The sequence below is a fragment of the Podarcis erhardii genome, assembly GCF_964252035.2.
Source record: "Podarcis erhardii genome assembly, chromosome: 8".
Taxonomy (NCBI): Eukaryota; Metazoa; Chordata; class Lepidosauria; order Squamata; family Lacertidae; genus Podarcis; species Podarcis erhardii.
In genome coordinates this window covers 31,101,316-31,245,494 of record NC_138499.1, presented here as the reverse complement: position 1 = coordinate 31,245,494, position 144,179 = coordinate 31,101,316, and the positions used below count along the sequence as shown (strand labels likewise).

Genomic DNA, 144,179 nt, shown 5'->3' with positions numbered 1-144,179 from the left:
CAAAAAGTATCAAAGCAGATATGAAATTTAGGTGCAAGGCTCTTGCTATGTTTACCTTGATTTTGAAGTGTCCAATGGTGTTTGTGAGTGTCCTTTCATCCTACAAATCATCTCACTTGGCAGCCTTCTCAGGTGCTGGCATTTCAATTAAAGCCTACAGCAGGGGCATAATGAGATAACTCCTCCCACTGGGCTTTTTCAGATCAGGAACTATGGGCAAACAGGAAGCCTGCAGAATGCAGGATAAATGGAAAGAAAAACTCAAACACTGCACCTGACTACCTTGCAATGATAAGATTAATCCCCACACCCACTGGAATTCTAAAGACAGCAATAAATCACATGGAGCAAGTGAAGCGAACTCTTAATTAGAAGAAACAGGATCTGCTCAGGAGTGCCAGGCCTAATGAGCACAGCAACTCTTCTTTGGTATGTCTTGCCCCTTTGAGGCATTGAGGAGAATACTGGTCCCCACCTTGCCACAGCTGTCTAAGTCTCATTTCTTGAATTTTTCCTAAGCAATCTGAGACTATGCCAGTATGCCTGCCGTTTACCCACCCTTTTCATGCCTCTTCTGGTTCTGGGAGACCTAGGGGAAGGGGAGCTTGTTGCAGCAAGAGGGGGAGACCCCTGTGCTTCTTCACCAGCCTGACCCATCTCTGACTTGGCCTTCCTCTTCCCACTCTTCTGCTTCTGGACTTCCATCTCCCTTCTCACCAAGCCCTCTTACTTCTTCAGCTTCTGACACCTCCTCCACCCAGTCTTCTCCCTCTGACCACTCATCGTCATCCCACCACCAATCCCATGGAGTGTGCATCAGATCTCTGTATGCCAAATGATGAGATGATTCCCGCTCTCCTGAGTTAGAGTCATGCCAATAACCCTCTTCCTAAGTCAAATCAGGGCCCCATAAAGCCTCATGTCACTTGGTTGTGACCTAAAAGATTTATCTTTTCCTATACAGTGGTACCTCGGGTTACAGATGCTTCAGGTACAGACGCTTCAGGTTACAAACTCCACTAACCCAGAAATAGTACCTTGGGTTAAGAACTTTGCTTCAGGATGAGAACAGAAATCGCATGGAGGCAGCGAGAGGCCCCATTAGCTAAAGTGGTGCTTCAGGTTAAGAACAGTTTCAGGTTAAGAATGGACCTCCAGAACAAATTAAGTTCTTAACCTGAGGTACCACTGTATCTTAATGTGTCTCCAAGTCCATGGAGTTAGCAATAAGTGAGGATGTCCAAAATGCTGCCTGAAGTATTCTGGCTTGATTGATTTGTAATTAAATCACAGTAGCAACAAATTTTGCTTAAGTTAAAAGCTTCATCTTTAGCTTTTAAAAACAAAAAAACCCCATACATCGTACTACTTTAACAATTTAAAAAATATCTCACACCTCAAAAGAGTCTTTCATTTTAAGACCTCTCGGAGGACACGAGCACCAGAAAGGAAAAGTCGGAGTGAAGCTGCAGTTTTAAAAAAATGTAAGAGCAGAAATTCACACCACTCAGCCTCCTCTTAATCGTTTTAAGGTAAGGAAAACCAAGAGACAAAACCTTCATAATGGATTATGGAGCCATTTTTAGATTTCCCATTATAGTGAGTCACAAACACAGAGCTTGGTTTTATACAGAGCAACTCAGTGGAGAGAACACAGAACAACGCAAAACAGATTTGAATCTTTTTAAAAATATATATATATTGCGCAGTTACAAGAGAAATCTTGGGGGCTTATGCAGACCCAGAGCTATTGTGGGGGTGGGCATAATCGAAACTGCTAGAAAGCATTTTGTAAAAATGTAAAAGTATCATATTAAAAGGCATCATAATGGCATAGCAGTGCCAACAGTTATTGATGCAGTGGGGGGATTTAGCATCCATCACCAGAGCATGGGAATGGTGTGTCCCATTTGTGCCAGTAGTGATACTCTTAATATGTATTCCAGGCATTGCTGCCTCCGAATGTATCAGCATATCATTGGTATAATCTAGGAATTTAAAAATATCTGAACTTCCCCATGTACTTCTTGGAGCCATTCTTTTGTCTGACTTGGTTACCCAAGTTGCTGAAGACCCCCACACACGCACCTGCACGGCTCCAGCGGTCTGCCTTTAAAGCTCTGCAAAGCATACATAACTTGCATCTAATGGTTAGTGTTTACCATTTTTAAAATATTTTGAGCCTGCTCAGTAAAGAAGGATTTTAGCCCATTGATATGACAGTCGAGAATTCTTTTTTTTTTTTTTTTTTAGTTCCCTTCAGTGTAAGCAAAGAGGTTATGATCACTCCATTTTCTGATTGGTACAGGCACACTACATTTCAAGTACAGAGGTGTTACAAGGGAATAGGCAGTAGAAATCTTTTTGAACAATGACTTTGTATGCATAGTATACACAGCAGTCTCTACACAGCCCCATACCCCCTTGAATGTTAATGAGAAACGGTGGCCACATCCTACGAACAATGTGGAGCAAAAATGAGACTGAAATAAGCTTGTCTAAGGATGTCTGTGAGGAAAAAGTCACACAGGTTAAATTTCCTCAGCTGCCTAACAAGTAATATGTATGTGTCTGCATTAGAAATCGAAAGTTCCCTAGGCTAATTTCCCACCCATCCATTTGTTTATTGTCTCCGCTAAAGCAAAAATTGAAATAGTGAACATTATCGTCGTTATTAGTACTAATATTAATACGACTAATTTCAGCCAAGAGGAATTCTGGATAAAGATAGGAAGATAGATCATCTCTTTTGATAATGGCGACATAATTAGTCATGTCTATCTTTTGTCCGCTTCGCACAAATACTCCCCCCTCCTTTTATTCATACACTTAAGGAGAAAGATTTGGCACTGAACATATTTGCTGCTATCCAAACTAATAGCAATTACATGCTTAGCAGTGATGTCCCCCCCAATACATTGTTAGTGATGGATTTTCTTTTAAAGGTCAGGACGAATAGTGTTTTAGCCAAAGATGAGCAAACCACAGGGGGAAGAAATCTCATTTGTTACTTGGAGTAAGCAAGAGGCTAGGTTTATATAGGCTCACAAATTCTCCTATTTGGTTAATGTTAATGTTGTGTATGTGGGATGTGCCTGCACGTTCAGTAGTCTAAAGCTGGCCTTTTGGCTGGGACATTGGATGCTTCTCAGCTGGAACCCAGCTGCATGGGAGGGGCTCCCCCCCCATTCTCTTGCTTCTCCTTATGACACCATTAATGCCATTGTTTTGTTGTTGTTGTTGTTTAGTCGTTTAGTCATGTCCGACTCTTCGTGACCCCATGGACCAGAGCACGCCAGGCCCTCCTGTCTTCCACTGCCTCCCGCAGTTTGGTCAGACTCATGTTTGTAGCTTCAAGAACACCGTCCAACCATCTTGTCCTCTGTCGTCCCCTTCTCCTTGTGCCCTCCATCTTTCCCAACATCAGGGTCTTTTCCAGGGAGTCTTCTCTTCTCATGAGGTGGCCAAAGTATTGGAGCCTCAGCTTCACGAGCACTCAGTGAGCACTCAGGGCTAATTTCCTTAAGAATGGATGCGTTTGATCTTCTTGCAGCCCATGTTTTAGCGCACACCATTTTTGCAGTGGTCTAAATGTCTGTTTAGATCAGTGGTTCCCAACATAATAATAATAATAATAATAATAATAATAATAATAATAATAATAATAATAATTTATTATTTATACCCCGCCCATCTGGCTGAGTTTCCCCAGCCACTCTGGGCGGCTCCCAATCAGTATTAAAAACAATACAGCATTACATATTAAAAACATCCCTGAACAGGGCTGCCTTAAGATGTCTTCTGAACGTCAGGTAATTCTTTATCTCTTTGACATCTGATGGGAGGGCGTTCCACAGGGCGGGCGCCACTACCGAGAAGGCCCTCTGTCTGGTTCCCTGTAGCCTCGCTTCTCGCAATGAGGGAACCGCCAGAAGGCCCTCGGCGCTGGATCTCAGTGTCCGGGCTGAATGATGGGGGTGGAGACGCTCCTTCAGGTATACAGGACCGAGGCCGTTTAGGGCTTTAAAGGTCAGCACCAACACTTTGAATCGTGCTCGGAAACGTACTGGGAGCCAATGCAGATCTCTCAGAACCGGTGTTATGTGGTCCCGGCGGCCACTCCCAGTCACCAGTCTAGCTGCCGCATTCTGGATTAATTGCAGTTTCCGGGTCACCTTCAAAGGTAGCCCCACGTAGAGCGCATTGCAGTAGTCCAAGCGTGAGATAACTAGAGCATGCACCACTCTGGCGAGACAGTCCGCGGGGAGGTAGGGTCTTAGCCTGCGTACCAGGTGGAGCTGGTAGACAGCTGCCCTGGACACAGAGTTAATCTGAGCCTCCATGGACAGCTGTGAGTCCAAAATGACTCCCAGGCTGCGCACCTGGTCCTTCAGGGGCACAGTTACCCCATTCAGGACCAGGGAATCCTCCACACCTGCCCGCCTCCTGTCCCCCAAAAACAGTACTTCTGTCTTGTCAGGATTCAACCTCAATCTGTTAGCCGCCATCCAACCTCCAACCGCCTCCAGGCACTCACACAGGACCTTCATCGCCTTCACTGGTTCTGATTTAAAGGAGAGGTAGAGCTGGGTGTCATCTGCATACTGATGAACACCCAGTCCAAACCCCCTGATGATCTCTCCCAGCGGCTTCATATAGATATTAAAAAGCATGGGGGAGAGGACAGAACCCTGAGGCACCCCACAAGTGAGAGCCCAGGGGTCTGAACACTCACCCCCCACCACCACCTTCTGGACACGGCCCAGGAGGAAGGAGCGGAACCACTGTATAACAGTGCCCCCAGCTCCCAGCCCCTCTAGACGGTCCAGAAGGATGTTATGGTCGATGGTGTCAAAGGCCGCTGAGAGATCCAGCAGAACTAGGAAACAGCTCTCACCTTTGTCCCTAGCCCGCCGGAGATCATCAACCAGCGCGACCAAGGCAGTTTCAGTCCCATGGTGAGGCCTGAATCCCGATTGGAAGGGATCCAAATGGTCCGTTTCCTCCAGGCGTGCTTGGAGTTGTTCAGCAACCACCCGCTCAATCACCTTGCCCAAGAATGGCAGATTTGAGACTGGGCGATAGTTGGCCAAATTGGCCGGGTCTAAAGATTTTTTTTAAGAAGCGGTTTAATGACCGCCTCTTTCAGCGGGTCTGGGAAGGCTCCCTCACAGAGGGAAGCATTCACCACCCCGCAGATCCCATCGCCCAGCCCTTCCCGGCTCGCTTTTATCAGCCAGGATGGGCAAGGATCAAAGAGACAGGTGGTCGGTTTCACTCGTCCAAGCAGCCTGTCCACATCCTCGGAGGTAACAGATTGGAATTGATCCCATGTAACAGGACCAGACAGAACTCTAGCACTCTCCCGCCCTGGCCCTGCTCCCACGGTGGAGTCTACCTCCTTCTGAATCTGAGCGATTTTATCTGCAAAAAACTTTGCAAAAGCATTGCAGGAGATCTTGGGGTCCCTACCAGGCCCCGGTGGTACAGGTGGTTCTGATAGATTGCGAACCACCTGAAAAAGTCTCCTGCTGCTGTTTTCTGCAGATGCAATGGAGGCGGTGAAGAAGGCCCTCTTCGCCGTCGCCATTGCCACTTGGTAGGCTCGACGTTGAGCTCTAACCCGTGTCCGGTCTGATTCAGAATGAGTTTTCCGCCACCGGCGCTCTAGCCGTCTCAACGATTGTTTCATCACCCTCAGCTCCGGGGAAAACCACGGGGCTGTCCGGGCTCCATGCAATCGGAGAGGGCGCTTCGGAGCCAGACAGTCAATAGCCCTGGTTAACTCCGCATTCCAGCGGGCCACCAGGGAATCAGCTGAAAGGCCATCAACTTGGGATAAAGCATCCCCTACCACTCTCTGGAAGCCAATTGGATCCATTAAGTGGCGGGGGCGGACCATCCGAATCGGTCCCACCTCCCTGCGGAGGGGAAGGGTTGCGGAGAAGTCCAGTTGCACCAGGAAGTGATCTGACCATGGCACTTCTTTTGTTTCGCTTTTAGTTAATGTCAGATCACCAGCATCCGTAGAGGTAAACACCAAGTCTAAGGCATGTCCGTGGCTATGAGTTGGGCCAGACTTATTCAGGGACAGCCCCATGGAGGCCATGCTTTCCACGAAGTCCCGAGCGGCCCCTTGTAAGGTCGTGTCGGCATGGATGTTAAAATCCCCCAGGACAACCAAGCTAGGTGTCTCCAGGAGCATATCCGCCACGACCTGAAGCAGCTCGGGCAGGGAATCCTTGGTGCAGCGGGGAGGTCGGTACACCAATAGGAATCCTGTACTGCCCCTATTGCCCAACTTCCAGAACATGCACTCAGAAAACTGGGTCTTCCCAATAGGACGCCTGGTGCAGACTAATGACTTCCTAAAAATCACTGCAACCCCCCCTCCCCGCCCACATGACCTGGGTTGCTGTGCGTAGGAGAAACCTGGTGGGAAGCAGCGGCAAGGACAGGCCCATCTGCTTCATCCAACCAAGTCTCTGTTACACATGCCAGATCAAATCCTCCATCCATGATCAAGTCATGGATGGCAGTGGTCTTATGAATCATTGACCTGGCATTGCACAGCAACACTTTCAGGTCATGTGGGTATCCCTTGCTGATTCTAGTATCCATCCGGTCAGGACCAGACCCGGAGGCAGGAATAGTCCTCAGACAACGACTAAACCTGCCTCCTCTGTAATGACATGGTCTGGTCTTAGCGTAACTCCTCCTCCTACCCGTGATCACTGAGATCGGTTGTCCCAGTGCATTCCCCCCTGTGGAACATGCCCCAGCCATTTTGTGGGCTGGGGCCCACTCCCCGGCAGCCCTGACCCCTCCCCCTAAGAACAAAATAACAACTTATACAAACAAACAAAACCAATAAAACAATACAAACAAAAGAATGCAAAAATTACAAGAACATCAAAATAAAAAAATAATTCCCCAAACCCAACCAAACTTCCATCCCACCCCCACCCCCCACATACAAAAAATCCAAAAGAAATTTTTTAAAAACATTTTAAAAACACTCTGTGCCCCTCCTGCAGTAACACTGTCCTAGTGAGGCCTGTCAGGCCCCGCCCTGGGCCAGATGGTAAGTGGCAGGAAGGAGCAGGGCCCTCAGGCACTCACTCAGGGGAGTCCTCCTGGGCAGCAGGCAGCAAGCAGCAAGCAGTCCTAGTGAGGCCTGTCAGGCCCCGCCCCAGGCCAGATGGTAAGTGGCAAGAGCAGGGCCCTCAAGCACTCACTCAGGGGAGTCCTCCTGGGCAGCAGGCAGCAAGCACCAAGCAGTCCTTGTGAGGCCTCATCCCGCCACTACCACAATGGACCACTTGAAAATTGCTGATAGGCTTGGTGGACCGTGTGGTGATTTTTCTGCCAGTTGTAGCAACTGAAATGTGTCATACTGGAAACCGCTTTTATGTCTTATGTTGTATTTTGTTGAATTGCCATTTGCATTCCATAAATTATAAACTGAAATACAGTCATACCTTGAGTTGTGTTTGCTTCACGTTGCGTTTTTCTGGTTACAAACGCAGCAGGGAAAAGGGGGTTGTTGTTCTCTTCTGTTCTTGTTTTTTTATGTATTTTGTGTTTTTTTATCTTGTACTGTTGTGTTGTGAACTGCCCTGGGATCTGCAGATGAGGGATGGTATATAAACAAATAAACATTCCCTCTTGTGTCCAGTAATGCTGTATTATAACACAGCACGACTCTTCCTCTCAACTTCTGGTTAATGTGCCAATATTCTTCAGACATTCAGATCATAGTCATTCAGAACCGATTAAGTTATTATAAAAAAATACACAATGACTCCTTAGTTGGTTAGCTGCATCCACTACTGAGTGATGCTCTTGGGGCTGTGGGGCAGAGCTGAGGGTGTTGGGGGATAGTATTGGGGGCATGGAGGTTGCAACATATCATAGTGATTTCCCAGACATATCTGGAATACTTCAGTTGGCACCAGCGTCCAGGTGAAAATTGGGAAAATGTCTGGGAAAATCTGGATGTTTCTGTTCGGATTTTCACTGTTTTAAATATGGCAACCGTATAATATCCGGTGTGGGTCATACTGTCGGTCACACATTCTTGGTGCAGCTAACCACTCAGCAACCCTGCATTGAGTTAATAATCCCCATGCTTCTTCCGTCACCACAATCTAAGAGTGTCATGTGCTCTTTCCCAGTTGCAGATGGCATTGTGGGGCACCGCCATTCACCTGACCTCCATTCGGTCACATTGCTACTGCTTACCATGAGGAGAAGGGGAAGGGTAATAGGGTGAGGAGGTCAGCATGGTGCAAATGCAGCCACAGAGCCAATCCTGGTCTCCTGCTGATGCATTTGCACTATGCCAACCTCTCCACAGCCTCCCAATAAGCAGCAGTGAAGCAAGCGAATTGAGATCAGGTGAGAGGGAGTGCTCTACCACCCACCACTGCTCTTTCCTCATATGGCAATGCTCAATAGAAACAGATGCTTGCAGTTTTCGGTAAAAGTAACTTATGAATCCCCACTGTAAGTACACATACTGTATTTTGCGGACATTTTATTAATAAGACACATGCGTAAGAGAGGAAGGGTTGAGAATGGCACCCGGGAAAAGTGCTGGGTTCCACAATCTGTACTAATTTTCAAACTCTGCATTCACAATTCTAATTGCCAGATAGAATTTGTACAACCGGTGTTCCGTGTTGGGACTTTGTTTCTCGTGTCATTCAGATATAGATATCCCTAACTGAGATTTCAGTGTACCTTATTTAGAGAGGGAATCTGTGACTTGCTCACAGCTTTAGTAGAGAAAGCACTTGAATTTTGTCAGTGATTTATAGTTCCCTTAAACTGAATCAAAAGATTTAAGCAGCTGAGTGTTAAAACAAAAACTGGACTACACATTTTTATATCTCTTATTGTTTCTTAGATTACATCATTGTTGGTAATATCAAGCTTTCTGTTATGGGTTGATTATATGCAATTTGTGTTCTCATAATCAGTACAGTTGGGTTTGGGGTTTTTTTCTTCCATCTGTGTACCCTTTGATGGAAAGGGTCCTTGTATTCTACAACAGCAGCCAGAAATTAATTAACAGGCAAAGAATTTGTTACTGAAAGATTCAAAACCTGAGGCTGATAGTTCCCAAATGTAAGTCTTATACCAGGCCAACTAAGCTAACCAATTGCAGACTCAAGTCTTTTGAGATGACCTTATTCTCCCCGACAGCTTTGGTATGGAGAGAGCCCCTGGCTCTGCTCCTCATTATAACTGTCTCAGCTTACCAAAGAGTAGAAAGGATGAGGAAGGTGTTAATCCATAGAGCAAAATATAGAAAGATTTACACCAAAGACGAGCAGGGGAGGGGGAATGGATTGTTCTTCTTAAAACACACAAATGCACAAAATACCTGTAAGTCATTTGCTTAATAAAACACAGTTCATATGAGGAGGAGAAGTATGTTAGAAAACCAACTGGCTATATACAGAATGAAGCCTCTTTCAGGAGAGCTTGCATGATGTCAAATAGGTTACATCAGCATATTGCCCAAATTGAAACCACATTATTTTGAAAGGTTTTTTTGTTTTTGTTTTTTGCTGGACGGTGGGAATGGAAAAGAAAAACATGTAAAGAGAAAAGCAATTAAGTTTTTCAAACACATAAGCAACAAAAAGTCTTTATGTATGTTCCATATGTATTGCACATGTAGGGGGACTATTGTGCTTAATGATGATTCACATCCTGGATAGCTCAGTTGGTTAGAGTGTGGTGCTGATAATGCCAAGGTTGCAGGTTTGATCCCCGTGAGGGACAGCTGCATAGACTAGATGATCCTCAGGGTCCCTTCAGATACTATGATTCTTTGATCTCAAGTATGAAAACAGCATTTTATACTAAGAATGCCCATTTGGTTCCGTGGTTTGGGTTTGCAGGTGGGAGGCCTCACTCTGAAGGGTGCCAAGCGATCGCTGTGGCAGCGGGCAAGTCATTGTTTCTCACCTTGGGCCGTCTCACTGTGTTGCTGTGATAAATGAAGTAAGAATTGTAAAACACTTTGCGCATCACCATGGTCAACAATAACGTCTATTGTGCAGGCCGCAGAAAGTACGGCGCCAAATCGGGAAAGGGAGGCAAATTCTGCCTTTAACTTCAGAAAGCCCATAAGAGCTTTGGAAAGGCCTCAGAACAAACATATCAAGCTGAGGCTTTGTGAAGGGGAAGTGCATGGTCTTAGTGGCACATAAACACACACTCTATATGACAAGGTAGGTATCTTCAGGGTACCCTCCGCAGAGCACCAAAATGGCTAACCTGGCTTTGAGGAGGAAGCAAATGACAGTCTCACTCTCTCTCCTTCTCTCACTCTGGCTTGTATACTTCTGTTGTTAGTGAAAACTGCAAAACAGTATTTACAAGATTCTGCACAGCTTGAAACTATTCTTATGCAGGAGGCAAAAAAACCCCAAAGGCCTGTTCTCTATACAACAGCACAACCTAGTGGCCACAGAACTGAACCACTTTCCGGAAAACTCAGGAACAGCTGCCTTTTGCTACTTTTCCAGACATTACATTTGAAAACAAGCACCTGTACATTTGCTCCCCTCCCCCTCTTTGTCTTTTTTTTTTTTTAAGTCAATTATCTCATTGGAATTTGTAGAGTGTCGTGTGTGTGTTTTTGCATGAACTCTGAAGGGCTCAGCAAAGCTTACGGAATGATAAACATGGCTTGAGGGATTGTTAGCGTCGGTGGGTGCTTGTTTGAATTATTCCCCTACAGCCTCTTCTCAGGGGGCCAGTTCTTATTTACTTGAGTGGGCTTGGTGAAATCAATAGGACTAATATGAGCAAGAATTACTCTCTTGGACAGGGGTTATAGCACCAGGCCCCCAAAGTCCTCAACAAGCATTTCTCTATCCTTTGATTTTATTTGCAGCTACCGGCGAGGCTCGCAAATGTCGCAGCAATCATGCAGAAATTTGGTTTTTCCGGACTGGAAAAAGACTGCAGACAACAAAAGGGATGTGTCAATTTGGTAGTTGTGTAGCTCGTAACGTCTTGTCCGTAACAGGCTGTCAATACAACCTTCCTCTTCAAAATCTTGGTTTACTTCCAGTGGGGGCTGTAACATCTCTCTCTCTCTCTCTCCCCCACCCACGCCACACCTCTGACCATTAACTATCCCCCTCTTAGATAAGTACGTGGGTGAGGTGTCTTCTACAAACTGATTGTCCATTAGGATGGAGATGAGAACAAAAAGCTCACTTAGTGCTGACACAATGTTTTCCAACTCAAACTAATAGAAAGGAGCAAGCAAGCTGTTTAGCCAGATCATTTGAGTCATTTGGAAAGCATTTAGAATTCTCTTTAAGGGCAATTAGGCCCCGGCTAAAAGCATCAGTGGTTCCTGTGGATGCCATCATCCTTTATTATCATTATTGCTATTAATTATTATTAATATGAAAATGGTATCTTGGAGAAGCAGGCTGTGTATGCATATTTGTGGGAGGGTGTGCGGGAAGCATCCATTTCTGCTAAAAGCTGACTGGTGTATTTGAGTGATCTGAAGGATACAGAGCTGGTGAGTGACGCGAGAGATCTATGGGCTCCTTGCAGTGGTTCCTTCCTCTTTCCCTGCACAGGGATGCTCAGGGGAAGAAATCCTTCACTATACTTGTTTATACGTGACGCCGTAGTAAGAATTAAATGTAATTTACTGGGACAATAAAATCCTCTCAAGTACTGATATTCAGCACGGCGCTGCTGTGTTTGGGGTGGATTTGGAGATGATTAAATGAGTAAATCACACAGATCTGCTACATTTCCTCCCCACACCCACCCACCTCCTCCTCCCGAGATGGCATCTTGATCGTGCATGCACTGTGAGCACCAGCAGCCTATAGGTCAGCGCTGAAATTATAGCTAAACCTTAGCTCCTGAGGTACATGGGCTGTTTATATCGATGAAAATTTATGATCTCTATACCCTAAATCCCTGGCCTCTCTTTTACATTGACTTCTTTACTATTTGCAGCTTTATTTTATGATGATCCCTTGCCCTCTATAAATATATCACAGTTATTTAACCCTGGATGCAAGCCCTGGTTTTGCCTTATTTCAGAGAGGATCACTCATTGCATATTCAGCTACTTGGGATTTCATAAGGCTCTGCTTCACATGCTATTATTGTGCTGGAGTGAAAAACTTTTCCACTGTTTTCATCTCATCGTTTGCTATTTGGTTATGCGGCCAAGGACAAAAAATAAAATAAAATCCCACTGTTGTTGTTGTTTTTTAATGAAGGTTACAGTGGAGTGGAATTCTTCTTTAATCTCCTGCAGTGATAGAGTTGTTTTCTATTAAATATTTATCTCTGGAAAAAATGAATATATTTCACTTTAATAAATAATAGTTTGGCAGACTTAATTGACAGTTGTTGTTGATGATCTTAAAAGGTCCAGCCTTATATATATAAAAAAATCCTGACTTAATCCAAAACACACACCATTTAGTAATTAAAGTTTTTGGTGGAGATAGACTGCAATAATGATCTTGTTTTGACTGAACTTATTATTTCAGTCTGAAAAATAAAATTGGGAAGAGGAGAAAGGGATATAGATTTGCAGAACCTATTGTCTGAAGTTAAAATTATTAAGGGAAATATGAGTCAGGATTATGCAAATTCTGACCTAATCTAAGCAACATACTGGTAGGTAATTGTATTTTTCTTTAAAAGGGGACAGGCCCTACAATAATTATGCCTTGTTAGTGTCCACATTGCTATATCCTTGATTTATGTATTTTAGTGGGAGCTGACAGATAAGCAAGAAAAATTGACATATTATAAACTAATAAAAATAAATAATATTGGAATCTGCCTAGCAGCAGTGCACATTGGGAAACTAAATCAATGCATTAATCACACAATTTTTTGAGTAAAGTATAGTTTTTGCTAAATGAAAAAAATGACCTAGACTAAACAAGAGCTAAATATTAAGAAAAAAATTACAAAGTGTGCTTCTATATAGGTATTTTTATAGCACCTCAGGCAAAATAATATATAAATTTGACCTATAATATTTTCCTGAATTTGCTGTTCAACATTGCAAGGTTGTCTTCCACAAATCTAATTGTAATAATGCCTTGTCTTTAATCCTGATCCTATTTTTCAGTAGGAAACCAAGATTTAAAATCTTTTCCAATGAAAAATGTTCTCAGGGTTTCATTTTTCATTTTCATTTTTTTATTCTTAGCACAGCATTTATTTCGGAGCTCTTGTTTTCTAAAATGTTCTTCCTTTCGTGTGTAATGGCATTGCCAGTTAAGCGAAGAATAAAAATATATATATGCAATTTTCAGTATATAGTAACATCTAGCGCAGGGAGTTCTGCTCTAGTGCCCCAGTGTTGTGGACAAATTGACAATATAAATATTACAGAAATGAGCTTAGGGTTTGGTGGAATCTAGCAATTGATACTGTCTAACACAAATGGCAGAAACTGATGAACTGTGAATGCCGTACCTTACTTCAAGCTGCTGCACATATAATCTCATTTTGGTGACATGCATGTAGCAGTGCTGGGCCGAATGCGGAGGCCGTAGCACTGATGTCACTGCTTAGAAGTGCAGTTGTTTATGCAGTGCGTGAACATGCCCAGCCTGGTTTCTTCTGCAGACCCAAACTCCTGGAAAAAAATTCTTTGGGGGTTTTATGCCTTCCACTCCTGCAGGAACTGGGTAGTGCACATTGGAATGGTGAGGCGGGAGGTACAGCCAGAGTCAATGACTGGCAGAGACAATTCATTGCGTGTCGAGGTCCCCGAGCCACCCCTAAATAAAACAATTCACACAGAAATTTTGTTTAAGGTTTTTGGCATAATTTTGGCCACAACTTTATTAAAATACATAAGCATGAGTGGTTGCTTAGGCACTGGTTACGACTATCTGTCCCCGCCCAGGGACAGAACTGACTTTCGGATTCCAGCAAAAGCCAGTAAGGGAAAACAATATTGGGGAGAAAATGGAGCTGGGCACCAGACCCTCGCCTCTCCCTGCATGCTCCCAGGGGCTTGTGCGGCCCAAGCCCCACACCAGGGATTCGGACGAAAGCATGGCGAGCCCCTGGATACCTTTAATGGAATTCCCTTGCAGCAGCAGTATTGGAGGGGCAGGTACAGCCAATCCTTACCCCTCCACCAACCAATTTTTAACCAATGCCTAACCGCAACTTACAAGTTGTGATGATTTGCTGCGCAGTAGGCAAAAAGCAAATGGCACCAGCCAATCAGCCAAATGGACAAAATTCCTACCAGGCCCCTGCCCAAAAAGCAGATGACCCCATGACAGGCATAGCAAGGTCAAATGCAAGAGCCCTAAATTAGGGAGGGTGGGTGGGTGATCCGGTGCACGCAGCAAAAGAGCTATCATTTTTAGGGTTCTTGCATTAATTTACAAGGGCCTTAACAACTTGGGTTCAATTTAGTAGCATGATGGAACTCCCTTCCATTGGAGACCAGACAGGTCCCTTCCTTATAAAATTACTTTTATTAAATATTTTCTTGGTTTACATGCCTTGTCTCTTTTTCAGGTTGTACAGTCTTTCTTACAAATCAGTTACATTTGTTGTGAGACATTAGTGTTGAGTGCCGTATAAGATTGGGGAAGAAGGGGTTGGAGAGGGTGGTGAGTCTTATATTCTTTTGTATAGTGTATGTGTGGGGTTTTGTGTCAGCATCAATTGGGTAGGTTCTCTTTCTATTTGTTTATTACATTTCCTTGGTGGTGAGAGGTATTGGGGGGCCAGGGTGTGGTTGGTTGTCTGTGGTTGGCTGCAATGGGGTTTGTTTGCCAGATTGATTCATTGGTAGATTCTTGTTGTTGTCTTTTTGGGCTGTGTATGTGATAAAGAGGAGCCATACTGTGCTCACTGGAAGGACAGGTCGTGAAGCTGAGGCTCCAATACTTTGGCCACCTCATGAGAAGAGAAGACTCCCTGGAAAAGGCCCTGATGTTGGGAAAGATGGAGGGGACAAGGAGAAGGGGATGACAGAGGACAAGATGATTGAACAGTGTTCTCAAAGCTACTAGCATGAGTTTGACCAAACTGCGGGAGGCAGTGGAAGACAGGAGTGCCTGGCGTACTCTGGTCCATGGGGTCACGGAGAGTCGGACATGACTAAACGACTAAACAACAACAACACTGGGGGAAGGAGTCCTCTTCTATTTGTTCCCCTGTCAGTTTCAGTTTATTGGTTAGATTTTCTAGTAAGGCTGTTTCCCATACAATGAGATACCATTGGTCCATGTTTACTCCTGACGGCTCTCTCCAGTGTCTGGCCACGAGGCTTCTGGCTGCTGAGAATAAGTGGGTTATAAGCTCTGTATAATGTGAGTGGTCAGGTCCCTTCCTTGTTGAACATCTGGCACCCAGTTGAAGGCTTCTTTATTTCAGCACATACTTTATCTCTGTTGTTTTTGTTGAGCTGGTTGTGCACAGCTTATAGACAAATGTAATTAAGTGGTACAAACGCTGTTGGAATAACATAAAGAATAAAACCAGGAATTTGTTTTAGCCAGAACTCACCGGAACCAAGTTCCAGCACCTCTTTGGTGCCTTCTGGCACCTCATTGTTTTTATGCTAAAAGAAGCTCAACAACTTTGGCTCCCCCTTTAAAAAGCTCATCAACTTGGGGTTGTCCATCCCCCAAAAGTGGGAGTTCCAGCACCCCTTTTTCTAAGGGAAAAAACCTGATTGAAACCGCCAGATTTGCAGAAGTACAAAAACATTTAGAGGATAACCCTATGAGGAGGTGGAGAACCAAAGCAATCTAGTGAGAATGCTGAGTGTGTGCTTGGGGGGAAATAAAGAAAATCGGGAGGGGGCATGAGGGAGTGAATGAAACGGTGCATCATGGAAAAGGGCATGGCTGGCTTGATCCCTGTACAGGAGCACCCTACACTGCAACACTTTGTTACAGGCCCCCCTTGTTCCACAAAGTAATGATCCTTCCTATGTGGAGCAATGTACTCCCAGGACTAAGACTCAGCCATCCAGGAGTCAGTGTTACTGGCACAATATGCCAGTACTTATTGTTGCAGGCACGTGGTTGCAGTTCAGAAATGTCCTGACAACAGCTATGAGAAGCTTGGCCTAAGCTTTTTAATAAATCATCTTCCAGTTTTATGAGCAACACAACGAACTAATTATACTTTTTCACATTATTGTCCTGGACGAAGCTTGAGCCAGCAACTCGGGGGAGGGAGAGAATGGGAATGGAAGAAAGCCCCTGTATCATTTTTCCAACCCCTTAATCCTCCCCGTCCCCTGATGTATCATTTTAATTACAATTTTCTGTGAGGTTGTGAGGTGGGAGCAAGTAAATTGCTTGGAATGATCTTTTCACTTTTAATAATCTAGCAACGGATGAAACAAATGACTTTGGAATATTATCAACATAGTGCAGCCACATTTTATTTCCAAGCATGATAGGGTCATATAAAACACCTGCAAAACATTGCTGAGAGTGCAAATTAGGAGGCAAAGGAGTATCGAAATCACTCACATATCCCATTTAGAAATCTGCTCTCTGATTTTAATGTCCATTTCACGAATCAAGGGTCAAAATCAGTACAAATAGGGAGGATGCCCTTCAAGACAGGAATATGGAAACAAATGAAAGCTTTGAACTGCACAGAAGGGGTTAAAACTCTAAAAGAAAGAGGGCTTGGGCAGTGTAATAATCATGAGCTGCAAGCATGTCAAGTGGGGAGGTAGCCATACCTGTTGTCCTTCAGTAGCAGCCAGTGAGGTGGGGCAGAGCCATGGCGCCTTCCTACCAACAAGAAGACCATGACAGCTTACCTGGCTGACAGTGGGGTGGGACAAAACAGTGGTGGGCTCAGGGCTGCAGGGTCAGCTCCAACCTTACTGCTGTCCATGGCCTGGTGCTGTCCAGATATGCTGCAGTGACACCAGTGTTGGGAGGTCAGCTCTGCAACCCAGTCCCACCACAGCAGCTGCTACTGTCATTTATTTGTTCTATTGTACATAGAATTTCTGTCAAAGGTCTGCAAGGCAGCGTTTGTTTTGTGTTGGGAAGGGAAGGGAATGTCTGCAGGGGGGAGCCTCTTCTACTGGTCTTGTATTTTTATTGGTTTATTTATACATTTCCTTACTGAACTTACTAGACACTCCCCCTGCCTTCCTCCTCCCCTTTTTTTCTTTCTTTACAAAAAGCAACTTACAAAAAATAGCACATACATCAAAACCAATATTAAAACAAAGAGCAAGAGCTGAAAACACATTCAAAATTATAAACAGGCAGGAGTAATACATCTCCCCCACTGAAGAAGGCCACATTCCATTGCCTTGGCACAGAAGACTTTTGAGCATGGAGCCAGAGTATGCAGCTTTGAGAAGATCAGGAACACTGGTGACATGTTTTCGGTTCCTAAAGCATTACTTAGCATTAACGCAAGTGGACTTTGTGGTAGGAGGAGGTGCTGGTTCATTTTCATTTTCTGCCTGTGCAAACGAAATGTAATCTCACATTGACTAGAATGTCTATTTGATTTTTTTGATTTTTAAAAATCTTCATTTTCTATTTTGTAGTAGCAATGTTCACAAGCAGGGAATTTTGGTTTTTTTCCAGATTCTAATTTGTTTTAAGTTCACTTTGCCATATTAGTATATCAGTTTGTGATTCTTTTTTGTCATAAATGTTTGTTGGTATTTTCATGCACATTATTTTAAGAGACATATTTTTGCAAGCAATTTTGCATTTTTATATGCTATTTTCACTCATATATGCACTTTTTCAGATTTCCCATGGTTGTATACATTTTATTTTTGACAGAGAACTGCATTGCAAAATTCAGAGAAATGTGAATTTTGAAGGTTCCTGTGTTTCGGTTCATGCATGTGAATCAAACTGAATTTCTCTCCCATCCCCATGAATCATTCCAGACTGGAGGGTATTCTCTCTCTCTCTCTCTCTCTCTCTCTCACACACACACACACACACACACACACACACACACACATGCTCTCTTTTGGTGAGAACTTTCTTATATTGCAAAACTAAATATCCTTACCTGGATTTCAATTCCATTGAAATCAATGAGATTTCCATGTAAATATGTTTAACATTGGGCCTCTGGGCTGCCAATCTGAATTTTCTGGATTTCTTTCTGAATTTTACCAAGATCCTTCCTGCTCTCATTGCTGTTGTTTTCAAGTCTCCCTCAATAATAAGCTCTTAAATTACCTGAAAAGCATCTGATATATGTACTTCATTCATGTTCTTGTCCTTTCCCCAGGGGAACCATATGCTCAGAGCAGTGTTTTGTTCAGCAGGGATTTATAAATCTAGGGTTTAATCTAATTGTGATAACCCTTGAATGAATTAGAATGGTTAGATGTTCTCATTCTTAATTTCATTCTTCGGCTGTTTTTAATTTGAGATATTAAACACATCTATTCTTCTGTATACGTATCTATTATTTGTGCATGTAAATTCCATAAGAATTGATACCAATGCAGACTCTGTCCCTTGCATACTAGCGGCTACCTAGCCAACTAGGTAAGGAGAGAGAGATTTCTTTACTGGTTGTACATGAAAATTGGCATACTATTATTTCATTCTACAAAATTAGATCTATAAATCCATATTTATTCTCTAAATCTCAGGTGCAATTATTGCCTTCTAAGTACTATTTATATAATGTGAATAGGGATTTTTAAGGAGCTGGCAGAGGAATTTGATCTCCTGATCAGCGCTCTGTCTCTTCTTTAGAGACCACTGTCTGAAGAGCAGGCAGAGTTCCTTATCGCTCAATCAGCTTGCTTTATTTGTTTGTTTGCTTGTTTGCTTAGTTATTCAATTATATTCCACCCTTCCTTCCAAAGAAGCAGACTAGGAGATGATGCTGCAGAAGCATCCTTCCCATGGCAGCCTGCAGACCATGGTTTAGGTCCTTGAAGTGATTCTGTAGGGCTTTGATGGAACCATGAATGAGAGCTGGTCATCTGTTCAGACTCACATACTGTGCTTAATGGCCCCGGTCCTGCTGCCTCCCTCAGGTCACCCATGAATGGGGGAAAGCTTTCAAGCAGGAAGTTAAAGCTGATTGCCCAGAGTTCAAGGAGCCTACACATTTGGAGGAGGCTGCCCACTTCAGACTTCATGGCCCATGAATACATGGATGAAATGGTTCAGCAGGGGATGTAGGTAGGGCCAGTGATGGTACTCATGTGAGTATGAATAGGGCTGAAGTCAGTGGGCAACATAGTGGGTGTTAGTCTAAAGTCAAAAGAGAAGTCTAGCCAATGGGTGCTCTTTTGGGGACAGGCTCCATTTTCTGTCAACAATTGTTTCTCAATGTGTGTTATTGTTGTTGTTTAAAAAGTAAGCCACTTTAAATATTTTATAGCAAAACCAGGATATAACTAACCAAGTAATAAGAGACTCTATTTCCTTTTTTGCATTCACATTCTAAATTACTTCATCAAAAAACCCAAAAAATTGATAGGAATTAGAGAGATACTCAGGAGTCAACTGGATTTCATGATATCCTTCTAGAGCCGTTTAGGTTCTTTTATTTTCCACAAGCTTTTGTAAAAGCCTTCATACACAAATTATGTCCTTCTATGAGGTCTACAGAATCATCCCCTGACAAAATAGCTGGTGGGCTGAATTTGGCAATCTCTGAAACAAAAATGCATGGAGCAGCACTTAGGCATCCTCACCAACATATTATTGTCACCTGTGTAACCTTCCATTTCCTTGGGTTTTCTTTCTTTCATACTTTATTTTTCAGAATTATAGGCAAAAATGGAGCCCACTTCATCTATTCAGGAAAATGGGTTGTTCAAAAGCCATTACACGCACACACAAAAAACCCAGCTATATCGTGAATGCTCCCAGTGGTTTACTGTAGATTATATTATACAGAGCTGTGCATTCAATATGATGTGTTTGTGGACTAATAGTGGATTTTTCAAAAACAACCCTTCCCAGACGCTTGGGTTCTCTAAAATGGAAACAATAATTTAGATCAGATAATTGCTATCAAACTGCTGTTAGCTCAAGGTCAGTACTAAAAATATATGTTCTCACATACAATGTATGTTCGTGTATATTTGGCTTTATGACATCAGCGTAAAACATGACCCCCATATAAATATGATGATAACACAGAATAATGGCTGAATTTCAAAGAGTAATACGCATTATCGAAGATCAGATACCAGGCATCGGGTTGGACAGAAAGTATGTTTTGTGCGCCAGCTATTCATAAAAGAACTAAGAGGGGTTATCCAGTAAATTAATATTATGGAATTATCTTTGATCAGAGACTCTCTTTTTTTCCTGCCTTCAAGACTGGCATCATTTTTCTCAGAACACATTTTAATTCTAAACATGATGCATTTTCACAGTAACAGAGCCTTGTTTTCTCAATCCATGGAACAGGGAAAAGAAAAAGGGTGTGTATGAAGGAATTGCCAGCTGGGACAGAACAATTATCCACTTACAGAGTATTTGTTTCCAGATGTCCAACAAGCGTCTGTTCTAACTTCTACCCACTTCTTCTCTGAACAGTGGGACATTCAGGGCAACATCATTGGAGTGATGGAGGCTTTGTTTACAGATGAATAAAAGAAGGTCAGGAAACAATAGTTAGTAAGGGCTGTGATAATGTCACAGCAGCTGACAAGTGAATGTTCAGGGAATATGGCATCACTATTGGGAGAAAATAGGCAAAGTTTTTGAGCCAACAGACCCTGCAGATCTTGTGGGAGAGAGTCTAGAAAACTGTTCTCTTTACCTGCAGGCTCGGAGCAGCCAAGGGGGATTCTCTCACTGTTCCCCAAGCTGACTCTGACAGAGACATTGATGTAAAAGGTAGAACATGATGCTCCTCTCAACAAATGAAGCCAAGGATGCACAACTCCCAGATAGCATGCGGCAGTGATGAGAGAGAGGGGAGTGGGTGAGCAACAAGAGATGGGACGTTAACCTTCTCAACATGTCCCTGCTAAAATAGTATGAGGCCACACAAATCAAGACTGGATCCAGTCAAATTCCAGAATTTAGCATGCTCAGCACACTAGCTGCTTTTGCTAATGCTCAGTGTTCAATACCAAACCCGCCTTAGATCAGAACCACCTGGTTTCTATCAAATGCCTCAACAATGCATTTGACTGGGCTCTGTCTGCCTCGCTGAGTTGCTCCCCACTGTTCAGTGAACCCTGACCTGGCAAAGTAGAACTATTCACACCGTTCACAAGGATAGTTAACATCATTTATTTGTTAAGCATATTTTTGTCAGTCGATCCGATGATGGGTTACCCCGTCAACTTACAAAACACCTTGAAACAATGTCCGAAACAACAATCCAAACAAACTAAAACCAGGCTGCTGCATAACTTGAATAAAGAATAAAACTTGAATAAAGAAACATGCCAATTGCATCAGCAAGCTTTAAGAACCCATAAATGCCCCTGCAAACAGTTTAAATATGGCAATGATATTGTGTGGCCACTTAAAATCTTTGGTAAAATCTTGGGAGGGAGAAGCTCAATGCAAAATATCATCATTGGCTGCTTTGATCAACTGTGACCTTCCATATATTAAAAAAATAATAGTGGGAGAGGCCCTTGCTAAAGTTTCTCACCTTACGCAAAGGAAGACCTGTAGCTTGATGCAGCAGGAACGTCTTGGTCAAGGCCACAGGTGGTAGTTCCTAAAGCTTATCTTAAGTCTGTCATCATTATTTTTTTTAGTAGTAATGGGATAACTAACCTTGACTCTGTTTGAAATTCATTAGTATCTATGAACTTGCTCAGCAACCATTCAGAAAAAGCTTAAATGTTTACTATGAGTTGTATCCCAGCTAATAATGTTGGTGGCACCGCATGCATGCACATATCATATTTCAGGGAGGCTATGACCATTTAGATGTTGTTGGACTAGCTTGGCCATGCTGGCTGAAGCTGATGGGAGTTGTACTCCGACAACATGTTAGATACCCCTGGCCTACACTAACAAGATGGCTGAGACTCTTGTAAAAGACGCTTTGCTATGTTTACAGCCAGTGCTTTTTTTCTGGGGGGATGCAGGGGTACGCATATCTCTAAACATTTTGTGAATCAAAGTTTGGCCTTATTGAGGGGCAATATTTTAATATGAGTAGGAAAATGAGAGTACCCCTAAACATTTTTTTAGAAAAGAAGCACTGTTTACAGCTATCCATGGATGCAATTATCCCCCCAGCTATAGGCTTGAGGTTACAAAAATAGTAGATTGGAGACTACATTTTATATGGTCTCTATGGTTTGACATCATCATTAGAGTTGTACCTTGGTTGTCGAATGCCATGGTACTCAGACGTTTAGGCTCCCGAACACTGCAAACCTGGATGTGAGTGTTCCAGTTTGTGAACGTTTTTTGGAAGCCAAACATTCAACTCGGCTTCCGCTGCTTCTGATTGAGTGCAGGAAGCTACTGCAGCCAATCGGAAGCCACACCTTTGTTTTTGAATGTTTTTGGAAGTCAAGCGGACTTCCGGAATGGATTCTATTTGAGAACCAAGATACAACTGTAGTAGCCATACAAAGTGCACTGTAAAGGTTAAGGCTCATCATAAATACCATAGCATTTTACGCTCTCAGGAAAACACTCAGTTTTGAGTATTTGTGTGTTATGTGTATGAAATGCATCAAAATGTAAAACTTGACACAGTATTATACCCACCAGCAGCAGGTTCACTGTGGATGTTCAACTGTGCTGGGAGAAAATCTTCCGTAGACCTAGTATGCCGTTTCCTGAATTTAAAGAGAGATCATCAAGATGCACACACACAGAGAGAGACTTATCATAGGAGCCGACTCTTAGGGGCCGTGGGGGCTTCAACTCTTGCAATAAAATATCTGAGGGGGCCAGGCCCCCACAAAATTGATGAGCATTGCCATTCAAATGGTGTACATGCACCGTGTCATGTGATCTATTATGCGGGGCGGGTCTTAACATCTGTGATACGACTCTCTCAAGCTCAATAGAGTAACAGCAAAGGAAACATTCGAATGTAGGAAGGATTTGGCTTTCCTTCCCTAAATAAACTTTGAAACCCAACCATAAAGTTGCTCATGAGACCCTTAAACCTACATATCACATTGCTAACATAGCAATGTGACAAAAACATAACACATGTTCGCAAGCATGTGGTGACATCTTCTTTCTTGGAGGTCCTTCCATCAGTTCATAGGTGAGGGAGTTTTTTCAGCCCAAGGGCCATGTTCCCTCATGGACAACCGTCTGAGGGCAATATGTTTTGCAGTTGGAGTTTGACTTCTTCAAAATCACTTAAGCCTTTTGAGAGACTTCTCCTCAGAAAAGAAGCTTGGAAATATTTCAAATAAATAACATACTGTAGGAAGCAGAACCAAGAACCTGGGCCACCCTCCATTGCCTCACTGACTGTCATTCCCTCTGCTGAGGGCGTTGAAAATAGAATATATTTACCTTCTTTAAAAAGATGAAAAATCCACACTTCTGAGTAGCTCTTTAGTGCCTAACTATTTGCTTGTGCCTATGTCAACACAGCTTCAAAGAATAATGGGGTTAGGAAATCGGTTTTGTAACACTATATCCTCAGATACTTCTGCTTCTGGTAAATTCTATATCCTTCCTAGATAAATCTCATAGGAAGTAACCACAATATCCAGGACCAGTACTCATCCTGAAATGGGGGTGGCGGATATGATCAACTGCCTGGCTCAGCTGCTTAGCCTCATTATAATTGCTGCATAGATATATCCTGCCTTACATTATCTGTTGGGTTAGATTGATCATAAGTAGCTGCAAAACCACAGAAATTAGACATGGTAATGACATTCTGTCAGCTGTTATCTGTGTCATAGTGTTTTCTTAAAGAATAACCAGAATCTAGAAACATCCATTCTATATTGAATGAACTGAGAGGCATATTGTTAGCAAATTACAGGATTGTGGTTAATCACATTGTTGTAAGTTTAGCCATCTTGATCACAGTGAAATAGTTGTGGATATCAACTTGGATTTAAAAGAAACAAAACTGTTCATGGACTTTGATGAGTGGGGAATGATTTCCCCTTCTGATATCCTATATAGAATCCATCTCCCTTTCTTCCAGCTCATAAAGTAGCTGACCAAAGCTTCCATGGGTAGAAGATGGGATCCTGGAGGTGGGATCTAAAATTGCCAGTTGATCATTTCCAACAGGCTGAGTAGACAACAATCTCTTTGAAAAATTTAAGTCCAAAGAAAATAGCTACCATGGCAGACATTTCTCATTTGCCTTCTCTTCCTGGATTGGATCCATCCACATTTTCTCACCCTACTCCATCCCAAGAAATTTGGTGAGGTATCAATGGTTGAAAGCTAGATATCCTTTGCTACAGTACAGCCATTAACTCTTCTTACCTTCAACCCATCTTTTCCTGTCTTTGGTCATCAAAAGCTATTCAAATAAAAACACCTTACCCTGCTTCCAGGAGACACTCAGAATTCACACAGATGACCAATGGCCCAGCATGAACTCTCTCAGTTAAAGACAGCTTGGTCACCAGCCAACTTTAAAGGCGATTTTAGCACACATCAGGTGCATTTGTATTTTACAAACACCGGTGTGCACCCTCAGACACAGACTTTGGGAAATCTCCAGGGAAAGGGTGTTCGCCACTCCGGGGCAGCCACTGGCAATGCCTAAGGCTACAATCATAATTCTATCCATGAAATCAAATGTACTTACTCCTGAGTAAATACAGTTAGTATAAGAGCAATACATTATAGAAAAGCAGCCACAAGTAGGGTTTTAGAGGTTTATTTCTGCTTGCCGCCTGTTCGGAACAACTTGGTTTTCCCTCTCATTTATTAATCTCATTTATTGGGGTGCTGTTTCCCTCCCCCCACTTCCTTCCTTTTGTAATGAGGAATCAGAGCTAAGCACTTTTCAGTAATTCTAGCAGCAGCAGCAGCAGCTTTTCTTCATCTTGGCTAGCTTACAACACCTTTTATAATAAGGATCTTGTGGGCAGCAAAACACCGGATATTCAAACTCTCCCAAAGGATCTATTCTGCTATTGCTGTGCGTGCATAATGGAGGATGAAGGATATGTTCCCTTGATCTTTAGCACAGTAAAAAGAAGAAATCAATTATTATGTCTGACTTTCTACCAATGTGCTGCTATTAATTACACTTAACAGTTACAGGACTCACACGCACACGTCCCATGGAAGATATTTTCCCCCTACACACCTCTTTTCTTCGTATTATTTTTTTTTAAGCAGAGACTCTGGGAGCCAACATAAGCCTAAATGTTACAGCTGAACGGCAACAAGAAATCCTTTCCTAAAATAGACGTTTGCGCTAATGAGGGTATGAAAAATATGCTTAATTGACAACAAAGCTTTATTACAGCCCAGCCCTCCCTCTTGAGACTCGGAAAGGAAGTGGGTTTCTTCTGTTAGGATTTTACAGTTTGTTTTCTCATTTCGCTAAGTAGTCGTAGACTAATATTAGACAGGGTCTTCTAAATAGCTTACAATGATGAAGTGTTTACTTCCCCCATTGTTTGCTGGGAAGTCATTACGGTATCATATTGTAAGCCATTGGCATTGGCATTAGTACCTAATAATTAAGCACATTTCCAGAATTATTTTAAGAAACATCTCAGCTTAAATTGTAATAAATGTATATACCCAGTTCCTCAGTTGTATGAATGACTAATTATGCCTAAGTCAGGGAGTTCTTGAATCCTGTCAGAGTGAGCCTGTCCAAACAAATGGAGCCTTCCAGGGTGTTACGGAGATGAAAAACCAGACAAGGCTCCTATTTGTCCCAAGGTGGAAAGAAGCAGATCCAAAGGGAGTGGGGGGGGGCAAAACTGCATCATCGGACGAAAGCAAGACAGTAAGGTACAGAAAAGGGCAATCAAAGTGAGCAAGCGGTTGAAGCATTCTCCCTGCAAGGAAAAGCTAAAAACATTTGGGACTATTTATCTTACAGAGGGAGAGACAGCTAAGGGGAACCTGTAAGTGTTTGAAAAATTTCCATTCTTCTACTTGCCCTCATTGTACTAGAAGTTGTGGTTGGCCATTGAAATGGAGTGGAAGTAGACTGGAAATCTGAAAGTGAATGGGAACATCTCAGCCATTTTTATCAGGGGGCAGAAGGATTTTTCAAACATTTTTTCAAACATTTTTGGGAAGTGGGGAGGGGGCTTACCAGGAAAGCATCAGTGGCATTACATGTTTTGCTACAAAAAATCTCTCAGCCACACCACCTTCACAGGCACGTTTTCTGAGGACATGAGAGAGGGCCTTCTCAGTGGCTGCTCCCCCTCCACGGGAGGCTAGACTGCCCCCTTCTCTACTTTCCTTCGCCAGCAGACAAAGACTTTTGTTTTGACTGGTGTTTGGCCACTAACTGGGTGTTGTGACAGGGTCTTCTGACAGTGAATGTTATAGTTCTATGTTTGTTTGTTTGTGTTTGTGTGTGTGTGTGTGTGTGTGTGTGTGCGCGCGCGCGCGCGCACGCACGTTTTTATAGGGTTACTTATTTAATTGTTTTTTAAATATTTCTATTGATTGTGTGTTTTTATTTGTAACTCTTGCAATGTATGTCGGGAGGAAAGTGAAAAAAAAAATCTTCTTTAGTAATTGCCTCAAGCAGTGACGATGCTACAACAGTTATTAGCCAGCAGGGTTGGTCAATGGAAGCCACCATTTTACTTACTTACACACACACACACACACACCCACACACACACCATGCCTTGAATGATGTTTTTCCCTGACACAGGTGTCTTCAATAAGGCAGGCTGCAGGCTGCTGATTGTTGTAGTTTTGTGGCAGTGGAGCAACTAAGTCTGAGGATGAAAACATTTGTTGAGGGAGGAAAGCCAGTCTACTGCTTTTACCTCATAAGACATTTCTCCCTGAGAATTTTGAGAATTTCTTCCCACCTGCCTTCCCAGGCCCCTGCTTCTTCTCATAGATAGTTAGCATGTCCAGACAACCTGTTTATTGAGCTTTCTCTCTGATTTGCTTGCAGGGAGATTATACTATGTTGGCTATTGAATGACCATTAAATCCTGATTTGTTTGTGGGTGGGTTAGATGACGTTGCATCAAACCAGTGTTATCCCACACTTTCCACTGCATTTTCCCATCACTTTCCTTATCGTGAAAAGTCCAATCTTTTGGAGAAGCGAGTTTGTTGAACAAGAGTCTCCATCGACTATAAATGAGAAACCTGAATTTGCTGTTACGTGATTGAATCCCATCCGAAAATAGTGACAGTCTGTAAGTGCTCATATCGATCGATCAATAAGCATTCACTCTTGAGTCAACATTATAATGATTTGATTCAATTTCCCTAGTTTTTATTAATTTCTTTTTTAAATAAAACAAGGGCAACGTGAACACCAACATATATTGTTTTGCAATGCTCTTATTTTTACTTTGCTTTGCATTGCTGTTGCAAAACAGAGCCTAAATTACCCCCTATAACAGTGCTCAGCTCACAGATGCAAAGTTGGTATTTCACCATTCCACATCGCAAATGTCATTTTTTTTTATTTTGAACAAAAGGATGTTCATTTAGATAACCCCATGGAAAAATCAAAACTCTGCATGTAAATTTTCTGTCCTTAACTAAATATCTGGGGATGTTCAGGGAAGAATTAATTGGTAGCAACCAAAAAGAAAAAAGAAGTACTTTCAGTGCCCCTGTGAATAATTTATAGCTGCTTCCTTTTCAACAAAAGAAAATGTTGAATGTTTTTGACAATAGCAGGTACATAATTGTTTTATGCTGGAGGCATTTACAGTAACTCATTCATTATGTCATCTTGCTAGTTTTCATGGCATTTATTCATTCTCTTAGTGGGTGTATTTGAATGACAAGTAAGAGAAATAAGCTCTCGTAAATGGAAGCTGAGAGACAGCCTGCAAAAGTGGACACTCAAGGAATATATATATATATATATATATATATATATATATATATGAATGATTTCTCATAATCTTCTTTTTCTGAGTGTCCACACTTACATACTGTCTCTTGGTTTCCTTTTATAGGAGCTTTTCATTGCTTGTCATTTAAAGACACTCACGATGGACGTCTCTACACCTTGGGTTAGGTTATAATCCTCCACTGTGCAGAAACAATGACCTTTCATGAGGGGGGGGGAGCTGTTCATAGGGCTCCACAAAGCCCTGTTTCTCCTCTCATGCACAGGGACATGCATGCAAGCAACATGCCCAGGCAGCAATGAGTGGTCTGTACATGCCCTCAAGACCTCAACTCATGACACTTGGCTGACCAGAAGAAGCTTGGGCTGGAAGAGTTGTGTCCGGCCCTCTCTCCACACATCTGATATCTGTAATGGTCCACTGCAGCTCAGGTGTTGCATGAAAAGGTCCCATTTTCAACCCCAACCATCTCTAGGTAGGACTGGGAGAGATTCCTGCCTACCAATCAGTGTAGGCAATACTGAGTGAGAAGGACCAATGGCATGACTCTGTGTAAGGCACCTTCATAGGTTTCTATACGCACATGCATGCACATGCAGTAGAGGCAGAAGAAACTTTTGGGGATCTGTGAGGATCCTTTTGCACATGACCACTATACTCACATGGGAAGGGATTGTACCAGATACTTGTTTGAGGGTCAGGGTGTATGCCTATGACGTGTACGTGTGTACCTAAAAATATACAGTAAGGTGTGAATGTGAGAAACAAATATTTGAAAGTACATTTTTGGAACAGATGTACATTTGACAAAGAGCTGTAATAACCTGGCGCCCACTATCAGTGGTAAACTTCAGTTTGTTGCTATGCCATGTAAGGGAATTCTTCTTCCTAAAGAAATGTTACATAGAAATTGCTAAGGCATATATCTTTGTGAGGAAGTCAGACATGGGTTGAGGCTTCCAAAGTTGCTGTGTATTTTTAATGTGTCTGCTTTGCAGGCAATACATCTTCATCAGTGAGATCTGGGGTAGCTCCATTTTCTATTAATATGTGCTCCCAGTGCTTTTAGAAAGCTCAGAGTGGCTTATATTGGGCTCCTGGTGGTCTCCTATTCAGGCACTACTACGGCATCAGGGGTTCCCCCTGTTCCTCATTAGAAAATAAAATCATGCCCTATAACTTCATGTTAACTTGGGTTATTACAGGTCTCTTAGGGTTCTTGGGTAATGGCTTTTTGTTCCACATTTGCTTGACCAAAGACTTACACTCTGTAAAGAGTAGACAGCCAGTCTCCATAACACACTGCCTCAGCCTTCATCGTTTTATTTCACGGACTTCCTTCCCTTTAGTAGTTTTATTTCTTGCCCTTTTATAAACGGAGAAACATCTTATCTTAACAGCTTAACTCATTAGTTTTGAAGAGTTTGCTGAATGCTGATATTTGACATTAAATTTCCTGTTTCGTTAATAGCTATCAGGCTTTCCACATTTGGACATACATCAGGACAGATTCCAATTATCTCCTATTTCTTTGAATCATAATGTCCTTGTGCCTTGGCCCTTATGCAGGTTGTATTAATCTGATGCTTCTTCAAAGGTACAATCAGTCAAACAGAGTATCTGTTGTGTGCTGTTTTCTCTGATAATGAGTAATTCTGAATAGCATAGTATAAATAAAACAGAAGAATTATCCTAATGTCAACCTAGATATACAACATTCCATTTATCCCACATGCCACTTCCCTTTCTTCTCCCACTCCTAAATTGCATATTTAGGGTGCATCTGCCCTACATAGTTTTAGAATATTGATCCAGCTCATTCCTCCCTGTGTACTTGGGATGAGACCACTCTTCAGACTGAGCAGGTAGACAGGCTGTTGATCCAAGATACTAGGCACCACTTTGTACCTTTCTAGTTTCACTGTCTCAGTCTTGCACTTCCTGATATATTTTCCAATACTCCAAACTGGACTCAAGGCAAGGGTGTGTGTGTGTGTTGATGCACTTGAAGGATTCAATAGAGTTCCACATGGTGCCAGGTGACCAATCTATTAGTGGCGATTATAAGATCTCTGGGTAGGGACTGCATAACTTTTGCATGCTATCTTCTTCTTCTTTCTTCTTTGGCAATCACTCGTAGCTGAGTAAAGGTTGCCTTCCATGAACATGGTCTTAACAGTGAATCCATAGGTGCCTGTGGAGGCCAATTCTGGATCCACATGCCCTTCCACAGTGGGGACATAGGTTTCCAGGTGGGAGTTGATCATGGTGAGGATTTGCCAAATGTGCCTTCCTTTTAGCACATTTCTCCCTTTCGTCCTGAGTTCGAGCATCTTCAGAGTCCATGACACCTTTGGTAAACATGTCGTTTGGTAACTTTTGCATGCTATACAGCACCTAACACATTATTGGTGCTTTGCAAATGCGTGCAAATTTCTGGGCTCAAGGCCAAAAAATTACAAATAAAAACCTGCAATCAATACTAATACTAACAGGAGTAGCCAACCTGGTCCCTACTGCCCACTAGTGGGCATTTCAGGATTCCAGATGGGCGGTAGGGGGTTCTATGGCACATGTTACTGCAGCACTGGTGGACGGTAAGGAAATTTTACCATCAAGAAAGATGCATTAGTGGGTGGTAGGTATAAAAAGGTTGACGACCCCTGAACACTAAGAAGTGGCTGGTGGGGTTACATTGCTTTCCTGTCTTTTCCACATGTTGCTGCTGCTTACCTAGAGGGATGGGGCAAGGCAGCAGAGCCAATCTGATGCTCCACACCATGCACACATCACATGGAGCTCCTGCTGCCTGTCATTTCTCCCTCTTGCTATATGGTAGTGTCATGTGACATTGGGAAGACAGGAGACCAATGCAGCCTCACCTGCACAGCCGTGCCAGCTGCTATTGCTAATATTGCTCCTACTCTTAATAATAATAATAAATAAGTCCTAGGTTCTCCTCCCTCCCCAGACATTCTTGTGTTACCAGAGCAGCACAGGGTGTGGCTGCAGACGAGACACAAGAATTCGGCTACAGGTGATTGTTTTTTGAGGGATGGTAAAAGTGCCGTTTTACTTAATGCAATATTTATATATCACTTCCTAGCCCTGTGACTCACAACACCGTGAACTTAAGGCTGCTATCTTTTGTTTCGACTTAGGACTCTGCTTAGGTGTTTTTGGTTTTCCATGCTGCTCATTATTTTCCTATTCTCATTCTCTATTTCATAATTATGAACATCCAGTCCTCCGAGTCAACAAAACAACAGACACTCGGGCACATATTAAATGTAATTCAGAAAACTAATGTAGTCTGCCCACCTCTGATTATGACAATGTTGTAAGTGCATTCTCTGAAATCCAGGTTTTAACCAGAAATGTTAGTCAGTGGTACATGGATTCAAAACTAAACATACAATGGGCTAGACAGGGATTGTCAGCCTGTCATTATACTGCTGGCTGTTAACATCCACAATTAAGGAAGAGTACATATCAATTATTATTTGTCTGGAACATGAACTTCCCGGAGCATGAAAGGAAAGGATACAGCCTGTGTTTCTGTCTCCTATCTTCAGCTAATTAGTGCTGTTTTTAATGGCTTCATCTACCCAGGATCAATTGTCTAATGGGGAATGGTTCTCTGCCAGTTAATAAGGTGGGGAACTGTATAATGTGATTATGTCTGGCTCCAAAATAGTGCTTCAAATAACACTAAAACAATCATGTGATGAAATAAATAGACGGTTGCAGCAATGTTGGCTAATTCTGGATGGAAAGGGGGCAGAGAAATGCTAGCACTTCAGTTCTGCTTCTACAGAAGTTTTTTTTTTTTAAAAAAAAAAACTTCTTTATCAGAATTGTGAAACAAGGGAGCAAATGGGGGTTTATATCAGGGATGAGGAACCCTTTTCGGAACCATGGGTTCATTCATTCTGGAGGTTAAATGCCAGTACTAGATGGGGCCAGAGGCCAAAATGAGTGAAACCATAGGTGTGTCTATTAGCTTTGTGCAGTAGATTACATTCCAACTACACATAAATCAGAGATTTCTACAAATACAAACCTCCATCCAGGCAAAGGATAAGCAAGATCACAGTTCAAGGGCACATTCCAGCTAGGATGAAACATTTGAGAAGAGCATGGAGTGGGACAACTAAAGGTGCAACCCAGGAAGGGGGCATGGTCTCACAGTTCATTTCAAAAACCAATGGGCTGTTTCAGCTCCCATTTGCTCCCTAAGCAAAGGAACGGTATGTATAAGAATGTGCCTCATCTCTGCCAGCCATGCCTGAACTTCCTTCTTCCTGCTTCAGTTCATTTTTCTCTAAAGTGCTTTCTTCCCTAGCTTTAAACAAAACTTCATTTCAAAAAGCAGGAGTGGTTACCCACCCAGGCCCCAAATTTTGTGGGGAGTTGTACACTGAAATGGTACTTAGAATAATGATTCATCCATATCCTCTAACATTTCTCCAATGAAAACAGGGATGTCCCACTCCATAATGATAATTTTACTATTTATACCCCACATATCTTACTAGGCAGCTTTCAACATATATAAAAACATAATAAAACATTAAACATTTTTTAAAAAAACCTTCCCAATACAGGATTGCCTTCAGATAGCTCGGGGGTCAGATAACTCCATACCTTCCAGTATTTCTCCAATGTTCTTCATCCTACCATATCTTCCAACATTTCTCCAATGAAAATAAGGACATCCTAAGGAAAAGTGGGACATTCCAGGATCAAATCAGAAACAGGGACGGCTTCTCTAAATCAAGGACGTCCCTGGAAAATAGGGACACTTGGAGGGTCTGTTAATCCAGCCATGGGTGTTTAACAAACCTTAGCAGGAGGAATGTGAATGGGAAGGGCTGTTCCCCACGCCCTAAAAAATTCTTTCTAAAAAATAAACCAGTTTGTGGTTTCACTGCTCAAGAGACTGAACATTTTAATTTTCTATTACTAAATTGCATTTGGTACCAATGTAGAGCTGTGTCTGTACAAAACAATGGCATGTATAGTGTGTTTATCTTTTTTACTGCAAACAGGTATTTTTGCCTATTGTATTCCAAAGGCAAAAAAAAGAGATAAGCAACCTTTACTTTTTAGCTCAGGAAATGATGAGTGTAAATGGGATACAGAACTCTCGTGTGGGATTTCTGGGATACAGAAATATCTATGGTTTTGTTATTGACATTATGAATGGTCCATCAGTTGGCCCACCTGAAGAGGTTGCTGGATAATATTCTGTTACAAGGAAATAATGTGGTAATTAAAACCAGGAAGCACAGTATGGGCAACTCCCTTTCAGTGTTTTCAGCCAATGAGTGAAGTAACAGCTATGATTGATTAGCGTTACAGAGAAAGATTAGAGCTACACACACAGTAGGGAAGACCTAAATGAACCAGGATGTCTAGACCATGGGATTGCTGATACCTATGTAGATACACATATCCTGAGCAAGTGTTAGAACAGTGTAGTTAGACTGATGTGAAGTGGGAGAGGACTCTATTGAGCTCAGGAGGAGTCTTTGCATGTGGACACTGTGCTCATGCTTCACTGGATCAAACCTTATTGTGTATCTGCATTGCATCTTATCAGTTATATGTGAGAAGTATCAGGCTCAGATATTGTTGGATTCCAACTCTTATCATCCTCAGCCCACATAGCCAATGGTGCAGAATGATGGAAATTGTAGTCAAACAACATCCGGAGAGCACCCTATTGATTACCCCTGCAATAAGTTTAAAAAGCAACAACACAGCTATTATATGTCAACTGACAGATATTATTCAATATCATGCCAACCATCAAATACTGTGGTATATGGTATACCACTTGATGTAAAGCTATCTTCTGAAAATCCATTTGAATGCTTATGAAGGTCTCCTGAATAGAAAGAAAATAGCTGATAGGCAACTTGCCCACCACCTTTCTAGAAGTTCCCTCATTTTCCTCTGCCTCAGAGGTGAACCACTAAAAAAATACCAAATAAATATGAAAGATTGTGGTATATGCTAATTTCTAACATCATCCCATGGTTGATTTGGTTGCTTGTATTAGTCTGTCATCTTCTATGCTTCCACCATTCTGGTTGATTAATTGCACTTGCTACTTAATCACAATATCTCTCTGTGGAACTTCAGCAAAGCAATGTGTAAACATATGTTAATCACAGCCTTGCATAAATCTCTCCTTCAGCTTAATGCCAGTCAGTGTTGCCCTTTCTAGCCCCAAACTACACTGGATTGTAACCTACAGGAGTCTCTGCTGACAAGAGGAGAAAGACTGCAAGCCACTTACTTTGGATCACTTATTTACAGCAGTTTCATATCCTAACTCAGTAAAATAATGTTTGATTTAGCTGGAAACCAATAGTAATGATGCTGAGATAGAGGTGGCTGCTGAAGCGAATCCCCCCAAATTCATCTGGCAGACAGGGCTATATGTACTTTGCTACTTCCAGTGATAATACTGGTTGTAGCCCTGGAAGGGCTGTAGCTCGGTGGTTGAGCATCATCTTTGCATACAGAAGATCCCAGGTTGAACAACCCAGCATCTCCAGGTGGGCCTGTGAGAGGCCCCTGCCTCAAAACCCTGTAGTGCCACTGCCAGTCAGTGAGGGCCGCTCCGTATTAGATAGACCAACAGTCTGACTTGGTGTTAGCTATTATTACTGCTTATTAAATTTGTATACTGTCCCTCATCCAACATCACAGGGTGGTTCACAACATAAAAATACAAGATGAGAACAAAAATAGTGTATAACACCGCTTGTTCATTTGTCTGAGAGGAGTAGGAGGACAAACAAGTCTCTACTCTGCACACTATTCCCATTTCCACCCCACCCCCCAAAAAAGAAACAGTCGCTGGCATGATTATTCCTTGTTTGACAGGGTTGCACAATTCATATGGTTGGATTGGGTCCAGTGCATTTTTCTAGCATGAACTATTTGCAGTTGTCAACTACTACAAGCAGCAATCAGAGCGATTTTTATTACAACCAAGGCCCACTAATTGTTCATATGGCATATCTGATATGTCTTGAAATGAAACTTTGAATTGAAGGGCAATTTGAGACTGGAGCTATCAAGAAAGTCTAAAAAAAACAATAACAAGTATACCCTTTGTTCATTCTTCAGTATTCCCAGGGCTCCCTAGAAGATCCACTTGTTTTATGTAATAATCTGTTGTCCCCGAATCAAGTTTATAATCAGGGTTGTTTTTTTCAGCCAGAACTCACTAGATCTCAGTTCTGGAACCTCTCAGGTGGGCGCCATTGCCATTGTAAGAGAACAAGGGAGGCATCAATGGCAAGTTCTGGCATCTCTTTTTCTAGAAAAATAGCACTGCTTATAATGGAAGATATTACTAGGCAAATTGACATACCAGCAATTTATGACTTCAATATGTCACTTTGGTATCCTTTCTTGAAGGCAGAATATCAACTTGAAACAATAACATGCATTTCTAAATTGTGTCAGCTTGGGAAGATGTGTCGTGCTTCTACATTTCCAGACCTTTCAAGAAAGACAATATGAGGGCTCTGAAAAGCCACTGCTACTGTGTCTCTAGGGGACGCAGGTGGCGCTGTGGGTAAAACCTCAGCACCTAGGACTTGCCGGTCGCATGGTTGGCGGTTCGAATCCCCGCGGCGGGGTGCGCTCCCGTCGTTCGGTCCCAGCGCCTGCCAACCTACAGTTCGAAAGCACCCTCGGGTGCAAGTAGATAAATAGGGATCGCTTACCAGCGGGAAGGTAAACGGCGTTCCGTGTGCTGCGATGGCTTGCCAGATGCTGCTTGTCACGCTGGCCACGTGACCCGGAAGTGTCTGCGGACAGCGCTGGCTCCCAGCCTATAGAGTGAGATGAGCGCACAACCCTAGAGTCTGGCAAGACTGGCCCGTACGGGCAGGGTACCTTTACCTTTACCTTTTTACTGTGTCTCTACACATCTAGGTTATAATCTGCATTCTTGCATATATTCAGCATGTCACTGATCAGAAATTGGTCCAAATGCCTCCATATACATCAGTTTGAGTGCCATTCTAAGACTACTGTTTAGTGCTCACAAGCAGACCTGCCTGACTTTGTGAGCGAACTCTGCCTCTACCAGTCGCTACCTCACCATAAGCTTGACCAAATGTTGCATGTCAATAAATGCATCCCAACATACCATGAAAGTGTAGGGGCCCTGAGGGGTAAAATCTTCAGAAATGTTGAAGCATTTGGGAAATTGCTTTCATTTTTTTCCTAGTGGAAAATAAATCATAAGAAAAAAATTACATATATGCAGTATTGATCATCTTGTCAAATCTAAACTTACCATACTACTTTAAAAATATGTATCATGCATAACAAACCACATAAATTATAAATGGGTATATTTATTAAACGTAAGGATAAAACTATTTCATTCAAAGAAAACCTTAAAATATATCCATTTATTTATAGATATAGATTTTATAGTACTTTAGTATCTTGTCATCGTCGTCTCCCCACCCCCACCCCAGTTTACACCTATGTTTTTCTATTTGGAGCAAATAGTGGCTTCCGAAGTTAATTTTCAATGGGAAAACAATAAGAGGAGAAAATAGTTAACCCCTCTCATCCGTAACATAGTCTTGCTGGTCTGCAACACACTGAGAGAGTAGTTTCTATCTAAAAAGTTCAATCATGACAGAGATGCATTCATTCATTTATGTTGTTGCATCTAGTTTAGTAATTGTGTTTTGTAATCTGAACAAATGAGGCAGCAATGCTATCATGACTATTGTTACAATATTTTAATTGAATTACATCCAAGGAGAGACCAGTTCTGTTATGCTCAGTTGCAGCACTCTTTTTTTGGGTGGGGGACTGTAGCTCAGTTCTAGAGCATCTGCTTTGCACGCCGAAAGTCTCAAATTTAATGTCTGGCATCTCCAGTTGCATTCAAACCTTGGAGAGCTGTCGTCAGACAGTATAGATGACAATGAGATAGACGGGCCAATGGTCTGGGACAGTGAGATAGATGGTCCAATAATATTTATTAGAAATTTCCAATTACAAAAAAAATAAAAAGAACAAAACATCCCAATTTAAAATCTTATTTTCAGTAGCATCTTTCCAGGACTTCCCCTCCCCTCCCCCTCTTGTATTCCAATTCTTACAAATGAATTCAGCAAATTCTTATCCCAGATTTTGAACTTATTATCATTAGCCCAGTTTTAAAAATATTTTCCCATCCCCTAAAATCGACCTGTTCCCTTCCGCGCGTTCCCTCCTTTAATATACAATACAGATTAAAATAATCAAATGTAATTAATTAAAATAAAATTGTAAAAATATAATTAAGATAATCAAATATAATTTTACACCCTTTGGATTCCAAATTTCCCTCCCCCCTTTCTCGGTTGCGTTCCCAATGTTCATCAATGTCTGATGTCTTCCTGGAGCTCCCACATCTATCTAGGCCATAGTCCTTTACCAGTCATCTTTAATTTCGAATGTCCAATCTTGGAAGGAGTCTATCTCAAAAAGGCCCATTTCTTCCATCCAGATTTTTATATTTAGGAGTAAAAACTCCAATTTTATTTCTTAGACTTTTCAAATCTGGATGTCCCAAATGTTCCCACTTCCTTTTTTTTTTTTTCTTTTTAAATAATTTTTATTAATTTTACAACATAAACAAAAAACAAACAAACATAACACGACTTCCCCATACCTCCCCTTCACTGCATCCTTGTTTTAAAATTTTTTAGCAATCCTTCATCCATTTTTATATTTAATTCTCTTTAAAATTTTCTTAAGCTTAAATTTTTACAGCTGTAATTCTTTATATCAAATCCCTTGACATCTTAACATTCCGAAATTTTACAACAATTTTTAAGATAGATTTTAAATTTTTTCCAGTCTTCTTCTAGGCGATCGCTGCTCCGGCAGTCTGGCCAGACTCTTTCTTTCTTTTAGCAGGTTAGATTAATTCTGTTCCCCCCCCCCTTCCCCTGCTCTACAGGGGGGAGATCCTTTCGATGTCTGGTCTGATAAAGTTTAAAGTAGCTTTCCTTTTAAATACAGCTCAGTCTTTTCATTGCTCCGTTACTCATGCAGTTCCGGGAGGCTGACTTCCTTAATTTTGCCTTTCCCGTTTTCAGCCAAATCTTCTAAATTTTTAAAGTCCCATTTCCTTAATTTTCCGTTCTTACTCACGGGTATTGTTGTTGCCAATCAGTAGTTTCAGAAAGGAATCGGCGCTCTCCGTCAATGGCGACGCGGCTTCACTCCGCAAGCTGGGTAGCGATCCTCAGCACCGCGCTCACCCCGATGCCGCTCCGGAGCCTTTAAAAAGGCTCTTTCACGATACCGGGGGGCGCAAAGGTGCCCACCGAATCTCCTTGTTCACAGGCTTCAGCGCCTGTGATTTTAGGGGTCCCCCGCTTGCCGTAGCGGGTAAGACCCGAACTCGCGGAGCAGTCCTGCCTCGGAGCTCGAGGCAAGGACCGCCATTAAACGCTGGCGCCGACCGGAAGTCCTCAAATGTTCCCACTTCCAACTTTATCCAATTCTTGTTGTTCTTGTTGTTCTTGTTAATCCCTCTCCTCCTTTTTTTTTTCCTGCTCTCCTGCACAAATGTTCAAATTCTAAAAGCTGCTAATTCCTCTGCAGAGGCTCTGTTATTCAGGAACAAAACATTATGCCAAGTCCCTTCCATTCTTCAATAGATAAATCTATTGTCTCCTTTAGTGTGTAGACCTCTGTAGACAAAATAGTGTTCCATTCCTGCAGTTTCCCAGGAGATAAAAAGTTCTATTCAAGTTCCAAGCCAACAATACTTGTAATATCCCTCAGCTCCTCTAGGTGGATTGCAATAACTCAGTTCCCTTCCAGATCACGCCCACCAGTCAAAATAACTTGTTATTCCTTGTTTTAAGCAATTTGTATCCAATTTATAACAAATGTAACCGGCAAAGTCCTCGTAACAAAGTTCTCATTTTTGTTCTTCCGCTTTGACAGCTCTTTGACAGCTGTCAAAACCTCTCTTTCTCTTCTCCCGGCGCTCTCACAAATCGCTCCCAGGATTCCGGGGGGGGGGGTTGCTTTTTAATTCAATTCCACTTTTCTCCTCCAGCTCAGTCTTATAATTTTCCATCGCGAAGTTAGTAACCTTGTCAAAATAGGGTTGCGCTCGATCTTAGTTGTCAAATCCTTTACTTTAACTCCTCTACGACGGGGGGGGGGCTGACTTCCTTTTTGCGCCTCCCCCGCTCGCTCCGATTTTTTTTAAAAAATTATCCCTTTTTAGTCCAGGTTCCAATTACTCACGGGTTATTCTTTTAAGTCCAAATTTTCAATAGAAGAAGTCAGCGCTCTCCGTCGAATGGCATGCGGCTTCGCTCGGCAGGGGAAGCGGAGGACTCAAAGCACCCCCCCTGTCACCCGTTCCGCAGCCTTTAAAAAGGCTCCTTCGCGGGTCGGGGGGGCGCAAAAGGTGCCAGCCGAGTCACCATGTCCATGGGTTTCAGCGCCCATGGTTTTTGAGGGTCCCCGCGTCGCCGGCGCGGTAGGACCCAGCCCCTGCCGAGCAGGCTCCCTCTGGAGCTCGGAGGGAGTCCGCCATTCGGCGATGGCGCCAACCCGGAAGTGGTCCAATTCAGTATAAGGCAGCTCCCTATGTTCCTTCCATGTCTCTAAAAACACCTGCATGTTCAGGACGGTGGCCAGTCTGGAACATGAATGACTGTGGAGTAGGAAATTTAGTTCAAATGTTTCACTAAGCAATTGTTTCCTTCTTCAACCCTTTGTTTTTTTCCTGGGTGGCAGGCTGGTAAAGTGAGCCTAGCATGTTTGGAACAAAAACACTAAGGAGCTGAGCATGAAAAACAAGATTGTTTAGTTCAGGACAGCAGAGTCCATATAACATATTCAAGGACGGCAATGAAGGCAGCATCATAACTAGAAAGACATAACCAGGGATGACATTCTGATGTTTGAAAACAGAGAGAGGGAGGGAGGGAGGGAGGGAGGGAGGGAAGTATTTTTCCCCCCGACCTTTGCAGACTGGGAAATGAGTTGTTGTTCATTAATGAATCGCCTTCTGCACACATCTGAAGGCGGTCTACAAAATTCAGAAAAAAACCAATTTAAAAGAATGCAGAAAATAACAGCAGATAAATTTAACAAAGGTACAAAGCAGACACCTATGACAGAGACCTATCCACCCATGGAGTGATGATGCAAGGATGGTCCTGAAGGCAGCCAGATGTTCATGAGCTGTGGAAGGAGAGGTGTAGGAAGCAGAAAACAAGGCTCCAAGGAGGTGTGTGGAAAAGGGAACCGTTCTGAGGGCAGACAAGAATCTTGAGGTGAGGAAGGAATGCTGGAGAATCCAGAGGAAAAGAAGTGTATTGTAATCCTGGCATATGGAAGCAATTAGAGACTGGGGTGTGTGCTGCTTCCCTTGTGTTGGGTGGTCCTCACAAAGGTGATTACCTGGTGAATATATAAGAACTGATCACTTAACAAAGAGGGACCCACTGATTTACAGTGTGTGGCATCAGGTACTTCTGGGAATCCTAGGTTTCTCATGGCTGATTAACAGGTTGTACCATGAGACATGAGGAGGAATGGGGTAGAAATGCTAGTTATTTCACATTTAAAAGTGAACCTACCGAATTCACACTTCCCCAAAGAATATGTGAACCAAAATCCAGGCCCCCCCCCCTCAAAATTTGCGCTTCTTCGGATTTTGCAGCACAGTTTTTCAGCCAGTTAATGCATACAAAGATACATATATCAGGGTAAAATGAAATCCAGGGCAGCTGCTAGCACTCAGGGTAGCCAGTACTGTGCTAAATTGACCCATGTTCTGACTCAGTTTAAAGCAACTTCATACAACTGCAAGTTCTTCCTATGTTCGTCCCCAGTTAAAGAGACAGTCAGCTTTGAACAATATTATATTTATAAGAAATTGAATACTCCTAACTTTATCAAGCACTGAACACACCCTGATCAAAATTTATATATGGATAGCAAGGCCATATAAGCTCAGAGATATTTTGGAATAAGGAAAGATTTATTATCCATGTTCAGATATGTCAGAGCATTTTCTCCCTTGATAAAGCCTTGTACACTAAACTTTAAAACAAGAAGTCAACTCTTATTTTAAAAAGCCAACCTTATTAAAGAAAAAATGATTTCACATGAAATTGCAGACAGCCCTTGCCTACCTTCACTTCAATGGCACAAACTGTTAACAAGCATGGTCATAAGAGCTCATCATTTTTCTCTCTCTCCAGCTTTCTCCCTAAGCCTTGAAAAAGTTAAGCCTTTTCCTATCAATAACTGAAAAGTTTTTTCTGTGTTTTTTTGTTTTGTTTTGTTTTTTAAAAAAAAACCTTAAAAGTGCAACAGAATTTTATTCTGGTTTCTAATGTGTTTAACATCTCATAGGTTCCCTTTGGTAGATAAAAATCTTTGAAGAAGTTTTGACTTTCCTGCTGATGGTACAGATCATGTTTTCCCCTTCAAATAACATCAAAAGTCAGTATGGATGCTACCTGAGTATGCAGAATGTATTTAGTGTTGTCAAGTATTGTTAAGTATTTTTAATCCATGGTCTTTAGAAAAGTTTATAGCACTGCAGAAAGCTGGAGTAAAAAATCTGTTCTCAGCTTCAAGAAACTGAATAATGCTTTTCCCAGATACGGGATGAAATTCTAGAGCAGGGGTTGGAAACTTCAGGCCCATGAGCCAAATGCAGCCCCTTCCACATCTCTGCCTGGTCCTTAGGACTTTGCCCAGGCCACAACTTCTCTCTCTAAGTCATACCCTTCACTGGCCCTGCTTGGCAGCCTCCTTGACTGTTTTCTCTTGGCTGAAATGTGTCCTTGGACCTTGATCACGCCTCTTGCTTCCCTGGGTGGAGCCTACTGCACACAGGTAAACTTTACATTCATTGCTCTGCTCACAGCCAAAACTCAGATGAGAATAATGACCCACAGGAAGAACAACAACGTTTGTTTGCTACAATGCCCCTCCTCCAAATCACTGTGATTGAAGTGCACTGTGAAAACAATTCACTGTGGTTGAAAGCTAGACCTGGCTGTCAAAAAATAAAATGTCTCCCTGCCCTCCCCTCCCCACTCACTGTTTAACTCCTGCACAAGTATTCTGGGGGCCTGACATTGCATTGCACCAGAGTTGCTGGGGTCCCAGAGGCATTTTGTGGATATTAAAGAGTTGGTGTGAACAGCACCGCTTGCCACCTAGACCAGCAATTTTTGCTGCAGCTGCCTCACACCACCAAGGTAGGAGAAGGGAAGGATGCTGCCACCGATGACCCCCACCCAGGGGGCACAAAGGACTCTGCCAAATTTGGCACCAGCCCTGCCCTTGGCAGTGCCCTTTCCTTCTTCTGTTCTGAGTCATTCAGTGATGGGAAATGAAGTGATGTATGTGAATATACCAACCAGTCCCTTTTCTTCTAATGCAAATCTTGCCTCTCTTTCAGCTCTCATTTTTATCACGTCTTCTTTTTGTGAGAACTGTCATATTGACTCTTGTGTCTTTTGTGATATATCTCGTTGTGCTGTTTACTTTATGTAAACATGAGGCTGCATAGCAGAGCAACGGCGGATCAGTTTGGAAATGGTTCGCCCTGAACAGAAGACTCTGACATGCATGTAAATTCCGTGAAGGAGGCAATTTACATAGAAAAAATGTATAAAAGCCCTCAAGCATGATATTCAAATCAGAGCAAAATGAAACACTTAGCGAGTCTGGAATTCCGAACACAGAGATGAACTATAGCAAGCTAGTAAGACTCTAGAATTTATCTTTCCTAAATAACTTGATCTTGATATGGCAGGTGATTCTCTCCTGAGGCAATAATTAATTCTGCTGCTGGGTTGGCTTGAATCTCTCCAGAGCAGAAACTTCAATTATGGCAACTATGTCCTAAATTTATGATACATCTATGACATAACAAAGCTTTATCCTGCCAAAATACCTTTACACCTCAGGCACTTACAGATAGGGAAACCAGAGAGATTGGATAGTAAGTGCACCTCATATTGGTATGGCCAGTGGCGCTTGTGAAACATACCGGCCCATGTGAATCCTTCACATTGCAAATCTCTTGACAACGAAAAGATCTGTTCTGCCTTGAAATACTCAATGGGCCCCTGAAGTTGGAAGGAACATATGTACATAAGTAGATTCACTGTGAAGTCTTCTCAGGTGACGATCAGTACTTCTAAGCAGACACAAGAAATAGGCTAAGTCTCTGTATGTACAAGCTTTGTGGGGGGTTGAATGAACTTTGCAAATAAGCAAGCGTCCAATTGGTCAGTTCAAATGAGCAAGACTGAGGTACATTTGCAACAGATCTGGTGCTAAATGAGCTTGAGAACCTTTTGGGGTACAATGGTTTGCTTTAGGACATTGTTTATCCTGCCTTTCCAAATTGCTCAGGGTGTGTGACTGGTTTCTCCCTACCTATTTTATGCCCAAAACAGTCTTGTGAGCCTATGTGTTAAACTTGTGAGCCTATGTGTTAAACTTCCAGGACCATCTTGTGAGCTTCATGGCTGAATGGGGATTTCAACCTGAGTCTATCCAGCATACGTCAAATGCTCTAACCATTAAACTAAGACTGGCTATACTAAAAATTCATTATACAATCACTGTGTACATCTTCATATTAGGGGGTTTGGGATGACCCTCCTGCAAATGTTGAAAAAACACATGGTAGGGGAGAGGGAAAGAGGACCATATAGGCTAGAACTCCCTCAACACTGACACATCCACAGAATCACAGAATTGGAGAGTTGGAGAACCCCCATGCTATCTACACATTTGGACTACATAGGAAGAGCGTCTACACATTAAGAGGAGCTTTGGCCAAATCAGAGTTCCACCTTGGATAGAAGAGAGCTATATGCATACACTGATACACACATAGACGGTAGACCTCCTTCCAACCTTCTTTGGATGGGTCACTGCTGGTAGTTAAGAGGGGGAGGTTGGCGCAGTACAAGGGCAGCAGTGGAGCCAATCCTATGCTCCCATTGCTGTGCTCGGTTCTGTATAACCACCTTCCTGCTTCACCCCTCCCTCTCTCCTTCTTGGTTACTGGCTGTGAGCTCCGCATTGAAAAGCCAGCTGTCCAGGTATTACTGCACCTAGTTCCCATGCCCTACTACATCAAAACCTAAGTAACTGTAATGGAATAGTCACTTATGGCTGCCCTATTTACTGCCTCCATTCACTTCTACTTGCTCTGTTGCCATGCCATGCAAAATCTTATACTGTACGCTCTTTGGAGCAGTGACCTGTGCTTGACACATGGATGGCTTTACACCTAATGTTTGCTTAAGGGAGGAAGGACCTCATTTCACTGGCTGGGGCCTTAGATTGCTGTCCCATAGCCTCACATTTAGAGAACAATAAAATCGCATGGGAAATTCTGTTTGTAAAGAATTCAGAAATAAAAGTGCTGCAGAGAGTCATATGCCTTGGCACATTATAGTCTAAGGAAGGTGCATTCCTTTCTAATTAGTCTTGGAATCGGAAAGCAGGCCATATTTGCTTTCTCCTTTGCAGCATGTGCGATGATGGTTTGTTGGCGTGAACAATTTGCTGCTATTGACAAAAAAAAGGTTTGTTTTCATTTCTAATGAGTAGGGCCTTCATTAATCATCATTTTGGGAGAAGGGCTCCACAGAAGGTAAGTCATGGAGTCTGGCTTGAGCATGGATTAGCATAATAGAGAGGAATAAAAATATTTGATAAGCAAAGAAGACAGGAAGTGGCAACAAATTCCTATGCTAAACCATCTCATATGAAAAACGCTATTCTTTTTTAAAAGAAAGTACAGCTTCAAAAAAAAAGGAACAATGTTTTTCCCAGATGTGGGATGAAATTGTAGACTTGGGTGTGCCAGGCGGCTCATCAAATATATTCTTAATGTTTCAGTACATTATCCTTTAGGTCAGGCATAGGCAAACTCCGGCCCTCCAGATGTTTTGAGACTACAGTTCCCATCATCCCTGACCACTGGTCCTGTTAGCTAGGAATGATGGGAACTGTAGTTCCAAAACATCTGGAGGCCAGAGTTTGCCTATGCCTGCTTTAGGTCAGCCGTCCTCAATCTGGTGCCTTTTAGATGTTTTGGACTACAACTCCCATAATCTCTGACTGGGTAGACCTGAGGAAAATGGAAGTCCAACCACATCTGGAAGCCGCCAATTTGATTAAGGCTCCTTTGGGGAATTTTGACATTCTCCAAGATTAAGCTAAGCAATCTAGGTAGGTCTTCAGAATTTATTTATTTACTAGTAGGATGTATCCAGCATTCCCTGGGAGTTTACAAAAACAAAAAATCATAATGTGATTTTTAAATGGATACTGCGTTTGGACCTGTCACACCAAAAATAGAGCAAAGTCACTCCAAAGTAATGTTTCAGTCCACTATCCTGATGCAAAATAGCAGCTGGCATCAGACACTGATAGATAACCACTGCTCCCACCTCAGGAACCCTTGTCCTGATTTTGGCGACGATATCATGAGAGGCCTCCAAACCCATGGAGAACAGATGGAGAAAACATTTCCCAAAATATATAGTAGATTTGTTTATTTATGTATTGCATTTATATCCCAACTTTCTTCCAAGGAGCTCAAGCTGAGATACATATTTCTCTTCCTTCCAATTTTATCATCCTGACAAACCCAATGAGGTCAGTTCAGTTGAGAGACTGTGACTGGCCCACGGTAACCAGGTGACTTGCCTGGCTGAGCAGTTATTTGAACCCTGGTCTGCCAGATCCTAGTCCAACATTCTATCCACTACACTGCAATGGCAGCTAACATTAATGGCAGGTAATGCTGAGCAGTGGTGCCCCAACGGAGTCCTCAACACCTCGTGCTTGACAGGAACTAAACCAAGTATGCAGGTTTGCACATTTCAGAGCCTTCCTTGCCTTCTTTTAAACAAATTTCCTGCTACAGAAAATACCTACTTGCATAATTTAAACACAAAAGAATTCGCTGCATGGCTCTGCATTACATCATGTTAGCATCAAAAAATATGCCATTTTATCTTGAGAGGTGAACAAATTTTTTAAACTGCAAAATGGTCGGAAAAAAATGCACAGCTTTGTCAGAGGGGTGGGAGGAGAGGTTGTCTGCAGCTTGTCTTATTTCCGCTGCAGTGGAGACACATTTTGGGTTTTCTTTGCAAAGGATCACAAGGCTCCCTTGCCCCGTTTTCCCTTTGTTCTTCAGCATTATGAGTTTTGCCCGGATGCAGATAGCCTTGCTTCGCTTTTCGTCTTTAAAATATATATTAAAAATATTATAAACGAATAAAACACCCCATTTAACCATTACTGGTGGAATTTCTTTATTCCCCTTTGTAAGTGGTTTTTCTGGCTCTGTAATACTGTTTTGGCTGCTTGTAATCTCATGAGTTATGAGTGTTATTTCCTTACAATTGCACATATTTTCCATATTTCACACAACCCAATTATTTATCACACACATATACATGTGTTTTGAATTATTTTTAAATTAGCTGCTTCTTACTCTATACATTTTTTAAAATTACACTCAGTGTTCTTCAGCCTCAAAATAAATGATACAGTCAGCACTTTATAATGGGTTTCCTATTTTCATAAGCTCACTGCCTCTTTGTTTTCAACAAATGCATGAGGTTTAGTTTGGTTGTTGCACTTTCTCTGTACTTCAGGGAGCACTCTTGAACCTTTGTCCCACATCTAGTGCATCCCTGATGCCCTTTTCCTGTGGTGCCAACCTTCTCCACGCTAACTCTTTTCTCAATCCTATATATGTGCTTATAATTCAGCTCTGGAGATGTAAAATCTGGGGAGTGGCCCTCCAGATATTGTTGGACTATTGGGATTTGGCCATCGGGATCTGATGGAACCTGAAGCCTAGCAACAACTGGAGGACCCACAAGATCCCCAACTCTGTTCTAAGGAATCCTGCAGTGCAGTTTCTTAATTTATAAGTAAAGGTCATCACATACACAAAGAAATACAGTGGAACATCAGTTTTCGAACGTAATCCGTTCCAGAAGACCATTCGACTTATGAAACGTTCAAAAACTGAAAACTGAAAGTGGAAGCCTCAGTTCAATAGGGAAGCTCAAAATGGAAGCTGCATTGGACGTTCAGGTTCCAAAAAACGTTCAAAAACCGGAGCATTTACTTCCGGGTTTTCGGTATTCAGGAGCCAAAACGTTCAAAAATGGAGCCATTCGAGAACCGATGTTTGACTGTACTCCATAGATACAATATCAAAGTAAACACACCCACATGGGGAAGCATGTGGCTTGTCTCTACTCTCTCCATTGTACTACATGGGGGTTTCACACAACACAATCCAATTGTTTCCCAGAGTTCCTTGGCAAACATCCATTCTCTTTGATAGAACAACACCTTTTCATCACAAAGCAACATCCACTACATATATTCCTTGTGTATTTTCTTACACGATCCTGTTCAGTTTTACCTATGAGCAGCCTATTGTGAATTTTCATGTGTGGTCTACTTACTTTTTTAAATAAAAAATAAAAAAGCAAAACAACCAGCTATATTCAGTTGCCTGCTTATTCTGCTTACATTGTGCTGTGAGCTGAGTCTTAATTTAAGCTTTCTCTTGGGAATCACAACCCTTTTCCACAGTGTTGCACTTTTAATATTTCTTTTTATTACAGGGTTATAGAAGGTAAATCCTGATCGCCTTATGCAGCTCCTGCTGGCGGCACTCAAAGGGAGGACTTCAGCATCTGGCTCTGTGTATCTTGATTGCTAAATTCTAATGCTGCATTCCTGAAATTCAATACTTTTCTGCTGCCATGCTTAGTAAAACCTCTTAAAACAAGACTGAGCTGGAATTCAAAAATCCCATTATCAAATAATGTCAGATCTTCCTAGTATTTTTACATTCGCAACCATTTCCTGTATATTAGGAATGTAAATTCTCTGTGGCCTCTCTTTACCTTAATTTTGTGGATTTATAAATCTGCCTTCTGTGTAACTGGAGGACCTTGTGGAGGGGGAATGGCTGCTGGTTCAAGAACACTATTCATTCTTTTAACCCTTCTTTCGTTCTGTCTTTTAAAATAATATAATCTACAATAAACTAATAGACACAGATTTTGTGAGGTGAAATGACATGGAGATTGTTTATTATTTGTTTGATTTGTATCCCACCCTTTTCTCCAAAGCAGCCCAGGGCGGGAAATACATCATGATAAAACAAATCTTCCAAAAGCATACTAAAAGCAATTTTTTTAATATTATGAAAACAGTCAAAACATTCAACCGGTAATTTCAGGGCTAATTTTGCATATGCATCATTGTACTACTATGTAGAAAAGATTTACTATTTAAAATTTGCTGTTTGCTTAAGCATACCTAGAGGGCACAAAAAGAAAAAACACTTCCAAACCTATTTAAAATAGCTGAACCTTCTTTTTTTTACGGTAAAGACGCAAGCTGTAACGTCTGTTAAGTAAGAAAAGATAGGCAGGCCCAAGGACTGTGCTATTATGAATCTTAACAATGGGGACCTTACCTAGTCCTGCACTCAATCCATCAAGCCACCTTGTAGACTTAACTGTGAAAAAGAAAGAACATTTGTGAAAAGCGAGCTCTCCAATATACAATGGGCTCCCTCTCCAGGGTAAAGTATGAGTATGATGAACCAATCATGCTTTTTGGGAGGACATGAACTACTCTCTCTGAGATCAGCTCAGTTGAAGTTCTTTAATTGTCATTGAAAGGCAGCCTGACATTGAGAAGGTGTGGGGGTTATCAGCGTCACATTGCTAATACGAAGGTGGGGGCAGAAGAGTCTCAAGAACGGCCCTTGTTATGGTGGCATTCTGAGAGACTGTTCAAAGTGTAATAATATGCCAGCAAAGCGAAACCTTGTCTATTTGGAAATATGTAGTGTATATGCAACAGGAGCTTGTAAAAATCTAACATCAAGCCTGTGGTAAGGAGTAAGTTTGGAACATGTTTAACGGAACACGTTTATTTTAGCAGTGTTGAATGCTTTACAATGCAGCAATAGGTTTTTTTTTCGGATTTAGGAAGACATCCAAGTCCTAAATCTACAAGGCAGGCAAGCAGCCACAAACTTCTGAGGTGGAGCTGGTATTACAATGACTAGCTTTTAGTACAATAAGGTATATACAGAATGGGTGGGATTCAACCCATTATTGTTTTTATTTATTTATTTATTTATTTATTTCCCACCTTTTCCCCTGATGGGATTCAAGGCGGCTTACATATTAAAAACAAGAATCACTAAAGCCATAGGAAAAACAATCATTAAAAAACAATCAACCATTCATAGAATTAAAATCACATACATATACAATATTGGATAAAAAACATACATTGTTGGCATCTGTCTGCCTCAAAAGACAATGCAGCGCACCTACATTGGGGTGAAGTCAAATCTCTGGAGAATCACAGCGCCTGCTGTGGCTGCAAAGACTGGTAACTCGTAACTGCTGCTTCCTGCACTGTTTTTGCTGTGTTAGCAGCACTGAAGTGATGTCTCTGCAAGCCTGGGCAGTGTGTAAGGATTTCCTGGGCTGCCCAGACAACAAGACTTTCCTCACAGCCTCGTTGATGTGGTCCAAAGGAAAGCAGAGCAATACACTTGGCACCAGCTTGGCTGCAGGAGTTGCTGGAAAGAAGCATATAAGACGCCATGTAACCATCTTAGGGACTCCACTCTGGATTTGTGTAGGGTTTACTTCTGGGCATCTTCTTCTCCTGAAGAAGTGCCACAAGACAGCGGGTATGGATTTTCCATCAGGGTTTACACCTGAATCCTTTCTCATGAATGAGAATAGCCACAAGGCAGCAGAGGTTTAAGATCAGGTACTAAGATGGGCTACATTCCCAGGTGGACAGTCACCATCTGCCCTTCCTTTCCCTCAACAGCATGTGCAGTAACCACCTTCTTGACCATTGGACCCACAATTGTTCAATCTGCCAGAGATCATCTTCACATGCAGAGGAAGTCCGTAACTGACTGAGGGTTTGAGACCCATTTGCTACCTTAGCTCGCCATTCAAAGCCGTTTCCTGGGGTGTGGCCACTGTTGCGTGCTGACAGCTTCCAGGAGCCACAGGTAAGAGCTGAATGCAGGACCACATATCAATATCATCATGACCACAATGATCATGAATATGCAATACAAAGTGCACTCTCGGACTTCCGGGATAGCGCGAACGGGTAATGGCGGATTCCCTCCGAGTTCTGGAGGGAATCGGCTCCGTTAAGGACGGGTCTTGCCGTGCCGGCGACACGGGGACCCTCAGAAACCGCAGGCGCTGAAGCCTGCGGACATGGAGACTCGGTGGGCACCTTAAGCGCCCTCCCCGACCCGCGAAGAGCCTTTTTAAAGGCTACGGAGGGGACCGGAGAGTGGCGTGGAGCTGAGAGTCGATCGCTGCCTTGGCGGAGCGAAGCCGCGAGCCATGACCGGAGAGCGCTATCTTTCTTCCTGAAATTTAGACTGAAAAAACAACTTGTGAGTAGAAGGAAATTTTGGCACTAAAAGTTTTATTATTGAATTCGAGTACGAGCGGGGGATGTGTTAAAAAGGAAGTCCACACTCCCCCCCCCCACCAAAAGACTCAAAGTAAGGAGAGGAGTACTAAGTCGGAAAGACTCTGGTGCTGAAAGGAAAAAGAACACTTTCATAAATTGGTTGAAAAAGTTATTTGTGCTGGAGTGAAGAGAGGGGAATCTCAGAGGTTTTGCTTTTTGGCGGACCCCCCCCCCCCGAACCCGGGCAGTGCCCTGCTTGGGAACCCGAGAGAAAAAAACAAGGCGTTTGACAGCTGTCAAAAGAGCTGTCAAACGGACGTCAGCTTGGAAATTGTGTTAAAATTGTGTTACAACTATATTGTTGGGACTAAAAGTGTTACATCGAATTGACTGGAAATAAACTAATTTTGAATAACAAAGTAACGAACTGTTGGAAAAGAACTATGATGGAAATCCCCCTAGAGGGAACTAAAGACATTGCAATGGCTGCGGAAGGAAAACTACTGGCAGAGATAAAAAAAATGTTTTCTCTGGTGGGAGCTCTGCAAGAGCAGAGCTTAGCCATGAGAGAACAACTGATGACCTTCAATCTTAAACTAAACAACTCTGTTGGTGGAGCTAACCGGATGGAAAAAGAATCTGCAGCTGTAGAAAAAGAGACAACTTTAGAACTGGGGGAAAAAGAAGAAAAAGAAGAAGGAGTTCAGGAGGAAGAGAGTAATCAAATATCTGTAACTTTTGGGAGGAAAAGAAGTGAAAAAGACAACCAATGGATTACAAATCTGCAAAGAGAGAGAAAGATGGAAGTCCCTGGAACAACTGAAACATTAAGCTACGAAAGAACGAACAAGTATGATGGAGACTTCTTCTTTAAGCTGCAACATGGGAGATTTGTTGATCCTGGACAAAGACTGTTTTTGTTTGAAAAATATGAGGAACTGGTGACAGAATTCCTTCGAGAAGAGAAGATCAATAAAAAGGACTATAAACAAAACTGCTGGAGAGTGACTAACTGGGGCCTAAGGGCCTCTGATGTGAGAAATCCGGGTTAAATCTGTCTTTTTTTTTTTTTTTTCTTTTGGATATTAATGTGGGAAGGGGCAAAAACCGGGACAGAGGGGGAGGGGAATGTAGGGTGGTAAAAGTCTGGGGTTTAGAATAGAAATATCATTGTTTTTTTGATTTAATATAAAGAGCAAAGAATTTATGGGAGAGAAATTAGGCCGACCTTAGAGAAACAACTTAATGTGTATAATGGATTTAAAGTAAAAATGGATAAAGGATAAACTATAAGAAAAGATATGAATAATATTTAAGAGATTTGAACAAATAACTTGCTGAGATATTTAATGAAATGGGAAGGTGGTTGGGGGGGTGGGGGGAAGTCACGGAAAGAGGGTAATGATTGTAAGGGTATGAAACTACAGATATTCTGTTTTGTGTTTTGTGTTTATGATATATGTCTGTGCTTGTTTAAAAAAAAAATTTTGAAAATCCAATAAAAATATTTAAAAAAAAAAAAATACAAAGTGCACTCTCTGCACTCATTTAATGGAGAGGAGGGTGGGGATGGAAGGAGAGAAAGAAGAACAAAATCAAGCTTCTTCCTATAAAACAGATCAAATAGAAGGTGCAAGGAAACAAGGGCAGAAGAAAGCATATCTCTGGAACTTTACACCAGGCAAGATAAATGTCCGCATTGGGCATCACTGGTCTTTGTACTTTCCAGACAAAATGGCATCACTGACCTTAGTCAAATGTATAATTATATTGCAAACACAGCCATATACATTCACAGTTAATAGGATAGGGACACATCTGGTAATTTTGTGTACTTCACAGGTGGATCAATAGCATAGTAATGAATGGCAAATGATCAGAAAATCAGCAATCAGCAATCACTCCTGCCCTGGAAAATCTGAATTATCAATAGAAATCACAGCTATTATTACCTTTCACGAAGGAGTGTTATTACTGCGATAGTTGCAAAGGACGAGAGGCACGCAGTAGATAATGATAAGATGCCTTTTATTTGAAGTTGCATCTGTTGGGTACGGTGTGCAAGCTTTCAAGCTTCACAGCACTTTAAAAGCTCCATCATATGCACAGCTTTGCTTACTGGTGTGCAATAACCCGGCTGTTCTGGCAGCTCCTGCAGCTGAGCCAACACACTGCTTACCCTCAGAGCCTAGGGTGATTTTAAAAACACACAATAACAGGAGTAGACTAACCAGTTTTATAAAGATATTATAACCGCGGAGCATAGGGACCAAGTGGGCTGAGGCTTATGTGGACTTAGACCAGAGCATTTCGCAACATAAAAAGGTAAAGGTAAAGGTAACCTTGCCCATCTCGCAACATAGTTCAGGGTAAAATACACACTCTCGAAAAAAGGTGGAGTAGGGTGTGAGGGCAAGGTTAATTCAAAGAAGAAGAATAAAAAAGCAGATGTACTAAGAAAATAAACACGATAGCCAAATGGTAAATTGTTTAACACCTCTCTGCTGCTCCTTTGACACTATTTGCACCCTGTTTTCTCCTTGCTTGAGATCAGAGATCAGAGAATGAATGTGATGATGCCACAGCCCTATGTAACTGGTCAGTTTAATGCTAACAACTTTTCCATTAAAAAAAAAGCCCAACAGGATAACAACACTAGACTACACTGCAGGGTTGTCACACACCACTTTTCTCAGCACGTACACACACACACCCCACCGCCATGTTGATACAGAAACACTGGGCTGTTCTGTTCCCTCAGCCACGGTACTCTTTCCCCAACATGTATTTACATACTCATAAATTTAAAAAAAATTCCCCATGAAATTAAACCTGAGTTAGAAAGAGCATGGACCACCTCTCTTTGCTGCTCCCCTTTGTTTTAAATTGCACATACTACATATCCACAAACATTCCTCAGATGAAAATAGGAACATTTTTCACTCTCCACCACAACTGACCCTCCTCAACCTCCCCAAATTTTGGGTGTCCCCTCTCCCACAGAGCATTCCTATCAGGACAAGGGCGAGTGCCACCATCATTAGACCAATGGGACACAGCACACATGCCCTTCACCATCCTGAGAAAACCCCTTTGTTATGTAGTGAAGTTTCACCCTGGGCCAGCAGGGGGATACTGTAGATAGTTTTCACTCAGGTCTGTAGATAGTTTTCACTCAGGTCCACGTCAGTTATTTTAGGCGGGAAACTCTGGGTTGTTGTTGCTACAATGTTGGCAGTCGGCTGCCTATAAAGCAGGCTGGCTGAGCTGTTTGCTAGTTAGTTCTATTCCAGCTTACAAAATAAAGAGCTGCTTTGGAGAAATCGCTGTGTCGTCTGCTATGTCAACCCACAACTTAACACCCTTTTTTTTTTTTTTTTTACAAAAAATATTTATTAAGATTTTAAATACAAATGCAAAAATAATAAACAATATAACATGTATCATAACATAGTTTCATAGCTTCTTTGGACTCCCTCACGTCTCCTGTTCCCACTTATATCATTATAGATTTTTACCAGCAATTTATCATCTTGTTTGCGTTCTTATGTCCCGCTCATTTAAATATAATCTAATAATTATCCCAAAAATTTATATTTTCCTCAATCTCACTTGTCATCCTAATTCCATCTAATTTAGTGGTGCTCAGTTATTTATGATCTGGCAACCTTCTTAACATTCAACCAAATTACAGTATTTTCTTGTTCCTTGCTACTCATTTTCCAGCCATATAGAGAGTCATGGTCTCTGGCTGCACAGCTAAAAAAGTAAAGGTAAAGGACCCCTGACAGTTAAGTCCAGTTGCAGACAACTCTGGGGTTGTGGCGCTCATCTTGCTTTACAGGCCGAGAGAGCCAGCCTTTGTCCGCAGTTTTTCCTGGTCATGTGGCCAGCATGACTAAGCCACTTCCTGCGCAATGGAACACCAAAACCAGAGCAGCACACGGAAATGCCGTTTACCTTCCCGCTAGATCTATTTATCTATTTGCACTTTTTGGTGAGGAGCTCACCCCATCGCGGGGACTCGAACTGCTAACCTTCTGATTGGCAAGCCCAGGAGGCTCAGCAGTTTAGACCACAACGCCACCCGCATCCCTTGGTTGCACAGCTACTTAAAAAAACAAACTTGTGCCGTTCACATGACATGCAGAGGATAGCTTCAAGTCATTTTCAGTGCTAAGACATGGCCCTGTAAGGCATAGCTCAGCTGTGGAAGCCGCGCAATATTTCGCCTTGTTTATAAATGGATTGAGATCATTTCTTCTCCACATTATTCGACCACTTGCAGTTTCTGAAATGTTGTTCATAACATGCACCACTGGAGGGCAGTGAAGCTTAATTAAACTTTAATAACGGAGAAGCTAAAAAGGGACCAGGGATAATAGCATGGCAATAAAAGAAGTTGGAATAATTTTAGTAATGATGTTTTTGACTAATTAGGTCGGAAGTTATGTGTACAAGCCCTGAGGTTTCACGATACGTTTGGCGTCCAGCTTCTACGCTCAGGACGAGAGAGTTAGTAGAGCTGTTGCAAGCCATGCCGTTGCTTACAAATTAGGTCCTGCAGAATCCAATCACTGGTAAAATAAAACGCAGTAATGGTAGTTTTTCATGATTCAGTGGACATGGAGCCCATTATCAGCCACAGAATTTATTCCTTCCTCCCCACTCTATGCTAAGTTGTAAAAAGCAGTACAAGCAGGGAAATAAGGAAACATCATATGAAAAATATTTTCCTCAAACCAAAACAACAAGTCTTGATGCTATTGAACAGAGCTGTGGTTTCACTTTGTGCCCAAAAGAAAAAGAAAAAATGCAAAACAAACACATTTAATAAATATGTTTAATAAATACATGACCTGCTCTGCATAAAATAAAAAGAACTTCTTTTCTCTCTCTCCCTCTTCTGGATATAAATGATTCCCTTTGCTGTCTCCGTTTTATAGGCTGGGCTCTAACATCACCCGCATTATAATTGCGCACCCACAGTATTATTCTGGCAGGATGTACTATATAAATAAAAGATTACCAGTCAAGAGAGAACAAAAGGGCAGCTGGTTTTTATAATCCTGTTAAAATAATATTGTTTAAAATAATATTGCTATAATTCTCTGCAAAAATACCACTCAAGAAAGGAGATGCAGAATATGGAGGAGGGTGTTTCTTGGGGGGGAATGATGAACTAGAGTGGAGGGAAAATTCCTCAGAAGACATTTTTTCCTGATAACATTTCTGAGATGTTTCTTTACATGCCATACATAGAGGAAAAGAAGGAGACTTTGCAGAGTTTTCTCTTAATAGTCTCCACAATTTTGGGGGGGGTGGCCGCCATTTACACACACACACACACACACACACACCCAGGGCACAGAAAAAAGCTACATTCAGAGAAATGCAAAATGGTTGCCAGACTGCCAAGACAGTTGCTGCTGTTGCATACTTCTCTCTCTCTCTCTCTCTCTCTCTCTCTCTCTCTCTCTCTCTGTGTGTGTGTGTGTTGGGTGTGTTTGGAATGTGAATGGTTAAATGACCACCTATGGTGCTCCTCTAAATCCACCTCTGTTCTGACAAAACACCAGGAAGAACTTTCTGGCAATAGTAAGAGCTGCTCAACAGTACAACAGACTCCCCAAAAAGGTGGCGGACTCCCCTTCACTGGAGATTTTTAAGCAGAAGCTGGATGGGCATCTGTCATGTACGATGTTGTGATGTGGGGTTTGTGATTTCAGCTCTCTTGACATAATATGCTGGAGACAGTTCTCTAGTAACACTTCTTTATTAAAGCAACAAGACTGAGACTTGAGGAGGGGAGAGCTACATTTATAGGGACAGGGAACTAGCTAGAAGGGATACATTTTGGAGGGAACAATATCAGGCAATCACAGTCCTGCCTTTTGGAGGCAACCAATAAGACAGAGGATCCAAATACAGCAGCTTAAATGAACCAATAGTAGCTGTACCCTCTGGAACCAAAAGGCAGTCACTTTACCCTAATGCAAATACAGACAATAATAATACAGATATAAAATCCTTTGACTCAATACACAACAGCCCTCCCCCCCTAGTGAGCACAGCAGACGTAATCTCTCAGGTACTGTGGGGTCCTACAACTTCTACTTGATCTCCTGACAACAGGTGTTGCCGGTTCTGGATTGGGTGTCACCTGTGGTAGGGGGGCTGCTATAGGGGTTTCGTCAGGAACAGATGGAGTCCCAGACATCTCAGGGTCCCCTACCTGTACCTCGTCATCCTGAGGACTAGCAGACCCTGGTTCATTTGCTGAAGCCCCTGGTGATTGCACCTCTGGGCCATTTTCACCCTGGCCTTGCAGCTCTGCGTCGTTAGCCAGGGATGAATTATCAGACTCCTCCCTGCTGAGCTCCCGGCGCCTCAGCTGATCTATATGTCTCTTCCAAACTTGCCCATTTTCCAAGGTCACATAATAGGACACAGGTCCACTAGCCCGGGTGACCACACCAGCCACCCACCGCGAACCTCGTGAATAGTTCCTCACCCAGACCAGATCTTCAGGGGCGAAATACCTTGTTGTGTCAGTCTCAGCCTGGGGGTTTGCTCTTGAATTACGGTTTGGCATTTTATCCGGGTGGACATAATCCAACACCGTTACCAATCTTCTACCCAAGAGCAGCTCAGCTGGCGACTTGCCCGTCGCAGTACACGGCGTCGCATGCTGCAAAAATAACATTCGCGCGATGCGAGCTGACCAGTTACCCTCCATTAAGCGCGCAATGGATTCTTTGGCTGTTCTTACCATGCACTCCGCCTGCCCATTGGAGGATGGGTGAAAGGGCGCGGATGTGACCCCTCTTATGAAGTTATCAGCCAAGAATGCCCTGAATTCTTGGGATACAAAAGCTGCCCCATTATCTGATACAATGGTCTCAGGTAACCCGTGGGTTGCAAACAGCTGCCTCAACACCTTGATTACGGCAGCTGATGCCATGCTAGGGACCATCGCCACTTCTAACCATTTGGAATATGCATCGACGATAACCAAAAAGACCTTCCCCTGGAATGGCCCAGCAAAATCTAAGTGCAGCCGGCTCCAGGGAGCTCTGGACTGCTCCCACCAGTGAACTGGTGCTCTGGCCACTTCTGGCCGCACCTCTTGGCATGCCTTGCATGTTCGTACCCATTGTTCTATGTTCTGGTCCATTCCAGGCCACCACACATAACATCGGGCTAGCGACTTCATCCTGACCATTCCCGGGTGTCCCATGTGAAGCGTCTCAAGAACCCTGTTTCTCAGTGGTGCTGGGATGATCACCCTATCTCCCCACAGGAGACAACCCTTATGCATGGATAACTCGTGCTGCCTTGTCGCATAAGGCCTGAATTTGTCTTCATGTGGACCACCTGGCCACCCCCTCCCCACCCAAGTGAGCACACGGGAGAGAACAGCATCTTTCCTCGTTTTCTCAGCAATATCAGTAGCCGTTACAGGAGCCCCCGGAAGTGTTTCCAGCATCATTATGTGCTCCGCTGGAGCAGGATCTTCATTGCTCCCGCCAGGAAGGGGCAATCGACTCAGCGCATCAGCGTGGCACAACCGTTTCCCCGGCACATGAGTCAAGGTGTACTGGAACCCGTTCAGGAATATAGACCAACGCAACATTCTGGGGGAGAGAATTTGTGGCGTTTGTTTGTTCGGGTTGAACAACCCCAACAGTGGTTTGTGGTCCGTTTCAATGGAGAAATGACGACTGTACACATAATCATGGAACTTTTTGATTCCTGCCACAATTGCAAGCGCCTCTTTGTCAATTTGAGCATAGTTGCACTCCGTGGGCAACAACGTACGGGAATAGAAAGAGATGGGCTTTTCCGACCCATCCGGTTCCCTATGATTCAGCACCGCCCCCAGGCCGTATTGAGAGGCATCATATGCCAGGACCAGCGGCTTCGATTCATCATAATGAGCAAGGACGCTCTTGCTACTCAGCATTCCTCGCAAGGAGTCAAAAGCCTTCTGCTGCTCCTGCCCCCATCGCCACACATTCTTTTTCTGCAACAGTCTATGTAATGGTTCAGCTACCGAAGCTTTCTGGGGTAAGAACGAATGATAAAAGTTAATAAGTCCCAGGAATGACTGCAACTCCGTCTTGTTCTGTGGTCGTGGTGCCTCGATGATGGCCTTAACCTTAGCATCTGTGGGGTGGATGCCTGATGCATCAATTTTAAACCCCAAGAATTCCACAGTTGGCACCCCAAAACTGCATTTTTCCTTTTTTAGTTGCAACCCCACCTCCTTGAACTTGAGCAACACTGCACGGACACGCGCAACCAGTTCCTGTGGGTCTTTTCCAGCAATCAAAACGTCATCAAAAAATGGCAAGACCCCCGGCAGACCTCTTAACAGGCATTCCATGAGCCCTTGAAAAATCCCTGGGGCCACACAAACTCCAAATTGTAATCTGTTAACTCTGAATGCCCCTTTATGTGTGACAATAGTCTGTGCTTCCGCTGATTGTGGGGTTACTGGCAGCTGTTGGTAAGCTTGTGCCAGGTCAAGTTTGGCGAACACCTTGCCCCCAGCCAGTTTAGCCAACAGATGTGATACGACTGGAATGGGGTATGAGTTTCCCCTGAGTGCCTTATTGATAGTACATTTGTAATCAGCACAGATCCTGACTTCCCCATTTGCTTTAAGGGGCGTGACGATTGGAGTCTCCCACTTAGCGGAGTCCACGGGTGAGAGAACTCCCTGCTTGACCAATTTATCCAGCTCTGCTTCAATCTTGGGTTGCAGTGCAAATGGCACTCGCCTTGGTTTGAGTCGGATTGGGGCCACCCCAGGGTCCAATTCGAAGTCATCTGGGGGCCCTTTATAACAACCCAGGTTTCCATTAAAGAGACCAGCAAATTCTTTGCATAATGCCTCACTCATCTCAGGGCAGGTTTGGATTGAATTAAGCCCTGATATACTCAGTCCCAGGGCGGGAAACCAGTCAGTGCCCAGGAGACTGGGGCGACTGCCCTTCGCAATCACCAGTTTCAGTACCGCCTGTTTGTCCCGGAACTGTACTCTCACGGCACACATTCCCATGACATGGATGCGGCCCGCTGAGTATGACTGCAAAGTTGCCGGGAAGGGCTCCAGAGGGGGCAACTTACCCCTGGGGAAGAATGTCCTCGCGGTCTGGTCCGACACGATAGTGAATCCAGATCCGGAGTCCACCTCCATGTCGCACAGCTGACCCTCAATCTTCACCTTGACGTGTGCCTTGCCTTGCGCTGGAAACTGCACGACCCTCCCGTTGATCTCCGTTACGTAGTGGCAGTCCTTTAGAACATGGTTTGCTGTGGCCGATCTGCGATGCTCCAGTCTAGGTCTCCTGTCGCTCCCAACGCCGCCGATCTACAGACCCTGGCGATGTGACCTGTCTTTCCGCACGTCCGGCACATAGCATCCCGGAAACGACAACTCTTCCGCTCATGGTTTCCGCCACAACCAGGGCACCTGCCTCGGTGATCTTTGTGCACTGTGCAGGCCTGACGCACTGACTCGACCCCACGGACTGGGCTCTGGCTCGGAGTAGCCTCTAGCTCGTTCATGGCATGCGCAACTTCTATCTGTGGCTTAGGGACCCTGCGACTGGCATCAAGCTCCTCTCTTTCATAATTCTCCGTGGCGGTGGCCTCCTTCAAGGCTGAAGCAAGGGTAACCTCTTCTTTAGCCACGATGCATCTTCTGGCTTTCTTGCTGCTCAGACCACCGACAAACCGATCCAGGAGAGTCTCTTCCAGATCTTGGAAGTCGCAGTGCTGAGTGAGCTTCCGCAGTTCAGCTAGAAATGCAGATACAGACTCCCCAGCACGCTGCTGCCTCTTATGAAACTCCATCCGCCGGGCCATGTTGGTCTCAGTAGGCGCTAAATGGCTTGTTAGGCAGGCAAGAATATCTTTGAGAGATGTCTCACTTAGCTTCGCTGGGGCAAGCAATGCCTTGGCCAGCTTGAAGGTCTCAGGCCCACAGTAGCTCAGGAATGTGGCCCTTCTTTTGCTGGCATCGGTGATCCCTTGAGCCACTGCGAAGAACTCGAAGCGTTCAACGTAGTCTTCCCACGTGTGGGGCTCTGATGGCTGGAAGGGCTCCAATACCCTTGGACTCTCCATTGTCCTGTGGGCAGGGTCGTCTTCTCAGCTGGCCAGTGAGTCTTGTTCTTAGCTACAATCCGGACTCTGAGGCAGGGCTGCGTTTAACCGCTCCTCAGCATTCCGGATCCCACCTTCGTCGCCAGTTCTTGTGACGTGGGGTTTGTGATTTCAGCTCTCTTGACATAATATGCTGGAGACAGTTCTCTAGTAACACTTCTTTATTAAAGCAACAAGACTGAGACTTGAGGAGGGGAGAGCTACATTTATAGGGACAGGGAACTAGCTAGAAGGGATACATTTTGGAGGGAACAATATCAGGCAATCACAGTCCTGCCTTTTGGAGGCAACCAATAAGACAGAGGATCCAAATACAGCAGCTTAAATGAACCAATAGTAGCTGTACCCTCTGGAACCAAAAGGCAGTCACTTTACCTTAATACAAATACAGACAATAATAATACAGATATAAAATCCTTTGACTCAATACACAACATACGATCCAGTTGAGATTCATGGATTGCAGGGGGTTGGACTAGATGATCCTCAGGTCCCTTCCAACTCTACAGTTTGATGATTCTTTGATCCATGTCATGAGCCTCCTGGGGTCCTGTACTGGGGAGAAAGGGAGGATATAAATAAAATAAACAGTGCAAAAACATTTTTGCGAGGGTTGACATGCTGGTTTCCTGCTTGAATTAATGGTGGACATGACTGCTTGTTATATCGGGGGCAAAGAAGACCATAATATTTGTGATGTCTGTTCAGACATTGGACCACTGTAAGGATGTGAGTACCTTTTCAACCAGGCACTAATTTTTCCAAGACCAAATGCCTAAGTGAAGTCCTTACAATGGATTTTGCCTGTGATGAGGTGCAGCTTTTTTCTAATATATGCTAGGACACAGATGGGAAAAAGCAGTAGATACACTCCCCGAAGTGCTATTGCAAACCTGGGCATTTACTAATTTTATACCCCAGCAACAATCACAACCTACCTTGCTAAAGTAGCCTTCGAGATGAGAGTGAAAAAGGTTAAAAGAAAAACTCAGCAACAACATCTGGGAAACCATTATTATCTACAACACTGCAGGAAAAAATCATTCCACAGAATAATGTTTGGATTCTTCCTTGCAATGAAACAAGTGATTACACTAAATTGTTTCCTAATATCATAGTCTTTGTGTAAATGAAATTCAGTGTTAGAATGTCACCTATCTGGGGGGGAAATGACTGTATGTTAGAGAAGCACTAAGGCTGAATCATATTTCTTGTCAGACACTCAAAAGCATTTTTATGTTCTTATGGAATTATATTATATCCAAAAGAAAATAAATAGGCAATTGGGTGCTGGAGAAAGATCTTGAACAACAAAGGGTGGGAGGAGACTGATGAGCTCTGTTCTGCCTATGTGTTTCCTAGATCCATCCCGCTGTCATGGGCTCCATGCTAATAGGGAGCTTTTGTTCTGGGGAGAAAAAGAAGAGATAAGTACAGTGGGCAAGTAGCAAGTATGAGAGATGCAATGGGGCACAGTGGCCAGAATGTCAAACAGGAGTGATGAAACCACGTTGTAATCCCCCCTAGAAGCTTCAGTCAACACCCCTACCAACCACTCGTAGGGGTGGTTATCTAGGCTGTTGTCACTCCAGGTCCCTTCCAACTGTGATTTTAAATGGTGAGAACCCTAGACAAGAGAGGGACAGCAATTTCTCCCCTCACCAAAAACTTAGAAGGGGAGAAACAAGAATGGTGGGGATCGCTGCAATGTTCCCCCATAAGTACCTCTCAAAAAGGTTGGGGTACCGTGTCTGCTTCTGAGGTGAGGAGCAAACCTACAGGGTTCCCTAATCTGAGGTCATACACACAAACACACTGCTAGTAGCTTGAGAAGAATTACCTCAGGTGACTAGAGAGGTATGAGTTGTTATTTCTGTTGTCTGAGATATTTAAGGGCAAGCTGACCAAAGATTATGGTTGGCCAAGCCTAAAACAAAGTTCAGTAGGGTTGGCCTTTATTCTCATTAAGATTCCTTTTGGTCCTAGACAGCGCTGCCTGTAATGGCCTCAGAAGGGGTCTATTTGTTTTGTATGCTTGCTACGTTTAAGCCACATATCGCTGTAAGCCCAGTCATATGAGGTAACAGTGAAAATATCATCCTAGACTGGTGCACCTAGATTTCCTGAGGCATAGCTAAGCACTGTAAGCTCAAGAAAAAAAACTTTCCGCAAGAGAATCAGAGCAGAAGCATCTCATGCAGAAACTTCCCCTTTCCAAGATGGGATTTAAAATGCAATTTCTGTTTTGCTTCAATCAGCAAGCAATAAAATAGAATTACTGAACCCGCCAAAACAGATCAATGGCCTAACCTTATTTAATAAACTATGTGAGCCTTTAAAGTCCCAAACATCTACTGCTGTATACATGCACAACTTGCATTCCTAAATGTTAACAGTCCAGCAGACCAATTGTACAGATGATTTAGTCATTATGAATAAACATGGCTTTCTGATCCATTTTGAGTCAGTGAGATTAGGGTATGTTCAGACTCCTGCAGATCACTAAGAACCCCAGGGAAATAGCATTCATATTTTTAAGCCTTGTATGTTCGACAACGACAACAAAATCCATAATTAACTGCCCTCCCCACCCAAAAAAAAAAATGAAGAAAGGCCAAGCAGAGCTCTTTTATTTGTATCTGACTGTAAAACTAAGTAGGAACGAGTGGCTGCAGTTATTCTTCTGTATCTAGATGCATAATTCTTGAGACTAAACTCTGCAAAGAGGCTCTTAAGCTAAATTTCAATGGTAGAGCAGGTACTCTGCATGTATAGAGATACAGACTCAGTTCACCCCATTTCAGCTTGCAAAGTGGGTTTTTTTTCTTTTTAAAGCATCTTTACTGGAAAACTTGGAAGGTGACTACCAGTTGAGATACAAACAATACAGAACTAGATTGATCTGCTTCAGCCCCATACTACATCACATTACTGCTGTCACAAAACTGCCCTTGTCCTGTGATTGCTTTGGGTCTCAAAGATGCTTCAGATTATGTGAATATCTAAAATTACCTCGATATTTTCCACACCAGTGTGTCAGTGGTTCTGGTGGAAAGGGAAAGCTTCTGTGGAAAGTGCCCACGTAATCAAAGTAACCATACATTTTTGGTGTCATGAAAACTATCCACCGAATCTTGGCTTGGGCCTCAGCAAAGTATCTATTTGCCCTCTCCTGGACTCTTCCCACCTCTGTGCAGGAGACAACTGTGTGGTGGTTCTGCTAAGCAACCAGACTGTTTGTTCACAGGAGTTACTGTCCAGTGATGAGTCCATGTTGGCCCCATCAGAACGATCCATATATTGCTAAAGAGAACAACATGTAAAGTTAGAGGCACTGGGAACATAGAAACATAGAATACAGTCTTATACTAAATCAGTGCGTTGGCCCATCTACTTCAGTATTGTCCACACTGGTTGACAGCAGCAGCCCTTTGGGACTTCAGACAGGATTTTCTCCTAGCCCTACCTGGAAATGCCCAGGACTGGACCTGGGACCTTCTCCATGCAAAACATTTATTCTACCAGCAGAAACACATACTGGCTGCATTAACTTAACATGGAAGAAATATTATACTGATAATTAGAGTTGAAAAACTGCTTTGCACCCAGATTCTAAATATTTAAATAAGTACATCTGCCTGCAACTCTGATGCAACATTGCTATGACACCATCGTTTTATGATGGCTTAATTGTTGACATTTGTTTGCTAAGCCCTCGTGTGTTGGAATAGCACATCTTAGGATCAGACAACTAGAAACATATTTACATCCAGCACATCCAGCATATAAGTACCCAAGAGAGAAAGTGGTTGGGTCTGCCGCAGATCACATTGCAGCTGACTTCCTCAGTATGGAAATGTGCGCCTAACTTTGCATTTTGTTTTCTCTTCTCCACATTGTCTTCCTGTTCTCTACCTATTCATTTCCAGCTATCAAATTCTTAAAACGGAAAGATACCATTTCCCTACAGAAATAAGGCTGGAGCTGCCATGAAGAGAATTATTCATAGCAGAGGGCTAGATTTCATCTACAGTTGTGTATGTATAAAGCCACTATGGAAACTGGCTCATAAAATTATTGAATACTTTACTTCCTTACTTAACGAAGCAGTTCTTTGTAGCTACTTAGCATTTTTGCCTTTTAAATATTGACATCGTCTCCACCATCCTTTCATATACACAAGTGTAGCTATCTCATAATGTTCAGTTGATATAAATGTGGTGCCATTTGGCCATGAAGTTTCCTCCCTGCTTGGAATAGTCCTTTCTGTGCAGACCAGACCACCAACACCAGTTCTTTAATGTTAAATGGCTAGAAGATGAGCTGGACAAGCATATTGGCAGTGGCTCAACTCTCCAAAGGGGTATGGGAGAATGTGATGCTTATGACCAACACCTAGATGAAAGTCTAGCAAGCTTGCACATTGAGCATACTGCTTTATGGAAGTGAGTTGTGGACAACTTACACCCACCAAGAGCAACACCTCAATGCCTTCTATATGCATTGCATCAGGAAGATTTTGGGCATCACATGGCAGGACAGAGTCTCAAACAAAGATGTGCCCACATTCCCAGTATGTTTTCACTTCTGTCTCAGTGATGTCTACTCTGGCTTGGTCATGTACACAGAATGGAAGGTGGCAGGATCCCCAAGGATTTGCTCCATGGAGAGCTGGCTTCTGGCGCCAGGTCTGTTGGCAGAACAACTCTGAGTTACAAAGATGTCTGCAAACATGACATGAAGGCTGGAAACATTAACCCCACCATATGGGAATTCCTCACAGATCATCACAGTACCTAGAGGTCAGGTTGTCTATCCACAGCAGTGACCAGAGCAGGAATGACCACTGAGAGGAATACAGAGCGAAGGAAATGCCATGGTGCACCAGTAACGGCAAAACCATACGCCTTCATCTGCCCCAGCTGCAAAAAAATACGTCTCTCCTGTATCGGTCTGTACTGCCACAGCTGGCACTGTAACTCTCTGATAGTTTGACTTCCCCTCCAAAGGCACACTCAACCAAGACAGGCAGATGCCAACAACAACAGCAACAGAAGGTGATAACTGTTGAGAAATGTAGGACGTTGTCTTATACTGAGCCAGCCTGTTGATCACTCTAGCATGATATTGTCTACACCATGGGTAGGGAACCTGTGGCTCTCCAGATGATGCTCAATTCCTATCACCCCTCACCATTGCCCATGCTGGCTGGGGCTGATGGGAGTTGGAATCCAACAACATCTGGAGGAGTACAGGTTCCCCATTCTGAGAATAAGAGCTGTTTGACTGTGTAATGGTCTCTCTCAGGAGGTTGTGGGCTCTCCTTCATTGGAGGTTTTAAGCAGAGGTTGGATGGCCATCTGTAATGGATGCTTTAGGTGAGATTCCTGCATTGCAAGGGGTTGGACTAGATGACCCTCGGGGTCCCTTCCAACTCTACAATTCTATGATTCTGACTGTTCTGAAAAGAAGGTTTCATTTGTGACTATGCTAATTATGTGAGACAGTCCACTTGATCTGCACATGTATGATTTGCACATATACTTTACCAAAAAAAAGTACTTGGTGCGAGTTTAGTATTACCGTCATTCTTGCCCTAGCAATTTTAAAAACCTTTGGCATTATGACCCCATTTAACCTCCTGAGCATTCCTTGGGAGCTTTGAAATTTGCTTCGAAAAGGCTGTTACTGAGTAAGTTGACTAGGCTGCCATTTTGTGGATCTTGCTCAAGACTCCAAATTATCCAAGCTTTGGTCCTGCCCAGCAACAGTATATACTTTCTCCTAAGTCAACTCAGTTTCAGGAATGTAAGATTCCTCACCCCTGATTTAGACTGTTCCTTTATTTGATTATCTGTAAAAAGAAGCCTTTTCAAACAGCTATCCAGATGATAAATGGATATGGGTAGAATTTTGCTACACAGGTGATGTTTTTTTGTGAACAAAGAGGAGTTGCCTCCATCGCTGAGAGAGAGAAAAAATATCAGCACAGCTTTCTCAAAAAGATGACCTTCTTGATCAGGTAGCACTGCTTTCAGAGGCCTGCTGTCATTAATTCCAAGGAACACCTTGATTGGTTCCTCTGCCCTCTTTTTCTAGCCACTGCTTAGATTGCAAGCATCTGCCTCCAGCAAAGGAAGTGAATCTAAGACAATAAAATGCATACATTTTCCATTGAACTGCAGGGTTAAAAACATTAGCGTAAATGGTGGCTGAAAATCTGAGATTAAAGCATGAATCTCATTCCAGTTCACTTGTGACTCTGAGTGGGGGTGGAAATGAATTGAAGTCTCTAGACCACAGTGCCTTAATGCAATCATCCATACAGCAAATTACCTGGAATGATTAGATTGCTGAAGTGTACCCATGGGTCCTTACCCATTATGTATTGGGGTGCTGGAATCTCTGCTCTTTCAAAAGAGAAGCTAAAATTAGATGAGATATTACCATTCTGAAACAACCACTAGAAACCGTGATATATCTCCTCCACTGTTCTCCTGCTCTTTCCCTTTCTTCCTTTTCCTTATCCAGCCCCCCGAATAAAGCTCCGTGTCTGAAACCATTTTACTCATTCCTTGCACAGGAAAGAAAGTAAACACAGCTGTAAGGTTTTAATGGCTTGAAGATAAGTGTACATATTTTTCTTGTTTTTGGTATCACACGCTGTTGACTGAATTTCAAAGTGAGCAATAACAGCAGAACTGTGAGCAATTGTTCCGATGCAGGGCGCATATTAATACCCAGACTGAACCTACCAATGGTGAAGCATAGCTATTGCCATCTTTCTAGTCAATGCAATCGCCACAAATTGCTAAATTGTTGAAGTACTGTACATTTCTGTTGAGGGAGAGATGGCAATTTCTGAGGTAACTGACCCACAACACAATTATGACTGCAGCAGGCCTGAAGCTTATTTGGACTTTGTAAGACAATGCAGCCAGCGCTTGAAGTATAAAAATAAAGGAGAACACTGACTTCTGCTAAACCTGGGAAAAACCTATCTAAACAAACAGGGTGTTTGCTATGCATACACATTATCTTTCACTGTATTTTTTAGTTTAACTCAGACCCATTGCCAAAAGAATTGTACATGTCAATAAGAAGTTAGTATGTTTCCCAGCTGAAATGTTTTAACCTTAACTGGTTAAGGCACCTTTTTGCAAATAGGGTGCAACATATACCTTAATAAGTTAAGGCCAGAATCTTTAACGTTTCTCCATGAAAACATGTGTGTAGAGTTTGCATGTACATGACTTGGTTCCTCGACATTTTATTGCTCAGTGCTGAGATGACTCACTGATACTTGAAGGGAAATTATATGAATGTTGTGTCCATGGTGCTCAATCTGTAATGGTTTATTTGCATCTCAAAATCATTTCCTGAAGATGCGGTCATGAGTGGATGTGTATGGCTTCAGGTCTGAGAAAGGTCTCGGCTCAGTGCCCCAGCTGTGGGATAACTTGACAACAACAGCAACATGCAGTTTTGAGACTTCATTTTAAACTTCTCTTGGTGCTTTGCAATCCCATTGGAACAGATTTAAACAATGTGTCAAGGAAGTAAGGTTGTGCCAATGGAGATGGCTTGATGAAGGTCAGAGTGTGATTTACCCACAGTGCATGAATGAAAGGTTCTGGTGCTGCAAAATTTGTCTCCACCCTTTTCTGTGCCATGTTAGCAATTAGACTGATGTTGTTTTTCTGGTTCTGCTTGTTTACCTTGAGCATCAGCCTGACTCGGGAACGTTAAGCAGCTGAAGAGTTTCCTAATGTGGAGATAACTACTGGGAGGAAATTCCATTGGCTTAATTTCTAGTTAGCAACTCTAATTATTACACAGATGTTAAATATTAAGACAGGCACAGGCAAAACCCTGATTCACCATGGGGTTCTTCAGTAGACAGCATAGCAGACTGCAGCTGTACACACATTGCAGAAATTCCTCATTAGTCTTTCATTTACTGTATGTCTTTAGACACATCGCCATCTCTTGGCCTCTGTTCAAGAGGAGGGCTGTGGCTGATGGTGGAACGCACTCCTTAGTGCAGCAGGGCTAGGAAAGACCTCTGGCTAATTCAGAGGCTGCCAAATAGAGCCCAGCCATAACTTGAATGCACCTAACTCCCATCAGCCCCAAGTCAGCATGGCCAAAACTAAAGGTTGATGGAAGTTGTCCAAGAACATCTGAAGGGCACCATGACTGTTATCTCTGCCCCAGCTAGAGAGCTACTGCTGAAGTAGGTCATGCTGGACTGTATGGAACAATGGTGTGATTCAGTATAGTTGCCCACACTGTTTGCAAAATGCTATACAAAATGTGTCGCAGCGCTGAGAATAAGAAAGGCCACTACTGTGACAAAGGAGAGGCTGGAATCAGGATTCTTAGAGATAACACCTGCTCTGAATTGACACTGATCCACTTTGGCTCCCAGTAAATTACTTCACGGTTCTACTGTACAATAGTAAATTAAGAGATGGTGAAGTATTAACTCTTCATACTTTAAAAAGGTGCAGAAATTAAAATAATGCTACATGCGTGCGATGGCAGAGCCTGAACAACCGGGAGAGGAAACAATATGGATATAGCAGCCCTTGCGTTTTCCTAGAATATTTACCTTCCAAAGATTAATTTAAATTAATTTAAATACTGTAGCTCTTTAGATTGTCCCACCTATTGCCAGACAAGGGTACGGCTTGCCTGCTGAGGTTCCTTCTGCTTCATCTTTATAAACCAACTTCCTTTCTGTAACATAATTTTGGAGGCTTTAGGAGCTAATCTGGTCTCTGGTGCCCAACTTTAAAACCGACATGCATCTGGTTGGTGATTGTAGCAGATGAGGGCAGGAGACAGGAAGAAAGTTGCGCTTGTTTCTATAGCAGGATAGGGCTTGATCTATTGGGGGTTGCTGCCACCTGCTGGAGAGCTGAGAATGTTGTGAACTGCTGACACCGTGATCTACTGTTTCTGGGCCGGATTAGGCAATTTGGCCTATTGCAAACATTACCAATTACTTCGTGGAGATTGTAATATGCTAGGATAGCACCGGTACAAAATCGCTGTTTGTGCATGCAGCAAATTAGGTTTGCAACGTATTACAATTTGCATACTTGCAACATTCATATTTAATATAATGAATTGGGATGTTGTATACACTGTTATTAATTGCTGGTCTCCAAAGGAAGAGCAGACTTTATCATGGACCCCCACACAGCACATAATGGTTAAAAGACCTTCATGTCATTTCATCACCAAAGATGTGCTCCTGTCCAGCTCATAATGTCCAGCTGGATTTTAAAGGGAGCGCCAGGTTGCTGAGAGTAAATCTCAGATTATTACCAAGCTCTAGTGCCTCCACATTCATCATTAGTGCCTTCATTGTTGCAACAGCAGCACCATTTGCTAGGGGCCTGGTACAGGGAGTTTTCACTGCATCACTTTTCCCAGCTTTGCCTAGTAAGGCAGTACAGCCGTTTCTGGATCAGGATAGCTTGATTGCAATTGTCCATACATTCATAACCTCAAGCCTTCATTACTGTGATGCACTCTATGTGGGGCTACCCTTGAGGCTGTAACTAGGGCCCACTGCCACCCATCTACTCTGTCTTTCCACACATGCCCTGTGCTTCAGGCGGGTAGGGGAAACCCAGAATAGATTTCGGCATGCCTGGGGGCAGGGGGAAGTTCCATTGCACAATTGGGAACCTATGGGATCTGCAATAGCTGTCAATCTGCTACTGAACAAGGTTTGTTAACATATAAAGCCCTATACATTAATCCCTTACATATCCAGTAGGTCACTGCCTTCTGTGGGGGCATCTGTCCTTGGTCCCTACAATCTCAGGTAGATGCTCCACAGCAACTTGAAGCAGGGCTTTCTGTGTGACAGACCATGCTGAGATACCACAGGTTGCCCACTATTTGTTGATCCTGGAAACAAATGAAGATATTTTTTCCCCGCCGAGTTTTTCTAGAAGGATTGGATCTCTGACTTGGGTATTTGTAATAGTAGTAATAATAATAATAGACTGGAGCACTGTTTTAGCAGGGGGGAATGTGTTGTTGTTGTTGTTGTTGTTGTTGTTGTTGTTGTTGTCGTCGTCATCAGCATTCAACAAAACTTAGGTGCTACTGCTTCCCAGTAAGCAAGAAGCCACACATACCGTGCTGTTCCTCCTCCTCATGGTGCCATTGTGTTTGGGGAGTAGAACCAGAGTGGTTAGGGAGTAATCAGCAAAACTGGCTTTTTCCCATTTTGGGAATTTGTTTGGTTTGCAGAGCTTAATTTCAAATCAGTCTGGGAAGGGGGGAAATCACCAATTACTACTACCAAAGCATGACCCCCTAAAAAGGATCAAAGGTTTGGCATGCACACTTTTGTACGTCTCGTGAGATGTGCACATTGCATTTAATGCTATGCTCTGTTGTGTCCACGACAGTCGTACCTATGCTAATATTAGAAGATACAGAAGCCGGGCCTTCCAGCTCCCATCAGCTGGCATGGCCAATGGTCAGAAATTATGGAAACTGTAGTCCAAGGCCGAAAACTTTCCCATCCCTGTCTCCAGCTGTGGCCACTACCCTTATTTTACTTACTCCAAAACAAAAGAGGTCAAGCCCTTGTATGTTTAGCATACCTGGGTGTGTTGCAAGGAGCAAGAATTACTATCCGAGTTGTCCAGTTGGTGCTTACTTACATGTTTGAGGGTGCGAGCATATGCCGAAAAATAGATAAGAATTTAGCTTGCAGATTATTTGGTTAGAATTAGGGGGGATTTATGTTGGCTTGAATCAGCTCCTGATTTTATGTACATTCCTTCTATAGCCCCCATCTTTCTAAAGTTAACGGTCACAGCGCAACCCATGATGGGTGTCCAATTGAATTCTTTCATCTCAATGCCAATACAAAGTTCTTTGAAGAGGGAACTATCAGATTAGTTGGAATCTGATAATCTTAGGAATTCACTGAATCATAGGAATTTATTGAGTTAAGTCCTCTCAAATGTAATATTTTGTATTTTGTAACCCCATAGATATGTAGAATCTAATGTTTTCCAGCTCCGTTGCTGTTTTCAAAACTATGGATATTTGAACCAAATGCATGTTTTACATTGATTTTAAATGTAATAACATTGGATAGGAATACGGCAAAAGGGCCAGATAAGGATGTGGAAGATAAAACATTAATGACTATTGGCATAAGTGGACCAAGCATATGTGTCTTTGTGCTGATTGTTCCTCTATAGCAGCTATCATCACATTGTTGCCTTCCAGGTGGTTTGGCCTACAACTCCCAACAGCCCCAGCCAGCATATGCTGGCAGAGGCTGGTGGGAATTGTAGTCCAAAACATCTGGAAGGCACCAGGTTGGTGATGGCTACTATCAGGGGTTTTCCACTTGGTAATTATGGCCACTGCTGTCCTTGGAATTCACATGGAATCTTGCATTCACCCCAGAGTTGCAAGGTGAGCCATATAGCTATCAGAATTAGCATGGAGCATCTTGCTGGCAGCGAAACATCTTGCTGTGGACAGGCCCTGCTCACCCAAACTAGCCAGATGAGGCTATAAAAGGCTGCCTGTTGGAACTAGGATCATGCCTGAGCAACAAAGCGTTCCTGGTTCTGGTGTGTTTCCATGAATTCCTCAGCTTGAACCCCCTTGGCTTGGTCACGCGGCTTCCAGCTCACCTTTAACAGCTTCTTAACAATTTAAGCAAATGTAGAAGTACAGGCAAGCCCTGTGTTAAGAAGCATTAAGGCAGGCATAGGCAACCTGATACCCTACAGATGTGGATACACTGGTACTCCCATCACTTGTGACCACTGGCCATGCTAGCTGGGACTAGGGATAGTTGTAAGCCCCCCTGCTGTAGAGATGGGAACATTTCTTGCTGTTTCTCGGAAACATCCGCCAGTGCAGCTGGTCATTCAAGAAACAAAATCCATCAAACTTCCTAACTGCTCCTCCTCTGCTTTCCCAACCAGCATACTGCCTCTGTTGCATCCCACTATTAGTCTACCACTATTCCCTATTTCATTTGGAATCAAAGGTCTTGGTATGTACAGTGGACGCTCGGGTTGCAAACGTGATCCATGTGGGATGCACGTTCACAACCCGCAGCGTCCACAACCTGCAGCGGCGCATCTGCGCACGCGCGGGTTGCGATTTGGCACGTCTGCGCATGTGCGACTGCCGAAACCTGGAAGTAACCTGTTCCGGTACTTCCAGGTTTTGGCGGTCCACAACCCAAAAAAACACAACCTGTAGCGTCTGTAACCCAAGGTATGACTGTAATTGGTATGTCATTCCACATGACATGTTGAATTTTATTCACTTCCAGGAAGATAGCCGTATTAGGCAGTGTACATATTACCAGCTCAAAATGCAGTTAGGTCATTCTTTTTGCAGTTCAGATCCTAGGTGGTTTGGAGGAAAATGCATCAAAACACAGTATTTTATGAGAAGCATCAGGATAGGGACAGGATAGAGACAGACTGGCTAATGTCGTGTGTTTACTGCTTCCCAAACCAGTGGTAGAAACTCACTCTAAGCAGGAGTGTATACACAGCCTTAGGATGTTGTATCAAAACCTAAGCACTTTGTAGTACCTTAAACGGTAGAAAAATTGTTATGGCATAAGATTTCATGGATCACAGTCCATTTTATCAGATACATCTGATGAAGTGTACTATGGTCCACAAAAGCTTATGTCATAATATGTTTTCTCATCTTTAAGGTGCCAAAGGCACAATTATACATTTTCAAGTGCTGTTTATTCAGCTATTCACAGTAAGAGATTCACTTCATAGTAAAATGAACTATTTTTTTTTAAGAAGCACATATATTTAATGCATCCTTACAAAGCAGGCAGGCATTTGTCCTGCTGCAACTTTAGGTTTAACGCAGATTTCTGCTCCCTGCCCCTTTCCACATCTGTGCTAATCTGGGTGGAAGTTATAGCGCTGGAACCATTTGAGTAATCCTGTTTATTCTGAATATTTCACAGGTAACTAAAATCATTTCTGGTTGGTTTTATGGCTTCGTTAAAAAAAAAAAAGAAAACATTTAAATGGACTTCTCGTTGCAGGATATATATAAAACCATTGTGCCCTCTCATATTTGAATCCCTAGCTGGAGCCTTCCCTCACTTAGGGACAAACCTAATAAAGGCAATTAAAGAGGGAAACCGCAGGGAAGCTGAGCTCGCCACTCTGGTTACAATGGCATTCCTGCTGCTTGGACAACAGGCACACAGCAAACAAGGAACAGCTCCATAAAGACAAGGAACCTGCAAAAATAATGAGTTTTAAATTATCATAGAAGCTCTTTAAACAAAGCACAAAAAAACCACCCCTGGAGGGAGGAGATATATAAAAATTCAGCTATGGGAGACAGGAAGGAGCATCTATAAACCAATCCCTCTCTGCCTACCACACACACACACAAAATGATCCCCACCACTCTAGGAAAGGTATTATAGAACGCAGGTTGTTTGCTGCCTGGCTGTCAATGAAAATGTATTGCCGCTCCAATCCCACAGCGTCTCACGCCCCCCTCCTTTTTTTCAAAATTAAAATGCTTTGTCTGGGGACAGTTGTTGACTGATAAGGAGGGACTGCCTGGATTTCAGTGTGACATTATTTCCTTGCAAAAGCATGGCAAAATTAATTTGGCTAAAGGGAAGGCAGCACCGATGCAAAATTGAAATGGAATGAATTAAAAGAGGCTTTCTTCTGAAAGCAGGCTGAGATGGCTTACCCCCTTCCCCCACCCACCCCTCTTCTGTTGTATCTCTACCTGTATTACCCTTCAGTTACAGGGAATGAAATATGTGTTTTTCAGAGCACTCCCGTCTGTTTTCAGATTCAAATGACTGAGAAGTAATGCAGTTGAGGGCATTAGGAGAAAGACTCTATGCATGTTTTGATTGAACATTTCACATTCACTATCCTGTTTTTAAAGAGTTTTATATGAGTTGAGTGAATATCAGCCAATACAAGATTTGTATGGAAATGGACCAATAGCCACTCCCTTTGCTGTCATTTGTGCAAAATGCCTAGGGATTGAATGGAACAGAATGCCTGCTGTATATAAAAATACTCATTTTACAATCTAATGAGATGGGACCTTTCTGGCCACCTGGAATAAGAAAGAAAACCATAAACAAAACCATTTTCCCTCTATTACATCTGACACAGGGCCTCATAGATCTAGATTTGGATGTTATTTTTTTCAGCATATTTAGCTCTTGTTTTATTTCACTGAATCACAATAACCCTTGTTTGAAATATTCTTCCCATTTAAACAGTGCCCTAAATATCTATTGGAACGGAGATGTATTCTTATCATCCCTAAGTCAAAAACTACAAACTGGCAAAAAGAGCTAGGTTAAGACAACCATTCACTTCACTATTCTAAAATAGAGTGATTCTTTCCAATCAGGTGAGTGGTTCCTGGCTGTTGCTGCTTCTTTTTTTAAAAAAGAAAATATGCATATGGTGCCCATTTTAATAATTAACATTCGGTGTGGTGTTTGCCCATTCAGGAACAGCGCTGAGATAAATTTTGACTGTGGTCCAACTTTAACTGCTCTAATAAATTGTTGCTTTTACACAACTACTGTGCTTCTGTGTGGACCTCATTATCTTGAACCTCTTCCTTGGGCAGTAATATATGGGAAGAGTGCTTCCTCAAGCATCAAGGTCTCAAACTGTTCAGGGGTCTTAATGTCATCACTCTTCAGGAAAGACAGCACCACTGCCTTTTTCAAGCCAATAGGAACCAGGAAAGGGATTGGGAGAACATGTGGCTTGACTGTTTCAGTCTGCAACAACTGAAACTGATCAAAAGAAGAAACTTGACTAGACTGTGTGCTGGACACCATCCCAGATGAGATACTTTGGCATCAAGATTTGAGTAGAACCTCAAAGTCTTTAGTGAAGAAGAAGAAGAAGAAGAAGAAGAAGAAGAAGAAGAAGAAGAAATAATAATAGGTGACACAGCAGGTAAGCAAAGGTTTCCAAACAACTTCCTTCCAAACATGATTCCAATGTGCTCTTTGCCTGCCACATAGTAAGCACAATGTATCGTCTTGCTTGTGCCTGACCACATTCACTGTGTGACTTGGCCCATTTGCACTCCAGCCATCATCTGAGCTGCTTAATTGCCTGTAGACCATCTGAGAACCAGGGAGCATTATAGGCTCTGCAGCACTGGAGAGGGTACCAGGGAGAATTTGAGTCAATCACCCTCGCTACTCTTGTCATTCCAGTGAGACCAAAGCTTTGACAGAATCTGTCAACCAAAAAGTTCCCCAGAGTATTCAGCAATCCATTGGATCTCATAGGTGCCCCTGGGGGGGCAGACAACTTAATTTGTCTCCCACCATTCAATCCAAACCCAAGAAGGAAAGAGTTTGTGCTTAACAATACCTCATTTTCCCAGTGGCAGAAAACAAATGTCATGTGCTTACTGAGGCATCCTCATGGCAGCCATAAAGTCCCGAGCAGGCCCTTCCTAGCATAGACATTGAAGTCTCCCAAAACGATAGTCCTGAGGTTCTCCAACACAAGCTCAGAAACCACCTCAGCCAGGGAATTTGGTGATTAGCTATGCCTCAGCTGGATCCCTGCTGTCTCCATGGCCCAAGACCAGGTATGAACCCTAAAGTTGGTGCCTAAGTAGATAGATCTCTTTGCAAAGGCGATGGATTCATTTTGCTGCACTATTTACAACATAACCGTCTGATTTCAAGTAATTTAGATACACGTGCCAAGTTAGTCAAATGAGGTCACTTGAAACATCTGCATATTCTTTGTAAAATCATTATCTATCTATCTATCTATCTATCTATCTATCTATCTAATCTATCTGTAGTAGTCCAGTAAAGACATGTGTCTGTGTTGTAGTATTTTGGTGGCAGTAATTGAAGCCTTTATTAGAGAGCTAAGGTAGCTCCTATCTATCAGCCTTCACCCCTGTCGAAAATGCAGGAAGCCTAATGTGGGGGTGCAACCTTGGAGAGCATAATGCAGGGTGGTTCTGTAACCCTGTAAGGAAAGACTATATTGCAGCCACTCTCACTCAGCCTGTTCCTATTCTGCCATATGCAGATGTTAGCAGCAGATTGTTACATTACATTAATGGCAGGGTTATAGTACATTTCTCACTCTTCCTGCTTCACCTCATTACTCCCTGTGATATGGACATAATATTATTCAGACTTGTCTCTCACCCATCTGAAACATAGCATCTATGCTACTTGAAAGCATCTACAGGGTATGTGAACACACACACACACACACACACACAGAGTGTGTGCGCGTGTGTCCCAATACTTGAGCGAAAGAGTATAAACTTCTCTCTTTCTTTCTGCCTTCTTTGGGGTCTGCTGCTTCCAAAGCAGTGCAGTATCAAATTCCTGGATTTATCCATTGTCTCCTATGAAGAGGTGACATTGTTACCAATCTAATGAGAGAACGTCAGAGCATCAAAAAGAACCGGGGAAGCTGGACTGCAGACAAAGGAATTGTCAGTCTAATAGCTTATGTTTGATGCCACACATACAGATGTTCAGTCCTAAATCTACCCACGTGAATGCAATTTCTTAGCCTACTCTGCCACCACGAGGCCACAGTACAAAGCACATGAAGAAATGGGGAAATATTTGGTGGGTGTGTTTTCCCCATATTGACATATTCTGAATCTTGGGCACATCTGGAAACAGGGTAAATAATGAAGGTGCCAAAAATAGGATCTATGCATATACATAACTGTAATAAATAAATGTAAATAGAACAGATTTGGGGATTGGATTCCCAAATCAATTTTCCCAAAGACTCCATTCAGGCATAACATGGCCAGCTGAGATTTATTTATTTATTTATTTATTTATTTACATTTTTGCAGCACTTTTCAATGTATCAAAGTGCCGAATTACAAAACCTCTCTTACGCATCTTCACAGAATCCCCTTCAGTAGATTTAGTGTTGCATGAAACCCACTGAAGAAATGCTATTATTAATTCTCTTTCTCTGTCCCACTGAGAATCTATGGGATGGATTAACAACCAATTGGTTCCATGGGAATGTCTGTTCTGCACTGCTTTTTCATTTTCACCCTCCAAATTAAACAGCTGATTATTTGTGCATGCATTTTTGCCCACAATGAATTAAGGACTCTGAAATCTTAAAGTTGCAATTATGGGCTGCCATCCTAACCCTATTAATTTGGAAGGAAGCCAAACTGAAATCATGTACATTCACTGTCAAGTAAACATGGCAGCAATGAGAAGTTGAATAGGATTTGTCACAAAAGGTCTTCAAGAAGATTATTGGAGGAGGTATGACAAGGAATTATAAAATAGTGAGATTGAAGCTCTCCATGGCGAGTGTGGAAAGTGTGCTTGTTGATGCCTGTCCATCACTTCTATTATTATTATTATTATTATTATTATTATTATTATTATTATTATTAAAATTTGTATACCGTCCCCTATACCCATAGATCTCAGGGCAGTTCACCAAATAAAATTACAACATAAAAAACCTACAAAATACATAATAGAATTAAAAACAAACTCTGAAGGACAGCATGCTCCCACATAAAATCTGTTGGATTATTGAGATTTTCAACTGAGGCCTTACTCTGAGTATCCTTGCAGAATTGAGGTACAGTGGTACCTCAGGTTACAGACGCTTCAGGTTACAGACGCTTCAGGTTACAGACTCAACTAACCCATATATTTTACCTCGGGTTAAGAACTTTGTTTCAGGATGAGAACAGAAATCATGCGGGAGCGGCAAGGCAGCAGCAGGAGGCCCCATTAGCTAAAGTGGTGCTTCAGGTTAAGAACAGTTTCAGGTTAAGAACGGACTTCCGGAACGAATTAAGTACTTAACCCAAGGTACCACTGTAGTACCTTACAGGCAGAAATGAACCTAGGCTCCCTTGCACCATGGGCCAGGAGCTAACAGTACCGCCAGCCAACTGCGGAGGAGACCTCACAGGGCTGGTGCAAGGAGCCAAAATGGAAAGGCACAATTTTTGTTCCCCACACCAGGCCTGGGCCCTTAACAGGAGTCAATCCCTAGGTACACCCCTGCTTACAGGGATGGGACCTTCTAATTCTAGCACTCCATTTGTGAAACTTCCTTTTCTGGCCATTAAACACCTACTTCACAAAATTAAGCAACCATTGAACAATGCAAAATAATGATACCTAGTCTTCTAAAAGGTGGCTAATAACTCTGGAGACCATAAGCCTAAGTGGTCTCTTTTTGTTACCTGTTGACTTCATCTATGCTCCTCTGAGCCTTTTTGACAAAGTGGAAAGAAACTTCTGGATTTGTATCTGTCTGCTAAATCATTGGTTTAAAAACCTTGCCTCATTCCCAGCAAAATCCCAATACAGTGGTACCTTGGGTTAAGAACTTAATTCATTCTGGAAGTCCGTTCTTAACCTGAAACTGTTCGTAACCTGAGGTACCACTTTAGCTAATGGGGCTGCCCGCTGCTGCCGCTGCGCCGCCGCTGCACGATTTCTGTTCTCATCCTGAAGCGAAGTTCTTAACCCGAGGTACTATTTCTGGGTTAGCGGAGTCTGTAAGCGACTGTAACCTGAAGCGTCTGTAAACTGAGGTACCACTGTATATAAAAGAGGATGTTTTGCTGCTTTGGTCAACACAGAAAATGCCGCAACTCCCCACTGCTAATGACACCTCTGCCTCCCCACCCAGTCAATGATGTCAAGAAAAAGGCTGAAATGAAGGCTGGGGAGGAAGAGTCGGCATCGGGAGGAGGAGGAGGAGGAGGAGGAGGAGGAGGAGGAGGAGGAGGAGGAAGAGGAGGAGGAGAAGAAGAAGAAGAAGAAGAAGAAGAAGAAGAAGAAGAAGAAGAGTAGTAGTAGTAGTAGTAGTTTGGACTTGATAGACCACCTTTCAGTCCCCTTGTTGTTTAGTCGTTTAGTCATGTCCGACTCTTCGTGACCCCATGGACCAGAGCACGCCAGGCACTCCTGTCTTCCACTGCCTCCCACAGTTTGGTCAAACTCATGCTGGTAGCTTCGAGAACACTATCCAACCATCTCGTCCTCTGTCATCCCCTTCTCCTTGTGCCCTCCATCTTTCCCAGCATCAGCGTCTTTTCCAGGAAGTCTTCTCTTCTCATGAGGTGACCAAAGACTCCCCTTAAGGAGTTTCAAAGTGGCTAACAATCTCCTTTCTCTTCTTCCCCCTACAACAAACCCTCTGTGAGGTGAGTGAGGCTGAGAGACTTCAGAGAAGTGTGATTAGTCCAAGGTCACCCAGCAGCTGCAGGTGGAGGAGCGGAGACGCGAACCCGGTTCACCAGATTACGAGTCCACCACTCTTAACCACTACACCACACTGGCTCTCTCGGGAGAGGAGTTGGCAGCATTGGCGGGGGGAGGAGATGGCATTGGTGGGCATTGATAGAGGAGGAGTTAGCAGTGGCGGGGGCAGAAGGGAAGTCAGTGGTGGCAGAGGGGAAGCGGCAGGGTGGCGAACAGCTAGCTTCCCCTGGGCGCAGATCTGCTTCTCCCCCCAGCTGTACTATACTTACTGCACTGAGGCAGCTGCCTCACTGAGCCTGATCTGAAACATAAACTAGCTTGAGAGAAGATGCACACATCCATTTTTATGCCTGGAATATGCATCTGTGAAACAAAACCTTGCAATAAAAAGGGCCTTGAATGTGGTTGAATAAGCATTGCAATTGAGTGAAGGAGTAATTCATGCAATTGAGGACACAAAGAGCAAAATACCAAGCATGCTAAACTGTTCCTCTCTGATACCTCTGTGACAGAAAGGAGACGGAAGACAAGCTTCTGCTGAACTGTGAAATCAGGCTAGTGGGAAAGGCTGCAATCCTAGCCCCACTTACGAGGGAGTAAGCCTCATTGCATCAAATAGGACTTATTTCTGAGTAGACATGGCTAGAATTGCAGCCCTAGACGGCTTTGTGATGGGCCATTAGCCACTTCATTAACTTTGTCTTTAAGGTGCCACAAGACTCTGTTGTTTCTGCTGCAAAAGACTAACAGGGTTACCCAATTGGAAATTCATTAACTTTGAAAGGTAACACACAGGTAAGGTAATTGATTTGCTAATATCTGTTGGTGACTGAGGTATGCATGTCTACTGTGTGCTATAATATACGTAAAAACCCATATATTTCCACATCAGCAAAGGACACGAGGAAAGAAAGACGTGCTCGAAATAAACCAATTGTAGAGGAATGGGAAACACCAGCTGAAAGCATGGATGATTGCCAGAATGGGATGAGGCACATTTGTAGGTATATCCTGAACATGAACACAGGCTGAGGTCTTTTGTAGCCTGTCGCCAAGCAAGCAGGGGCTGGGAGTCTATTTATTTAGATTTTGTAAGCGGCTTTGAATTTTATTACAATCAAGTGGTATATAAACCTTATGAAATAAATAAATAGCAGCATAAGCAAAAGGGGTGTTGTCTTTCTGCAAAGAGCTTCCAGTCTCCATTTCAGCCATGGACAGAGGCCACAGAGAGAGAAGGATCAGGTGATTCCTGGGGACAAATGAGGTTCTGAGTACATTATGTCAGTTTGCTAAGGCTGCAGTTCTAAGGAAGCATACCTAGGAGTAAGCCCCACTAAACTCAGCTGGATTGACTTTGGACTAGCTATGTGCATGATTGCACCCTATGGGACTGGGCAAGCAGGCATTCCTGTGGGTAGGCCGGGTCTGCTCATGCTTGGACATCCAGCAGCACTGGAACCATACCCTCCAACATTTCTCCGATGAAAATAGGGATGCCCTATGCCTTGATGGCAGAAAGTGAGGAGGAATTAAAGAACCTTTTAATGAGGGTGGAAGAGGAGAGCGCAAAATATGGTCTGAAGCTCAACCTCAAAAAAACGAAGATCATGGCCACTGGGCCCATCACCTCCTGGCAAATAGAAGGGGAAGAAATGGAGGCAGTGAGGGATTTTACTTTCTTGGGCTCCATGATCACTGCAGATGGTGACAGCAGTCACGAAATTAAAAGACGCCTGCTCCTCGGGAGGAAAGCAAACCTAGACAGCATCTTAAAAAGCAGAGACATCACCTTGCCAACAAAGGTCCGTATAGTGAAAGCTATGGTTTTCCCAGTAGTGATGTATGGAAGTGAGAGCTGGACCATAAAGAAGGCTGATTGCCGAAGAATTGATGCTTTTGAATTATGGTGCTGGAGGAGACTCTTGAGAGTCCCATGCACTGCAAGAAGATCAAATCTCTCCATTCTTAAGGAAATCAGCCCTGAGTGCTCACTGGAAGGACAGATCGTGAAGCTGAGGATCCAATACTTTGGCCACCTCATGAGAAGAGAAGACTCCCTGGAAAAGACCCTGATGTTGGGAAAGATGGAGGGCACAAGGAGAAGGGGACGACAGAGGACAAGATGGTTGGACAGTGTTCTCGAAGCTACAAACATGAGTTTGACCAAACTGCGGGGGGCAGTGGAAGACAGGAGTGCCTGGCGTGCTCTGGTCCATGGGGTCACGAAGAGTCGGACACGACAAAACGACTAAACAACAACAACAAGCGTATGTATATATAGTCTCTCACCCATCTAACTAGGTTCCCCGAGCCGCTCTGGGTGACTTCCAACATATATAAAACATAATAAAACATTAAACATTAAAACTCCCCTATACAGCGGAACCTTGGTTTTCGAGCATCTCGGAAGCACAATGTTTTGGAACCCAAACACCGAAAACCCAGAAGTAATTGCTTCTATTTTTGAACACGCCTCAGAAGTCAAACGGCTTCCAAGGTGTGTTTTTTTAAATTTTCACAATGAAAATTGCCAACAGCTCTTTGCGCCTTGGTTGTCAAACGTTTCGGAAGTCGAATGGTCTTCCGGAACAGATTATGTTTGACAACAGAAGCCCCTTCAGATGTCTTCTAAAGGTTTCATAGTTACTTATCTCCTTGGCTGGTGGAGGGGGGAGGGTTGTCACTTAACTCCATACGCTCCAACATGTCTCTGATGAAAATAGGGACACCCTACCATACCCTTCAACATTCCTCTCATGAAAACAGGGGCCTAAGGAAACGCAGGACATTCTGGGATCAAATCAGAAACCGGGACAGCTTTTGTAAATCCGGGACTGTCCCTGGAAAAGAGGGACACTTGGAGGGTCTGTGGAACTTCATGAGTCTCAGTCTGCTCACTGTCCCACTCATGTTCCTGCCTTCTTGGTTACCAGGGCAACCTCACTGAGATGGGTGATGGAAGACTCGATTGCCCTGCCTCTGTGGGCGGGAGTGTCTCCTAGTGAACGACTTGGGGTCTACCTGCCACCTCATTCAGTAATCTTCTCCCACTTGTCCTCTCCCTTTGATGAATCCTGCCAGGACCTCCTTGTTTGTTCTCACTGAACCCATAACACAAACTGATGAATAAATGTGGTGAACTTAATTTGACAATAAATCGGTAGAAACCAAGATTTATAAATATATTCATCCCTTCTAGAATAAGGATGCGGACCAGTTTTATACAAATCCCAAGGTTTAGATATGTATCAGGCTGGGCAGCCCCGTGCAAGCTCTGAAACATCTTGCTTCTGTAACTTTTAAAAAATAAATCAGTAGGTAGGAGATTTTTGTGTTCAATCGTAATGCCATTATGTAAGAGACACATTCCTATTTTAAAGACCACCACACGAGGGCAGCCTTTGAATATATTCAAATAAAACGATGTAGCTTTTCAAGCTGTTTGTATGGCCTGAATTAATAAACTATTTCAAGGTGTTTTTACAACTTGATGTCTCTCAAGTTCAAATGAGAGGTTTAGCACAAGATGCAAAAATGACACACTGCAAAACTACCCCCGCCTTAAGATATAGCAATGAAGAAGTATTTCCATTCTTCTGAATTAGGTTCCTGTAACTCAAGTTTGTATTAGGAATCTGCTGTTAGGATTTGAGTTTGGATTATTATGTTTTTTTTTAATTGATTGTTTGATACCTTCAGGGAAGGAGTTGCATATTTTTCTATTACTTGTTGACATGAGAACCCTAGGTGTTGGAGATGTAAGCTATACAGTGGTACCTCAGGTTACATACGCTTCAGGTTACATACTCCACTAACCCAGAAATAGTGCTTCAGGTTAAGAGCTTTGCTTCAGGATGAGAACAGAAATTGTGCTCCGGTGGCACGGCAGCAGCAGGAGGCCTCATTAGCTAAAGTGGTGCTTCAGGTTAAGAACAGTTTCAGGTTAAGAACGGACCTCCAGAATGAATTAAGCACTTAACCTGAAGTACCACTGTAAATGTATTAAATAAAGAAAAAGTGGGAAAGAAGCAGTGAGTGGATTAGAGGAATTTGGAACGAGTGCAATACTTGCAAAACTACTCAGGAGTCAGATTAGCTCTCTGTCTGGAGCTGATAAACTGTCCTCAGTCTAAATGGCTTTGCAGGTAAGGCTGGGAATGGCTGGTGTCTGAAACCCTGGAGAGATGCTGCCAGCCAGTGTTGATAATACTGGGCTAAATGGGCCAATGGTCTGACTGGGCATGAGGCAGCTTTCTATATGAGAGATGGGGCCATTGCATTTGCCTTAAAAATGGATGCACTTTATATAAATCATAGCTTTAATAGTCTTATTACTGTATTTTGTGGTTTGTAGTTTTATCATAACCATAATGTGGTGTTGAACTTGGATCAGGAAGTACTGCGCTTCGTGTGCTAGACTTGGGCCAGAAAGGCCTAGGTACAAAATCAGTCACTGGGTGAACTTGTGCAAGCCTCCCTCAGAGGATTGCTGTGGGAGGGAAAAATGGAATAAACCCATATATACTGCTTTGGCTGCCTTGGAGGATAAAAATTTACAACTAAATTAACAAATAATATCATTACTGTAGTGTAAATATCAGGACTCTGAAATGTTGCAAGGAGACGGGGGCTGCTTTTCTGCCTTTGATGGATGTATATTTTTCTGTACAAGAGGGATGCTTAGGTTAAGTTAATATACAGTGGTACCTTGGTTCCCGAAAAACTTAGTTGTCGAACAAATTGGCTCCTGAATGCCACAAACCCAGAAGTAAGTGTTCCGGTTTGCAAACGTTTTTCAGAAGCTGAACATCCAACACAGCTTACTGCAGCCAATCAGAAGCCACACCTTTGTTTCCAAATGGTTTTGGGAGTCAAACAGACTCCTGGAATGGATTAAGTTCGAGAGCTAAGGTGCCACTGTATGTACATAAGTAGCAGTTGTTTCCAATAGATCACAGGTTATGTAGGGGAAAGGGAAGTCCACATACAGTGTACCAGGCCCAGGAAATCCTGTTGGCATCCTTGCATTATACCAGCTACTTTGCATTTCTGCATTTTATATTTTCTCAATTCTATAGTGTATGAGCTAGTCCCTAGCTTTTCAGCCTTAAATATGACACTAATCCACTTACTAAGAGCATTTCTGTGTATCTTCAGTCCACCGGAGTCAGCACAACGGCACAAGAAGTCCAACTGGTTGCTTGGGATCGTAATATTTTTAGAAGCACCAAGGAGGCCATAATCACACAAGCTATGCTTTTCCCCAGGGAACTGAATTGTTGCACATCTCTTGCGTCATGAAGCACAGCCATTTTGAACATCAAAACGCCTTCCCTTAGCCCTGCAGTACCTGCAAAATAAAATGCTTCTTGAGCTACCTATCCTATTTTTAAAGATATTATCAAAGCCTTACGTGCAACCCATCTCGTCAACTCTGCATGACCCTAGTGACCTTTGCATCCAGGGCTGTATTTCCAAACCCCATCCCTCAGTTTTAATGAGGTTTGCCACAATGAACCAACAGCACAAAATATATATTCTAGCACAAATCCTTTATAACGGTACGCAGTGGAGCGACAAAGGGCCAGACAATACCGGGGCTGTCTGGGCATTCATTATATTGTCAGTGTGCTTACAATAAACACATTGTGGAGAAAACAAGAGGGCAAAGAAAGAAGAGCTCTGAAATCCGTTTTAAAGGAAATGCCTGCGAAACATGATATAGTTTGGGCAGGGTCCTGCTGGACACACGGAAAGCGAAGCAAATGATAAACTTGGTCTGACAGCAATCAAAGGTACCAAAGGAGGAAGAAAACCAAGTCACTTGCAGTTCATAATTGCAACTGTCAGGTGCATCCTTCATAAACAGGCATTCTGGAAACCTGGACTCAAGAAGATGCTCAGGCCACCCTTTTCTTTCAAGGGTCCTCCTTGGCCACTGTTAGCCTTCCACCTCCAAAAAGAAGCCCGCAAAGTTCAGGTGGAACCAGAAATGAAAAGGTAGGCACACTTGCCCATTCCCGAGCATAGCATCACTGTTATTACATTGCCACCATTCATTTCTGCAGAGCTTCTGATGCGCCATGAACCTTAGAAGAGTTATCTGTCTCATCCTCAGTGATGGTAGGTAGTTGTCTAACCAAAAGTGTCAGGATATTACAGACCTGATGGGTTTTGATGGAATTTACATGCATCATAAATAGGTGCAGAACCCCATTAGCTACAATGCTTTGTCAGAAGATTAGTGACACCAGAAGCTTAAAGATCAAGAAGGGTACAGTGTCTTTATAGTTGAAATAGGGGCTGCTCCCCGCCAAACGTCCTGCCACTCCCCACCATGTTAGACCCCTTGAGCTTCCTCTTCCCACCCCATGCGCTAAACAGTATTTTCGACTTCACAACCCTATTTCTGAAGTAGCTTCTTTCTTCCATTTAGCAGCTCCATGATACGATACGATACGATACAATAATCTTTATTGTCATTGTCCCATACAGAACAACGAAATTGAAAAAAATCTACATCAGACATTCAAAAACCCACAAGCCTGCTATGCCAGCTATCCCAGCCTGGTTAGCCCCTAAAAACTCCGATATCCCATAATTGAATACAATATACTCACATAAAGACTACCTTACACTGCATTTAAAACCAAAATCGCATTTGGATAGAAACTGTTTCTTAGGCGGCTAGTCCTAGTCTTTATAACCCTGTACCTTCTTCCAGAAGGCAGAAACTGAAAGAGATCATTTCCAGGGGCACACTATCCTGCACTATCTCTGCAGCTTTTACCTCGCACCCATCATCACTTTTACCCCCATGTCCATGCCTCCTCCCATTTTTTTGGCAAGCCTGCCCACACATACCACTCCATACCCCACGGTAACCTCCGGCATCGTCCCACATATTGCAACACTAAGAACCTTTTTCGTTTTTCACTCAGTTACAAAGCTGCCATCCTGTTCTATTCTGCAGACTTTTAGTACCCCTTTCATCTTCACCCCCTATTTCCACGCCTCCTATTCCTTCATTTGGATAAACCAACTATTATTGCCTCTTAGGCACCCTTCGCTTTCCCAAACCAGCTGCTTCCAACTTGATGCCCTGCAGATCTTTTGGATAAAACCTCCATAGGACCTGCTCACCACAGTTCTGCTGCCATGGTTGATGAGAGCTGTCATGCAAAACATCTGCAGGGCACCAGGTTGGCAAAGGCTGGCCCAGACAGTCAAGAACAGGACTGTGGCACTATAGGTAATTGTGGCAGTAATTCATTTCACCTAATATATCAGATGTAGCCAGGGCTTTCTTTCAGCCGGAACTCAGTTCCAGCACCTCTCAGGTGGGTTCCAGCACTTCTTAGGTGGGCGCCATTGCCATTCTCAGAGAACGAGGGAGAGGTTCATGGTGAGTTCCACTACCTCTTTTTCTAGGAAAATAGCATTGGCTGTAGCAGTTACGGTTTGTACTCTGTTCCTCAGGTAGCTATCACTGCCCATAGGTATATTCTTGTACAGGGTCCTTCTGTTTTGGTTCACACAGACCGGCACAGCTCCCCAGTCTCTAATGGCACATGTCCTGGCAGCACATTAGTTTGTCTAAAAGTGGTGTGGGGAAATGTAAGGAGGCTGAAGGGACATTTTTTCACCTTTGGTGGACTTGTCCAAAAGTGAAGGCCTTCTGGGAAATGATCTATAATGAATTAAAAAAGGTTTTTAGGTACACCTTTCCCAAGAAACCAGAGGCCTTCCTCCTGGGCATTGTGGACCAAAGGGTGATAAAGAAGGATAAGACATTTTTTATGTATGCATCTACAGCAGCAAGAATACTTATAGCAAAATATTGGAAGACACAAGATCTTCCCACGCTGGAAGAGTGGCAGACGCAGTTGATGGACTATATGGAATTGGCCGAAATGACTGGTAGAATCTGGGATTTGGATGAAGAGACAACGGAAGAAGATTGGAAAAAATTTAAGGACTATTTGCAAAAACAATACAAGCTATATGAATGTTAAGAATCTGCATGTTTTGGAACTTAGCTCCTGCAACTAGATCGAGAAAATGGGAAGATAAGTTACACTTAAGAAAAAGTTGAAATTTAAGGTTAATATATTTTTTATTTTAAGGCATAAATATTAGATAGAAGGCACCTTAAAATTAGAAGTGAAATATTTTGAAAGATATAAATAAGATACGAAACAAGGTAATAATTTGCTGATATGTTTTATTGTAAAGAATGCAGGGTGAGGGAGGTGTGGGGAAGTCCAGCTAACAATTTAAAAATGTATTTTGAAAGTTGGAGTATTATTTATCTTTCTTCTTTTTTCTTCTGTAAACTGAAAATGCAATAAAAACGTTTAAAAAAATAAAAATAAAATAAAAGTGGTGTGGGACTTGGGTGGAGGGGGCAACAGAAAATGTAGGCATGCAAGTGATCCACACACCTTTTTCTTGCTTGAGGTTCAATGTCTGAATGGAGTCATCCATGCATTTCATTCAGTGGAAGGTAGAATCAATGAAAGCAATTTATATGAAAAGGCTGACAGCACTTGCGGGTGATGAATAGCAATGTGAAGTGGTAGTGAAAATGTTAAGGGATGCATATCCTTAAAATATATGTGTAGCTCAGCACTATAGAGATCAGTTAATTAACAAGTGGCCTAAGACATTCAAGACTTTGCATGCTAAAACTATATCCGATTGGACCCGGTAAGCTCTGGCTGCTGCATTTTGTACTAGCTGCAGTCTCAGGACCGTTTTCAAGGCCAGCTCCATGTTGAGCCAACCTGTAGTCATAGAATCATAGAACTGTAGAGTTGGAAAAAATCCCAAAGGTCATCTAGCCCAACCCCTGCAATGTAATCATCCAGATGGGAGGTCACTAGTGTTTGAATCACTGGGGACAAGCCGTAATTGTCCAGGAATGGCCATAGCTGGCAAACCAGCCATAGCTAGGAAAATCTATTACCCACCACTGAGGTCATGTTAGCTTCTAGTGGCAGTCAGGTTGAGGAATACACCCAGACTATATATCTGATGCATTAACCAGGAACTAACACCAGACTGTTGAAATGTCAGGTAAAAAAATTAGGCAGTAGTATATTTTTAAGAGGAAGAAAACCCCTGTTCTGCTGCAGTTGACTGCTGAAGTACTCAGTGTTGACATGATAGGGCACACAACTGCACACGTCGGCCACAAGAGTTTCAGGGCTTAGAATCTGAGTGATTGGGTATGTGTTACAAAACCTAATCCGTCCTTCCACCTTTCTAGACCTTTGGTACATCAGGCAATCTCTTGCGACTGATACTGTGACCATTACTACTGTTGAATCGTACAGCACAATCCTATATTACCTGGAAGTAAGCTTCACTGAACTCAGTAAGACTTACTGCAAAGTAGACATGAATAGGATTTACGCTGTTAGTCCTTGCCAACAGCCATTGCAGCTGACTTGCTGTAAGCATTAGTAGAGAGTTCCTTCAGATGTATCCCACCACAAGAGATGGCAAAAATTAAGCTGACGGCAGAGGAAAAAAAGTCATCTAAGTGCAGTTTTTGAACTCTATGAAAAAGGTAGCAGCAGAAAGATTGTGAGAAATCAGATATACCGCATCTGAAGCAGTTGCAAATGAAGAATGTGTGGTTTCAAGCTTCACTCTCTGGTATAAAAAATTGAAGAGCTTCTGCTTCTCCTTTTGCTTGTGGGATCAGTGCTCACAGGTAGTTTCCCTTCCTGTTCCACTTTTCAGAGCATCCTTCAGCAGCAAAAGCTGCAGCTCAAGTAATGCTCATCCAATCCTAGCCAGCATATCACACAGTTGAAATGCTGTTTTCTCAGGGCTTTGGGCTGAGATTCTACCAATCAGTTACTAGCCAGCTATGGCCGCCTTCGTTTGTTTAACGTGGCCAAGGGCATGAAAGTGCACATGGATATATATATTTTTTAAAGCGCAGCCTCTTGTTTCTGTTAATATCTGCTCTCCTTGATTCCCATTTTGATTGAACGGGCTCTTGAAGCACAGCTGCAGGATCTCACAAAGGAAATTCAAAAACCCTTTTCTGGCAGGAGCTTCATTTTGTTATACTGACATGGTAAAAATACGAAGTTCTAAATATAGAGCAGGTTTTGCTGCTCTTAAAAATCTAGCATATTGTTCACAGTAGCAGAAGATTATTATACTGTATCAGACTGTTTGTTAGAACAGCGTAATCTGTTCTACCCTGACTGCCAGCAGCTCCTTGGGAGAGATTTTCTAGATCTTCTTCTCTCGGATCCTTTTAACTGAAGATACCAAGGACCTTCCGAATGCAAAGCATACAGTATCCTCTACTGAGCTATGTCCCTTCTCAGTAGCTCATAGTTTAATATCTTCAAGGTTCTCAAACTCCATCAGGTGAAACTGGCTTAAGACTGAGATGAATATTAGTGATGATTAAGAGCTCCCAACAAGGGAAGAACTTGCATGCATCATGGGCTGAACTACTCCTTTGTCTCAGAGGTCCTCAGTGGAAGCAGTTGCCTGGCAACTGCCAACCAGCAAAGACCTGACCTGTTTATAAACTGAGCTTCATGGTTCACCTGCTCAGTCGCAGTTTTCTCAAAGATCCACACCAATGAAGGCCAAGAATGAAGGCCAAGAAAAGGCCATCTGAACAAACTGGGCACCATGGTTCTCCCCACCCCTCATTAGATCTGCTAACCTTTTGAACTATTTGATATTTGGGAGCCCTTCAGGGCTATAAAGCAGGATGTAAGTAACAAACACTTTCAAAAATGAACAACTGAATGTTAAACATAATCAAATCACATCCATTTCAAGAGAATTTGCTCAGGAGAAAGGTCTCGATCAAGCACTTCAGCCTACTTCGATAGTTATTTGCCATGCCAGCCTGTGATATTTTTTAAAAACCTTGCCCAAGTTGCCCTTCCTTTGAACATTCTGCAGCTTTGAAGAAACAATAGATCCACCACAAATCACTGTCTAGAATCACTGGCCACAGATGTGAAGTATCTGCCGTATACATTTTACACGGAATATTTATAGGTATAAAATAAATGTCCGAGGGGGAGAAAGAGAAGGGGGTGAGGATTACGGCAAACTTTGTTATAAATGCAATATGCGATCAATAGAGAGAAAGAAAACCATTGAGCGTTCTCTGCAGATGGTTCTGATGAAACATAATCTGTGTGAAGAGGCTGCATTTTTGTTTAGAAGTGCCAGCTGAATCACCATAGAAACGCACGAGGCAATGACCTTGAAGATTACAGTGCTAAAATTTCTCAAGTGAGCAAGGTGTCAGACCTCAATACTTGCGTGGAAACTCCAGCTATGGTTGTGGGTACAGTGGTACCTCGGGTTAAGTGCTTAATTCGTTCCGGAGGTCTGTCCTTAACCTGAAACTGTTCTTAACCCGAAGCACCACTTTAGCTAGAATCATAGAATCATAGAATCATAGAGTTGGAAGAGACCACAAGGGCCATCGAGTCCAACCCCCTGCCAAGCAGGAAACACCATCAGAGCACTCCTGACATATGGTTGTCAAGCCTCTGCTTAAAGACCTCCAAAGAAGGAGACTCCACCACACTCCTTGGCAGCAAATTCCACTGTCGAACAGCTCTTACTGTCAGGAAGTTCTTCCTAATGCTTAGGTGGAATCTTCTTTCTTGTAGTTTGGAACCATTGCTCCGTGTCCGCTTCTCTGGAGCAGCAGAAAACAACCTTTCTCCCTCCTCTATGTGACATCCTTTTATATATTTGAACATGGCTATCATATCACCCCTTAACCTCCTCTTCTCCAGGCTAAACATGCCCAGCTCCCTTAGCCGTTCTTCATAAGGCATCGTTTCCAGGCCTTTGACCATTTTGGTTGCCCTCCTCTGGACACGTTCCAGTTTGTCAGTGTCCTTCTTGAACTGTGGTGCCCAGAACTGGACACAGTACTCCAGGTGAGGTCTGACCAGAGCAGAATACAGTGGCACTATTACTTCCCTTGATCTAGATGCAATACTCCTATTGATGCAGCCCAGAATTGCATTGGCTTTTTTAGCTGCCGCGTCACACTGTTGGCTCATGTCAAGTTTGTGGTCAACCAAGACTCCTAGATCCTTTTCACATGTACTGCTCTCAAGCCAGGTGTCACCCATCTTGTACCTCTCATTTTTTTTGCCCAAGTGCAATACTTTACATTTCTCCCTATTAAAATTCATCTTGTTTGTTTTGGCCCAGTTCTCTAATCTGTCAAGGTCGTTTTGAAGTGTGATCCTGTCCTCTGGGGTGTTAGCCACCCCTCCCAGTTTGGTGTCATCTGCAAATTTGATCAGGATGCCCCTGGGTCCATCATCCAAGTCGTTGATAAAGATGTTGAATAAGACCGGGCCCAAGACAGAACCCTGTGGCACCCCACTAGTCACTCTTCATTAGCATGTTCAGCTAATGGGGCCTCCTGCTGCACACCGCCGGAGCACAATTTCTGTTCTCATCCTGAAGCAAAGTTCTTAACCCGAGAGAGTATTTCTGGGTTAGCGGAGTCTGTAACCTGAAGCGCATGTAACCTGAGGTACCACTGTATTCTGTAGGAATATTCTGTATTCTGCAGTAAAAGGCTCTCTGAACATGCTGCAAACCATTGGGTGCAGTTCAATGTCACACACATCCAACTGTTCTCTCCGTGAAAGTATTGCAGCTTGCCAGATAGAATGATACCCCTCTCCTCACCCCACGTGTGGTTCTGAGCGTTCTCCTGACCTACCCACCTGCAGTGAGCCAATTCCAGGGGGTCAGGGGCACATGGGGGAGCAGAAAGGAAGAAACCCTGCTGTCAAGTCCTTAAGCATGGCTTCTGCTGGTAAGGCTAGTTAGGTGAGCCCTGCCCACTGTCTTCCTATTACTAACCTCCTATGTTCCTGGCATTGGAAAACATCTAGCCATTGTAAGCTAGGGGTGGGGGACATTTTTCAGCCCATTTCTTTATGGGTAACCTTCTGAGGGCCACATACTGACAATGTGTGGGGAGAGGTGGAAAGAGTAATATTGGTTGTGACTCTTACTTTGTATGGTAAATTATATTGTAGCCATGGAAAAATCACCTCTCCACCCCGATGAGGGGAGTTATCACAATCTGAGGATGCTTGAAGCCAGACAAAAATATTGCATCTTAGTGGCATCTGAGTCCTTGAAGAACTCAAAAGTGAAATTGTTTAATACATTCCCTAAGACCAGCCTTCATAAGCCAGTGCAACATTATTTTTTAAGGGGGATCCAGGGAAATTACAGGCCAATTAGCTTAACATAATGGAAATCATTATTAAAGGAACATAACATGGATTTAAATGAAGAAGCTTTACTGAAGAGGAATCAACATGGCTTCTGCAAAGGTTAAGTCCTGTCCCACTCAGTGTCAAAAAGCATGTAAATGGGGTTATCTGGGTTTGGACTTTTAAAGAGATTTGGAACACACACAAAAACATACAAAAGGTTAATGTGTAAACTTAGCCGTTAGGGGATCAGAGCATTGGTCCTTTACAGAATAGTAACTGGTTATAAAGAACAGGGAGCATAAAGTAGGTGCAAGTGGATGGATCCTACAATGGAGGAATGTAAGAAGTGCCCCCCCCTAAAATTTGGGGGGATTGACGTCCCCCCCCCATTCACAAAAAGTCTTATGGAATCATAGAATCATAGAGTCGGAAGAGACCACAAGGGCCATTGAGTCCAACCCCTGCCAAGCAGGAAACACCATCAGAGCACTCCTGACATATGGTTGTCAAGCCTCTGCTTAAAGACCTCCAAAGAAGGAGACTCCACCACACTCCTTGGCAGCAAATTCCACTGTCAAACATTTCTTACTGTCAGGAAGTTCTTCCTAATGTTTAGGTGGAATCTTCTTTCTTGTAGTTTGGAACCATTGCTCCGTGTCCGCTTCTCTGGAGCAGCAGAAAACAACCTTTCTCCCTCCTCTATGTGACATCCTTTTATATATTTGAACATGGCTATCATATCACCCCTTAACCTCCTCTTCTCCAGGCTAAACATGCCCAGCTCCCTTAGCCGTTCCTCATAAGGCATCGTTTCCAGGCCTTTGACCATTTTGGTTGCCCTCCTCTGGACACGTTCCAGTTTGTCAGTGTCCTTCTTGAACTGTGGTGCCCAGAACTGGACACAGTACTCCAGGTGAGGTCTGACCAGAGCAGAATACAGTGGCACTATTACTTCCCTTGATCTAGATGCTATACTCCTATTGATGCAGCCCAGAATTGCATTGGCTTTTTTAGCTGCCGCTTCACACTGTTGGCTCATGTCAAGTTTGTGGTCAACCAAGACTCCTAGATCCTTTTCACATGTACTGCTCTCAAGCCAGGTGTCACCCATCTTGTATTTGTGCCTCTCATTTTTTTTTCCCAAGTGCAATACTTTACATTTCTCCCTGTTAAAATTCATCTTGTTTGTTTTGGCCCAGTTCTCTAATCTGTCAAGGTCGTTTTGAAGTGTGATCCTGTCCTCTGGGGTGTTAGCCACCCCTCCCAGTTTGGTGTCATCTGCAAATTTGATCAGGATGCCCTTGAGTCCATCATCCAAGTCGTTGATAAAGATGTTGAATAAGACCGGGCCCAAGACAGAACCCTGTGGCACCCCACTAGTCACTCTTCTCCAGGATGAAGAGGAACCATTGATGAGCACCCTTTGGGTTCGGTCAGTCAGCCAGTTACAAATCCACTGAGTGGTAGCATAGTCAAGACTGCATTTTACCAGCTTCTTTACAAGAATATCATGGGGCACCTTGTCAAATGCCTTGCTGAAATCAAGGTAGGCTACATCCACTGTGTTCCCTTCATCTACCAGGCTTGTAATTCTGTCAAAAAACGAGATCAGGTTAGTCTGACATGACTTGTTTTTCAGAAATCCATGCTGACTATTGGTGATCACAGCATTCCTTCTCAAGAGAACCTTGAGAAGCCAATTTGATGGTGACACCAAATTATTCAGGACAAGCACCCAAAAGGATTGTTCCAAACTGGGCAAATGTGCAAGAAAATGGTAAGTGCAGTTTCATGTAAGTATTTGTGGAATTATGCACATTGGGGCAAAATAACATTTTTAAACCCTAAATTCGCATATACACCGATAGGCTCTGAGCTGGCCATGACTGAATTGAAAAGTGATCTTGGGGTTGTGGTGAACAGCTGAATGAAAATACAGTGGTACCTCGGGTTAAGTACTTAATTCGTTCCGGAGGTCCGTTCTTAACCTGAAACTGTTCTTAACCTGAAGCACCACTTTAGCTAATGGGACCTCCTGCTGCTGCTGCGCCGCCGGAGCACGATTTCTGTTCTCATCCTGAAGCAAAGTTCTTAACTTGAAGCACTATTTCTGGGTTAGCGGAGTCTGTAACCTGAAGTGTATGTAACCTGAAGCGTATGTAACCCGATGTACCACTGTACCAACTCTTTTGGTGGGAGTTGTGAAAAATGAAAATTCAGCGCAAAGGGCCAAAAATAAGGCTACCAATAGCATAGTGCCTTCACGTAAATTACGAGTGAGATTAAGGTTACTCACGCTTAAAGCAGACCCACTGAAATTAATGGGACTAGCTCCAAGGTTCACAGTTTTGCTCTCAGCATGACTAAGCCTGGCTCTAACAAAACATAAATGAGAAAGATCGAACAGATTGTTGCTAAAACGCTGCGGAAACCTTATTGCAAACAGTTGGGACTGCAGCAGTTATCTACAGCAATCACGCGAGAGGCCTACGTAGCCTTTCCTCGAAAACGCTCTGCAGAGAGCAATCGCTTTTTCCCAAGCACTCTTGCTTCTTGCTCAGCCTGCGAACGAGGCTCAAGGATCACAAGTTCTGCATTCCACAGCTACTCTGGTTTGCAACTCGCAGGTGCAAATGGATGGATCCCGGCTAAAGCGCACAGATCATCAGCTCCTCTCCCGCCCCCTCGTAAATAGATCCTCGGGGGAGCCCGGAGAGAAGTTAAGAGGGGAGGGGAGATTTTCGCGGAGCAGCCCATCGAGCATCCAAAGCCGGGGTGAAGTCTGAGGGAGGGAAGGCAGGGAATCTCCTTTGGCACGCCAAGCCTCGCCGGTTTCCCGGAGATGGAAGCTTTTAGCAATGAGAGGCGCGAAGCTTCCCCACGCCCTCATTTATCCATCCCTGCCTCATTCATCTATCGCGGCGGGGGGGGGGTGCCTTTCCACCCACCCCCAGTAAGAGCTGAATGCGGTGATCCGGAGTGGGGGAGGGAGGAAGAGGAGGAGCACGATGACTTCATGCAGCCGGAGCGCCGTGAATTTGGGAGCAGCAGCTGCAGCTGCACCTTGGGGAGGCAATGACAGCGGGAGCTCCGCGCGGGCGTTTGTCCAAAGCACCCCCGGCGTAATCTTTTTCCAAAATAAAAAAGACACCCCCCTCCTTTGCAAATAAACCACCACCAGCAACATCCTGCAGGGGGCGGAGAGTTGCCCAAAAGCTGAGAAGGTTCAGCCGCAGTGCGAGGAGGGAAAGAGGAGACGATGCGCTGAATCGGCCGTCGGGGAGGTGAGTAGATGTGTAAGATACAAACACACACCCTTTTCGCCGCCGCCGCCGCCGCTGCCACTTCAGCAAAGGGAGGCGCAACACGTGCGGAACCGACGGTGTGGGCGAGAGAGCCTCGCTTGCTGGGCCGAGCGCCCCGTGGTGGGGGCTGGAGAAGCTGCTGCGGAGAGATCGGGGATGCTCCTCTGCTGGCATCCGAGCGGGGCTCCCCCCGTCCCACGCCCGCCCCTCCGCTGCCGTCGAGTGACAACGGGGGCCCTAAACTGCTGAGAATTGGGGTCGGAGGGGGGACTTTGATTTGGAAGGGTTGCCCGGCCCTCTGGTTTCGGGGGTCCCCCTCCCTCCTCTCCTTATGTCTTCCAAACAGGCTTGCGCGCAGAGCGAGCCGCCTCCCTCCTCGAGGGGCAGCGCTTGTTTTCTCGCCTTCCTAAAAATAGCCCGGAGTGTTTAGAGGGAGGGAGGGAGGGAGGGTGGCTGGGGACGGGAGGGGGGGCGCTGCCTCTCTCCTGCCTCTCCTCGGACCAGGACCGGCGTGACGGCGGCTCCTTTGCTTCCTCTTCTCCTCCCCAGGACGTGCGTAAAGAAGGGGCACCCGTTGGGGTTTGTGGCGCTCCGGCGGGATGGAATAAAGGACCGACCTACGCGCCAGTGTGGTGGACTGCTAAGGGATGACGCCTAAACTATGGGACATGTGACAGCTCTACTTCAGTTTACTTAAAGGTAGGCCAAAATATGATGGCAGGGGTTGGGGGGTCAGGCTGGTTGGAGGGGCGGGGTGTGTGTGGTCATTTACTGCTCCTGGGTCCTGGGTATTCCTGCTTCTCCCCACACAGCCCCGGGGCTTATTGGGAGCTGCTCTTAAAAGGTGCTACCATGTGTCTTCCCACCCCACCCCCAAACACAAGCAGCCATTTTAATGTTATGCACATACAGTTACACAGCTGGTAGTTGAGAAATGTCAGTAACAACAGTGAGGCCCATGAAGAACTAGTTGTGATGTGTCGGGATATGAACCAGTTCTTGTATCAGAGTCCAAAAAGAGAAGCAATCTAATATTGAGCCTGTTTTGGATCATAACCCAAAATATATGCTTTCTGTCCTTTGTGCTACTAACCCTCTTCTGTGTTGATTGTTCATTTTTTAAAAAATGGCTTAAAGGATTAGGTTCTCTGAAGGATGACATTTGGTACGTAACACCTATATGGACCCTTGATTTGAATCTCTCTTCTTCAACCACAGGAAAGGTGTCAGGCAGCAGCTCCCATATTTGCTGTTGGATGCCTTCAGTGTTTCAAGCATTTGGCTGAATAAAAACCCACAAACGGGTGGGTTGCGTAGTAATCTATCATTTCCCTCCAGTAATGGAAAATCCTTCCTGCCTGAAATGTGGGTTTTGTGCCAGAATGTGCAATGTGTTATGCCAATAGTCTGCTGAATGCCATGGAAGCATCCTTTATGTTTGCTGGAAGCGAATTCATAGTGGGCATTTTGTTCTTTTTAACAAATGTGGAAAAGAAGAAAGTGCTTGCTGTGGGCCTTTCCAAGTTCTACCCCCACATGCTACTAATTTAAGTGATAAATATAGGTTAAAATCAACACTACCGCTTGTTCAAGAGAGGGACTGCCAGCCAAGTCATTTATCTTGTTTGATTAAAATTAGGAATGATGCATATCAAAGTGGTCGCTGCCTGCAGAAATGGGCTCAAAGTGTCCCATCCTCTCCTGTTTAGCATGGCAAACTTGGACTTTTGAAGGTTTCTGTATATAGTAGCATAGATGACCTGTTTGAAGACCCAAATACATTATTGCTATAGTTTGGCATCTTTTGCTTTCCTTGGTGTACATTCCATCTTGTGAGCAACTAAGAAACTGTTTTAAAATAGAATCTATGTTTGACAGGTGTGAATCTTGGTTAAGAGCCTAATTGTCCACAGTTCTTGGATATGTACTGCTTCTCAACTATCAGAATGATCTCGGAATTTAAGTAATCTTTCCCCGCCAAGTAGATATTTTCACAGAGGGTTACATTTATGAAGCAGTTGAGAAGAACACACAACGCGTTAAGGAGATAATTGTGGCTCATTTAGTAATCGGTTTACTAAACCACTGATGACTACTAAAAATCTAAGGGAGGGAAATCAACATTTAGAATTCTCAGTTATTTTCTGATGAGGCTCTTATGGTTGTAGCTGCTGTGTGACATGCAGAAATTACTAGAGCCTCATCAGGAGGTCACTTTCCCAGAATAAGGTAACATCATTTCAGCTTCCTAGATAATTTGAGAATATCTTGGTCTTGTGACAGAGGTAAACTTTAAGCTTCACAATTTCTGGAATGAGATTTTAAAATGTATCCCTTTCAGACTTTTCTGGTAATTGACATACCCTTTTATTATGCAGAAGGGACGCGGGTAGCATTGTGGGTTAAACCACTGTGCTGCTTGGGCTTGCCGATTGGAAGGTTGGTGATTCGAGGCCCCATGACAGGGTGAGCTCCCATTGTTTGATCCCAGGTTCTGCCAGCCTAGCAGTTCGAAAGCACACAGTGCAAGTAGAGAAATAGGTACCGCTCCGGCGGGAAGGTAAACAGCGTTTTCGTGCGCTGCTCTGGCTTCGCCAGAAGCAGCTAAGTCATGCTGGCAACATGACCCAGAAAAACTGTTTGTGAAATCGGACAAACGCCAGCTCCCTCAGCCTGTAAAGTGAGATGAGCGCCACAACCCCAGAGTCATTCACGACTGGACTTAATTGTCAGGGGTCCCTTTACCCTTTACCTTTTATTATGCATGTGCCCCATTCTAGCTCTGAGCACTTTGGAAGTATCTTGATTGTTGAAGGCTGGTTTAGGGAAACTGGCCTTTGAGATGTTGCCGCACTCTCAGATTCCACCAGCACCAGCCAACATGGCCATTGATGAGGGTTTGTGCAAGTTATAACTCTCCAGCATTTCTGATCCCTGATTTAAGGACACACTTTAATGCACTGTTTTGAGGAAGGTCCTTCATTCACATTTTTCAAATGATTGCAGTGCCTTAAACCACAAATGTGTGTGTTTTAAGAAACTTTGGACTCTAAACTCATTGCAAATCATCCTAGAATTTTCAGTATCCAGTTAGTCAGTGATGTCAAATGCAGTGAAGAATAAGCCAATTTAAAAATTAAGAGGATAGGCCTACAAAATAGGTATCCATTGCTAAAGCGTAGAAGAACTCTGCATTCAACACATGTGTGCAGCAGTACACACCTGCATACCACATTTCTTAGTTCATATTGACACAAATTCCATATGTGTTCATTCACACCAACATGTACAGACTCATTGAACATGGAAATCTCTGAAAGAAATCATGAATATAATAAACAAATGAAGCTACATATTATTGGACAACCTTGGAGAACCACTGCCAATCAGTGTAGACAGCTCTGTGCTAGATTGACCATTCTGACTCAAGAAAAGGAAACTTCATATGTTCCTCCTTTATTCTTGGATCACCTTGAGGAGATCCTTTATCTTTCTTTAGACCCTTAGGACTGCAATTCCAGTTCTTCACCATTCATTGTGCTTATTCCTTGGAATTGTTGCATTTAGATATTGTAGTTCTGCAGCCAGACACGGAATAGTGAAGGAGCATTAACTGCTTTGTACATTCTCCTATATAGGAGCCATCTTGTTTAGCCCAAGTAAATCTTGGTGATGGCTTGTGGGTATGTAGATGAACCACATGTTGTTGGCATCCACATGTTGTTGTTCCATTGAGAGACAGTGGAGTGTGCCTCCAGGGGTGAAGTCAAACCACTGTGTGGGCACAAGCCTGGGCGGTGTGTATGGAGGTCCTGGGCTGCCCAGACGATAAGACCCCCTCTTGGTCTCACTGATGTGGTCCTAAGGAAAGCAGAGCAATACATGTGGCACCAGCTTGACTGCAGGAGTTGCCAGAAGACGGCATATGAGGTGCCATCAAATTGTAGGGACTCCACTCCCATTTCCTCCTTAGCCTTCTCCTGAAGATATTCCGCAAGGCAGGGGAAGTTTAGAATCAGAGTTTTCCTGCTCCTAGAAGGGCTAACTTCCCATGTTAATGAGCTCCATCTGCCCCTCATTTCCCTCTACAGCACATGCAGAAACTGCCTCCTTGACCATTGGACCTACTGTTGGTCTTATCCGCTCAATCCACCAGAGCCTGTCTTCTCATGCAGGGGATGTCCTTAACTCACCAAGAGAGACCCATCAACCACCCTAACCTGCTTCAGTCAGCCAGTCAAAGCTATCTTGGTAGTACTATTTATGTCCCCAGCAGTGGGCAGGGGGAAATGGAGTGTGTCAGGCGAAGCCATGATCTACAGGATTCCCCCCTACATCATGGCCTTGGAAAAAGATCCAAAACTATATCCATCCTGGGGCTGTCATATTAATTTTCCTTCCATTTGGAGTGGGGGCAGGAAGGGAAAGAAAAAGTTGCCCTCAGCTGGTCTAAAGGTAAAAGGACCCCTGACCATTAAGTCCAATCATGAACGACTCTGGGGTTGCCGCACCCATCTTGTTTTACTGGCCAAGGGAACCGGTGTTTGTCCACAGACAGCTTCTGGGTCATGTGGCCAGCATGACTAAGCTGCTTCTGGCAAACCAGAGCAGCACATGGAAACGCCGTTTACCTTCCTGCCGCAGCGGTACCTATTTATCTACTTGCACTTTGCCGTGCTTTCAAACTGCTAGGTTGACAGGAGGTGGGACTGAACAATGGGAGCTCACCCTATCGCGGGGATTCGAACCACTGACCTTCTGATCGGCAAGCCCTAGGCTCTGTGGTTTAGACCACAGCACCACCTGCATCCCCATTCAGCTGGTCTACAGCTAGCCAAAAATAGTCTTGCTAGAGTAGGAGATGGACTGAAACTATGGGAGGTCCTTTCTGTTCTTCCTCTTCTGTGGTAGGCTACCTCAGCTGTTTTAGCAGCAGTCTATGGTGGTTTTGCTGCTGTCTTTAAGCAAGGCTTGTCCTGATTTTCGTTCTGCATGAAATAATGATTTACCTCAGCCACCTATAGGTTGGTATCTTGCATTGTGCTCATGGAGCTTCAGCTTAGCGATAGCCTTTACCATCAGTGGTGTTTTCTGCACCATCATTCCTTCTGTATCACTGCTTGGGCAACTGGCCTTGTGAGTCTGTTTCTTCAGCTTGCTGGGTTCTGAAATGAGCAGAACAGGAAAACTGTTGTACTTTCAGTAGCTGTGCGGAAGAGGATTTTGGCTGGTGTAATCTGGCATTGTCATGCAGGTTTTGACAGGGTGCTTAGACTTGCACCTCCTGAAATCACTTCCTCTATGAACTGTTAGAAGTAAACAATCCTGATGATCCATTGCAACTGATTCAATCCTACTGGTTTGGCATTGAAAGTTTGAGAATGCCTACAGAGTTGCCATTGGGGCTGTTGTGCCTTTAAGTGGCATGGCAGCCAGAACTGGGAATGAGGCATGCCAGCAAAAGCTGCATCTGTTGGATTTGCTGCCTGCTCTGCAGCCATTACAGAAGCGCCACCAGACAAAAAAGCAGCAACGTTAGCAGTAAGTTATTCATTGTGGTCTGTCTTGAGAGAGCAAATGTTGCTGTGGCTTTTATGGCAAGCTGTTTGTTGGTAGAGCTGATACCAACATGAAATGGTTTATCTCCATCTGTTGTCTGCCTTTCAACATGGAAACTAATTTATTGGGCAGAGTGGCCAAGATTCATATGAAAGTTGAGGAGGAATCCACTGAAGCCTTTGCTGTGCTTACCCGTAAACTGTATTGATTGGTTGTAAAGGAGGATGAAGGTACACCTCAGAATAGTTAAGCTACACACGTTTGCCTAGGAATTGACATGTAGGGGTATACTGTATAGCTTTTAATGGCATAACCACTTGAGAGGAAAGTTAACTGGCTTTTGCCTTCCCCACCCATCCCAATTCAGGGTGAAATTCTTCTGCCTTAGAATACTGCTTCCATGGCTGCATTTTATTTTTTTTAAAAAAGGAAAAGCTAAAACTGTGTGAGTTAAGTAGCTTAGCCCCAAAGAAATGGGTCTCTCTAAAGAGATGAGCTGAAAGGGAGAATTGGGGGGAGTGGGGTGCTGATTTAATTCTGTTCTCATAAAAATGCTCCCACAACCTGACATGCCTCAGAGGGTAGAGTTGTCTTTTGGAAGCAGATGTTAGCGTGGGAGGCAATTACAGCCGATATGGAGAAGCTACTTCACACAGTGAGGAGGAGAAAAATATAGAGGTGTTTGTGGGAGGACAAAGAGGCAAAGTCATCTTGCATGGAAAGAAAGAGGTATTAATTAGTGCGGGAAGATAGCAACGTAAGTCTTCAGCGACTCTTGCATGCCTGCCTATGTTAAATGTTAAAGCTATTCCAGACAGAGGCTGTTCCCTTTGTTTTCTTCTTCCCTGTGCTGTAATGCATTTATCGCCCATTTACCCGTTACCCACCTTCCCTCCATTTAGGCAAATGGGACTTGGTGGAAAGCTTCTCCTTACCCTGCCCCATTTTTGTGGGGCCAGGGAGAGAAGGTTAGAGCTGGGAAGCACATTTGGTGCACTCCTTTGAGACTTGGCTGCTTCCACCAAGAAGTGAGTGTGCCCAGCTAAAAAGAACGCCAGGCTAAGGTACCTGCTTAGTGCTCGTGAACTGGAAGATGTGAACCATGAATTGCAAGTGAGCTTTGAGTGGTTGTCCTGCAAGTCTCTGCATCAATATACATGACATAGTGCAGGATCCTGATTTCTTTTCCTTTCTCTCCAATGCTTTATCTTTCTATGGAAAACGTTCTGTTTCCTAAGTTCATATTGGAAACGATGAATGAATGCCAATTGCCAATAATATTAAGTGAGCTTGGTAGTTTCAGTGTTTTAAGCTTTATTAAATGCAAGTAAAATAGACATGCTAAATTAGGTAACAGTCTAGGGTACCAGAATTCGTTTTGATTTAGACTGAAAAATTTCCACTGCAAATTCCCCTGTAATATACCAGGAAAAGACTCCCAATTTAAAATATATCTATCTATCTATATATGATGCCGATATGTATGTGTATAAGCGCTGAGGTTATGTCACATTGGTAGTGAAAGAAAGCAAGGAGTGTATCAAACTCTTTTTCATATATTTCTTGCATATGCCGTTGCTGAACTTACAGCTACAGAGACTTTGGGGAGATGGAGTTTCTCCAGCCATAGCTGCTGGCTCCCTCTACATAGCATAGGCATATCTTGAAAGGACTTTACAAATCTTTGTGCAGTGTTTTGAGGGCTGCAGATTTTAGGGTGCCTTCCTCTCTTGCTACTGCACCTGAAACTATTGTTCTAACTTCTATAATTCAGCATCTTGTTCTAAGAGCCCCATATTTGGGGAGCTGAAACATACAGTACTTGGCTCCCAATAGTACATGCTTTTTGTAACCATGATCCTTGTGATACTCTGCTCAAAACAGCCTTGATTTAATGAACCTAAGTACAAGTTATTGACTTAGCTCTGCTGAATATTATCCACTTGTTAATCTATGGTGCTTGTTTTAAAAGGAATCTAAAACAGCAGAGGTCTGTATTGATCCATTTTTGTCATCTTTCCCCCTCCCTCAATTTACAGTTGTCCTTGTACTAACCTTGAACATAACAGTGAGTTTTAAAACATACATTGCAGTTTCAGATTGATGATTTAAGCCATGCATCTCCTCATTTTGTATGGCTAAATAGAATGGGTGATTGAATAATACTTCCTTCTCTTTCCCTCCCCACTACCATGCTGTTCACATATTCTGCATATTTAATTTTATTTTCTGCTGAGCAAAACACATTGCTGCAATACTCTTCCTTTTTTCTTTTTGTTGTGTAGGATGGCGTAAGTAGGTGCTGATGTTGACACAGCATTTTGTGCAGTCAAAGAGCTGTTTGTGTTTGCTAGAGAAAAGAAAGTAATGTTTCACAACAATGGAGATGGGAAGGGGCCTGTACTGGATATCACTTAATGAGGATTCTAGCCTAACCAAGGCATGTCTACTCTAAAGTAAGCCCCCAGTTTAGCTTGCTTCTGAGTAGACATGAATAGGGTTGTACTGTTCATTACATTTTTGTGCATGCAAGTTTGGAACCACCTAGGGTAAAAAAAGGAGTGAATTTGTCACTAATGGTGATTCTCATGCATTCTGCTGATTGGAAGTACAAGATTGTATTCAATAGTGATAGAGGAGAGAGCAAGGGGTTTCAGATTGATAAACACAGAATCAATATGGTTTTACATTAACAGCAGGCTTTTGTTCCTCTAAAGATAGGTGCTTAGATCTGATCTAACTGCAGAAGCCCTTAGCAACCTTAGTTCCAGGTGTTCAGTGATTGGTTATGGTTCCCGTGGAATTTTTGGAATTCACTGCTGTCAAGATATGCCAGTTATCTCTAGTTTAGAAGACTTTAAAAGAGGATTACAAATTCACGAAGAATAAGTGTTGTCAATGGTGCCAGTCATGATGATTTTATGAGTCATCCCTGTTTGGAGGCAACATGTCTCTGAGAATCAGTTGCTGAGGTGTGTCAGAGGGAGTGGGCTGTTGTCTTGATGCCCCACTTACGGACTTCCCAGAGGAATCTGGCTGGCCACAGTGGGAGATGGGATGCAAAAACTAAACAGACTAAACTAAACACTGGGCACATCCAGCAGAGTTCATCCTATGTTCTTTTGCTGGGGGTCTTTCCTAGAGATGTGGAGATCCAGGAGGAAAAACCTGGGAAAATGGTAGGAAATTGGTTTCTCTCCCCACTCCCAAACTTTTCCAGTTTTTTTTCTGGGCCTTCATATCACTAGCTATGCCACATCATCATCATCATTATTATTATTTTTTTAAAGTTCACACCTAAAATGAATATGACAAAGTTACTGAAAATAAACTGAGCACTCATCCAAGACCAGAGGCTGTGGCTGACTATTGGATATAAGCCTGCTGTGGCGTAATATGTGAAATGGACTTAGTGCCAAGGTATCATCATGCAGAACACCAGCCATTGGCAGACTTGAAGGTTGAAGGTTCTAATTCATTTTTTTACACAGCTCCAGATTCAAAATAGTCACTTGGGGTGGGTGGAGCAAGATTCACACTGAGGGGGCGGGTTTCAATGGGTGGAGCTTAGTATCCATGGCACTCCATGAGCTGGGTGGGCAGACTGCAGGTTTGGAAGATCTGCTTTGTTTTTTTTACTAGAACTCAGAGTCTTACCAACCAGAACCAAACAGTTGCTCAGATGGGAAGCTAGGAACTAAGGAACCAGATGTCTCTGGGTTCAGGCTCTGTCCAGGAGTTTGTGATAAGTACCAGCACCAAGCTCATAATTCCTGCCACACAAAAATCCACTTATGGTTTTCCGGTGGGCAAGCTCTGTGTGTGTTGCCTTCTATTTGTTAGAAATTTGAGAGTCAGAAATCCTTGCTGATCTTCTGCAAACGACTTAGAGACCTATTGGTAGACCCCAGTCTACCTTCTTCCCACCCTTGCCATGAGTCATAGCTGTAGCTGAGTAACTGAAGATCAGGGATTTTAATTGGCTAATTAAGAGGAGGGGCCCTTTTAGTTGTTGCTATTGATCAGGAAATCTTTCTAATCTACTGCAGATTACCCAGCAGAAAACCCTGTTTTTTTCCCCAGCCCCGCTGTACACTACTATCCTGAAAAAAAATGCATCATTATCTCCAACATGTATTGCAGATTGTGCCCTGAAATTTACTGTGTGTTCGGCCCAGGAAAGTTCATTCTCAAATTAAGGTCTCTGAAAGTCAAGGGAAGGCTCTGATTAATCTCTAGCAATTCAAAAGACTGTATTCAAATAGGTGAGATTTTAAAGAGAGTCTTATTTTATATGGGGACTTTGTATTGTTCTGGAGCTTTGCATCATGAGTGGTGTGCTTAAATTGAGACCAGAGTGCACTGGAGGCAAAACTGGGTTTGGATATTAAGCACACACTTGTGGTTAGATGTGGATTTCGTTTGGGTTGGAAGCCCTCTGGTTGTATCCAAGCAACTCTGCTGGAGTTGAAGGGCTTGTTGTGTAGGAAAGAGCAAAAATCTATTCTGTGCTGCTCCAGAGGTCAGGACTATATGTCAAGGGCTCAAGGTACAGGATGGTAGATTTCAGTTGAACATGAAGGGGAAATGTCTTAACAGTAAGAGGAGTTTGAACATGGAGACAGTTGCATAGCAGGAGATGATATTCCCTCTCTCACTAGCAATATCCAGACAGAGGCTTCACAGACATCTATTGGGATGCCCTTGCTCTGGATTTCCTACATTGAACAGGAGGCTGAATTAGATGGCTTACAAGTCTTCCCCACACACTGCCCTTAGAGCTTGCAGCTAATATTATGTGGCCAACATTATCCTGATTTTTAATAATGGTCACAACTCTTCATTTCTACTAGAGTGGTTCCATTTCAGAAAGCCATGAGACTTTTATTAGATTCTGCTCCTTGTTTAGAGTACAGCTGTTTTCTTTGAACACAAAGAATATGTGAAAATAATTACGTATGTGTATATATTATTGCCGAGTATCCTTGAAATGCATCCAAATTGAATAGAAGATGGGAAATCTAAGACATTTGCAAAATATTGACACTTGAAGGGGGAAAATTGTCGGCTACACTATAATACTTGTAAAATCAATCCTAAAGCTCAGATCTATGGTGCTGCTGGAAAAGACGGAAAAGAAAGGGCAAAGTCTCCCTCCTCTGAGCCCTTATCCCCCTGTGGAACCAACCATAAGTGTGATTAGTTGAGAAACTGCTGCCAGCAGCGTTCCTACTGGTAGTAACAAAATAAAAAAATTCCTTCCAGCTATCTGTAACCCCTACTGGTAGTGATAAGGATAAATCGTTGTAATAGCACCATATATGGGTCAACTGAACCCAAAGCTGCTTGTTAACTTTGTCACTCCAGTGTTCACTGGCTGGGATGAAGATTACTCTGATGTTAGATTAATAATTTTTTAATGCCATGATGCATGACCAAAACATTATTTAGGATTTTCTCTAAATTAAATAACATTGAAGCTGTGTTCAACACCTGACATTAACCTATTGCAGGGGCCACCAGCCTTTTTGGGACCAGTGGGCACATTTCAGATTTTGAGAACATTGTAGGTACCAGTCACACACACACAAAGCTGTCATTTGGAGCATGCCATAGCGCAACAGGGCTACCGCAGGGGGTGGGGCATAGCATGACACAGAATTACAGACAATACAGTCATTGCTGCTTCTCTTCCCACCCTACCCCCCAGAACAACCTCATGCTTACCGTAGGAAGTCAGTGATGTCCTGCTGGTCCTGACTGTGCAGATATAACTGCTAAAGGCAGTGCCAACCCTAAACCCAAAGCCTGGGAGACATTCCTAAGCCTGTTTGCAAAATTTTAGCACTCTGCCTTTGCTGTTTAGAGAGGGGATTCTTTAACATCCACCTGCACTTACGAATTAGTATTAAGTATTAGTATTTGTGGAAATTAGCTTCCTAGGGAGTACTTGATCTCTGACAAACCCACCACAGGAAAGATGCATCCTGGTTGCTAGGAAAAAAGGAAGGGCAAGCTATGGGTATTCCAATGGTTACTAGAAAATAAGAGAGAAGCAGGAGAAGTGCACTAAAGGAAAGGGGGAAATACAAACTGTTTAGGACTCCAGGGATTCCTATTGCCTGGTTTCCAAGCAACTCGGTCGTCAGTGACAGCTCTGACTTCACTCATTCGCTAAAAACACTGAAAGGCATGAGCAGTCGGGCTGCATCATTTCACAGAAATTGCTTAGAAGGGTACCTGTACATTTTGCTTCCTAACGTTATTTCCAGAAGGGCTAGGGACTTGCTTTTATATATATATGCAGTATATAAAACAACGAAAGCTCAGAGTCTGGACCCGTGCCTGGGAGCACCAATGAAAGACTTGGGCGTCAAGTTGGTAACTCCAGCCTATAATAAAAAAAGCTGCCTTGATGACATTTGTTATGGTTGCATGATGCAACATGACATTGCATTCTCCTGGTTTGTAAACGTTCAAAATTTATTGATTCCTCAGTCAAGCATCTTTTGCTGTGATGCCTTGTTGTACTCTTTTTGGTGCCTCCTAAAAGTGCTCTTGTTTAGGCTAGGCTACCCAGACATGTGAGGGCGCGGGTGGCGTTGAGCCTAGGGCTTGCCGATCGGAAGGTTGGCAGTTCAAATCCCCGTGACAGGGTGAGCTCCCGTTGTTCAGTGCCTGCTCCTGCCAACGTAGGACTTCGAAAGCACGTCAAAGTGCAAGTAGATGAATAGGTACCATTCCGGCAGGAAGGTAAATGATGTTTCCGTGCACTGCTCTGCTTTCTCCAGAAGCGGCTTAGTCATGCTGGCCACATGACCCGGAAAAACTGTCTGTGGACAAACGGCGGCTCCCTCGGCCAGTAAAGCGAGATGAATGCCGCAACCCCAGAGTCATTCGCAACTGGACTTAACTGTCAGGGGTCCTTTACCTTTACCCAGACATGTAAAGTTGACATATATTTTAATCTGCAGTTTTAGCATATGGTTTTTACTTACGCTGTATTGTAGTGATACTGTCGTCCAGAGTTTCCCCCTCTGTCACTGCAGGGTGTTTCTATCGTCCCTTCCAAGGTTTTTAAAGCTCTTGAGATTCCCAAGGTTGCAGTTCTGTGCACAGTGGAGGATATTTATTTCCTGTCATGGTTTGGTAAAGATGCAATCCACTAAAGCTTCAAGAGCTAATTTTAATTTATCTAGACTGGTTGTCTCTCTAGGGGGAGCTTCGTGCAGAAGGAAATGCTGAATATGATTGACTTGCGTGCATACGGTTTCCACTGCTACTGCTGCTATGAGTCTTGCTGAGGGTGGGATGGAAAGGTTCTATTGAGGCTGTCATGTTTATCGATGGCCTGTCTGCAATTCCACTTAAATAACTTAAGTCTAGTCGTGCTAAAATAAATGACAGGCGGACTATACCCCAAGTTTTCAGTTGTTTGTGATGACCATGTCTGATTACTGAACGAACTCCACTGGTTGAGCAGGAATAATTCTCTGACTTTACACACTTAACACTTGATCCAGTAACGTTATAGACATTCTAATTAGACAAACCACTCTTGGTAGACGATGAAATGCATCAATATTAGTTGTCACCGTGTCAATTCTATTCATAGAGAACATTTATGGTTCATCTTATTCCACAGTAATATCAGTCACCAGCTTTTGTCGCTTGTAACACCTGTTTCTTCTAGGAGTAATGGGCTTCAAATCCTGGAAAGGAGCAAACCCTAGTTAGGGTTTACCTGTGATTAACTTTGGTGTGGTCATTCCAAATAGATGAGTCAAGCTGAAGCGGACAGAGAAGAGGGAATGTGGTCCTTCAAGCCATGTCTCCTGCTCCTGTGGTGTAGCATCTGTACAAGCCAATAGAAGTGGAGGTCAGAGGCATGAAAGGGACCTTTGGGAATACTAAGAACACAAGAAGAGCCTGATGGAGCAGGCCAATGGCCCATCTAGTCCAGCATCCTGTTCTCACAGTAGCCAACCAGATGCCTAAAGCGAAGCCCACAAAGCAGGACCAGAGTGCAACAGCACTTTGCCCACTTGTGATTCCTAGCAACTGATACTCAGCTCATGAATCTCTTAAAGCCATCCAAATTGGTGGTCATCACCACTTCTTGGGGCAGCAAATTCCTTTAACTAAGCATTGTTGATGTTATGTACTGAAGTTCTCACCCTGGGCCAGCAGGGGGATACTGTAGATAGTTTTCACTCAGGTTCACATATGCAAATAAGGGATTGAAAGTGACATTAAGTGATTGGATAGTTACAGAAAATGGTTACTGTTGCGTTCTAGTGGATCTCTATATAAGCAGGCTGGCTGAACCCTTCAGTTCAGTTCTGTTCTGACCTGTGAATAAACAAGAGCTGTTTGAAGAATCACTGTGTCGTCTGATATGTTCACCCACAACTTAACAGTTGAATCCTCCTATCAAAATGGCTGCTTAGTGGAAAGGTTGGCTCTGATAAGAGAACTCATCCCCTTATCCCAACCATGAGCCTATGATAAGGAATTTGTACAACCCAAGTGTACACGTCTTCCTGTCTCATGACTGTATATGCCGTCAAGTAGCTGTACACTACAGTCATACCTCGGGTTGCAAACGCTGTGGGTTGCGGGTTTTCAGGTTGAGGACCGCGCCGAACCCGGAAGTACTGGATTGGGCTGCTTCCGGGTTTCAGTGATCGCGTATGCACAGAAGTACAAAATGACGTCATGCGCAGAAGCACCGAATTGTATCACACACGTTTGCAGACACGGCGCTGTGGGTTACGAACACTGTGGGTTGCGAACGTGCCTCCCGCATGGATCACGTTCGCAACCCGAGGTATGACTGCATTGCCGAAACATGGTTCTACCAAAGCCACGCTGCTGTTTTCTTCTATATTCTACCGCATAACAAGTATGCAACGAAATGCTTCAATTGAGAAATCTGTCTTTTCTTTTTGGTAATGGGGAGTTTCCCCTCACCCCTTTCCGGCCTTGTGTGGTGCACTTGCTAGATGAGAGTGGATGAGGGAAAGCTTGGCAACAGTCAAACAGAAAATAGAGCGACACTCATTAAATCATAGAAGAATTAGAGCATGTAGAAATTTCAGTCTCTCTTTGGAAGAAAAAGTGGGTTGAGAGTACACATGGAAAAAAGATTGAATGAACAACAAGCTTCGGCTCAGAATTTTAAGTAACCTCCCTTTGTAATAGTTTCTACAGGCGAGTTCTAGTGCTAGAAGTGCTTGGATGGTCAAACAGACTAACAGTAGAAAATTCCAACAAGAATATAGTGCTCTCGTATTCTGCCTCATGCTTCACAGTGACCCGTCAAAGAAATATGTTGTTCATTGTTGATAACTGTTGTCAGTGTGGGCATGTAGAATGTGAAAGCAATATGAATTACATGGGGAGGGGCAATGTTATATTATTCTCAACACATGCTACATTACAAAGCTACATGGCATGATCAAGGGCGTGAATTATGCAGTATCATAATGTGGTGTTAATGTTAAGCAATGCAACAGCAAGAGGGCATGAAAGAGTTGCTGGTGACAAATGCAAGAAATGAGCTGGCAATGTCAGGTCTGGCAGGCACAATGGATGCGGCTGATGGGGCGCATTTGGCTTGAATGGTCACAAATGCAGGTTCAATTATTTGAAGGGAGAATGGGCGACCTACTCACTGTTAGGCAACACTGTACAGTGGTGCCTCGCAAGATGAAATTAATTCGTTCCACAAGTTTTTTCTTCTTGCGAGTTTTTCGTCTTGCGAAGCACGGTTTCCCATAGGAATGCATTGAAAATCAATTAATGTGTTCCTAGGGAGACCGCCTTCAGACCAGGTCCGGGGACAGTCTGTCCCCAGACCTCTTCTGAAGGCTGGCGGGGGGGGGGGGGAAGGACTTTTCTCCCCACCGCCAGCCTTCAGAACAGCCTTCTGAAGGCTGACGGTGGGAAGAAAAGCCCTTCTCCCGCCGCCAGCCTTCAGAAGAGTTCCTGCAGGGCTGCCTAGGCTGCGGATAGCAGCCTGCTGCCCGGTGCGAGGGACGCTCTAAAGCAGAGCGCCCCTCGCATGGGGCAGACATTCGCAGCTTGGGGAGCCCTGCAGGACTTCCCCGCAGGGCTCTCCAAGCTGCGGATAGGGGCAGCAGGCTGCTATCCGCAGCTTGGAGAGCCCTGCGGGGAACTCTTCTGAAGGCTGGCGGTGGGAAGAAAAGCCCTTCTCCCGCCGCCAGCCTTCAGAAGAGTTCCTGCAGGGCTGCTGAAGCAGAGCGCCCCTCGCGCGGGGTAGACATCTGCAGCTTGGGGAGCCCTGCAGGACTTCCCCGCAGGGCTCTCCAAGCTGCAGATAGGGGCAGCAGGCTGCTATCCGCAGCTTGGAGAGCCCTGCGGGGAACTCTTCTGAAGGCTGGCGGGGGAGAAGGGCTTTTCTTCCCACCGCCAGCCTTCAGAACAGCCTTCTGAATGTTGGCGGTGGGGAGGAAAAACCCTCCTCCCACCGCAAGCCCCGGGAACAGAGGAGAGGCGCTGCGCTTCCCCGCTGTCCCCGGAGATTTCCCTATGGGCTTTCGTCTTGCGAAGCCGCTAAAAAATCGGAAAACCCTTTCGTCTTGCGGTTTTTTCGTTTAGCGAGGCATTCGTCTTGCGGGGCACCACTGTATCTGGAAATACTTTAGCTGAAGATAAACTGCAATCATTTGTCTTCCACTCTTTGTATTGTAGGCACTTATTTTATGTCACATCATTTTGTTTTTATCTTGGAAGATCCCAGAGCCTTTACAAATGTTTCAGCTTTGGCACTTCCATTCCTGAGATGAAAGGCAACTTAACACTAAGTTGAAACAAGCAACAATCAGGTTTCTGCAGATTGCCATTTGTTCTGATTTATCACTAAAGAGAGTGTTTTATGGGGTAAGTGGGGCAAAGGCAAAACTGCTCAGACCCATGGCCTAGAAAGCACAGGGCAAGCGGAAAACTGCTCAGACTTATGCTTTCTAGGCAAAGGGCAAGTGGAAGTGTGTATGAGCCCTCTAGGGAAAAAAAATCATTTTAAGACTAGGTGTGGGGAGGGAGACAGTATTTTCCGCATGTCATAAGTATGTCCTGCCTCAGTCCTAAGTGATGTAGGAGAGTAAGATTCATTTGCATTGTTTTCTAATTTACATATTGTTTTTTAGGTCTGTGGCCCTCATAACTCATTTGAACTCTGCCTATATTGGAGAGAACATCAACTCTTTGGTCACAATCCCTTTTTTTGATAGTTCCCTATTTTAAAGATAATACTGCTCTGGAAACATTTCCTCTGGGCAAGGAATTCCCATTTGTTCACCCATAGTGCTTCAGAGGCATTATAGTGGTATGACCACATTATTCTTGTGAGTCTTCTGGTGTACCTGACTAAATTCAACCCATGATGATGCTCACAAAGGGAAAGTCACATATTTAATCTTATGTCCAATCTGGCCTGAATGCCACATCTATCTATAGCTCTCCTTTTGGAGCAAATTGTTCCTTCCTGCAATCCCACTTAAAGGCTGTTAACTAGCCTGTTTGTGCAGCACCAAAAATGTGTTGCCATTTCATTTAATCAGAAAGGCAAATCTTCCCAAGCAGATCAGTTTAATGGCAGAGTTGTATAGTGTATATGTCATAAAGGATAAAAATAGTGCTGTCATGCAAGTAGTTTTTGATTTCACATTTAGCAGCAGTATAAAAGTATGACCAGGCCCAATATTTAGTCTCAACTGCTCTCTCCTAGATATTTGTTGCATGTAAGGTCATCTCAGCAGGTTTATCTAGCTTCTCATTTGAGGGTCCGATTTCTGCTTTTTCAGTCTTTTTTGAGAGAGGGCAGTAAAACAGAGACTAAAAATAATATGGATATTAGAGTTTTTGCTGTTGGAACCTGTTCCAATGTACTGTATTGTGTAACCCTTGAGTCAGCATTCGGGACCAGGTTCAGTATCTAGAGGATATTCTTATATTACATTCTGGGACTCCAGTTTGGATGTCTGTGAGTAGCAGCCTTCCCACAATACACACCCGCTCATAAGCCATGTGCAAGCAGTGCTGTTTATTCAGCTAACAACAGTGGATCACCAAGAGATCAACAATACGGGCAGGAGCACTCATGGCAAGAGAGAACTTCAGCAGGTGGCACTGGGGTCCATTGACAGCAGGGTAGCTCTAATCATCTTCTCCTAGGTGGATTTCAGCAATAGTATTTTCAGCCTGTAGTGATCCAGCCAGTAACTCCTAGAATCCTCTAATTGATGCAATCTGCAGGGGACCAGTTCATCAGTCATCTTCATAGGATAAACAAGCTGGGTATGGGGGGGCAGGCTGCCAACCCTTATGCACAGTGCTGGTCTTTAAGACAGCATAGCTTCTTCCAGGAAAGAAATGGTGTGTAGGGCTTGGATCTGTTCAAATCTCCAGCTGTTAAACTCAATATCTGTTTTTCCTTTGGCTACATTCCATATGCCAGCTTCCCTACAGCCCGTGTTTGTGTTTTTAGAAGACCTTGTTCACCACAAGTGATCTTTAAAGTAGAGAGAGAAGTACTGGCAACTTGAGATGCCCAAGTCTAGCTAGTATGGACTTCCCTAGCCTTTTTCTTTTTTCTATTGCCATCGCCCATTTTTAATGATGTGTCAAAGGAATTTCACTAGGATGCAGGGAGATTTTATTTGATTGAAATGTTAGTTTTATTCGTGTTAACTCAGTAACAAATATTGATCAGTTTCCAGCTGATGCTACAATCTCTATGCTGTGAAAGCACACAGGCTACTGTACTGAAGCCAAGCAGATCTGGCTCTTTTCGGTCCCCAAATGGGGGACCAGCTGAGCACAGCAGCCTGAGTTCCATCGTGTAAGAAAGGCTGGGTATAAATGTAATAAATGGTGGTATGGATCCTAACTAGACAACTGCAGATAGAAGGGCTCCTTCCATTCATGGATGGGATTCAGATGCAATGGAGGCTCACATTAGGGAGAGGTCATTTCTGCCGATCCTTCCACTGTCTTCCAGTGCTGTTCTAGATGGGGCCATACCTTCCAGAGCAGATTGTCAGGAGTAAAAGGGCCTTCAGAGGGAAGGGCAAATAGGTGAAAATTCCTTCTCCCTCTCTTTTGCTGGTGGAAATATCCCAAGAGCAGAACCGTATTCAGGGGAAGGTTGTGCAGAGTTTGGGAAAGCAACCAGCCTTTACTTTAGGGCATACTGGCAGAGCAGGACTTTGTCCTCTCCCCACCATGTGCCCCTGCACCCTTCTCAGATCTGCCCCAGAGGGTCTGGAGAATCTCTGGGAAAGCGTACAAGGGGAGGGGAGATCATTTTGTTGGGCTTGAAGAAATGCTTGCACTGGTGGAACAATCCCCTTAGTGTTACATTGAACACAACCCAATGTAATTCCATTAAACTTTGGCCTTTAGTTTTTACAGGAAAGCAGATATAATATTTGTCCCATTCCCCCAGCCTGCCTCCCCCCCCCCCCAATACACACACACAGAGAGAGAGAGAGAGAGAGAGAGAGAGAGAGAGAGAGAGAAACATTCCCACATCATGCTGTTCATGTGATGTTGAACTCATGTAGAGCTTAATGTATATATTTCGGCTTGAATGGTACCCAGTTGTACAAACGCCAATTAATTCAGCAGTTGGATTTGCTGCCCTTTAAAAAGTTACGTATACGTGGGCTTGTTTGTGCCCTTTTCCTTTTCTGAATGGGAGCCACTTCAAACAAAGCTGCTCTTCAAATAGTTCTGTAGTGAGGAAGTAGCATGTGTGCCAAGCAAGGTCCCATTCAGCTGTCAGTATCTCTCTTGCAATAGAAAAGCTTTTATGATGGGCATGTGTGTGTGTTTTCCCTTCTCCTTTCCTTTTGGTGCAAGACAGAAACGATATACTCCATGAGTAAATTAATATATGAAATATACTCTAGAAGTAAATGTGTGAAATACAATGCACGTGTAAATTAATATGTGGAATACAGTTAATATTGCTCATAATTCACCCTAATGGTTGATTACTCTTTGCAGACTGATTTTTATACATGTTTACTCAAGAGAGTCCGTGTGTTTCAGTGGTTAGAAAGTTTGACTTGGACCTTGCATATCAGGGTTCAAATCTCCACTCAGCCATGAAGCTCACTGGGTGACTTTGGACCTCTCACCTTAACCTACCTTTCAGGGTTGTTGTGAGGCTAAAATGGGGTGAAGGGAGAACCACATAAGCCATCTCGAGCTACTTAAATGAAAGGTGAGATATAAATGTAATGATAAAGTGTGGGGGGGGGGGAGGTCACACTGATTTCAGTGGGGCTCTCAGCCAAGTTTTGCATCCTCTTGTTTGCTTGCAGCTAAATGGTGTTATATGTGCATGAGATATGAATCAATAGGCCTGCTTTGGTAGTTCCTGTGAATACCACAGAGAATGTTCCTGGATATAATTGTGCTTAATCACACACTTGACCACACAGCGCTGTGAGAGCTCAGCAGTGTTTGCTGTTGGAAACATTCAAGTGAAGAGGGAGAATTGATTTTCCTGCAGCTTTTGAATGCTGTGGCCCTGCCATATACATTTTTCAGTAGGCTAATGCAGAAACACAGAAAGGAGCGTAGTTGAGCTGCCTCGGACCACTGGTATGTCTGGCTCAGTATTGGCTGGAACTGACTAGAAGTAGCCTTTCAAAGGTTAAGACATGGGCAACTCCTAATCCTTCCTACAGATGCTGCAGATTGAACCTGGAGACTTTTGCATGCAAGTCATGTACTCTGCCACTCAGCTACAGCCCCTTTCTGCATCACTGCAATGTGGGACAACAGAAGGGACAGGTGTCTCAGTATATCAAGGCAAATGTTACAAAGTGAGTTCAGTTGCATTGGAGGTGTAGCTCTGGCCGGCAGCCATGATTATGGAGGGCCAATCACTTGCGGCAGTGCATGGACGTATTTGGGTTGCAAATGAAGCAGCCCCTAACTATCCTTACTGGGCACATTCTAACGTCTATATAAGAACTGCCAGATCCTCTTATAGATGTAGCAAACAGTCTCCTTCAGTGCTTCATGCACCTGATCAAAGTGGAAGTGCAGAAGGGGGTCTAGTAGCATTTCAGATCCCCCTAAAGCAAGAACCTTTGAAAGTGTATAAACAGACTTGCCTTATTTGAATGGAACCCTGCCCACCTCCTACGACATCCCGGTAGCTCAATGATAACTGAGTTCTGAAAGTAGATTAGCATGGTGGGCTTTCTTGGCCTTGTCCCAAACACGACCAGACAGTGAGGATGAACGACTGGATTTTCAGTTCTTTATTGGCAAAGCATTCAGTTCATCAGCTCCTAACGTACAAGAATACAACAACACTGCCCCGCTAACTAGCTGCCTAGGCACCTGCAACTATGCTGGTAGCTTCTGTTTTGATGGTAGATGTTTATACACCCACCATGCCTTTTAATCCAGGCAAGCAAGGGCCATTTCAGCCAGGCAACAGCCCGCAAAGAGGGTATGGAGCAGGTCTGATGTGGCCTGAAGGGGGCCAGATAGAGCGAGCTACATTTGGCTCTTGAGAATGAGGTTCTCTATCCCTTGTGTAGACCATATTGAGCTTAGGTGGCCCAGTGCTCTGATTCATCAGGCAGCTTCCTATGTTCTTATGCTGCCCAATACTCAGTACTTCCAGATGAGTGGCATGTGCATTACAATATTAATAACTTCCATGTGGTCCACAATGCTGTCAGGAGCATGCTTCTTCCTGAGAGCCAATGATCTTTTACTCGTAGCCTCTAAATGGGAAGATACAGTCAGCCATCCATCTTGGCAGCCAAAGTCCAGTGCTGGAGGAAGGGAAGAAAACACCGCCTGCCTTGGCATGCTTGCCAGAGCTCCAACAGCTGCCCTAACACTGCGCTATTCTTTCCATCTAGCAGAAGTTCCATCTTAACTGCCAGGACTTAGAAAGTAGCTCAATACAGGGACCTTTTTGACAGCAACCAAAAAAAGCAAAAGAGCCCGATGTAGCAGATGGGCAGGAATACAATATCTAGCATCAGCAGCAGGTTGTGAAGACATTGGCTGTTAATTTGCAACACCATGTTGTATCTGCATTATTTATTTTGAGCCTCTGACAGTGGAAGGCTAAAAATGTTCTGCACATATGAAATCGGTTTCAGGTTGATTGGTTGCGGAGTGGCATAGAGGCCAATGGGTATATCGAGCAACAAGATAAAACACCCGGGTGGGGGGGCACTTCTGACAAGTAGTTAGTCATATGGGAGCATGAAATAAACTCTGCATGGAAGTGTCATTAGAGAAGCTGATTTGCTTCATTTTTGCCATGCTGAAATCATCCCAGAGAAAAAGATGTATTCTGACTTTCTACTCCATGCCCACGCTTATATATATTACCTAAATAGTACAGACATGTGCTGATTTTGATATTCCTTTTACGTCCTGGAAATTTGAGCTAGGTGTCTCTTTAATAGAGCATTGTATCCATCCTCACAAAGCTATAGGAAGGAACTGGTCAGCAGTGTGGGGGAATTCCTGGTGATTCCATGTACCTTCCCTCATCGGCTCTGGAGCAGATTTAGGAGTATGTGGGAGGAAGGGGAATAAACAGAAATTTCCTCCCTCCCCTGTTCTGTTGGCAGATTCCTTCTGTCAGGGGACAGAAAACATGGGATACCACCCATAATTCCCAAGATTCTTGGGATGTTGCAATAGTTAAGCTGTTATAAATTCTATATATAAGTTTGCAGTATGTTGAGTCACTTGCCGGAAGATAGGATGACATAATTAGGGTAAGACCAGCTGCCTTCAGTTTTTGCCTGTGTTTTTCAACTGGTACACATATATTTTCAGATGGACACCATCTGTGTCCATCACTGTGGTGGGAACTTTAATGATCCGTGTAATAATGAAGCAGTAAACTTACTTCTGCTGGAAACAGACCTAAAAAGGCTGATGAAATAATAATTGTCTTAACTAGGCTGTGTAGTTGCATAACAGCAGAAGCGGAGAGGCTTAGACTTTACCCTAGCTGGTGGAAAAAAACCAAAACAAAATCCCACTGTCTTCAGTTATAATAGAATGTCCAGAATACAGGTGTGTAGATAAGTGACAAGCAAGCTGTTTGTTCTAAAGAAAAATGTTCAAGTGAGGCATAAGCCTCTCTGAGCAGGTATTCTTTATGTATTTCTTCTATATGTACACACAGAATAAGAAGACAGGAAGCTGTCTTATGCTGAGTTGGAACATTTGTCCATCTAGCTCTGACTGGCAACTATTCTCTCTTTTTTTAATCGTTTTTATTGATTTTCCAATAAAAAACATCCAATAAAATATCCAATCATAATACTTCAATTAAAATAAAGTCTCTAGGACTTTAGTCAAATTTGTTTTTCCTGCCTTGTCAGGAGATGTTAGGGATAGAACCTGCGATCCTCTGCATGCTAAGCAGATATTCTACTTCTGGACTTAGGCTCTTCTCCCAATCAGCTTAGGCAACCCTTTGCTGAAGTCTTGCTGAAAACTATCCTGGGGGTGGTGGTCCTCCTTCATACACCTGCTTTTTGTGTGTTTCCCAATTGCAAGTGGGGCTAATTGCAGCAAGTGGGTAAAATGCCATTAGGGGTGGGTGTAGCTTGCCTTCAGGAGATCCTAGGCTCAAACCCTAACATCTTTTATTTCAGAAGTTCAGGTATCAGGGAATATGGTAGACCCTGGACAGGCACTGCACGTCGGTTTAAACAACACTGGGCTAGTTTGACTTGGTATAAGATATAGGTAGGTAGCCGTGTTGGTCTGCCATAGTCAAAACAAAATAAAAAAAATTCCTTCCAGTAGCACCTTAGAGACCGACTAAGTTTGTTATTGGTGTGAGCTTTCGAAAGCTCATACCAATAACAAACTTAGTTGGTCTCTAAGGTGCTACTGGGAGGATTTTTTTTATTTGGTATAAGATGTCTTCCTATGGAATCAAAAGTGGTTCTTTCCACTTTCTCAGAAAGCCCCACTTATTTTGTGTGTGTTCTTTCATCTACTGCCATAAGTTTTCTAGTATAGAAAAAGTGCTGCCCCACACTTAAAAAGGACAGCACTGGTCATGATTTTAAAAGCCTAACAACCTGTGAATCTAGAGGATTGCTGAGCTGTTAAGCTAGTTTTACAAATGTCGCCACATTTATTAGTGCCTCATTATGAATTGTCTGCTTGCCTTCCAAATGAGTAAAATCCTCTATGTGTTTACAGTTTTGCTTTGTTTTTGTTTTTTAGTAGAGGGCAATCAATGACTCCTGGTTAAGAAGGCTTCTGATATCTGTTGCCTCCAGGCATTGCCCATGGTAGGAGTAACAGAGTGTTGCTCCTCAGGACTTTCTTGAAGAATTGGATCCTGGCTTATCTGATGGTGGTGAGAAAGGAGTTGTCCTCTTGTTGGTGGGATGGAATGAGAAACGGGGAGGTACACAGCTTAGCTGTCACTAATGTCCTCATCATGCATTAATGGACCAGGTTCATTGATTTCATTTGGCAATGATGGGAATTCCTTCATGTTGATGCCGTGGGGAAATGTTGCTGATACTGGGCTAGATGGACCATTTGGTGTGACAGCTCTTTTATAAGCTCAGACAGCATCCAGTCTAGCAGAACGAATATGACCTACATTCCATCGCAAGGCCAGAAGCAGCAAGCCAAGTAGGATGGTTGTGCTAATTTCAACAACAAAATGGGTGGCCCAGATAGGTTCCATGTTCATAGGCGCCGACTCCATGGGGCCTGAGGGGGCCCGAGCCCCCTCAAAAAATCGTTTGGGGGGGCTCTGCCCCCCCCCAATAATTTAAGAAAATTATTAGTTATATTATGCTTTGTAAAATCACAAAATTATGTTGGTATTTTTTATTTTCCTTGTTTGACGATAGTTACCTTTTAAAATACATTCAGTAATGAGTTAAAACAAAGCCACTCCCGATCTAGAGAGGGGGTGGGGTTGCGGGCTCTCGACCCCATCAACAATCTCGTGGGGCTGGCGTCAGCCCCGCGAGAAGGTCGGGGCAGCCCGGGGCTCGCCCCTTTCGTTCCCCCAGCAGCAGCGGTTTGGAGGTCTTGGGCCCCCCCAATATTTTTTATAAGTCGGTATGGGGCCCCGCCCCCCCCAATATTTTTTATAAGTCGGCGCCCCTGTCCATGTTTGAATATGTTTATTTAGCAAACAGAACTTCATCTATGCCCTTGCCCTCCATGCCCATGAAACTGTATCTCCCTTAAATGACCTCTCAGAAGCTTCAATAAAAAGGAATCTTTCTGACAGCTGTGCAATCATAATGGGTTTCATTGACTTTCCAGTGAATGAAGTTTGGGATGACAGTTCGGTTGCACATCTGGTTTAATCCTGTTATCTTTTCCCATTCCTAAATAACAAAGATTGCAGCAATGCAAATGAAAAGAGTAGAAAGTGCTGCGTTTATGGCTTCATTTGTGCACAACAGATAGTGCACAACAGAACTACCTGGGATAGCTCAGTTGGTAGAGCATGAGACTGTTAATCTCAAGGTCATGGGTTTGAGCCCCATGTTGGATGAAAGATTCTTGCATTGTAGTGGTTTGGAATAGATTACCTTTGTGGCCCCTTCCAACTCTATAATTCTAAGGCTCTCTTCCTCTGTTCTTCTTTCCAAGGTACTCTATTATAATTCTGATCATCAGTCTGTACACTCCCTTAGTTTATATTTCATGCCATTGAGTCTTTTATGTATGTTTTGGTTTGTTTCTGGCTATTTGGGTTTCCCCCCACTTTGTCCAGGGCCCTTTTCTAATTAATATATTCTAATTATTCTTCTTGTTAAGATCTTCCCTTTGTGTATGTGTGGTGCTGTTTTCGGTTCAGCTCTGTGAGCAGATTCAAATCAAAATGGAGCAAATCATCAGACTTGGGAGTTCTGATTATATAATTTCCTGCTTAAAATGATATTGAAAAATAATACATGAAAAATGATTGACCACTCTGTTTTTTTTTTCTTTTTTAAATTTTAAACCAATGAGAAATAAACACAATTCAATTCATTCTAAAACTTGGTTGTTCATATGCCATTTTAGGACCAAGCAAATTAAATGAAAACTACAGTGGGCATTCCTTGACTGTCAGCTGTTTCATTCCTTAAAGAGGAATCTTCTATATAAGGTTCATAAGCCCTTTGTTAGAGCTATGACAGTTACCATAAAGCTCTTAGGCGTATTATTCAGCTGATAGATCACGCATTCCTGCTGAATCATTTTGCATTTCATATTGAAGAGGCGGCAGAGATTCCCATCCCCCACCCCCAGAAAAATGCCGTAGGTTCTGAAACATTATTAGAGGATAATATCATTACAGTGAACATCCTCTGTTAATTTCCTGAGTACTTCCTCCATGTGAATTTATTTTGTCTCATATAAAACAGTATCGCACACGCACGCACACAACCTTGCTTAAAGGTATATTCACACTCCTTGCTTAAAACCCTATTTTGTCACTAATCATTAATTTTTTTGCCACTCCTGATGGGTCATCTGCAGAAGGCTTCAGTTTTGTAATCCTTTGAAAGCCTCCAACAGAGAGCTGAGAGCTGGGAAGGAAAAGAGCTTGGAAATGATGGGTTCAGGGACAGTTTGATGACACAGAAAGGCAGGGGTAAGGAGCTGTGTTTGGGCTACCATTTCCATGATTCCTGACCACCCACCATGCTAGTTGGGGATCATTGGTTTAACCACACTTTAGCTGTCACAGGTTCCCCATCCTAGCAAAAGTGTGGGATGGAGGAGAAACAAGCTCTTTTCTTGCATTTACCAGGTCTCTTGACATACATTAATTGAGGAGCCAATCCTATGCACATTTACCAGGGAGCAAAACCGCTGGACATAGTAAGACTTGAGTCAGAGGACTGGGCTGTAAAATGCATAACCGTAGCTTGTCTGCTTTGCTCTAACTACAGTAGTACCTCGGGTTAAGTACTTAATTCGTTCTGGAGGTCCATTCTTAACCTGAAACTGTTCTTAAGCTGAAGCACCACTTTAGCTAATGGGGCCTCCTGCTGCTGCCACGCCGCCAGAGCATGATTTCTGTTCTCACCCTGAAGCAAAGTTCTTTTTTTTAAAAAAAAATAATTTTTATTAATTTTCACAAACAAAAACACACAAAAAAAAAACATACACAAACAACACATGACTTCCCCATACCTCCCCTTCACTGCACCCTTGTTTCCAATTTTTTAGCAATCCTTCATTCCATTTTTATATTTAACTTCCCTCAGGTTTTCTTAACTTAAACATTTACAGCTGTAATTCTCTGTTTCTTATCCCTTGACATTTTATCAGTCTGAAATTTTACAACAATTCTTAAGATATATTTTGAATTTTTCCCAGTCCTCTTCCACTGTCTCTCTCCTCTGATCACGGATTCTGCCGGTCATCTCTGCCAGTCCCATAAATTCAGTCACCTTCGTCTGCCATTCTTCCAGAGTAGGTAATTCTTGCATCTTCCAATACTTTGCCAAAAGGATTCTTGCTGCTGTAGTTGCATACATAAAAAATGTCCTATCTTTCTTTGGTACCAATTGGCCGACCATGCCCAAGAGAAAAGCCTCCGGTTTCTTTGCAAATGTCCACTTAAGGATTTTCTTAATTTCATTATAGATCATTTCCCAGTAGGCCTTAATCTTTGGGCAGGTCCACCAAAGGTGGTAGAAGGTTCCTTCACATTCGTTACATTTCCAGCATTTATTATTGGGCAAATGGTATATCTTTGCAAGCTTGACTGGGGTCATGTACCACCTATAGATCATTTTCATTATGTTTTCTTTCAAGGCACTACATGCCGTAAATTTAAGGCCTGTGGTCCATAACTGTTCCCAGTCAGCGAACATAATATCATGACCTAAGTCTTGTGCCCATTTGATCATAGCTGATTTAACCGTTTCATCCTGTGTATTCCATTTCAGCAACAAGTTATACATTTTAGACAGATTCTTAGTATTGGTCTCTAACAATTCTGTTTCCAATTTTGACCTCTCCTTCTGAAATCCTAGTTTCCTGTCCTGCTTAAAAGTCTCATTTATCTGATAATAATGTAACCAGTCTCGAACCTTGGATTTTAGTTTCTCAAAGCTCTGTAATTTAACCTTTTCACCATCATATTCTATAATTTCACAATATTTTGGCCAATTAGAGTCCATGTTAAGTTTTTTCACCGCTCTAGCTTCCATTGGTGACAACCATCTGGGTGTTTTACTTTCCAACAAATCCTTATATCGATTCCAAACATTATACAAAGCTTTCCTGACAATATGATTTTTAAAGCCTTTATAAACCTTTGCCTTGTCATACCATAAATATGCATGCCAGCCAAAATTATTATCATACCCTTCCAGGTCTAGAATGTCTGTATCCTCAAGAAGTAGCCATTGCTTCAACCAGCAGAAAGCTGCTGCTTCATAGTAAAGTCTTAAGTCCGGCAGAGCAAAACCCCCCCTATCTTTTGCATCAGTCAAAATCTTAAATTTTATTCTGGGCTTTTTGCCCTGCCAGACAAATTTGGATATATCTTTCTGCCACTTCTTGAAACAGTCCATCCTATCCAGAATTTGTAATGTCTGAAATAAAAACAACAATCTCAGCAATACATTCATCTTGATAACAGCAATTCGGCCTAACAAGGAGAGTCTCAACCTAGACCATATGTCAAGATCTTTCTTAACATCCAACCAACATTTCTCATAATTATCTTTAAATAAATTCACATTCTTAGATGTTAAATTCACCCCCAGATATTTCACTTTTTTTGTTATTTCCAAACCAGTTTCCCTTTGGAAACTATCTTTTTCCCCCATCGTTAAGTTTTTTTCCAGCACCTTTGTCTTCTGTTTATTTAATTTAAAACCTGCCACTTGACCAAATATTTCAATTATTTCTAAAACTCTTTTTGTACTGGCTTCTGGCCTTTGCAGAGTCAAAACCAGGTCATCTGCAAATGCTCTTAACTTATAATGTTTAGCTCCGAGCTGTATTCCTTCAACCAGCTGGTCCCTTCTAATCATATTCAATAACACCTCCAGGACCGATATAAACAATAGAGGGGATAATGGGCATCCCTGTCGTGTCCCTTTTTCTCCTGAAGCAAAGTTCTTAACCCGAGGTACTATTTTTGGGTTAGCAGAGTCTGTAACCTGAAGCGTATGTAACCTGAAGCGTATGTAACCCAAGGTACCACTGTATTTCCATGCAACGTTGTCTGATTTAATCACTTAAGGATAGATATAGTCATGTGCTGGATTGAAATTAATACCTCTATGTTTGAAAACCTCTACATAAAATGCAAATAATGTAGGGAAGAGCTCTACAGCCTCCTGTATCTTCATCCTTGATTTTATTCGAAGCTGCCTTATATTCTGTTGATCCAACTAGTCTCATATTGTCTACTCTTGACAAGAGTGCTCCAGAGCCTTGGGGCAGATCAAGGTCTTTCCCAGTCCTGTTTTTTAATTGTTTGTTTATATCCCTTAAGGCAGGGGTCAGCAAACTTTTTCAGCAGGGGGCTGGTCCACTGTCCCTCAGACCTTTTGGGGGAGCGGATTATATTTTGAAAAGAAAAAAAAGAATGAATTCCTATGCCCCACAAATAACCCAGAGATGCATTTTAAATAAAAGCACACATTCTACTCATGTAAAAACACGCTGATTACCAGACCGTCCGCAAGCTGGATTTAGAAGGCGATTGGGCAGGATCCGGCCCCCGAGCCTTAGTTTGCTTACCCATGCCTTAAGGTAAAAGAGGTGTGTATATCCATGCAAATTAACTGAAAGATCCCAGGTCCTGTTCCATGCCCATTTTTCACTTATGGCCTTGCCATCTAGGCAGTGTGTCTCACTGATTCCCCCTCTATCTCCGACTCTGGATTGCTGATTTGGGACAGAGAAATAAATCCACAAAACAAACCTCTAAATCTGGTCCAGAATACAGTATTGCATGTCATTTTAACATACTTATGCAGAACAAGACAACATGTATTTAAATACACTGCAAAATTTTGATGCAGTATCTTTGTGTGCATAACGATAATATATAGTATGTGGCTTACCCAAATCTGACTTTTTTCATGTGACCACTTAAACTGATAACTCATGCTTGCTTTGTCACTGAAACATGTATATTGTTTGATAGGTACATTCATTGAGCTCTATCTGGGGCAGTTGACTTGGGACATGAAGGCAACCAAACCTCCATATGCATGTAGTAATTGAAATTACTTGTATCAGAAGCGTAGTTCTGAAAATCAGCTTGTTTGGAAAGTGTGTGTTAGTATGACCTGGGTCATATTAAAGAACTAAATTGTCTTTCCACATTCTCACTAGCGTCTACTTCATATTTCTACAGGGATGCTCTCTGGAAATATTTGGAAAGCTGTTTCCTTAATGGTTCTGTTTCAAGCTTACACTGTTCAATTTCAGCTCTTTATTGCTGCTTTGAAAGCTCCTGGTGTAAGAATACTTGCCATAAAGAAGCACCGATATCTGAAAATGCATCTGTTTCCTTTTGCAGATGTCATGATATCTCAGCTGGGACCAGTAAGAATGGACAAATGTTTAGTGTGTTGCACTAAAGCAAGAATTGATATACAGCATCCTTTTTTATCGGTACAGCAGGTCCCACCAGGTTCTATTTCAATAAAAGGAGAAGTGGTGATCCAAGTCAGATGATAGCAACTGCTATTTTTAAAAGAGATTGAGTAAGAAGTCAAATGATGTACCTGCTGGATCATAGTCTTGATTACTGAACCAACTTGCTGACTTTCAAGTCCTTGGGGTGTGTCATTTATTTTCCTCAAATTTCAAGCCAACTCCAGCAAATGAACATGTTTGTTCTTTCTTTTAAATAAGTAAATACGTTCTGCAATTTAAATGTTCAGTACAAATTAGCTGGCATGTCATGGCTCTCGCCCAAATCTGCAATTTGAAGGTCTTTAAAGTTTCAGTGACCCATGTTTGGCCGAAGTTCTGTTTGGGGTGGGACATGGAATGGAGGAATTGGTCTTATAGCTGGTAGAGGCTCACCTGAATCTGGGGCAGAAGTATTTCACAAATTTATTATGTGATCCTTTTAATGACAGGAACTGAAGCTGGGATCTTATACATATGAACCATGTGCTCTGTGTTCCCTCCCCAGCTTGGGTCATGAAATACATGGTATTGCACAAATTAAAGGAGTTGTGGCACTTCTAATGCTTAAACATGTTTTAGCGTACAGTATTTCCAACACAACCACAATCTTCCAAGTGCAAAGTGTTCATAATAAAATGTCTGCATGTTCTGGCTATTTTCTTAGAGATCACTTTTGCCAATGGCAGGCAAGCTTTATTTCTAGTTGTCCAAACTCTTAAGCATGTTGTTTGGAGTTTGAGACAGCCTAAGTTAGGTAAGCATAAAGGTAGAAGCAACAGCACAATTATCTATATGTTTACTCAGAGATAAGTCCCACTGAGCTCTGTGGGTCTTTCTTCCAGGAATATGGACATAGGGTTGCAGTTGAAGAAATCTCATGAATTTATAAAAGACTTGTATCTTTTTTATTATATTTAAATTACATTAGTCTCCTCACACGATAATTATGTGTGAGGCTTTTAGGAAACCCTAGGCAATTCACTTATTGTAAATGGTTTGTTTTTCTATGGGGAAAAATGTTTTAAAATCTAGGACTTCCAGCTAATGCAGTTACATGAAAAATTAAATGTGTTTTTATGGGATCTTCATAGATCTTAAAGGCTTTCTGTTTCCTTAGAGAAAATGAAAAATTCTAGTGAGAGGACTTGTTTCCTCATTTTCTTTCCAGGTACTGGGCTGTATTTATCTATACAGAGTGTCCTCTGCGCTTTCTTTGGCACTTCTTGGAAGTGTAGACTATGATCTGGAAGAAGCAGAAACAACATGGCATAGGGCACCCCAAACAAAGCATACACCTTGGTTTCTAGATCTGTCAAGTTAAAGCCTGAGCTGAGATTTGAACTAAGAGCTTCCCAGATCCTGCTGTTAGCTGCTGTATTACACGGGTTCTTTGCCTGGGTAGAACTAAATGAAGTAGTCACTTTAACTATGGAATTTCCTAAGAGGGGGCAGTGTGCCCACCAGTACCTCCATGATGTCCATGCAAATGTCTCCATAAGTATCCCCACATCTGTCAAGCAGAAGAGAGTGTTTCTTCTTCCTGTTCATTTCCTGCTTGACATCCAAGACATCTATTTTTAGGATCCACCCTATTCTTCTAATGATGAAGTCTTTTAACTGGTTTTATTTATGTATTTTTACATTGTTGTCACCCACCCTGGGACCTTATGATGATGCAGATTTATGGCAGGTACATCTAAATCATCATCCTAAAACACAGACAGCAGTGCATCCATTAACGCAGGCATCCCCTACCTTCAGACCTCCAGATGTTTTGGACTACAATTCCCATCATCCCTGACCACTGGTCCTGTTAGCTAGGGATCATGGGAGTTGTAGGCCAAAACATCTGGAGGGCCGCAGGTTGGGGATGCCTGCATTAACGAAACAGTATAATCATTAGTATAATAAAAAGGGTAAAGTTCAGAAAATAGTCTTACTAATTCTGCCATCCTCCATATACAAGTGACTCTTTGGCTTAATTGACTAAATATGCCATAATGCCATCATTATCAGTTGTCCAGCAAACTTACTGCAGTCAGCAGAGCAAGATGCAGTTTTCTCTGGTGCATGAGAACAGGCTTTGTAATAAGCTTTTTGCATTAACAGATTGCTGTAAGTCAGCAGCCTGGTAGGGAATAATTAGTGGACGACATTGGAGTGATGTGAAATTAGCACCAAGAGCCCAGTTATCATTTGTTTTTGAGGAGTGGCTTGCTGCAGCTGGTCTTTTGCCCAATTACTCAGAGGCTTTGCACATGAGTCTCGAAAATCATCCCTGGATAAAGGGATCAGACAAATATCAAATGGTAAATATGTTTACATGGAAGGAAGGATCAAAGTATGAAATTTTGATACAGGAAAGTGTCTGATCATTGAATCCAGAGCAATTGTTCCTACAGTGTCAGCCCAACTTTGTTTGACTTGCATTTTGTTTATTTGCAAAAGCTTTTCTCCTTCACTGCTAATTTATTTATTTTTTAAGTAGGATAAACAGAACATTAAGTTCTCACTTACCATTGTGTCTACCTTCTAGTGAGATGGCAGTCTGCTATGGAACCTTTGAAAAATCTTTCCTCCCCCTTGTCCCTCTCTCTGCCACCTTGCACCTGTTATGTCCTTTCACAGTCAAATTATCTGCAGTATTTTTATTATTATTAATATTATTATTAATATAATGTTTGTTAGTCACTTTATCTTGCCCAGGGCAACCCAAAGTGGCTTACAGCCAAACAAATAGACAACAAACCCCATTTAGATACATTAAAACCAAGAGGAAAGAGAAATAGAAACGGGGAGCCACCACAGGAAAGGGCCTGCTACACATATACTGCAGATACAGTACAGTGGTACCTCGGGTTACAGACGCTTCAGGTTACAGACTCCGCTAACCCAGAAATAGTACCTTGGGTTAAGAACTTTGTTTCAGGATGAGAACAGAAATCGTGTGGTGGCAGCGCAGTGGCAGCGGAAGGCCCCATTAGGTAAAGTGGTACCTCAGGTTAAAAACAGTTTCAGGTTAAGAATGGACCTCCAGAATGACTTAAGTTCTTAACCCGAGGTATCACTGTATTGGGAAGAAGCTTTGAACAGCTTCAGGGTACCACTCAAACTCCTCTCCTCTCCAGCTGCCAATCAAAGCCTCAATGAATAATTCGAGTGGGACAGAGGGCAGTTTCCCCTGTCCCTTCCAGGAAGCTTTTGTGCACTGGCTCCAAACAACATAGTTTTTCCCAGTGCTGTTTTGGCCTTGCCTGCTTGACCTATGAATCTGATAGCTGTCTAAGCCAGTGGTGTGGAAACACAGGCCCTGGGCCCCAAATGTAGACCTACTTGACCCTCAGGACACTCTCCTCAGGCTGCACTCTTTACAGGCCTGTCTTCCCCCCTCCACAAGCCTTTTTATTTTTTGCCTTGCATCATATTTCAAACTGGTGTTTTAGGGAGGCTTCCTATTGCTGTAAGTGAATCGCAGCCACACCAGTTCATCTGCCCTTTCTCTTTCTCTTTAATAATGGCTATCCATGTAGGATGCCCCATTGGGTGAGTTTGATGTTCAGTGGTTCAATGGAGACAACACTTGGATCAATGTGCTTTCCCCGCTTTTTCTGTGCTCCCTTAGCTTCCTAGGAGGCTGTAGGCAGGGATGGGGAACAGTGGTTTTCCAGTAGTTGCTGGACTCCAACTCCATTGTCTCTTGCTGGGAAAGCTGGCTGGGGGTACTGGGAGTTGCTATCCAACAATATATGGAAGGCTGCAGGTTCCCCACCCCTGCTGAAAGAAGCATTCGGGTGATGGAGGGAAAGGGTTATTGGGGAGATCAGCAAGGGTCTCCCTCCTCCCTGTCACCTAGCTTTTAAAACTTTGCAGAGGACAGCATACCACTCCTTTCCCATAAGAGGGGTTTGTAGTTTTCCCAAGGGCCACCATGCCTTTCATCATGGTTATTTATCCTCATCCCAAATGACACTATCCATGCCCAAGGCAGTCTGGGAAGGGGAAACAAAATGGTGGCTGGAGACACCAAAGAAGAACAACTTTGCCAGCTTGGTTATGGTCATTGCCACTTCTATAGGCAGCAGCAAAGAAGTAAAAAAGAAAGAAAGAAAGGCCCGCTACCACCTTACTACCTCTTTCTGTCATTAGCCCAAAGGTGATGAATTTAGGCACACATTAGTATGATAGGACCAAATAATCAGGGTATCATTTTACCTCAGCCCTAGAATGAGGTCTGTTAGCTATATGTGTTGCGGAGATGTGAGGGAAGCTAGAAATAAGTTTATTGAGAAATGTTTTCTCTGCTGGTGTGTGTGTGTGTGTGTGTGTGTAGCTTTGTTTTAATGAATTTTTGAGCCTTATGTTAGATCTTGTTTACAGCATTAACGTTAGTGTGTCATTGTTTGGGCTGATGGCCCTGCCGCATGCCATTCTCAGAAGTTCTGTCGGTGTGAAGCCCTGTGTGGATAAACTGCTCAGAGACATTCGATATGTCTATATTTAGCCCGTATAAAATGTTGTACCTAATCCCCTTCCGCCAGCTTCTCAAATAACTGTTCACTTGGCTCCAGGAAGGCTCATGTAACTATTTGTCTCTTGTCTGATCGAAAGGAAGACTGGGGACCGGCAGCGGCGGCGGGGGGGGGGGGGGAGAGAGACACACAAGTAAAGAGGCTAAAAATAGGCAAATGCCTGTTGTTAGCATGCTTATTTTAGGTGTATGATTCCGTTTGAAAGCAGGAAAGACATGGAGGGTGAGGGGGCTAGGATAGCGATAGACGTGAATCATTATTTCATATACCATGAATTTGGAATTGATATAAAGCAGTCTTCCTCAACCTAGAGCCCTCCCACAAACTCCAACCAAGGTTGAGAACCTCAGGCTAGTCAGATAAACCAGACACTCTGGGTAGACAATATTGTGCCTTCCAGATGTTTTGCAACTGCAGAAGCAGCTGGTGCAGCACCAGTCTAATGTGCTTTGGCTGACCCATTAGCAAATGATGGACAGCCATGGCATTTTTCACCAGCTAAAGTTTCTAAGCCATTTTTGATGATGTTAATTAATAGATTAACATCATTTTTAGATCAGCTTATTTTAACCTGGTGCCCTTCAGCTCCCCTTGAGCTTTGGCCATGCTAGCTGGCACTGACAGGATCTGGTGTTCAACAAAACCTGAAGGGACACAGGTTAGCTGTCCCTTCCCCAAAGCCTTCCATGATACAAGGTGTGAAATCGTCTTACCAGTTGTACAAATCATCTAAAGATTCCATATTTGTCTCCTTGCTTCATGCCCTCCTATTATCCCTAACGTAGCTTTTGATTTTCTTTGGTTTTTCTTAGGTACTGCTATGTGGATACTGGTTAGCAATGACTGATGTGGAATCTACATATGCAGATTTCATTGCTTCTGGGAGAACCGGGAGAAGAAATGCCCTTCACGATATCCTTGTGTCCTCTGCAAGTGGAAATTCTAGTGAACTATCCTTGAAGTTATCAGAACTTGATATAAACAAAACTGGTAAGTACGAATCTGAAAGGTTAAGAGAAAAATCATTAATAAGTCTGCAAGGGACATCATTTATGGAAACAACATGCTGGGCTTTAATGGCTTTTCACATTTATTGTTATTAATTTATTTACTTTTAAAAAAAAATAAATGTCTTACCTGCTCTTCTCCATAAGGTTCCAAAGCAGGCTACAAAAATTTAAAATTCAGTATTAAAAATTAGTCTTTAGGTGGTTTGTATATGAGGGCATTTTATGTACTTCTGTCTAGTGCAAGGCCATAGCTGAATAGTAGACTAGTTCATGAAATATGTTGCTGTATAAAAAGGACAACATCTCCTCTGCTTTTTTGAGTTAGTGCAGGCTACCACAACCCACCTACAATATGCTAACTTCCCCCTTCAAAAACAGATGGGTTGTCATTTAGCCTTTTAGGTGGCTGGTTAGTTTTGGCCAAGCTGGTGGGCCTATATTAGAGAAATGTATAAAAATGTGCTTTGAGGAGTCCAATTGATAACCCTGGGTTACCAGCTAAGACTAAACCCACACCATCCATTTAAAACACTATTATACCACTTCAAACAGTATACCCATGTACAGCTTGCTAAGAGTTGTGGGGAGACCCCTATTCCTTTCACAGATCCTACAGTTCCCAAACAACTCTCAGCACTCATTACAAACTACATTTCCCAGGATTCTTTGGGGAATCCATGTCTATTAAAGTTGTATACTCGTACTTTAAATGTATGGTTCAGTTGTGGCCTAATGCATCCCATCAGTGCAAGGATTTCTGTTTGTGATTTCCTTCCTCTCCTCTCTCCTCTCATGCTCTCTCCAGATCTGCTCTGGAGGATTGGGAGAACCCCCAGAACATATTTCGGGGACACACAGGGGGAGGGGTGGAGTTGCATTGCACAAGCAGATTCCCTTGCACTGATGGAAGGAGTTAGTCGGATACCACTCAGTCTTTCCAGCTTCTACGAAGGAAGTTCTCTTCCCCCACCCCAATATCTCCACAATGGACATGAGCTCTGTGATACAGAGAAAGTTTCATGGTGCTAATAAGAACCACTTAAGTCAATCTGCTCGGCACAGGATTGGGGAAACTGTTGCTGTGCAGAATGTCATTGAGTCTTCTCATTGCTGACCACTGGCCATGTTGGCTTGAGCTGATGGGAGACGGTCTCCAACAACACCTTAGCAACTCAGAACCATCTACCATGAAGCTAACATACCCCAAGAAATCCTACCCGCAGAGCAATGATTTGGGTTTCTGGAAATTTTTGCATTGGAAATTTGCATCAGAATTTCCTTTTAGTTTTCAATTTCCTGATACCCTAGAGAGCGATCCAATTTGGCATGTTTATTTTGCTTGTATTTAGCAAACACAGCTAAAAACTGTGAAACTGCCAAGCTTGCCTAATACTGTATTTGCAGTTGGCATCCACTGATTGCTGCTAATGAACTTATGAAACAGATTTTCCTTTTTACATTTTCCATCCACGTTACTGCAGCAGAGTAGCCTTGTAATTACGGTGGGGACAATACTTGTTGGGTCCTGGGTTTATTTGGCCACTTGCTCCATGGGGACTCTCTAGGTAGGAAGGCATGTACAGAGAGCAAAGGGCAAACACCTTCCCTTTCATGCCATTCTCGCATGCCTCTGCAAGGTTTCTGTACTCTTAGGTACCATAAAAAGGAATGCAGAGGTGTGAGACAACCCTCTCCGCTCTCAAGGGACAGAGCTGCAGCAGGGAATAGAAGGACATTTTATTTCTATCTATTTCCCATGTGTGGGGGTGCGAATATTGGCTGTGTAACTCTGTCTGAAAAAACTTGTTTCTATTGAACTGACACAAGTTATGACAGCTCTACCTAAGCATGGAATTTCTTGGTGTAATAAAGGTTGTATGGGAGGTGGCTGAAACCACCTCCCAGTTCCTGGAAACAGCTTGCTAGTGAATATTTGCAGAGTTGTTGGAATGTGAGCGCAAAAGAGAATTCGTCCCTCCTATGGCATTCCATTTGCCATTACATAAATGCCATGTTCTTAATTTTTCTGAATGGTACTGGAAAAAGCTAAGGGTTTTCCCATCACTCCTTTGATGCCAGTGTGGTGTAGTGGTTAAGAGTGGTAGACTTGTAATCTGGTGAACCGGGTTCGCGTCTCCGCTCCTCCACATGCAGCTGCTGGGTGACCTTGGGCTAGTCACACTTCTCTGAAGTCTCTTAGCCCCACTCACCTCACAGAGTGTTTGTTGTGGGGGAGGAAGGGAAAGGAGAATGTTAGCCGCTTTGAGACTCCTTCGGGTAGTGATAAAGCGGGATACCAAATCCAAACTCTTCTTCTTCTTCTTTTAAATAATAATAAGTCTATCAGCTAAATACAATAAGCTGGATGGCATACACAGTTGGACCTTCACAGTTATAACATGACATAATGCTTATGTCTCAAGCAATGTACATCCAAGTGTGAAGTACATCACGCATTTCTATATACCCACAGAACTTCCATTCTTCTTTATGTACTCTAAATTAGCTAATTACCAGGCACATTTTTTAACTCATTAACTATTAAAGAAGCCAGACCAAACACCTATCCATGTCTTTCAGTGTCATGGAATTTGCAGGCTTAAACTAGATTAGTCTGGAGCATGGGTAGGCAAACTAAGGCCCGGGGGCCGGATCCGGCCCAGTTGCCTTCTAAATCTGGCCTGCGGATGGTCCGGGAATCAGCGTGTTTTTACCTGAGTAGAATGTGTCCTTTTATTTAAAATGCATCTCTGGGTTATTTGTGGGGCATAGGAATTTGTTCATCCCCCCCCCCAAAAAAAATAGTTCGGCCCCCCACAAGGTCTGAGGGACAATGGACTGGCCCCCTGCTGAAAAAGTTTGCTGACCCCTCCCACCCCTGGAGGGTAGGACCCATACTAACGACTTCAAATTACAAGAAAGGAGATTCCAGCTAAAAATCAGGAAGAACTTTGACAGCAAGAGCTGTTCAGCAGTGGAACGGACTCCCTCAGGAGGTTGCGGATTCCCCTTCCTCAGAGGTTTTTAAGCAGAGGTTGGATGGCCATCTGTCATGGATGCTTTAGCTGAGATTCCTGCATTGCAGGGGGTTGGACTAGATGACCCTTGGAGGATCCCATCCAACTCTATGATTATGTGGTCTGGATGCTATTTCACCACTGCTTAACTTTTTTTTTCTTGCAGAAGGGGAAGGAGATGCACAGAGAAATCCCACTGAGCAAACTGGGGAAGCCCAGGGGGAAACAGCAAAGCAAGAAAGTTGACATCCTACTTTGACCGACAGCCGCAACTGTGGGATGTTTTCAAATCACAAAAGCCTATTGGGAAAAAGGTATTTTGTGAGCAAGCTGATTGAACAAAAAATGAAAATGGATGCACCTCGTTACTGGGAGCTGAACGGTCTAATGCTAAAAGGGGCAAAGCAGGCTGTAGCAGCAGACAGAACTTTCTCTACCTCTGTTAGCAATGGTTGAGACTTGGTTGCTCATCTCGAGACTCTCTCAACATGGATCTCACCACAAATGACCACTTGATGAAATGCTCGTAGGAAGTAGAGCAAACTACATCGTGTAGCAAACGGCCCTCAACTCACCAGAGGCTTGAATTGCATTGTATGACAATGGCTCCAGTGATCTTCAGAGGTTGTCTGACCTTCAGAGGGTGTTCACCTATTAAAATCACCTGTCAAGGAAGCACCGTTGGTTTGTTTTTTTAAGAACTCTGCTTCTGTGTTTTCAGCTCTATTACTTACAATGTTTTATACTGTACAGTTTAGATGCGCCACACTGCCCCTTCTCAAAATGCTTATGAAGGCAACTTCTGTGACTGTGATTTTTTTCTACCACTTGTTTTAAAAGGGCTAGGGTTTTATTTTCGCATAGTGTGGTGGGTGTGCACATGATAAGATTATCAAATCAGCTGCTAATCTGATGAAACTGCATTCTTTCATTTATAAGAACGTACAGTGTAATTAACGTATAGTCTGGTGTGTCTTCTTGTTTTCTCAGTACAGTTCGGTCACTTTGCTTGTAGGTGGTTGGAAATCCAAGATTCAGACAGAATCTTTTATTTAATCTCATCCCTTAGGGAACTGGCTTTTTCCACTAAAAAGCAAAAAAAAACAAAAAAAAAACATTATGTTAGTGCTGAGGTTTTAAGAGCAAACTTATCAGTACAACTTTTTTTTTAAAGGAGAAATAATATGTTGGGAGCTGATGAAACAGAAGCCCCAGAAAGTTGCTGAATACTTGTGTCCTGAAATGAAGCATAAATTTATTGTCGTGTTTAGAACTGGGGCCTCAGCAGCTGAGATTGGAGTTAAACATGAATATTCCTGTGGCAATCAAGTGGGGCACCAATCACAAGTCCCCCTTCCCATCCCACTTTGTTTTCTTTATTTTTATTTTTATTTGATGTCCTGTTTTCTTCTTGTTTCAGACGTTATGCACTTTTTTAAATGTTTATAAACTTTACTAAAGGACTAGTGTAATTTTGCTTTCTAGTAAATTTGAACGTTGGTTAATGAAACAACCTTTACTGTTGTGGCCACGGCTGTTTCTACAATATATACATATTGTGGTTAGTTGTCACTTAGAGGTTTTTTTGTGTGTGAGATGTGTAAACTCTCTAATCAGTATTGAGTTCAGTAATTAGTGTTGAATAAATAACAAACCCAGCAGTATGTTTATGGCTCGTTAGCACAGTTTGCTCCTGCTACACCTCTAGTTTATTTAGAAGGTCCTTTCCTGGATGCTTAACTAGCTATCAGACTCCTATTTTAATTGAAGAACAGTCCACTTATGGTTGAGGTTTGACTTTAAACATGCACAACCTAATTAGAAATGTGGTTTCCATTCTGGTGACCTGCTTCTCTTATGTTTCATTTCATCTTTACCGTCACATATGCATACATTTTTAAATAAGAACACTAATTATATTAGACAGAGATCAATAAAAGTGACAAGTCTGATACACGAGTTTGGTTTCTAGGAAAGCTTCCATGATGCATATGTGACATGCATGGGTAAGGTAGGTGGAAGAGAGATCTTAGTCCGCTGGCCAATTTTTTTGAAAAACATTTCAGTGCCTGCTGGTTGCTGAGATTTTTTGCCAGGAATGCTTGACTGGGCACTTACTATATTTTTTTAAGGAAATGTGCATTGTTGGGATCACTCAAGACAGATTAATTTATGCCAACTATTAAAGAGAACTTGAGTCTGTAGAGTATGTGTGTATATTAAATTTATAAGCAAATCAGAGATTCTAAGGTGTGGGAGCTGTGGACAATAGTGGCATGGAAGATACGGAAGGAAGAAACAACACATTCAGGCTGAGAGGTTCCTGCCCAGTAGACCTCATGTTTCTCAAAAGGCGACAGGGGAAAACAAGCTGTGGGCAACTTAAGAAAATCCAAGAGGTAGGATTGGTTTGACAGGAAGGGAAACAACTCAGGTTGGTATACAATTTTGAGTATCTTTGAGCAACAGATTAAAGGAGTATGGAGTCCCAATAACATGAGTTACACATGGGTGAGAGGGTAAAGCCTCTCCGACGACTCTGGCTATACAGACCTGGGATGCAAGTATAGGTCTCGGGCATCACACACCATTCTGAGTTCCTTCCTCTCTGTCATCTGTTAAGTCTCTCTCTTTCTAGTTCTCTCTGCAGTCTTCAAAACTCTGCAATCAGAAGACACACACACACAGAGAGAGAGAGCAGAAGCATTTCCACAGAAAGCATTTCCACACAGAAGCATTTCCACAATTGTTTGTAAAGCAAAAAAAAAAAAAAAAGTGGGCAAAAGTGAGCAAGTAGAACCTTATATAAAGGGATTTGCTCAATAGATGCACATTTTCTCAGTCTACACCTGCAAACATAGTGGATGACTTCTCTAGAGAGGCATAAAGTTGAACCAGCTGATATGGTAACTATTTGCTCTGAATATAGCATAGGTGGCAAAATTGCAACTCTCCATGTACCGGAAAATATAGGAAATTTGAGTGGAGACACACAAAGTAGTATTACACAATTTTAGCATATTGTATGGATGAACTCTCACTGGAGAACATAAGAAGAGCCTGCTGGATCAGGCCAATAGCCCATCTATTCCAGAATCCTGTTCTCATATTGGCCAACTAGATGCCCATTAGAAGCCCTCAAGCTGAAGCATTCTGCGCACCTACAATTCCCAGCTTCTGTTTTTCAGAGGCATACAATGTCTGACAGTGGAGGTAGAAGGTGGTCATCTTGGAAATGAACCATTGCTTGGACCCCAAGTTCTTGCAAACTTGATACTATTTCTACCCACCCCCATTCCCTGTTTTCAGCTGTGAAGTTTAATGAATAGGCAAGTGGAAACAAAAGCAGATGGAGAAATAGAAAATGTTTCAATATATTTTCCTTTTCTATTTCATAGACGCTAATTGATCCAACTGTCTCACTTGCAAATACTGTTCCAGGAAAACAGAACAACAGTTGCACACACACAAAAACAGACTTTTTAGACAGGCCATTTAGTGTTATGAATAGTCCTTGTTCAGAGGAGCTTCAGCTTGGTCTTTGGAGAAATACACTAAGTCCTGTAGCTGGAATAAGGTAGATTTACCATATAATCTGATGGACCTATACTCATAAGTAGCTCCAGCTATTGCCATTGGGATTTACTTATACAATAGAAACAAATGTGTTACTTCTCAGGAATGTTGTAAAGTAAGTATAATACACACCATTTCATGTGAGCAAGTTATATTTATTTAAGATGTTTATATTCAGCTACTGTAACCAGAGAGCCCTCAGGCTATGTGCATTCAGAAACAAACAAACAAACAAAAACAATGCCCAAGGTATGCAAGGGTGGTGTGCATGTGGTTTTCTTTCCACTAGAGATTTATCCAACCCTCTGCAGCCTTCCTGGCTGCTTGTGCTGCTTAATCTAGAAAAAATCCACTGGGAGAAGTTACTTCATGATGTCTTACTCTGGGCTTTGACTGAAGCACAGGCACCTGGGAAGGCTGCTGAGTGCAGAGCACTGTTGATATTATTTGTTACAATGGAAGAAAGGACACAAATTTCCCGGGGCCACCTCAGAAGTTCGGTGAGTGCATTGAACACTCCGCCTTGAGAATGTGAGATTTTCCCCCCTGCCCTTTGATTTTTTAAAAATAACTTACTCTTTTCAATATATAGTACACAGCAGCCACATTCAAATAAGCATGTAACAATAAAAAAACAATGCAACACAATGTCAGGTTACTCACTATGTACACATATCAGCATTCAGAAAAGGAGGGGTAATACAGAACAATCTTGGCACAGAAGTCAGGGCTACAAGACAAAGATGAGACCAACTGTTGGTGCAAAGAGTTTCTTGGTGTCTCCGTAGCCACAGGCCTTCCACTGATCCGGTTCAGACAGGCTTTGTGCCAGCCTGATGCTGTCAGTAATTTTTTTTTTCCTGATAGAGCTATATTCCAAATGTGGTTGTACCAGCTTTCTGGAGGATGAAGTCAGATGACTTACTCCGTGTGGCTACTAAGAGCTAAGTCATCAAATCTTGGGGCCCAAGAAGAGCCAGCAAAGGTGATTTAGGATCCTGATGGGCAGCAATTCCCAGTAAGATAAAAAGAAAAAAGCCAAATTCAGCACCATAGGGACAGGGCCACCACATATGCATTCAAGAACCCCATTTGCTGCATGCCCTGCCCTCCAACAACTGGGAGACAGATTACTATTAAAACATCTTAGGACAAGAAGAGTTAAGATGTCAGCAGTACATCACTTTTACCCTTTGATAATTTTCTAATGTGGTTTCTTTTCTCATTCATTGATGGAGAATGGTAAAAATAAGAATAAAGGAGACATTTGTGGCTCTCATTAGCAAAGGTGCTCCAGAGAACGTGCTGTTATGGGTTGGCTTTGAAAGGCAATGTGTAGAGGCAACTCCCCTGGAGACTGTTTATTCGTGTCAAGGCCCATTTCCTTGTTTCATCATGAAGCCCCATGTCGACAACAGAAGGCGCTGCCTACCACAATCCACAGAAGCTTTTCCAGGGTGGTTACCGAGTCCTCAGAGGCCTTCTGAGCTTAATGAGCATTGCGTTATCATTAACATGTTGCTTTTGTGAAGGCCCTCCCTTCCTGAACAAAGCTTTTCTTCATAGAATAAACACTGCAGTATACACACTGGTTGTTCTTCACATGCCTCATTTGTCGTTCTGTCCAACCGCAGCTAAGGGCCACACAACATATGGCATTAATTGCATGTAAGCTCTTAAAAGAAAAGAAACTACCCACTGCAGGGAAGGGGGCAAGCAAACAGGAGTTTCTCTGCATTGGCTAATAAGGTGGGGGGTTGGGGGCTGGGGCTGTAGTGGGGAAGGGAAAATAGTTAACCTTCTCTTGTGCTTCCTCCTGCTTGTCCTACTCCTAGGGCAGCAATCTCAATTTTTTAAAATGTGCCTGTTAATTGCTCACATGCAGTGAAGTTCCAATCTAATCAGGCTATATCTCAGCTTTTCCCCACCTGATACCCTCCAGGTGTTTGGGGCTACAATTCACATCATCCATGGCCATTGGTCAAGCTGACTAGGGCTGGTGGTCTTTGGGAATCCAAAACAGCTGTAGATCACCAAGAAAGGAGAGAGCCGCTTAACTTGTTCCGATCTAGAGCTCTCCATGAGTTTTGGTATTTAAAGGTATACTGTGATCACTACAAGGAAGGACTTGTCTTTCTGAAAGGGTCCTTCCGTAATACATACAACTGTACGAATAATGAAAATATACCCTCCATTAACGAAACTTCACATTTCGCTTTATTGACTCGAAACAATTTGTATCCCATCGTTCACTGCAGTGCTATAGTGCCTTTTACTTTCATGATTAATAATAGAATCACAGAATTGTTAAGGGACCTTGAGGGTCATCCAATCCAACCCCTTGCAGTGCAGTAATCTCAGCGAGAGAATCGCAGGCATATTACTTTCACTTTCATTTAGTGCAATACCAAAGGTTTTCAATAATCCAAGCATACTGTATCAATAGATCAGCATGACCCGAGTAGGACACTATATTTCACTAATCCCAACCGGTAATGTAAGTGAAGAAAAGTTGAAAGGTTTGGATATGTTTATCATAGAGAAAATAAAATTAACACATGATGTAACAGCCACCTTCAAATACTTGATAAGCTGCCACATGGATGATAGTGCAAATCATCTGTTTTCTATGATTCTGCTGCTACAGAGGGCAGTAAAAAAAATCAGTGACAGAACCAGAGTAGGCAAACAAAAAAAAAGACAAAAACCTTTGGGGTACAAATATGCCTATTTCCCTTCTTTAAAAGGTTTGCAGAGTGATGTGCAAATGTGGCAAACTAAACATAAGATAGGAAAAAAAAATGAGAAAAGAAAAGAAAATTGAGAGGTTTCTCCATCCCTAGATAATCAGGCACTGTGACACCTGAATATAGAAACTAGGGTTGGGCCAAAAATCCCCAGAAAAAAAATAGACCATGAATTTTCTCCCTTCCCTCACCAAACTGTTGGAGAAATTCAGTGTACACACCACAAATGAAGAATAGTCAGTGAAATGTCCTCTCTCCAATGAGGTGGTGAATTGCAGCTGCAATTGCATGCCCACTTTTCATTTTCTTTGATAATATTGCAATAATGTTAAAAGAAATGATATTGACCCGTATTCTAACAACATAGTTTTATTGATTCAGTATTAAATTAGGCAAAACTTTCTCAGAAGAACACTGTTGGAAAATTCTGCTGGAGGCCATTCAACAAAATCACCTCAAATTTTGCTGTCTGCAAATAGGGTGTAGAATTTAGGGACGCCATTTTTGCTCACATTATGTCAGTATGGAAGATGCAGAAAATTAGAAGCTTATTTCTCATCCATAGTCCTCATTTAGGCAAGTCTAACAAAGTAGCACACACATGCCCCCTAGTGGTTACTATTTTAAAATAATTTTTATTTCTTTGAAATCTGCTAACAAGCAATGAAAACTTGTTTTTCACCAGCATAAATTCTTATGGCTGTGTATGATATTTTCTTGCAAATTTATAAAACAGTTCATGTCAATATTTGACAGAACACAAATGGCAAGTGCTTAGTTCTTTTTACCATCAAGAAAGAACACTTGGTGTGCTCTAGTAATGACTATTTCTTCTCAGGAGTGTGGCTTTTTTAGATGAAGTAACGATATAGCTGAGTACTTCTAGTTTTCAGTTTTCCTTGCTGTTGATTGCTAGAAAATATGAATAAATTGAATCTAAAATTAGGATGAGTTATCTTTTTGTATGACCTCACTAACTCTTAAGGCTACCATCCTATTCCTAAACTGGGAGTAAACGCTATAAAATTCAATAGGATTTACCTTTGAGTAGGCATGGTTAGGGGACACGGGTGGCGCTGTGGGTTAAACCACAGAGCCTAGGACTTGCTGATCAGAAGGTTGGCAGTTCGAATCCCTGCGACAGGGTGAGCTCCTGTTGTTCGGTCCCTGCTCCTGCCAACCTAGCAGTTCGAAAGCACATCAAAGTGCAAGTAGATAAATAGGTACCGCTCCGGCGGGAGGGTAAACGGCGTTTCTGTGTGCTGCTCTGGTTTTTCCAGAAGCGGCTTAGTCATGCTGGCCACATGACCTAGAAGCTGTACGCCGGCTCCCTCGGCCAATAAAGCGAGATGAGCGCCGCAACCCCAGAATCGGCCACGACTGGACCTAATGGTCAGGGGTCCCTTTACCTTTACCTAAGCATGGTTAGGATTGCTCTGTAACCACAACAGGCCATCCTTATGCATACTCTCCCATGATATATATTATTGCACACATTAGTGCACTGTTTCAGTAAAGTGCAATTTACATCAACTCACATAAAAATTCAACTGAACATAATTTCTCCTCCATCATTGGGGGAAACAAAGATAAGATTTCCTATTTTGATACTCAAAATGAAGAGCTAGTACTAGAAGACTATAATATGCTGCCATACATCCAGACATGTATGGCAGCCCATATCAGACGTTTTTCGTGAAAAATAGATTTGTGAGATTTTGCCAAAAAAGGCTCAACAACTTTGAAATCACCAACCAGTGCTCAGGCCTCTGATCTTTCTAGCCTCCCATGCATTGCAATTTATCACCTCTTACAGCACCCCTTATGCTCTTAAAATGTTGCTTGTCTGCTTACTCAGTTAGTGAAAGCCATGCTTCCCACCAACTGGTGTTGTTTCTCCTTCCTACAGGTACAAATTTAACTTCACCTCACCATCTCTCACCACCTCACCTCATGTAAATATATCTTGTCAGACTGATGTCGACCAACCCAATGTGGTCTGTCATCTCAGGAAACCAGTCTTAAGATATCATCTGAATGACTTACGTCCTTACAATATTACAACTGACTTTGTCTGCTTACCTACTCAAATAAATGAGTAACTGACATATCCTAAGAGGAATTTTTGCTCCAAAAGGCTAAATATCTTGAGCATGTGTGTTTTTACTCGTGCTGTGCTGAAAATGTCTCCTGCATTCCCCCCCCCAACATTTTTTGTCAGTTAAAGTGGGGGGGGATGCATTTGAAAATATCAAAATTGAGACAAAAATTAGTGAAATTCTCTAATTTAGAGCGTCTCCACCCCCATCGTTCTGCCCGGACACTGAGGTTCAGTGCCGAGGGCCTTCTGGCGATTCCCTCACTGCGAGAAGCCAAGTTACAGGGAACCAGGCAGAGGGCCTTCTTGGTAGTGGCACCCGCCCTGTG

General features: G+C 43.0%; 1 protein-coding gene and 1 long non-coding RNA gene across 4 annotated transcripts; one reads left to right on the top strand and one right to left on the bottom strand.

Moving 5' to 3' along the window:
• Positions 1-26,085: 26,085 nt before the first annotated feature.
• Positions 26,086-96,733, bottom strand: LOC309349184. 2 transcript variants are annotated; one of them, XR_014159806.1, is made up of 3 exons: positions 96,641-96,733; positions 85,199-85,416; positions 26,086-26,144 (listed from the first exon to the last, which is right to left on the bottom strand). It is a non-coding gene; the product is annotated as an uncharacterized lncRNA (long non-coding RNA). The 2 variants fall into 2 exon arrangements; XR_014159807.1 differs by lacking the exon at positions 26,086-26,144 and adding an exon at positions 73,501-74,039.
• PKIA (cAMP-dependent protein kinase inhibitor alpha) lies at positions 96,362-137,630 on the top strand. Of its 2 annotated transcripts, none has more exons than XM_081874907.1 (4): positions 96,362-96,609; positions 97,180-97,329; positions 132,215-132,392; positions 135,596-137,630. In XM_081874907.1, exons 3-4 carry the CDS (start codon positions 132,242-132,244, stop codon positions 135,673-135,675), a joined length of 231 nt encoding a protein of 76 aa, XP_081731033.1. In that variant the 5' UTR covers positions 96,362-96,609; positions 97,180-97,329; positions 132,215-132,241; the 3' UTR covers positions 135,676-137,630. The 2 variants fall into 2 exon arrangements, with proteins under 2 accessions (XP_081731033.1, XP_081731034.1); XM_081874908.1 differs by lacking the exon at positions 96,362-96,609 and adding an exon at positions 96,614-96,707.
• Positions 137,631-144,179: the final 6,549 nt, after the last annotated feature.

Coding starts and splice junctions, on each gene's coding strand:
- PKIA (XM_081874907.1), top strand. CDS start 132,242: ATGACTGATGTGGAATCTACATATGCAGATTTCATTGCTTCTGGGAGA. Junction 132,393..135,595: donor ACTTGATATAAACAAAACTG/GTAAGTACGAAT, acceptor TTTTTCTTGCAG/AAGGGGAAGGAGATGCACAG.